The sequence below is a fragment of the Coptis chinensis genome, chromosome 9 (assembly GCF_015680905.1).
Source record: "Coptis chinensis isolate HL-2020 chromosome 9, ASM1568090v1, whole genome shotgun sequence".
Lineage (NCBI taxonomy): Eukaryota > Viridiplantae > Streptophyta > Magnoliopsida > Ranunculales > Ranunculaceae > Coptis > Coptis chinensis.
In genome coordinates this window covers 82,701,799-82,837,494 of record NC_141464.1, presented here as the reverse complement: position 1 = coordinate 82,837,494, position 135,696 = coordinate 82,701,799, and the positions used below count along the sequence as shown (strand labels likewise).

General features: G+C 38.2%; 8 protein-coding genes, 1 long non-coding RNA gene and 2 pseudogenes across 27 annotated transcripts; 5 read left to right on the top strand and 6 right to left on the bottom strand.

Moving 5' to 3' along the window:
- Positions 1-9,947: 9,947 nt before the first annotated feature.
- Positions 9,948-13,484, bottom strand: LOC147478790 (uncharacterized). Its single transcript, XM_086584478.1, has 8 exons — positions 13,079-13,484; positions 12,479-12,793; positions 12,308-12,380; positions 11,285-11,508; positions 10,990-11,072; positions 10,603-10,714; positions 10,412-10,486; positions 9,948-10,337 (listed from the first exon to the last, which is right to left on the bottom strand). Exons 2-8 carry the CDS (start codon positions 12,515-12,517, stop codon positions 10,161-10,163), a joined length of 783 nt encoding a protein of 260 aa, XP_086440604.1. The 5' UTR covers positions 12,518-12,793; positions 13,079-13,484; the 3' UTR covers positions 9,948-10,160.
- A 1,474-nt stretch (positions 13,485-14,958) lies between these two features.
- On the top strand, positions 14,959-23,960 carry LOC147478789 (protein ROOT HAIR DEFECTIVE 3 homolog 2-like; annotated as a pseudogene). Its single transcript, XR_015207527.1, has 22 exons — positions 14,959-15,250; positions 15,670-15,736; positions 16,107-16,219; positions 16,513-16,582; positions 16,715-16,778; positions 16,873-16,938; positions 17,024-17,071; positions 17,166-17,228; positions 17,315-17,371; positions 17,833-17,991; positions 18,085-18,153; positions 18,245-18,336; positions 19,371-19,449; positions 19,916-20,081; positions 20,298-20,422; positions 20,560-20,821; positions 20,903-20,999; positions 21,128-21,301; positions 21,386-21,490; positions 22,186-22,280; positions 22,401-22,497; positions 23,324-23,960. The product of XR_015207527.1 is annotated as a protein ROOT HAIR DEFECTIVE 3 homolog 2-like (transcript).
- Positions 23,933-25,313, bottom strand: LOC147478788 (glutathione S-transferase F9-like). The gene is made up of 3 exons (XM_086582278.1): positions 24,963-25,313; positions 24,619-24,667; positions 23,933-24,508 (listed from the first exon to the last, which is right to left on the bottom strand). Exons 1-3 carry the CDS (start codon positions 25,107-25,109, stop codon positions 24,069-24,071), a joined length of 636 nt encoding a protein of 211 aa, XP_086438404.1. The 5' UTR covers positions 25,110-25,313; the 3' UTR covers positions 23,933-24,068.
- Positions 25,314-28,057: 2,744 nt separating this feature from the next.
- Positions 28,058-29,620, bottom strand: LOC147478787 (glutathione S-transferase F9-like). Its single transcript, XM_086582483.1, has 3 exons — positions 29,134-29,620; positions 28,790-28,838; positions 28,058-28,679 (listed from the first exon to the last, which is right to left on the bottom strand). The coding sequence occupies exons 1-3, from the start codon at positions 29,278-29,280 to the stop codon at positions 28,240-28,242; spliced, it is 636 nt and encodes a 211-aa protein (XP_086438609.1). The 5' UTR covers positions 29,281-29,620; the 3' UTR covers positions 28,058-28,239.
- Positions 29,621-34,839: 5,219 nt separating this feature from the next.
- LOC147478786 (glutathione S-transferase F9-like) lies at positions 34,840-36,350 on the bottom strand. Its single transcript, XM_086584727.1, has 3 exons — positions 35,955-36,350; positions 35,571-35,619; positions 34,840-35,460 (listed from the first exon to the last, which is right to left on the bottom strand). The coding sequence occupies exons 1-3, from the start codon at positions 36,099-36,101 to the stop codon at positions 35,021-35,023; spliced, it is 636 nt and encodes a 211-aa protein (XP_086440853.1). The 5' UTR covers positions 36,102-36,350; the 3' UTR covers positions 34,840-35,020.
- Positions 36,351-50,787: 14,437 nt separating this feature from the next.
- LOC147478785 (phytoene synthase, chloroplastic-like) lies at positions 50,788-54,777 on the top strand. 6 transcript variants are annotated; one of them, XM_086584046.1, is made up of 8 exons: positions 50,788-51,027; positions 51,582-51,632; positions 52,153-52,325; positions 52,410-52,645; positions 52,847-53,146; positions 53,340-53,397; positions 53,964-54,130; positions 54,237-54,777. In XM_086584046.1, the coding sequence occupies exons 1-6, from the start codon at positions 50,925-50,927 to the stop codon at positions 53,383-53,385; spliced, it is 909 nt and encodes a 302-aa protein (XP_086440172.1). In that variant the 5' UTR covers positions 50,788-50,924; the 3' UTR covers positions 53,386-53,397; positions 53,964-54,130; positions 54,237-54,777. The 6 variants fall into 6 exon arrangements, with proteins under 6 accessions (XP_086440172.1, XP_086440171.1, XP_086440175.1 ...); XM_086584045.1 differs by having other exon boundaries at positions 53,340-53,422; XM_086584049.1 differs by having other exon boundaries at positions 50,790-51,027; positions 52,847-53,039.
- A 1,407-nt stretch (positions 54,778-56,184) lies between these two features.
- On the bottom strand, positions 56,185-61,138 carry LOC147478784 (uncharacterized). Its single transcript, XR_015207882.1, has 6 exons — positions 60,646-61,138; positions 60,340-60,428; positions 60,184-60,236; positions 60,028-60,082; positions 59,780-59,920; positions 56,185-57,886 (listed from the first exon to the last, which is right to left on the bottom strand). It is a non-coding gene; the product is annotated as an uncharacterized LOC147478784 (long non-coding RNA).
- Positions 61,139-63,704: 2,566 nt separating this feature from the next.
- LOC147478783 (nuclear transcription factor Y subunit A-7-like) lies at positions 63,705-69,646 on the top strand. The gene is made up of 6 exons (XM_086581835.1): positions 63,705-63,834; positions 64,280-64,512; positions 65,073-65,212; positions 67,300-67,371; positions 67,517-67,678; positions 69,059-69,646. The coding sequence occupies exons 2-6, from the start codon at positions 64,476-64,478 to the stop codon at positions 69,239-69,241; spliced, it is 594 nt and encodes a 197-aa protein (XP_086437961.1). The 5' UTR covers positions 63,705-63,834; positions 64,280-64,475; the 3' UTR covers positions 69,242-69,646.
- A 1,972-nt stretch (positions 69,647-71,618) lies between these two features.
- On the top strand, positions 71,619-81,023 carry LOC147478782 (homeobox-leucine zipper protein HOX32-like; annotated as a pseudogene). The gene is made up of 18 exons (XR_015207313.1): positions 71,619-71,949; positions 72,909-73,068; positions 74,533-74,645; positions 74,781-74,871; positions 74,955-75,050; positions 75,126-75,239; positions 75,351-75,436; positions 75,679-75,834; positions 75,918-75,992; positions 76,408-76,514; positions 76,608-76,788; positions 77,329-77,517; positions 77,784-77,861; positions 78,131-78,265; positions 78,354-78,673; positions 79,903-80,014; positions 80,398-80,547; positions 80,655-81,023. The product of XR_015207313.1 is annotated as a homeobox-leucine zipper protein HOX32-like (transcript).
- A 1,728-nt stretch (positions 81,024-82,751) lies between these two features.
- On the bottom strand, positions 82,752-90,815 carry LOC147478781 (uncharacterized). The gene is made up of 3 exons (XM_086586292.1): positions 90,584-90,815; positions 84,262-85,229; positions 82,752-83,735 (listed from the first exon to the last, which is right to left on the bottom strand). Exons 1-3 carry the CDS (start codon positions 90,813-90,815, stop codon positions 82,752-82,754), a joined length of 2,184 nt encoding a protein of 727 aa, XP_086442418.1.
- A 14,618-nt stretch (positions 90,816-105,433) lies between these two features.
- LOC147478780 (uncharacterized) lies at positions 105,434-116,070 on the top strand. Of its 12 annotated transcripts, none has more exons than XM_086584434.1 (11): positions 105,435-105,762; positions 106,771-106,933; positions 107,013-107,117; positions 108,276-108,450; positions 108,583-108,803; positions 110,175-110,417; positions 111,024-111,084; positions 111,189-111,241; positions 111,341-111,397; positions 111,510-113,645; positions 113,716-116,070. In XM_086584434.1, the coding sequence occupies exons 10-11, from the start codon at positions 113,601-113,603 to the stop codon at positions 114,448-114,450; spliced, it is 780 nt and encodes a 259-aa protein (XP_086440560.1). In that variant the 5' UTR covers positions 105,435-105,762; positions 106,771-106,933; positions 107,013-107,117; positions 108,276-108,450; positions 108,583-108,803; positions 110,175-110,417; positions 111,024-111,084; positions 111,189-111,241; positions 111,341-111,397; positions 111,510-113,600; the 3' UTR covers positions 114,451-116,070. The 12 variants fall into 12 exon arrangements, 10 of the variants coding, with proteins under 10 accessions (XP_086440560.1, XP_086440556.1, XP_086440558.1 ...); XM_086584430.1 differs by having other exon boundaries at positions 110,963-111,084; XM_086584432.1 differs by having other exon boundaries at positions 110,948-111,084.
- Positions 116,071-135,696: the final 19,626 nt, after the last annotated feature.

The window sequence follows — 135,696 nt, the reverse complement described above, 5'->3', positions numbered from 1 at the left end:
AGTAATAACTATTCAAAATTAGCCAACCATAACATGACGCAATACTTCTCATTCGACGCATCTCAGGTATGCTTCTAATGTGGTAACATCCATCGGATATAGTGCAGAAAGTCTGATCACGATAATGCTTTCCGTGAGTGAAGACTAAGGAAGGAGTGTATGTAGGAGGAACTGCTCTCGGTGACCTCTCTGTAGCCATGTCCATGCATGCACCTTTCTAAATTTAAAAAGCTAGCCTGTTTATGAACAAAATAGGGTATTAGCTTAAACTAAAATATCTAAATCGCAATTACAATTATGAGGTGTCAAATCTCACAATACTTAATTTTCAAGGTGCAAGTTCTTGAACGGTTGCTGCTTAACAATATGCAAATTTACCTAGACTTCATAACTGAATTATAAATTGGGACTATTAAGGGAATTAGAAATCTAGGAAAAAATAAGACTTGACTATTCTATGAATTAATGATGATAACGAAACAGGTCGACTTGGTTAATAGATGCAGAAAATTAGTCTAGAGGACTTAGTTATAAATATTTAGTAGTACTAAGACTCCTCTTAAATTTGTTTAGAATTTAATACCCCAATTTGACCAGAATGTGGAACTAACCACCTGTTATCCAACTTTACCAGGAATAGACGAAAATATCCTCACTTGGAAACAAACATAACCGACTATCTACCGAGTAATATAGTGGGATACAAAATAAAAAATTAAATTTCACACAAAAAATTCACTTATAACTACCTGCCTTCACATTTAAAAATGCATATAATGAAAAGAGGGCATCTAGGGTGCATCAGAGTGTATGAGTGCGCAGGAATGAGAGCCCTTGGACAATACTTCTTTGCTGCAATACACCAGTACTTGCTAAAAATATTATGCCTCCAATATTTTGTGGAGGCATTTGACACTAGTCGTTAAGTCTAAACTCCAAACCACTAGACATTAAACCCAAAATCTTTATAAACTAGACCCTAAGCCTAAACCCTAAACCTTAAGACACTAAACCCTAACCCCTATAAACTAGACCATAAGCCTAAAGCCTAAACCTTAAGACACTAAACCTTAATCCCTATATTCTAAATTTATAAACAATAAACTCTAAACCAACCCGTTTCATTTAATAGTAGTTAATCAAACCCACAAAATAAATAATCAAATGCATTTTGTATCTCAGATTTTAAAATCGTGGTGTGTATGCATTTTAAAATATATAGGTTTATAACGTGGTGCATATGCATTTTAAAATATATAAGTTTATAATGTGGTGCATCCTGCATTTTAAAATATATAAGTTTATAACATGGTGCATCTGCATTTTAAAATGTATAAGTTTATAACGTCCCACATAGGATGAAAAGCAGTAGTAGTGTCAAATTTAACTTTTGGAGCAATACATTACTTTTTGCTAAATTCTATTCAAACCCAAAATCTCTTTTTTTTGTTCTAGTAGTTATCTTATCTAAAAGTAGTTATCTTATTCAATCTTTATTCTGGTAGTTATCTTATCTACAAGTAGTTAAAAAAGAGAATCATTTATATTAAAAAATAACAGGTGGCACCTAGTCTCGAGTCAAAAGCTTAGATTCTAAAGATTTTCTATAAAAAAAACACTTATGTGAATAAAAACAATGTAGGGGTATTAAAACCCAAAAAAATTATGGATAGGGCTTTTAGAGTTGTTTTTTTAAATGAGACTCTCTAGCCTAATTTCTTGTTAATACAATGTGCATGGCTGGTTCACTATTTGCCTCATAAGGTGTCGATTACGAGGGCTTACTATCATAAAAAGTTAAACTTCTTCAAAACTTCTCAACATAATGCTCTTGTGAAAGCGTATAGCCATCACCGGTTCGATGATTTTGATTCCAAGAATCACATCGCCTTCTCCCAAATCCTTCATTTCAAATTGGGAGGATAAAAACATCTTGGTGTTTCTCACAACATCAAGGCTAGGACTCATGATTAACATGTCATCCACATATAGACAGGATAATCACATATGAATTCACATCAAAGATTTGAAGTAAATACATTTATCAAGATCATTTATGTGATATCCATTAGACATCATGACTTTGTCAAACTTTTCATGCCATTGTTTTGGCTTGTTTCAAACCCATATAAAGACTTAACTAACTTGCATACCTTATGCTCATTCCCGTTACTATCGTACCCTCAGCTGCATCATATATATTTCTTCATCAAGATCACCATTCAAAATGCAGTTTTACATCCATTTGATGAATAAATAAATTATGAATAGCAGCTAGAGCCATTAGAACTCTTATAGAAGAAATCCTAGTTACAGGAGCATAAGTATCAAAATAGTCAATGCCTTTTTGGGAGAATCCCTTGACTACAAGTCTAGCCTTGTATTTCTCAATGGAACCATCTAGTTTCAATTTCTTTTTGAAGATCCACTTGTAACGATATAGGTTCGGCCTCCGAGAGGTAGATCAACTATCTCCCATGTGTGATTAGCTATAATCGAATCTAGCTCGAGTGTATAGCATCCTTCCGAAAGGTGCATCTCGAGAACCCGATTGCCTCATTATCGATCCACGGGATCATCATCAAGAAGAAATGTGTAAAAGTCATCACCAAAATTGGTGGATTTTCTGTCTCTTTTACTCTTCCGAATTTCTTGTTGAAATTTCGAGGATCGTTGATTGTTGTTCACTAGGAGCTACCAACCTCTCAATGCCAATTTTCAAAGGAAACAAATTCTCAAAGAAATCAGCATTTTACTCTCTATAATAGTGTTAGCATCGACAAGGTTATTATCAGATTTTACTACTAAAAATCTATATGCAAAGACTATTATGAGCATAACCAATGAACATACAATCAACAGTTCTAGGTCCCAATTTTTCTTTTTAGGTTAGTTCACAAGAACCTTAGCAAGACATACCCCACATTTTTAAGTATCGAGGGGTAGGTACATGACCTTTCCATAACTCATATGGTGTCTTATTCCCTGTTTTCTTGTTGGGTATCCTATTCTCGTATATGGCAAGCAGATAGGATTGCTTCCCCACAAGTTCGGGAAGCTCGAACTTACAAGCATAGCATTCATCATCTCTTTTAGTGTTACTGTTTTTTCCGTTCGGCTACTCCATTAGACTTCGAGGAGAGTATGGTGGAGTAGTCTCATGAATAATGCCACTCTTGTCACAAAAGTCCGGAAGGGGTTAGACTCATATTCTCCACCCCTATCGGACCAAGTCTCTTAATCTTACAGATTAAAATTTGGTTTTCAACTTCAGACTTTGTACTTGAGAAACATCTCACCGCCTCATGCTTGTGTCTAAGTAAATATACCATGGTGTACCTAGAGAAGTCATCTATGAATGTAATATAATAAAACCCCCCTCTAGACATGGTACTTCCGAATTCACCCAAACCGTATGAATAAGAGTTAGTAATCCGGTTTTATCTCTAGACACCGCTTCTTGGGTTTCTTCGTGGCTTTAGTCTCAAAGACATATCTCACATTTATCATTAGAAAAATCAGAAATATTAGACAATAAACCACATGCTTTCATCCTTTTCATATCTTGAACATTCACATGTCCTAGTCTACCATGCCATATATTAAAAGAGTCAAGCAAATAGGTATGCATTCATTCTTATTAATAATAATGTTGTCAAGTACATTCAACATGAAAAGACCACTGTTATTACAATAACCTTTACCAACAAAACCCTCATTCTTTGTCGGAACAAACTTGTCACTCTCAAAAGTCACCTTGACGCCCGACTTTTCCCGATAGGGACAATAAATCAGATTCGAATTTAATCTCGGGAACATGAAGAACATTACTAAGTGAAAGGGTTTCCCGAAGTTAACCAGGAAGAACCTTGCCTGTTCCTCAACAGGAACAGACCTAGAGTCACCCATATAGACCTTTTCATCTTTCACTAGTATGTAACTGAGAAGGCTTCAATCACCACCGGGCGTGGCGGGTGGCACCGGAATCTAGTACCCAGTTCCTCTTCCCGGTGGCTATGAACACTTGTGACACGGCACGCAAACAACAATATCATCTCCCTCAACTAGATTAGCATTGGGAGGATCATCGATTGTCTTTCTTGTGGTTCCAGAAAAGCCCTATGTCCGGGTTTACCCACAAACATAACAATTTCCATTGCGGTACCACTCCTTTTAAAAGAAGTGCCTTTGACCTTGAAATTCTTTATTTTGTTGGACTTCCGCTTCTTAGAGGTTTTGTTAGATTTCTTTGGGATTACCTTCAACGATATTGGCTTTAGAATGAAATTCCTTAGACAACACCTCATCCCGAAGTCTTGTTCTTTTTCCTCTATGTGAATGTGAATGATCACATCCTCAAGAGTCATCGCTTTACGCTTATGCTTCATACTATTTTTATAGTGTTTCCAAGACTGGGGAGTTTCTCAATCAAACATCCAAAGAACAAAGGATTCGGGTAAATTAATACCCCTCGGTTTTCAAATCATTAATCAAGACATGAAAATCATGGATTTGAGGCGTTACATCTCTATCCCTCTCGTATGGAACTTAAGAAAATTCCCAATAGCATATTTCTCGAAAGTACCAAAGATCCTCTATTATGTATTTCTTGTTCAAACTCTCCCATATATCATGTGCATTCTTATTTGAACAATAAATATCAAAAATCTCATTGGACAAGGTACTCAAAATAGCATGACGACATACCTTATTCCCATTGAGCCAAGCGGCTTTGATTTCTTTCGAAATCATTAGAACCCTCCATGGGTGCTGTATCAGTGAGATACTTTGCATAGTTGAGTACATCTAGGGCTGTGAATACCCTTTCTCTCCATCTCTTGAAGTGTGAACCGTTGAAGGATTCAATCTTTGACACATTAGGTAAATCATGCGAGCATTCAAGAGAGGTGCAAAGATCTCTCATAGACGAAGTTACTTCCATGACTCCGAATTAGTTTCTTTGATGCGTGGTGGTGTCAGAGGTGTAGACATCTTGATCTTTCCTTAAGATTGTTGTATGCAGATAAAAGAAAACAATAGAAGACAAGGACGAGAATAATAATGTAATAACCAAGGCGGATTAGGTCGTCCTTAAGGAAAGATTTAAGCCCCTTCCAATGGTGCGTAAAGGCACGATTGGCGTCTTCCTCACAGGATTCAATGGTTAACAGCAGTCTAACTTTGCACTAGAATAGACTACCCTCTAGAACAGCAATATAACTCTCTCTGGCGGCTGACAGGAAGAAGAGAAGAGAAGAAGATTGAAGCAGTAAAAGACTTATCTGTTTTTCAGTAGGTAAAGAAGGGTGTAGGGCGACTTCAACTTCTCGTATCATTGGGTTCTATAGTGGGCGATATATGCGGCTTACGCCTCGGTCGATGTAGAGGTAGTAGCAAAGAAGACACGAGTTCTATCTCTCTGCGCCCCTCTCTCTACGTTACGTGATTCATACCCTCTAATGAACATAGCTGTGTTTATATAGAGGCATGACTGAATCATTGATGGAGAAGGACACCTCTTTAATTCGGTTTCACAAAACCTAATCAAAGTAGAACTTTAGCTTAGCCGAAACTTGCTGCAAAAGCAAAAACAAGTTTAGGCAATTGATAATCCACTACCCACGTCACGACTCGGGGCGGGCGGGCGTGCGCGTGTGTGGCTTTGGGTGAGTCCTCCCTCCTAACACAAAAGCCTTTGTACCCTAAGGGCACGCCCTTATGTTAGAGGTTCACCTCAAATACCTCACTTGCTAGTGGTGGCTCATCAATGTGGGACTAAACAACACACAAGTATTTGAAATACACATGAAGATTCCAACATGTGGTCTTGCAGTGCCATTCTTTGGATCTTAATTGATCACGATGCCTAAATACAATACTTCATAACAGGTGTTGATTATCTTATGCTCTCCCCTAGAGGCCTTGACAATGAAAATCTATCTGCCATTTTATAGATAGCAACAGACAACATAGAAGTATTTGATAGATGCTTACAACAATTCATTCAGACTTGAATCTTCTCGTCAAACTTGAAATTTCTTTTGTTAGACATACGCAATGTATGAAGCTGAAAAGAGTTGAGAGTAAAAGAGAAAATGCCGATACTATAATACTATATATATTCAACTACAATTGGTAACAACACCACCTTTTCTAAGTACCCCTTTACATTCTCTTCCTAAGCCCACATTTCCTCCTTTGCCAGAGGTAATTATTTATATGTTTTAGCTGGGATTTTTACCAACCTTGCTTACATTGATCAATCCACCTCAATCTGACTTAAGGAAACATAATGGTTGAATTACTCATTAGTGTTGAGAGAATTTTTTTGAAACATCAGCACCTTTTGGTATGATAAGTTCATTAGTTCATTGCTTTCATTGTGCTCTCTGTTGCAGCTTCCTAGCTAATTTAATTGCCTCATGTTTACACTCACGGTTCTAGAGAATTTTTTCTCGAACTTTTACGTAATATAGGGAAATGAAAGTCGTAGTAGTTTTTTGTTCTCTGCCTTTTTTTTTCGAACTTTAAGTAATATAGGGAAATGAAGTTGTAGTAGTTTTTTGTTTTCTCTCTGCCTGACTCCTCTCTTCTACAACTTAGAAGTTGATTAATTGCTCACTTGAAGATAGATGACCACTGGTCTTACAAAGCAGATACAACAACAATTATGGGTGCATTGAGAATCTATAGAGATTGATCTTCTAATATTAGTAGCCATCCACATGGAACCTAGGAACATATCGTTGAAGTGGAAACGTAAGTTCAAATGGCAAATTGAAGTAAATAAATACATGAGTGCGTGATTTCTACCGAAGCCTCTATCTATCTGTGCTGCCATGAGTCCATGACTATCTAACAGGTATGTCATGTAATCAGAAAATTGATAATAACTTTTGGCATTATGGAACGCATGTACAAGTCTAGATTGTAAGTGAGGTTGGTTGAGACGTATATAATTTAGGCAATAGTAATTGCAAATCATAATTTAGATGTAAAGAGGGGATCAAAATTTGACATGGGTAAATTTAAGCCGATTGATGATTGTCTGTGCTTAGGCATGAGTTAAAATTAATCACATCCCGAAATTTCTAAATTCTTGGTGTAGAGTATGACTACAAAGTCCTTCCTTCCACATGTAATGAAGCACTTAAAGTAGTTGTCAAGCGGTTTGAAGCCGAACAAGTGTTAACCTGAACGTCCCCAAGTGTTGGCATTAGTGCGTGAAGGGATTTTAATATTGTGTTAGATGATGTGGCGATAACTCATTTGTCATTATGGGGTGGAGTTTTCTATTATATTGTTGTGGAACAAAACAAGTTGTGCAGCAGCCAGGGAAGCTTAAGAAGTCTAAGTTTTGGTGGCGAAAGCGAGAACAATGGCTATTAGAGATGAAGGTGAAAGCTGCTTAGTTGATTTATGGTGCGACTTTGGTATGAGACTAATTCAGATTAGGATACTTGAAGCCGCTTGAGAGAATCTTTGCCACGTTGGCCAACTCTAATGATGTTATTTATCTTTCTAAGGGAATGAATGTGTTTCTTGGGCTTAATCCCGACAGGGCGTTGGTAGAGGTAATTATTTGCATCTCTCCTTTACGTGTTGGTGAATTTTGTTTTCTCCTTGGAAATTATGATCCCACTATATAGTTATTTAGATTGGGGATAACATTATGTGAGTATGGTTATCTTGTTTATCAATTTGTCGGTAAATTCAATTTTCTGGATTGCTCCTAATATTTAAGAAACTTTGATAGTCTATGTATACAATAATTATTAACCTTATTCACGCTATTAGAGGAGGGTGCATTATTGTTCATGTTTACCCCTTTTAGAAAATACTTTCGAGTTGGACCTTATGCTTGGGGTTGCAGGATTTTGTAATGAGGAGTTCTTGGAATTGGCTCTAGACAATTGCTTCACCAAAAGAGCATTTTAGAAGGGTAGAAGTACATTTGAACTTGGAGTAGCTCAACAACGACTTTATTGGATATGCAAGAGTTGGTGCATGTGGAAGGTACTTATACACTGAGACATGTAAGGTGAACTCTTTGAGAGGCTACTAGATCGCATCTAATCAGTTGAATGTGTGATTTTATTATGCCCAATTTGAGGCAATTCTGTTATGGAGGCAGTGACATGCTAAAAAAGAATGATCGTTTTCTAAACAGTTCTAAATAGTGGAAATCAATGAAAGGGAATGTACATCCAATATTACATAATCAGGTAAGATATGTAATTTTTTCTATATATAATGTGTTTTCAAATATTGGAAGCTGGAGAATAAGCAACGTTATGATACCATATAATTACAATTACACCTTCAGGTGAAAATTCAAGATGCAATGGAGAAATGGTGTGTGCGAGAAATCAATAACAGATGTTATCAACTTCCGATTCAAAAGGAAAGTAGCTTAATTAGCTTACAAGTAAACTTAGTTTTGGAGTCTTACTTATAAGAGAACTTTTGGAAGAGTTATATATTGTGTGTGTGTGTGTGTTTCTTTTACTAAAACGGTTTTCAAATCTCAGAAGCAAGTGCCATCATGAATAATTTTAAGAAACAGCCGAGATTAAACGCTTGGTGAATTTGGTAAACCAAGGCCCAATTTTTCGGGATATTAGGATATATCGGAGAGGCCAAAAAAAGATATATATCGGATATATCGATATGTCGGAGAGATAAATCGTTTTTGCCCATTTTGGTGATAATATTCAAAAAAATTAAAAAATCGGAATATATCGAAAATATCACCGATATATAATGATATATATCGGGATATATCATTATATATCGGTCAACAGTCAACAAAATCGGTCAAAAGTCAAACTGTCCAACCAAGTCAAACGATATATATCGAATACATCGGAATATATCGCTGATATATATCTTTATATCGGTTTTACCGATATATATCGTTTTAAAAAATATTAAATTTTCGGAGCCGATATTTCGGATTTTTCGAAGTCGGATTGCTGAAAAAACGATATATATCGGCGATTTTTCGATAAATCGACCGATATTTTCGGCCTTGTGGTAAACTACGTTTGAAGGAGTCACAGAGTTATGTACACGCCAAGAATATTAAATATATATAGGTGGCACTGCGCTGGTTCGGGTATGTTCTGCTGCTTCTATTTCGGTATTGAGACATCTGTAAGTACTTCATTTCATATCATCGTATGTATCGAAAAATCAACTGTTATGTTATTGCTGAGTAAGTGACCAAGACACGAGCGTCGTGCAAGAGTTGATAAAAGAATAGTTTGATCTGTCAAGCTCTTGATAGATGGTGAAGGAAGATCTTCTTCTTGTAGGTTTGTTTGTTTAGAAAATCTATTTAATCATGGGACTTGCAGTATCAACCATGGGGGATCGAATTGTTTTCTGTGAGTTGCTTATATATGTAACGTGGATGAAAAAAACGCTAAACTGTTTAACTGGGCATTATATTTCACGTCACTATTAGCTCCTGAAATGGCCGAGGAGGTGAGAAAAGAGATTAAAATAGAAGATGGAACATTGAACAAGACAATACACTTGGAAGAGCTGCGTGTGCTGTTTTTGGAAAAAGAGGAGAAAAGATGAAGCATCAACCTTGGTGACAAATACATGAAACTGCAAGGGTGTTCATGGGAACAACTGTTACTGAGCCAGAGAATAGTTACGAGTTGTCTACTTCTAGTTCATTCTCATACTTGCTACATGTAAAGCTCATATGGACATCAAGGAGGGTTGAGGGGGTTCCCAGGTCATTAGAACGTGATGCATGGCACTAAAGGTCAGGATTTTTTACTCCAAACACGTTCTTGATACTCTGAACCTAAAACTGTAATTCATACAAACGCATTAGAATTGTATAGAATCACGTAAGGTCTAAACTTTAGTAAAATCCTGATGCTAAACGCAACAATACAAACACCAAACGCAGCAATCGATGGATACAATTTAGCATAAAATAATAATTCATATAAACGCATTGAAAAAGTATACAATCGCCTAAGGTCAAAACTTTGCATAAAACCCTGAGGCTTTAATACAACACCACAAGCAGCAAGCGATGGATACCCGTAGCGTCTGCAGAAATGGGACGATACATCTGTATGGTGGAGTTCTACACCCTTTCTTCCAAATACCTGCATCCATTACTAACAATAATGTCACTCACTCATGCCATCACTCACATCAAGATCACTAAAACCATTTATTGGTGGGGGTTCATCACTCTCATTATCAGTTTCTGTAGCATCATCAGGTTCATCCTCATCACTTTCATCCTTGTCTTCATAAATAGTGGGTGAAAAAGTATTTGACTCATCAGCCATGTCATCATAAATCTGTTGAAAGTGAAATAGGATTAGCAAGAAGTATTATCACCAAGACCTCCTTTTATAAATCTAAGTTCACTCACCCCTACAAAAAGGTAATCCAAAACACTAGATAGCTGAAGAGCTGACTGAAAAGTCGAAACTCTGGACTCAATAATCTGCAAGACAAATAAATATCCAGATAGTAAATAAAACGGAAGTAAATCTGTGTCAGAAAACATCTGAATTTGTGGTTGCAATACAGTATACCTCTACAAGAGAGAGATAGAGAGACTTGATATAAAGAATTCAGTGCACGTATAGAAGAATCTTGGGACATAATAGCACTTGCATGTTGAAGAAGCAGACTTTTCAACCACGGGAGCGCACAAACTAAGACTGCACCCCTGGTATTAAAAATGCACAATATTAAAATCCACCAAAGTGTTTTGGAATTTGGATACAAAAATAACAACCATAAATGGAAGTGCTAATTTTGTTTTGACTCCAATCAAATTTTACTCGGATGAAAAGGGGGGAGAACAAAAAATGTTTCTGTTCTGTACTTTGTGAATTCAAGGTTCAGACACAGATTTGTATGGTACAGAGGTAACCAGTTAAAACATTCATAAATATCAGATGTGTGTAATCCAACAACCCATGAATATCACAGACAATTTACCTTGACTGAACTATAGAAATCAAGAAATCCAAGAGCTTGAGAACGTCTGATGGAGTCAAAAGGGAGATTGAATTTGCAATAACCTGAGAGAATCCAATGTGCTGATCAGTACAGTACAGACAATGGCATTGGCAACAAATGGCCAGTAATATCTTTCAAGTTAACAGATACGCAGCATAGGCATATTAACATCTAAAGACAAAGAATACATGCCTGGTCCCAGAAATTAATTAAAATTTTAGTAAAATTTTACTTTAACCCTATTTTGTTAGGATAAGACATAAGAGTGTCAAACCTTTTCGTCTTGCGTGTGCAAGCAATCCAACAATAATGCACGGTCATCAGCAAGTAGTGCCTGCTTGAGCAACACATGAACCGAATCTGCACTTGGTGGCTTAGTGCTGAGAGAAGTCATCTCTATTTCGGGAGTTTTGACTTTATCATCTTCAAGTAACTCTAAACTTGCAAGTTTCTCACCAATGGTAGGTTCATTCAAATCATCTTCAACAGGCAGTACATCTACAGCATTTAAGAAAAGCATTCACGCAAAAAACAAGGTTAGTTCTGAGATTCCAATTTCAAACTATCAAACTTGGGAATTTGGGATTAAAGTGGTCTTGGTGATAATTTAATAATAGACTTTAAGATTCCATCTTCATTGCAAACTTAGAGTGAAATAAGGAAGAAAGTATACAGTTCCTAAACAAAAGTGATTATAAGGATGTCGACATGGATATGGTTCAATATATACGAAAGAGCAATTGAAAGAATATCAAGGACATCGACAAAGGTAGTAGATGAGATATTGGGTGTAAGGAGATGCATACGTTTTTTACTTTTGGGTGCTTGGAGTTAACTGTTAACACAAAAGAATATTGCTATTTTGATAGACTTACTCAAATGCTATGTTACATGGCCTAGCCATATTTTAGAAATAATCTGTGTCGGATAAGTGTCCATGTCGACATGATGCGTACACAAATAGTATGTGATATTCCTTAATTCAGTACTTCGCCGTGTCAGACCCTTTGCATCCATGTCGGATGTGGACATATGTGTGTGTCAATGTATTTAGATTGTTGTGTATACTGTATATGTATGCAACTCACAACTTGAGTAGCCTGCTAGCAGTCGTCTACGGTATTTCATAGGGTAAATTCCAACAAACACCCTATCCATGAGAAGGACATGCATATAAGAATGGTAATCAAACCTAGTTAACCTTATTCTTCAACAGGCATTTCTATAACAGCACATTCTTTCCTTCACGCTACAGCGTATATGATAACATGTAAGTTCGAAACAAAAGATGACAAACCTGAATTTCCTGGGTGCACACGTGGAGCTTCAAGCACAACTACATTATTGTTCCTTCTAGCCTTCTTCTTTTCCTGAAGTAATCAAATCAAGAATTCAGTTCCACGAAGGCATCTAAAGCTAACATCAACACAAAGTGTATCAAACAAAAACAAATAGTAAGAAATCATACTTCAGCAAAACGCCTAGGAGGATATGACAACTTCATCATCAATCGCCTCTACATCTATCATAGCAGGTTCTTGCAAAACTGGAAAACCACAGCTGCCTCCTGATTCTTGCTCACCTCTCTGTGGTGGTGGCGGCGGCAGCTGTGGATTTGCAGCATTTCCTGCCCTCCCTTCCAGAGCTTCACCTGGAGGAACATTGAGGTCAACATCTAGCAACTTCCTCCTCCTATTGTTCCCTACATACCCTTTTAGAGGACGCCTCACCTTAGGAGTGGTCATAATTATCAATATTTATCCCAAATTAAGAGTCGAAACCCCTAAAACCAAAACAAATTATCACTGATAAAATTGCATAGACAAGTTAGGAATAATAACCTTAGAAGCCACAAACAATGAGTAGCATGAATGAATCGTCACAACCAACTAAACCACAAGAAATGCATAAAGAGATAAACTTTGCACAAAACTAATAAAAAAAACCCCTAATTTAACTCTTAACAATATCAAAAACTATAGAACTACAAAATTTTGCAAATTTTAAACAATTGGAATCAAATAAACAATAACGGGTAAAAAAAAATAAAGTCAAATAAAGAAATTACCTTTAAGTAATTGCGATTGTAAGTATGCAAGAAGAAGAAGAAGAAAGGAGGAGTTGTGATAAAGGGGTATTTAAGGAAATGAGGTGTTGTATTTAAAGAAGGTGACTCGTTTTCTGACTCGGGTTGGTGACGCAGGTAATTCCAGGAACCATCAATGGCCCCTCACAAGGCCCACACCCCAAAACTAGCTTGATTGTTAACGATTTGGGCAATGCCACTGATGACCTTAAATCAAATTGTGCTTATATGTATGTATGAGGTATCTGATCTTTATATCATGTAACGGGTTCAAATTGCTGACTACTTGTTGATGTGGTCTCCAGTCTGGTAAAATCTCCAAGTTCTTGTATATGAATCCACATAGCAGCAAATCCAGCAATCCAATTTAGAAAAGACAATTGAGAATCAAGTGGGACACATCCCCATATTTGCACACAACCACTCCGCTTTCGAAAAAGTGCTGTTCAGAAAAACATACGTACATGTCTTTATATTTTCCCCTGATCACATACATATATACACATATATGGAATTCCACAACGTACAAAGCCTTTATAGCATTTGGCAATCCACCACATCTTACTGGTTTGCCAGCTAGTTAGTTTCTTCCCAGGTAAAATAATGAAGTTTGTTTTAGTTTCTTCACGTTCATTGAAGAAAGCCTTCCTACATTGGTCCAACTCCGAAAGAAAATGAGGTTTGAGGAAGTGACTCTTCAATTCACCCCTAATACATACATCTATCTCTCCTAATAGTTTGATGCGATCAAAATCTTTTTATGTTAAGTGCAGTTAAGCAAGGATCTCTTTTAGGTACCTGTACACTAATTGCCATTCTTCCATGCAAGAGCATTGGCAAGTTTGCTATGACTCGATAAGAAATCAGACTTTACTGGGAACACTATGAAACAAGAAGAAAACATAAGCCTTGATACCATATACATGTACAGATCAATGCTATTTTAGAAGTGATAAAGACTTAAAAGAAGTGTAGATCAATACACCAATTAAGCAAAACGAAGTGTAGAATAATGCACAAAACACATAGTAGTATCAGCATACAACGTTTAGTAGAATATATATATATATATATATATATATATATATGAAACAAAAATAATTAACTGTGCTATAACATTATATATAGTATCTTGAACAGAAAACCATTGGGGAGAGGAAGATGGAGGAGTGGAGATGGAGAAGGAGAATTGAGAAAAAGGGAGAGTGAGAGAGAGACAAAAAGAAAAAATCGAGGAAGGAAGAGATGAGGACAGACAGAACGAAACCAACCAAGTTGGTTTTTGTTGGATAACCCCCCTTCTCCCAAAATGTTCGGCTCCGGCTCACGGATAACCTTGAACAGAAAACCAATTGTTATTTTACAATCACTCTTTACAATAGCAACAATTGTTTTAAAGCGCAAGTATGAATTAATATTCTGAAACATAGTCGTAGTTCTGTAGCAAATTAATCCGTGAGCGGAGCGAACATTTTGGGAGAGGGGGGGGGGGGTTATGCGGACAAAAACCAATTTGGTTGGTGTCTGTCTGTCCTCATCTCTTCCATTATGTTTTTTCTCTTTGTCTCTCTCACTCTCCCTTTTCCTCTTCTTCTCCAGACACTCTAAATCTCCACTCCTCCATCTTCCTCTAGTTCCTTCCACCCCCAAATTAATAGATCATAGTATTCATGATCAGTTTCATTTAAAAAAATTTGATACTAACTGTGTCTCACGATAATACCATAAGCCTGAGCACACCGAAAAATAACCTAACTTTGATTACGACAGAAATAAAAACAAAAATATTCTAACTACGTGGGTCCCTCACAATCATCCACGTACAAATCTCAATCATCATTAAACTAAAAGAATGTTCTTCTAATGTCAAAACAAAAAAAAATCCAACACCTCAAAACAAAACCTTAACACGCAAAGAATAAACAATCTTTTTTTTTTCTCTTTCTTTCTTTCTTTCATCTCTTTCTTGGTTTTTTTTTTGAAACGTTGTAGCAGTAATGGGGAATGAGGAGGAGGAAAGTTGTGTAACACAATTAATAGATGCAAGTGGAGAATTCAATATAAATGGACTTGAGAATTTTATTCAAACTGTTAAACTTTCAGAATGTGGTCTTTCTTATGCTGTTGTTGCTATCATGGGCCCACAAAGCAGTGGTTAGTCCTTCAATTTTATCATTCCGGGTTTCATTTGTAATGATTGAGTTAAAGTTTTAATCTTTGGAGGTTTGTTTGTGCATTTAATGTTGATTTTTATGTTACTATTAAGTTATAATGTTTTTTTTCTGTTACTGTATGATTATAATTTGCATGATAGAAAAGTTTATGTTTTGAGGAACAACATATTGTGAAGAAATGTATGGTCTTATTGCTTTATCTGTAAAGTACCAGGAAAGTATGTAAATTACATCCTAAAAATGATAAGATTGTTACTTGTTTCACATTGTATGGTCTTTGGGTTGACGTAAAAATATGATAAATAAGTGTATTTTAGTATTGGTAATATTGTTATATTATTTGGAGATGAAGTGGAGTTTTATTCACCAAGAGGATGACCATTTGTGTTTTTTGAATAGGGAAGAGTACTTTGTTGAACCATCTTTTCCATACGAATTTCAGAGAGATGGATGCATTCAGGGGGAGGTTAGTATTATTTTTTGTTTTAAATTTTTATTATAATTTTATTTTGGTAATATATTTTATGCAGGATTTTTTTGGTGACAAAACTCCTATATAAAATTGTCAAACCGTCTTGGACCAACACAAATGTAGTTTTCGATTAGCCTGTTACTATCTTTTAAGATATGTAAACAAAAGCGTATAGTTGAGAGTAGGTACTGATATACAGTTGTGATTACCAGAAGTGTAGGAACCCTCGTTGAGGGAGTTCCTAGAAAGAGATTTGTTTTCCTCTCATTAATCTAAATATAAATGCATAGAAAAAATCTCAAATGTTTTTCGAATTTTAATCTAAACTACAACATATTTCTATGATAATTTACTTTTGTTGCAGGAGTCAAACAACCAAGGGAATTTGGATAGCGAAGTGTGTTGGCATTCAGCCTTGCACAATTGCCATGGATTTGGAGGGTACTGATGGGAGGGAAAGAGGCGAGGTGATTATCTGTCCATTAAGAATCAATATTCTTTTCTTTTTAGACGAATAGAAAATATGCTTGCAATGGACTTTTTGTGTATCTAGGAGGTTTGGACATTTAGTAGATTTGATGATACATTTCTATTAGGAAAGCTATTGATAGATGAAATCATATTTGGTTTTCAAAAATTAAGAGCTACCAATTCCCAGGAAGAGAACAACTTATATTGTTCGACGGAAGGCAACCTACCTTCTTCAAAATTTGTCACATGAGATAGATTTTTTTAGTTGCTTAATCAACGTTTGATTTTTCTAATTTCAGGATGATCGACATTTGAGAAACAGAGTGCCCTCTTTGCTTTGGCCATTGCAGATATTGTACTTATAAACATGTGAGTTCCTAAGTAGAATTTCAGCTCATAAATTAGGACTTTGGGAGACTCAGTTTCCCCTACGTGGAGAATAGAGGCCTTTAATCGAGCTACTTTATAATTCGTTTGACTGAACAATGTGACTGTCATTAGGTGGTGTCATGATATTGGTCGAGAGCACGCAGCTAACAAACCTCTATTGAAAACAGTTTTCCAGGTATTCCCTAGCATAATGTTTTTTATGATTTTTTTCCTGATTTGACACTCCGATTTTCCCTTTAATATTGAAAGTTGTTTGTTCAATGGTATAGGTCATGACGCGTTTATTCAGTCCTCGCAAAACAACACTTCTTTTTGTTATTCGTGATAAAACAAAGGTTTGTGATCAGACACTGTCTTTTTCAGATATCATGTTCTTTTGCACTTCTTGTTCCTTTATCCTGTTTGTAATTGTTTATGTAGACTCCACTTGAACATTTAGAGCCAGTTCTGAGGGATGACATACAGAAGGTATACTTGTCTATGTATTGTAGTCATTCTGGTGCCTTTATTGAAGCTTCTTCCTTTTCTTTTCCATTAAATTTTATATTAACCATTCATGCAGATATGGCATTCTGTTTCAAAGCCCAGTGATCATAAAAGCACTCCTCTCAGTGAGTTTTTCAATGTATGGCAATGGAGAAGTTCAAACTTTTCAGTCAGAATTAGTAAAAATGACTACTTCAGTTCATCTAACCCAACTTTTCTTTGAAGGTGGAGGTTACAGCATTACCTAGTTATGAAGAGAAGGAAGACCAATTCAAAGAGCAGGTGGCTCCTCATATACCGGACTTTTATAACCTCTCTCTGTTTTTATGTTTTAAAAGAATTTATGGGAGTACTATCTTAAAGCCCTAAGTTTATGGGTTTTCTTTATCTTTACTTGACTAGGTTATCTTCTAACTGGTGTCATTTTCATCAGCACCCAATGTCTGATCCAACAAATAACTAATTTGTCGTTTTATAGTTTATACCTATGTTACATGGACATGCCATATTTTGAAAAAAACCCGTGTCGGATACGTATCCACGTGTCCATGTCGGACACATATCAGACACATTGTATGTGATTTACCTCAAATTTTGATATTTTTCCGTGTCAGACACTTCGTATCTGTGTCTGATACGGACACACCTATCCGTGTCAATGTAACTTAGGTTTATACAAATATGTTATTACTTTTTAGAAGTTTACTGGTGGGAGTTGATAGATTTACACGTGTCTAATGCAGGTGGCAGTCTTACGGCAGCGGTTTTTCCATTCCATTGCTCCACGGGGTCTCGCTGGAGATAGGCGTGGGGTTGTTCCTGCGTCAGCGTTTTCTTTCAGTGCACAACAAATATGGAAAGTTATAAAGGAGAATAGAGACCTTGACCTTCCTGCTCACAAGGTATTTAAGAGTTACATACTTTTCTCGTCTTTTTTTATGAAATGATGTTTTACTATTTTTAAGCAATCAATATCATTTTTTTCTGCTACTTAGGTTATGGTTGCCACTGTTCGGTGTGAAGAGATTGCGAATGAAAAGTTCAGTTGTTTGACTTCAGATGAGGTAACCGATATATCCAGAATACAATTATAAGTACTTAATTGTTATTTAGTAAGCTGTTAGAGGACTTATAGCTTGTCCTCATATTCTTCAGAGTTGGTTGGCACTGGAAGCATCAGTTAAAACTGGCCCAGTATCAGGCTTTGGGAAAAAGCTAAGCACCATCCTCGATATTCATCTTTCAGAGTAAGGACATCTTTTTCTGGCCTAGATATGCTTTACGTTGTTGGCACTTCTTTCTTCAATGTAACTAACAGAAAGCGTAGGAATTTAAGTTCGTAGGTGGGTGTCCGTTTATACTTTGTAGGGGTTTTGAAGGGAAAATATAAAGTTTTGGGAAAGCTTTCAATAATACTTCTCAAATGATATTAGTGACAAACCAAATTGCACTATGTATATAAGAAATAAAAACAAAAAGGAAAAAGAACGCAAAAAAAAGAATTAGTGACTGAGACACACGTGGACCGCCGGAAGGCAATTGATATAATGCCACATAATAAAATTCGGTGACTGATATCTGTGATATGCTTTACTTCATGACAATAGATGTGCAGCGGCAGTTCAAAACTTCCCTGGTACACCTTAGATTGCGTTCTCTTGAGAAATAGTTGTAAGTTTACTACGAACGCGTAAATTTACTGGATAGAATGTTCATGTTGCCACTCTACTGACGATACCGGATCAACCTAAATTCCTCTTGGCCAGCACATTGGCTAAAGGCCTTGTACTTCTATCTACGAAATTTAGGGGATCAGGGGACTCTCCCACGGATAGAATTCCTACGGCTTGACAGCAAAGTCAGCTTTAAAAGGAAATCTTGATACTAACAATAATTGAATAAACGCAATGAAACGACTAAGTTTGTTTATGTACTACTACTACTCACCCGCAACTATCTAAACTACTTTAAAAATCGCGACCCTCATCTACAGTCCTGCAATAGTGAAAAATTAATTTTTTATGTATCTCTAAATCTCTTGGTCACTTTTTTAGGACCTTTTTGTCCCTGTTTGAATTATTAAATTTCAGTGTTTGCTTTTGTCAAATATTGTAATATATATCGTATTGTAAGGGTATAAAAGGAAATATAGGTCGGCTACTTTTACAGCTGTCTAGACATTTTTTTGCTACACGTGTTACTCTCACATGCACTAAAACACGTGCTTCTGCATGTGCATCATACTAGTTATATTAAGATCATTTTTTTATATCCCTCCTAGATATGACAAGGAGGCGATCTACTTCGAAGAAGAAGTAAGGAATGCGAAACGACAACAGTTGGAGACGAAGGCTTTAAATGTAAGGATATAACATAACTCTCTCAAACAGATCTATCCTGGTTTTGTCACTTGGTGGAGAATCCTTCATATTTTATTTATCGGTTAATTTATTTCCAGCTCTGTGCATCTGTGTTCATAGTTTTTCTCTTTTCCATGTAAAAAAGTTAATTGAGCTTCTGAATGATTAGTCCGTTTGTGTGTCTCTGCTTGAGATGCTTCTGTCATGAACTCCTAATGACGTTAAGGAACGTTTCTATTCATTTGTTTCCACAAATTTTGGAATCCTTGTGCCTATATGTTTGCATATTTTCTGTCATTTTATAATTGTACTGCTGAGCAAAGTGGGTCTGTGTTACTTTGAGCCCTACGGGAACTCAATATAAATAACGTGTTTATCATTGAAAAAAAAAATTGATGCAGAAGGTTTGTGTGTTAATAAGGATTTGTGTGTTGTAGCTTAAAGTTGTCTCTTCTGTATTGTGCAGTATGTGCAACCTGCTCACCAGTGCATGTTGGGGCATCTAAGGTCTAGAGCTTTTGAGAATTTTAAGAAAGGACTAGAACATTCATTTAACAAAGGAGAACCATTTGCTGCATCAGTTCGTGTGTGTACCCAGTTTTGCATGTCTGAATTTGATAAAGGCGCTGCAGGTGGGCTTAACTCAATTGCACAGTTATCCACATTGGTACCTTATAATGGTCATTCTGGGGCTATAGACAGTTGACAAACTTCTTTACAACCATAAGTTGTGATGTCCAATGTTTGTTAAATTGTGAAAAAGTTTCCCTTGAAATATTAAATTATGTTTGTTATGTTGCTGATATATACATGCTTAATATCCAGCTCATTTGTGTTTTGATTTCCAGATGCTGCCATACAGCAGGCCAACTGGGATCCTACAAGAGTCAGAGAAAAACTTCGACGTGATATAGAAGCACATGCAGCATCTGTGCGAAGTGAGAAATTGTCAGAATTGAAAGCCAAATATGAGGTATTGTGCCTAAGATCTCATTTTTGTAACTGCTCCAATTAGTATAAGTAGCCTGTTGAACCCATAGACATATCGTCCTTGATACACCTGCTACTTTTTGACTGGAAATTCATCAAAGATGTGTTTGCGATTTGTAGAAACAACTCAGTGAAGCACTCATTGAACCTGTGGAATCCCTATTAGATGTTTCTGGACGAGACACTTGGGCATCAATTAGAAGACTACTTCGACATGAAACTGAGTCTGCTCTTTCAAAGTTCTCAACATCACTCTCTGGTTTTGAGCTGGACCAAGCAACTTATAATGAAATGGTTCTGGATCTCTGACAGTGCGAAGAAGCATTGTGGAGAAAAAAGCAAAAGAAGAAGCTGGGAAGGTGCTGACCCGAATGAAGGACAGGTCCCTATTTTCATCCTCTGAAACTTTGTCTGCTTTGTTTTTCCTTTATTTTGTTGGTAACCATCTTTTTTTCATGTTTAGGTTTTCAGCAGTGTTCAGTCGTGACAATGATTCAATGCCAAGGGTTTGGACTGGGAAAGAAGACATTAGAAAAATAACAAAAGACGCACGTGCTGCGGTATTACTATTCTGAATACTATTCTATAATTACTTTTAGGCACAGGATTTTGAGATTCATAATCTTCTGCATTTGGTTTTACTGTCTTCCTGTCCTTTTGTATTTAATGGTCGCTAAGCGTGTTGCAGTCCTTGAAGATTTTGTCTGTAATGGCTGCGTTAATTTTTTTGGATGAGAAATCAGATAAGATTGAGAATGTACTCTTTTCTTCTCTAATGGATGGAACTGTTTCTGTTTCTGGGTCTCAACAGAGCAGTGTAGGAACCTCTGCAGATCCGCTTGCCTCAAACACATGGGAAGAAGTATTATATTCCTTCCTTTTATGTTTTCCTCTTTTGGTAATAGTTCCTGAGTATTGTTTCTAAAAAAAAATTCCTTCAATGCAGGTCTCCCCAAAGGATGTGCTGATTACTCCAGTGCAATGCAAGGCTTTGTGGAGGCAGTTTAAGACTGAAACTGAATATACAGTGACTCAAGCTATTTCCTCACAAGTATGTTACTTCTTTTGTACAGTTGTTTGGTTGTATTGAGCCGATAATCCAAGGCATAATAACGTTAAGGAGAAGGGATGTGGCAAGTGCTGTTAATATTTTTCGAGCGCTAATGGTATTTGTTTCAGAAGGGTAACTCGCTTCAGTCTATTTACCTGTATAGCACATGGAGTCTTGATTGTTTTCTTGGCAATAGTCAAATTGTTTTCTTTGAATACTTTTGTTTGGGTGGCTTTTTACATGTTTTTCTTCACTGGTCTTGTTAACGTACTTCCAAAACAACCCTGTGGGGTGGGGTGGGTGGGAGTTGGGATTGGGGGGGGGGACTCATTCAAAAACTTGAGGATTTTTGGAAATTTTGAAAGCAAAAGTTTTTATGTCCACCACAGCAACATGTGCACTATCTCTCCTCAGCGTGTGGATGTTGTTTTTTGCCTCTGTTCTGCTCTATTCTTTACGTACTTTGTACTTGTACACTATGTGATTGACTGATGAGTGAATCCCTGTCTTGTTACAAAATTCACACAACTTTTGGAGTGCATCAATCACATATGATCCATGCACTCTCTTCCTCAGATTTTTGGTTTCCCTCCCAAAAGTGTATCATCTACTTGGTACTTTCTTTTCTCGGGGGGAATATATTGTTCTGTATGGCTGGCTGCTTTATGTAATATATCTTACTTTGTTATCTTCAGGAAGCTCACAAGCGAAGTAACAACTGGCTACCTCCTCCATGGGCCATCTTGGCGATGATTGTTCTTGGATTTAACGAATTTATGCTCCTATTGAAGTAATTACTTCTAACCAAGTTATCTTAATAGATATAATGAATTGATGTTCATGGTTCAGTTGAAGAAAATCTAGTCACTTATAACCTCTAGTTACTTGTATTCTTTTGCTGATGAAACAGGAATCCTCTTTATCTCATGGTAGTCTTTGTTGTTTACTTATTGACAAAAGCCATATGGTCACAACTTGACATTCCAGGGGAGTTCCGCAATGGCACCGTGAGTATCAAGCACTGGGTTTGCTAGTTATCTTGTCTATATTTTTCTTCCATATTATTCTAAATTAAGGGTGTAGGACAGTAATGTAAAAGGAAAATCAGACGTTATGGCAGTAAATCTTAAAAAAGGGGTAACAGATCACTATATTGGCATCTTTTGAGTGCAAAGGAACAGACAATGCAAAACTGCAACGCCTTCTGTAAGCTATAGTTCTCATGCAATTAGCGACTGCAGAATTACATTAGCAGTAGATTGCAATATTAGCTGAGTGATAGTAGATGCATGCTATACACATGGTCTTAATGCTTGATTGTATTTCTACATTAACCCAAACCTTTCCATATTCACAAGACTCTGTATGGAATTTGACTTCCAGTAGACCAGTACTTCAGTGAATAGTAAATTATTCCGACTTGCATCTTTCATTGAAAAATGTGTGCTTACTGTTTGAAATTATAATTTTCAAAATCTTGATAAATAAGTCTATGAGTAGCAAAAAGTTGTAAAGACATTTTAACTTTGACTTGATATCTATGCACTGGTGAGAAATGGATTTAATTTTAAGGTATTTGTCTATATATCTAATCACTTGAAAGTTGAAACTGCCAACGAGAGAAGTGAGGTTGGTTAGTGAAACCATTGTTGGATGCATAAGAGTTCAAAACGTAAGATATAAAATAGTCATATTTATGTTCATCAAAATGAGGTTCATGCCTCCATGCTGTGTTGGATCCATTGTAGATATAGATTTTTAATCTTTCTTGCTGGTGTGTTTTAGCAAAGCTGATGCAAAAAAACTAATACACTTGATGTGGTGTTGGTGCAGCTGTCAGGGCTTCTTTCAATTTCATCGAGGTTCCTTCCTACTGTCATGAACCTTCTGAAGCGACTTGCCGATGAAGGCCAAGGACATCCAACTACTGAACCACCTAGACCACCCACATCTTTGGCATCACAGAGTTTCAGAAATCAAACACAGAAACCAACTCCCCTGACGCAATCAATCCCTGACTCGTCTGTGTCTTCTGTTGCATCATCTGATAGTGGTGATGAGTGCACAAGTCCAATGCTGACACGTAGGCCAACAGTTAAAGATGAAGAAAGAGATCACACTTGATAAAAACAGTGCCCTGAAAGATCTGTATACCCTGGTGATTGGTGGCGCCTTCCTTCCATTCAAATTGATTTAACGCTCTTGCAAGGTTTTTGAAGAAATGCATTTTTTTCTTTCCTCTGTGGAGGAGAAAGTTCTTGGAGAATGGAGGGATCTTTTGTATTTGCATGTATCTGAAGAATAGAGTTAGGTCTATAAGGTTTGTATACGTCATTCTGTTATATATATTAGTGAACTCTGCTGTTAGACTTGCTGTGAGCCTGTGATAATGTGGAAACGGTGTTAATAATTTGTGAACAACATGTTAATAACAATTCTGAGTAGAACAACTTTTTATTTTATTGCTTTACTTGGAGGCTTAAAATGATGTTTGAAATTTGATAAAACAAACAAAGAAGTGCCTGTCCAAAAACGATCAAAGAAAGAAACCTAGCATTCTTATTCCACATTGAGGCCCTTAGAGTTGGAGAACCTTATTCCAAGATGGCCTGCTACTGATATCATCCCACCAAGCACTCACATGCTTCCTATCCCTTATCATGTAATCCTTCCCAATATCATTCACCAAATACTGTGTGAATGGAAGGTGCGAGAGATCAGCCAGGCTAAAGAAATCCCCAGCTAAGTACTTGCTCTTTGAGAGCCTCTCTTCATAAATGTCCAACACCTTCGCAAGCTTCTCTTCACTCTCTTCAACAAGTTTCATATCTACCGGGACACCCATCTTAGGGAAGAACTTGAGGTGCACAACTAGATTATAAATAGGTGGATGGTAATTCTGCCCTTCAACTTCTAGCCATTGTTCAACAAGGCCCCTCTCCTCAACAGTCTTCCCTAGCAGCTCTGTCCCTTCTGACTTGTACTTCTCGGCATAGTATCTTATAATTGCTCTTGATTCTGCATATTTAAAACCCAAGCCACCCTTTAGTACCAATCGAAATGTCGTAAAACATATGCAGAATGGCCATCTTATAGTTCTTGTGTGGTGGTTTACGATATGAGCTTACCATAAAGTGTAAAATCTCCATCTTCTATAACAGGTACAACTCCAAAAGGCTGCAAGAATGGACATTATAAATCGTCAATTCACTGCATCCTATGTATTAATTTGTTGGTTGTGGAGTACTTGAAAGGAGAATTAAGAGCAACTTGGAATTCTACAAGTCACTAGAACACTCCTATACGACTACGAGTGTACCAAAAATTATAACGTCACCATATAACATGAACTATGTTGACATATTTTTCTTTGCATAAACAGATCAAATAAGATCTTTAATAAGTAGTCACTCACTTCAACAGAAAGTTAATCATACAAAGAGTTAAAGAATGGACCAGAAAAAAAATGTACCTGTAACTTGAGGAATTCAGGATCTTTGTGTGCTCCATTCAACATATCAAGAGGTACAATCTCATAATCAATTCCCTTCTCGATCAAGCAAGCTAGAACTCTCCTAGTTGCTGAAGCAAAAGCAGGACCATGCACCTTCACCACCATGGTCTATGACTTGTGTGTGCTGTAAGAAACTCTAAATCAAATAGTATATTAGAGAAAGATTGACTGATGGGCTGATTTATATAGAAAATAGGAGCATGTGTGCCACTGGCTTACTGCTCACCTAATATTCTTACAGGAGTGAAGCAAGAATCTCGTGGGACATTTTGATTCCTTTTGACTGCTAGCTATAGGAAAACATTTTGATTCATAGAATTTTAAGAAACTTATTTACAATCAAATTACTAATTATTAAATTCACATAATTTTTAGGTAAAAAATTTCCAGAACATCTTTACATAGTTAGATTATTTTTTGTCCATGATAAACATAGTTAGATTTTAAATATTCCGTGATATGGAGATATTCTGGAAATATTATATTAACTCCAATAATAATGATCTAGTCACTGTATTCCAATAACTGTCTCTCATACTCCAACACCATCAGCTCATTTCCCTATTACACGACCTTAAATAATAGTCAACAGTGTCTGAATCATAGTCGATATTTAAAATCTTTAGTATTTGCAGAACAGACTGTGTCGGAAGATAATGATTTTTGTTGTCGATACTTGAAAAACTGAAATTTTCGTTTTGAAATGCTGATCCAACAAGTCAACGTATTTGATCAAAAGCATTATAAACAGCAACTTATCAATAGATTGTGTGGTGCATTGGCGTAAATAGCTTTCCATATACTCACAATCAAGCACAATTCGAATGTGTTGCCTCTATAGCTCGTTGACATGAAAGAGTTCCTATCAGTTAGCGTGGTCTCTACAGCTAATAAATAAGTTCCTATCAGTTATGGTTCAGATCATGTTTTACTATAAGATGATAGAACCACTCTAGTGGTGTCAAATGGGCCGGGCTGGGCTGACTCGGCTCTCAAACAACGAAGCCCTCATGCTTTGAGGGCCGGGCTAGCTCTACCCTCATTTGTTTTGAGGGCCGGGTTGGGCCGGGCCAATACTTAAATCTTGAAGCCTTTACCCGCCCTTCAACCCTCTCGAGAGGGCTTGAAGGGCCGGGCTTGAGGGCCAAACGTGAGAGTTGGATACTATGTTATACATTTGATTTACAAAATAAATTTATAAACATTAGTTAAAAATGATAAAATTGAATGCACTTCACAATTAAACCTTCAAACTACTAAAAAAAACGTGGTAAAGTTGTATTAGTCAATTAAGATTAACTAAATTCATTTCATAAAATATTATAATGAAATTATAAGGTTGACAAACTTAAGAGATAAATATTCATTTAAGTGATTTGTAGTATATTAATGCTAAAATGAAATATATTGTACGAAGATTTATTAAATACTAGGGTATGTCCATGCCTACGGCCTGCGAGACCTCGACGCGCCTGCGGCACTACCCCGATAACTCATCGCGCCTTTGTTGCAAAGCATACACGCATTTTAGGCGTAAAATATTCGGCGCAAGACCAGCGAAACAACTCAATTTATAAGTCCAGCCGCAAGGTCATCCTAATTACCCATTATCTATAAGCCCAAATCAATTGTAGGCCTAACAGTTTATGGGCTAGCCCAACAATTTATAACCCCAACCGTAATTGTTGACTTTTGGTTGATTTTTGGACAGATCCCATAGTATTGATTACACTTAACAAAATTATACAAACTCTCCAAACACTTGGATCTACCATGTCACAACTTACTAAAAGACAATGACAACCACTGGATGGAGGCCCTACAGGCCCTACACCATTGCTTTTTATTATATAGATATATGTGATGAATGTTGAGGGCTTAATGATAGCCGGGCTTAAAAAAATGCTTAAGTTTCAAAGTCTAGGCCCTTACCCTCCCTTAAAAGGCTTGAGGGCCGGATAGACCCAGCCCACAAATGTGTGAAGGCCTAATTTTGAAGGTTTTTTCAGCCCAATAGCCGGGTTGGGGCGGGCGGGCTGGGGGCTTGAGAGCCATTTTGACACCCCTCAACCACATCTAATAAATCAAGTATCACAATACAAAGACTATAATTGCTCCAAACTTGGTATTGTGATGCTTGGATTTGAAGTACCAAGACCCAAGACACGAGTTGTTTGAAAAGGTGACATGGAGTGGGCCTATGTAAAGCACCCGTACTACATCATGAAAAAGGGTTGAATATGTGTGGTATCACATAGAAAAGCAGGATTGGAACAAGCCCTTCAGCAAAATGTTGAAAGGCTAGTGGTTTGCTCAGATAGCAAGAGCATAGTCCAGGATCTTAATGGAGAATCTGCTAATGTGTCATGGAGTCTTTTGGGTTTTTTGCACGAGATTAGGAATCTCAAACTATCTTTTAGCTACTGCAAGTTTGTTTATTGTCCTAGGGGCTTAGGAGCTTGATTCAGCATGCACATCTCATGACTGAATCAGCCAAGTTTAATTTATCGTCTGCTAGTAGTGATAGAGTTCCCATGTCGGTGAAACTCTGCTTCTATAACGTCCAGTCTAGTCTGTATAACCTTTTTTGCTATCTGTTAATGCAATGTTTGTTTCAAAAAAAAAAATAAGAAAAAGAAAAACAAGAACGATGGAAAATTAGATAGGTGCAACACCTTTCAAAGAGTTATCAGTTATCACAACTGACAATTTTGACACGACACTATACAGCGAGGTGTTGCAGAATGCAAATCGTGAAAGGAGTTGCTATGTACCAATCCCTTAGATAAGAGGTGAGCACTTTTACTTGGTAGACTTCACTTTAGTCCATGTCCACATTACCACGGTTTTGGAAGAAATGCATTTTTCTTTCCTCTGTGGAGGAGAAAGTTCTTGGAGAATGGAGGGGATCTTTTGTATTTGCATGTATCTGAAGAATAGAGTTAGGTCTATAAGGTTTGTATACATCATTCTCTTACATATATTAGTGACCTCTGCTGTTAGATTTGCTGTGAGCCTGTGATAATGTGGAAACAACATGTTAATAACAATTCTGAGTAGAACAACTTTTTATTTTATTACTCTACTTGGAGACTTAAAATGATGTTTGAAATTTGATAAAGAAGTTGAACAATCACCAATGATTTGCTTACTATCAAAACAAACAAAGAAGTCCCAGTCCAAAAACGATCAAAGAAAGAAAGTAACCTAGCATTCTTATTCCACATTGACGCCCTTAGAGTTGGAGAACCTTCTTCCAAGATGGCCTGCTACTGATATCATCCCACCAAGCACTCACATGCTTCCTATCCCTTATCATGTAATCCTTCCCAATATCATTCACCAAATACTCTGTGGCTGGAAGGTGTGAGAGATCAGCCAGGCTAAAGAAGTCCCCAGCTAAGTACTTGCTCTTTGAGAGCCTCTCTTCATAAATGTCCAACACCTTCGCAAGCTTCTCTTCACTCTCTTCAACAAGTTTCATATCTACTGGGACACCCATCTTAGGGAAGAACTTGAGGTGCACAAGTAGATTATAAATAGATGGATGGTAATTCTGCCCTTCAACCTCTAGCCATTGTTCAACAAGGCCCCTCTCCTCAACAGTCTTCCCTAGCAGCTCTGTCCCTTCTGACTTGTACTTCTCCGCATAGTATCTTAGAATTGCTCTTGATTCTGCATATTTAAAACCCAAGCCACCCTTTAGTACCAATCGAAATGTCCTAAAACATATGCAGAATGGCCATCTTATAGTTCTTGTGTGGTGGTTTACGATATGAGCTTACCATAAAGTGTAAAATCTCCATCTTCTATAACAGGTACAACTCCAAAAGGCTGCAAGAATGGACATTATAAATCGTCAATTCACTGCATCCTATGTATTAATTTGTTTGTTGTGGAGTACTTGAAAGGAGAATTAAGAGCAACTTGGAATTCTACAAGTCACTAGAACACTCCTATACGACTACGAGTGTACCAAAAATTGTAACGTTACCATATAACATGATCTATGTTGACATTTTTTTCTTTGCATAAACAGATCAAATAAGATCTTTAATAAGTAGTCACTCAGTTCAACAGAAAGTTAATTATACAAAGAGTTAAAGAATGGACCAGAAAAAAAAGGTACCTGTAACTTGAGGAATTTAGGATCTTTGTTTGCTCCATTCAACGTATCAACATGTACAATCTCATAATCAATTCCCTTCTCGATCAAGCAAGCTAGAACTCTCCTAGTTGCTGGAGCAAAAGCAGGACCATGCACCTTCACCACCATGGTCTATGACTTGTGTGTGCTGTAAGAAACTCTAAATCAAATACTATATTAGAGAAAGATTGACTGATGGGCTGATTTATATAGAAAATAGGAGCATGTGTACCACTGGCTAACTGCTCACCTAATATTTCTACAGGAGTGAAGCAAGAATCTCGTGGGACATTTTGATTCCTTTTGACTGCTAGCTATAGGAAAACATTTTGATTCATAGAATTTTAAGAAACTTATTTACAATCAAATTACTAATTATTAAATTCACATAATTTTTAGGTAACCAATTTAATACAAAATCTCTGGAACATCTTTACATAGTTAGATTATTTTTGTCCATGATAAACATAGTTATTAGATTTTAAATATTCCGTGATATGGAGATATTCTGGAAATATTATATTAACTCCAATAATAATATAGTTTTCTAGCTTTATCCCCTAACTTAGGCCAATTAGCTTCGCCCCAAGTTCTTTCGTTTTAGAGGTTTACTCTCCAAGATTACACCACATCCAAATCAAGTATCTTATTTTTGTCGATGCGTGTAAAAAGACTTTCATTGTCATGCCCTTTTAATAGTTTTACTTTACCCCTGAACTTAAAGCCGATTAAAACTTTTATCCCCAAGCTCTTTCATCAGGGTTTACCTCCGAGCTTAGGACAATTAGCTTTACCCTCCTAATTCTTTCATTTTAGAGGTTTACCCCCAAGACCACAACACATCCAAGTCAATTGAGTTTGACCGTAATGTTTTTGGTCAAGACAAATGAAAAGACTATAAAACCCTTTTCTAGTTATAATTACATAAATACCCTATGACTTTGGCAAATACAAAATTAGAATTCAAATCATCTAGGACACATGACACGGTCTTGTGAACTATATCCAACGGTTATACACCATCACTACTATCTAGGGGTGCAAACGGATAGGTTCGGATTTGGATATGGCTATATCCGAATCCGAATCCGAAAATTTATATCGATATCCGAACCCGTATCCGAATCCGACAAATATTAAAAAATTTATCCGAATCCGATTTCAGATATCCGAATCGGATATCGGATAATATCCGATCCGAAAATTAAAATTAATTAAAATTTTATTTGCTTTGAATAATTCATTTTACCACTATAAAAACTAGTATAAATATATATATTTATCATTTATTATTATTATTTTGTTATTACAATTTTATATTATTAGTTTATAATTTTATATAATATTTTATATAATAAAAAATAAATAAATAGATTATATATTTTATATATTTTGTTATATACCAATCCTTATCAAATGACATCCATACTCTTAAAATGGTGTATGACTGTCAGATAGAGTTCACAAGATCATGACATGTGTCATAGATTATTTGAATTCTAATTTTGTATTTGTCAAAGTCACATAGTATTTATGTAATTATACCTAGAAAAGGGCATTAGAGTTTTTTCTGGGGGGTAAACCTCTAAATGAAAGAACTAGGGGGGTAAAGCTAATTGGCCTAAGTCCTGGGGGTAAACCTCTAGATGAAAGAACTGGGGGATAAAGCTAATTGATCTAAATTCTGGGAGTAAAGCTATAAAACTATTAAAAGGGCAAAGGGCAATGAAATCTTTTTACATGCATTAACTAAAAAGATAACAGTTGACTTGAATGTGGTGTAATCTTGGAGAGTAAACCTCTAGATGAAAGAACGGGGGTAAAACTAATTGGCCTAAGTTCTGGGGGATAAAGCTAGAAAACTGTAATAATATGATCCAGTAACTGTATTCCAATCACTGTCTCTCATACTCCAACACCATCAGCTCATTTCACTATTACACGACCTTAAATAATAGTCAACAGTGTCTGAATCATAGTCGATATTTAAAATCTTTAGTATTTGCAATTTTGCATAACAGACTGTGTCGGAAGATAATGATTTTTGTTGCCCATACTTGAAAAACTGAAATTTTCGTTTTGAAATGCTGATCCAACAAGTCAACGTATTGGATCCTTATCAATCGATTGTGTGGTGCATTGGCGTAAATAGCTTTCCATATACTCACAATCAAGCACAATTCGAATGTGTTGCCTCTATAGCTCGTTGACATGAAAGAGTTCCTATCAGTTAGCGTGGTCTCTACAGCTAATAAATAACCTATCAGTTATGGTCCAGATCATGTTTTTCTATGGATTATAGAACCACTCAGTAGTGGTGTCAAATGGGCTGGGCTGGGTCGGGCTGGCTCGGCTCTCAAACAACGAAACCCTCATGCTTTGAGGGCCGGGCCAGCCCTACTTTCACTTGTTTTAAGGGCCAGGTCGGGGCGGGCCAATACTTAAATCTTGAAGCCTTTACCCGCCCCTCAACCCTCTCGAGAGGGCTTGAAGAGCCGGGTTTGAGGGCCTAACGTGAGAGTCGGATACTATGTTATACATTTGATTTACAAAATAAATGTATAAACATTAGTTAAAAATGATAAAATTGAATGCACTTCACAATTAAACCTTCAAACTACTAAAAAAAACGTGGTAAAATTGTATTAGTCAATTAAGATCAACTAAATTCATTTCATAAAATATTATAATGAAATTATAAAGTTGACAAACTTAAGAGATAAACGTTCCTTTAAGTGATTTGTAGTATATTAATGCTAAAATGAAATATATTGTATGAAGATTTATTAAATATATATGTGATAAATGTTGAGGGCCTAATGATGGCCGGGCTTAAAGAAATGTTTAAGTTTCAAAGTCTAGGCCCTTACCCTCCCTTAAAAGGCTTGAGGGCCTGGGTAGACCCAGCCCACAAATAATGAAGGCCTAATTTTAAAGGTTTTTCAGCCCAATCAATGGGGGATTTTGACACCCCTCAACCACATCTAATAAATCAAGTATCACAATACAAAGACTATAACTAGCCATGCAGCAGGCGACGTGGTCGGGCTGTTATTCTTAAACCCATCATGTGCGGGCCTATATTTAAGGGGAAGCACTTGGAAGTTTAACATATCCATATCCAATAAGTAATACATATCATGATCCATTAACTAATCCATATCCATATCTATTAACTAGGGGTGGGAATTTGGCCCTAACGACCCTAACCCGACCCGACCGACCGGGACCACAAGCCCTATAAAGCCCTCACAACTAAAGCCCTCACAGTTTAGGGTAGGGCGCCCTACCTAATGCCTTCTAGAGGCGGGGGGGCTGTGGCTAAGATTCTAAAACATAGGCTCGACCCTAACCAAGCCCTAACCGCCCCTATTTCATACTTTCATTTATAAATACACATATCTATAATTGTCCAACTCTTTTGTTAAATATTTTCAATTAAAATAACATTGTCCTTTTGTAATTTATCACTTACACCCAAGGATGCTTCCAATAACTTGTTTTATATAACAAAAACTTTAACTTACAGCCTACATGTGAAGAACAATGAAAGCACTAAATTTAATAAAATAAAGACTTTATTCCCTTGATCATCAAGTCAAAGTCCATAACTTATTATACCAATTTCTTTTTCTCACTTATTTCTTATAAATTATATTTTTATTCACATCCAAGCCAAGTCTAAAACTAAAGATTTCCTTCCACACCATTAAAGCAAAATCTGAGGCGGACATTTGTAACATAAAACCAAAACAACCTTTGTCGAGGAAAAATGACATTTGTAATCTCAAACCTTCTCCATCACTGTTCAAAAGCCAATATTTTCATTTCCATATACAAAGCTTGAATCACTTTTAAATTAGAAAAAAGGTAATATTATATTTGTTTGAATCTATTATAGAAATAATTTATGATATTACAAATAGTTTAACAACTTCCACCATTTAACCAAAACTATTATGTTTCTTCTTTATATATATTACTTTCTTCCTTTAAAATGATAATATAATTATTTGTCATGTATTTCAATGTTAAATGTAATTTTAGTGAGGTTTGAGTCAAGAGGAAGAACAAAATAGAAACCTCACGACTTGATTCTCATTAGATTGTGGATGTGATTTTAAATTTTGACTTATCACGGGATTATTACTTAGATTAGTTGGACTTTGAGTTTGTAGATTATGTGACATTTTTGTAATATAAATGAGTTTTAAACCCGATGTAGAAAAAAAAAATATATAGGCCGGCCCTAAAGCCCTAACCCTAAAAAGCCTTTAAAGAAATTTGGGGGTCGTGGTCGAGCTTGAGGTTTCGACTTGTGACCCGGCCCGACCCGCCCTATGTCGACTTTAGGGTAGGAGACCCGACCCTAATATCTTAAGGGCTTTAAATGTTTAGGGCCGGGCTAGCCCGACCCGGCCCATTGCCCACCCCTACTATTAACTAATACATATCCATATCCATATCCAATAACTAATACATATCAATTAACTAATCCATTGTTTTTTAGAATTTGTTTTTTTTTATCCCATGCGGACATTTGAAATAATGAAATAATGCGTAGCTTTGTTTTTTGTTTTAGCATAACACATGAAAGGACAATTTTAATTTATATTAAATTAGATAGCAGGCCAAATTCAGGGTTAGTTTGGTAAGAAGGCAAGTAATTATTTTTCAAATAGAGACTATTTTAAAAATTTTGCTGATGTGGCTCACTATGAGCATCTTGGGAGAAACGGATATTAATATAGATAGGATTGCTCGAAACTTGGTATTGTGATGCTTGGATTTGAAGTACCAAGACCCAAGACACGAGTTGTTTGAAAAGGTGGCATGGAGTGGGCCTATGTAAAGCACCCGTACTACACCATGAAAAAGGGTTGAGTATGTGTGGTATCACATAGAAAAGCAGGATTGGAACAAGCCCTTCAGCAAAATGTTGAAAGGCCAGTCGTTTGCTCAGATAGCAAGAGCATAGTCCAGGATCTTAATGGAGAATCTGCTAATGTGTCATGGAGTCTTTTGGGTTTATTTTTTGCACGAGATTAGGAATCTCAAACTATCTTTTAGCTACTGCAAGTTTGTTTATTGTCCTAGGGGTTAGGGGCTTGATTCAGCATGCACATCTCATGACGACTGAATCAGCCAAGTCTAATTTATCGTCTGCTAGTAGTGATAGAGTTCCCATGTCGGTGAAACTCTGCTTCTATAACGTCCAGTCCAGTCTACAATGCAATGTTTGTTTCAAAAAAAAAAAGAAAAAAGAAAAACAAGAACGATAGAAAATTAGATAGGTGCAACCGTGTAACACCTTTCAAAGAGTTATCAGTTATCACAACTGACAATTTTGACACCACACTATACAGCGAGTGTTGCAGAATGCAAATCGTGAAAGGAGTTGCTCTGTACCAATCCCTTAGATAAGAGGTGAGCACTTTTACTTGGTAGACTTCACTTTAGTCCATGTCCACATTACCACGGTTTTGGAAGAAATGCATTTTTCTTTCCTCTGTGGAGGAGAAAGTTCTTGGAGAATGGAGGGGATCTTTTGTATTTGCATGTATCTGAAGAATAGAGTTAGGTCTATAAGGTTTGTATACATCATTCTTTTATATATATTAGTGACGTCTGCTGTTAGATTTGCTGTGAGCCTGTGATAATGTGGAAACAACATGTTAATAACAATTCTGAGTAGAACAACTTTTTATTTTATTACTCTACTTGGAGACTTAAAATGATGTTTGAATTTGATAAAGAAGTTGAACAATCACCAATGATTTGCTTACTATCAAAACAAACAAAGAAGTCCCAGTCCAAAAACGATCAAAGAAAGAAAGTAACCTAGCATTCTTATTCCACATTGACGCCCTTAGAGTTGGAGAACCTTCTTCCAAGATGGCCTGCTACTGATATCATCCCACCAAGCACTCACATGCTTCCTATCCCTTATCATGTAATCCTTCCCAATATCATTCACCAAATACTCTGTGGCTGGAAGGTGTGAGAGATCAGCCAGGCTAAAGAAGTCCCCAGCTAAGTACTTGCTCTTTGAGAGCCTCTCTTCATAAATGTCCAACACCTTCGCAAGCTTCTCTTCACTCTCTTCAACAAGTTTCATATCTGCTGGGACACCCATCTTAGGGAAGACCTTTAGGTGCACAATTAGAGTATCAATAGGTGGATGGTAATTCTGGCCTTCAACCTCTAGCCATTGTTCAACAACCCCCCTCTCCTCAACAGTCTTCCCTAGCAGCTCTGTCCCTTCTGACTTGTACTTCTCGGCATAGTATCTTAGAATTGCTCTTGATTCTGCATATTTAAAACCCAAGCCACCCTTTAGTACTAATCGAAATGTCCTAAAACATATACAGAATGGCCATCTTATAGTTCTTGTGTGGTGGTTTACGATATGAGCTTACCATAAAGTGTAAAATCCCCATCTTCTATAACAGGTACAACTCCGAAAGGCTGCAAGAATGGACATTATAAATCGTCAATTCACTGCGTATTAATTTGTTTGTTGTGGAGTACTTGATAGGAGAATTAAGAGCAACTTGCGAGGCTGCCCAATATGAAATATGAAGTAGACGGGGCACTATATTACCTAGGAATTCTACAAGTCACTAGAACACTCCTATACAACTACGAGTGTACCAAAAATTGTAACATTACCATATAACATGATCTATGTGGACATTTTTTTCTTTGTATAAACATATCAAATAAGATCTTTAATAAGTAGTCACTTCAACAGAAAGTTAATCATACAAAGAGTTAAAGAATGGACCAGAAAAAAAATGTACCTGTAACTTGAGGTATTCAGGATCTTTGTGTGCTCGATTCAACAAATCAAGAGGTACAATATCATAATCAATTCCCTTCTCGATCAAGCAAGCTAGAACTCTTCTAGTTGCTGCAGTAAAAGTAGGACCATGCACCTTCACCACCATGGTCTGTGACTTGTGTGTGCTGTAAGAAACTCTAAATCAAATAGTATATTAGAGAAAGATTGACTGATGGGCTGATTTATATAGAAAGTAGGAGCATGTGTGCCACTGGCTAACTGCTCACGTAATATTCATACAGGACGTGGGACATTTTGATTCCTTTTGACTGGTAGCTAGCTATCTATTATAACCAACCAAAATGATGGTGAAGGTAACATGGATATGTGTGGTATCACATAGAAAAGACAGAACTGGCTGTTGGTTCCCAATTTTTTTATTCATTAAATTATTTGGAGACAGCTTGGAAAAGGGGAACAAAGAATATCTCTAAGAAGATTACCCTATCTTATCTCTATGGATCACCGAAAGAAAAACAAGAACGATGGAAAATTAGATAGGTGCAACCGTGGTACACCTTTCAAGGAGTTATCAGTTATCAGTTATCAACTTATCACAACTGACAATTTTGACACGACACTATACAACGAGGTGTTGCAGAATGCAAATCGTGAAAGGAGTTGCTCTGCACTCACTTTAGTCCACGTCCACATTACCTACTGACCATCGGTGTTACCTAAGCCTAGATTTTGGTTTGGACCTTTTGAAACAACTTGTCGACAGTATCTTTTTTTGCTCTTCATTCACACACCCAAACACATATATATAGTTTAAGTTCAAGTGCTATATATCACACATTAAGGGGCTATTTGTTTTTTTGGGTTAAGTTATAAGAGGGTCTTATAAGACCATGTGTTATAAGAGGGTCTTATAAGATGGTCTTATAAAGTGGTTTGTTTTTAATTTTAAGTTCCTCTTATAAAGACTTGTAAAATAGAAAAAAAACAAATACATGACATCTTATAGATGGTTAATTGACAAATATAACCCTACTTTACATCACATTTAACTTGAATATATTAATTTGAAATAAACGTATAGTTTGGTTTTCGATTTCAAATCAATTTTGATAATTAGAATATCAATTTTAGGAAACTACCTTAATTGGCGGTGGTAGTGGTAGTGGTCTTAATAGCACGGTGGTGGTGGTAGTGGAGGTGATGATATTGGTTTTAATAGCATGATGATGGTGGTGGTAGTAGAAGTGGTGGATGTCTTAATAGCACGGTGGTGGTGGTGGTGATAGTTTTAATAGTACGGTGGTGGTGGTAGTGGAGGTGATAATATTGGTCATAATAGTACGGTAGTAGTGGTGGTGGTGGTGATAGTCTCTTAATAGTTCGATGGTAGTGGTGGTGGAGGTAATGATGGTGGTGGTAGTGGTGGTGGTGATGGTGGTGGTGGCAGTGGCGGCAGTGGTGGTGGTAATCGGTGGTGGTTAGAGTAATAGAGTTATTTGGAAAATAAGATAATGAAAATGGAAGAAGAGATAAATGAAATTTGGGGTATATGGGCCGGAGGTGTTTGAGTCATTTTTCAAGTTATAAGACTTATAGAATTGAAGTAGATCTAATTTTGGTACTTATAGAATTGGAGCCTCTTATAAGACATTTCTAGTAGAATGCCTCTTATAAGAGGCAAAAAACAAACAAAAAAAATGTCCAAAATCACTGGGCCACATCTTATAAGAGGTTATAAGACCTCAAGGTCTTATAAGAGGCAAAAACAAATGGCCCCTAACACTTCACTTCATCAACTTTACTACAACTGTTCTATACGTAAAGCTTTACTTGAAGTGTGTTTTGGGATGACTACTATAGTTTCTCCTAAGGAGAGTTTAAGTTGTGTACTGAGTGTAAAGGAGCGTTTTGGTTTTCTCCTAATTACTACTAGGATGAACGGGAAGGGTTAGGATTTTTGATGTGGACCGAGGTCATTTGTGAAGTTTAAGCGCCACGTATCTTCTCGTTTTTCCTTTTTACGGGGAGAGAAGAATCAGTCGGCGTAGTTCCGGTGGGTGGTATTTATAGAGTTTTGAGAGAGGAGATCCTTCCGACGTGTATTCTTTTGTACAAATGTAGGGTGGAGATCGCGGATGAGTGTTAGGTTGGATCCATTTATGATTGGGGGTAGATCACGGTAGTCCCTATTTTCGGTGTTGAGATTACCACTAAGATATTGGCAATCATTACCCCGGTGTGGGATGTGTTTCTATCAGGGCGTTCTATATTGATGAAGTGTTAAATCTTGAGATGTCTTCGTTCGCACCACCTACTCGAGCTACTCGAAGGTCGGTCTTGGAGGTCGCCTTGGATTAATCTATGAGTGCTGCTTTAAATTTTGTTCTCGAGTCTGTCTTGGAGTTCGCTATCTTGGTTCGCTTATGCTCCCGCGAGTCACGATGCCCTATGAGGGATATCGCTCCCCCCTGACCCTACCGGTAGGGGTGTTGGTGTAAGGGGAAAAGCCTTTCTTCTTGAGAAAAGAGTCGGACGGCGTGGTGGAGCGTGAGCTAACATGAGTGGATGAACCGGTGGTGGAGCGCCACTTTTGAATATTGTGGCCTGGTGGTGGCTGGCGGGGAAAAAGGTAGTTGTATCTTACGTGCACGTGAGAATCGTAGCGGTTGAAGCGAAACGATGTCAGCGTTATCGCGGGGGCTTTGAAAGGGCGATGTCTTGGAAACGTGTGCGGGCTATAAGCGTAGGATGTAATGATTACTCCTTGGTAGCTGAGCGGGCGGTTTATACAAAATCAGATTTGGAATCTGAAAAAAGTTGCCGTGTTTTTTTCTTCTTCAAAGCGCCCCGACTAGGGTTTTCGGTGAGTGCTCTGTCATTTTTTTTCCCATTTCCATTTGCTTTCCTCTGTCCGGTTCGTTATTTTAAGTAAGTAGGTTATTGTAAAGGCTATAGGGTTTAGAAGCTGAATCTTTGATAGAAAAGGGTTGTTATAATGTCGATTCGATGACACTTTCGGTGGGAGGAGGTCCAGAGATATCTTTGAGTTGTGGAGAGAGTCACGAGGATGAAGAATCGGTAAAGTGTTGGCGTGGGGTTGAGTTAGAAGAAGAAGATAGGATGGGGGGGTAGCGCCCGATCTCGGTCGAGGAGATGGCGTGGCTAATACGTCGGTCGAGGGGAGAGGTCGGCATCAGCGATGTGCCCCCTAGAAGAGTGAACCGTCGTCTTTGCTAACTCTTCCCCGGTGAGGCGGCGTATGGGATTAATGTCACGACACGGAGATATCTGACCACGGCCCGAAAGTGAAAATGTTAAGTAGTGAGGAGTATAACCCGCCCGAGCGGTGGAGTTATAATCTGTGAGGGCCCGGTGAGGCGCGGATGCACATACCGTTCGAAAGCGGTATCGACTTCTTGGCGCTTTGTTGGAAGTCGCCCTGTCGGTTCGTGGGTAACACGGCGATTATTTAAGGTGTTCGACCTCTTTGAAGCGAGTGGGGAATATGACATAGGTGTATCGATATAGTGGAGCACTATGTGATCGTCGATCGGGGAACATGAACTTTAGCTTGCAAACCATGGCGCAGCGTTCTGCGGTGTCGATGGAGTAAGCAATGAGGCTGGACTAAGAGACCGTTGTTGCTAGTTGGCAATTCTTGTGTGGCGGGTGTATCGCAAACTAGGATTTGTAACATATCCGGTGGGTAGGAATACTTTTACATTTGTTATTTTTGAGCGTTTGATAGCCGCTGCTCTAACAGTCTTTGTTTTGCTTTAGGCTGCGAGTTTTACGTGAAGCGTGAACCGATCGTGGGGAGATAGAAAGATTCGCTCGGTGACTCGTCTTTGAAAAACAAAGCGAAGTTGCCGAGGTTGCTCATTTCTTTGAGGAAAAGGGAGGGGCTGCGATCCGGGAGAAGAGGAAGGTACAAAAAGGCGGGCTCTAAGTCGAGCGCAAGCGAGGGTGATGGAGAAGCGTACAAAGTGATCGATAACCACGAGGAGAGGCGGAGGTGGGGGGCAAAGGCGGCTGTTAGTGGGGAACCGCAGGAGTTTGGAGGATCGAGGCGGTCGGCTGAATGGGGTTCGATCGAGGCTCTGTAGAGTTGGAGCCCGGTGGTTTTATTTGCTTCGTGCTAGGGGCGGGTCGGAGAGGAGGCCGCTGATGCCTCTGGCGGGGCGGGGCGAGCTGCGAAAGTAGCTTCGACATGCTCGTGAAGATGGTGCTAGCGCGGGCGGATCGATGGTGGGTGGTGGGGCCGCGGTATCTCGCCGTAGTGGAGCCCGACTGGCGCGGGTCATGGACTTGGCCACTTTTGGAGTGGGGTCCGGTTATCTGCGGCTGGGGCCGCGATCGATCCGGTGAAAAGGCCAAGGCCCCACGTAAAGGCTTAATCGAAAAGCGGTGGCGCGTCTGGACGATCTGGAAGGACATTTTGTCTATCCGGGCGAATGGGCGCATGGCCTGCTTGAAAGCGAAGCGGCTAGCGCCGGATCGATAAGATAGCGGGTTGTTTGCTAGAACAAATAGCTCACGGATGGCAACCATGAGAGCTAGAGATGAAGGGTTAGCCCGACAACTTGAAGCGAATGGAAATTGCGCAATCGTGGTATGCCTATAACTTCATCCCGAGGTACTTGCTTGCTTATGCAAATTGTTGTTGTGCTAACCATGTGTATGTTCGTGCGGTGGTGGTGGGATTCGAAGTTGAAAGAGATCGCATGATTATTGAGAATCGGATAGGAAATAGTCTTTGAAATTTGGGTGAGGAGCTGAAAAATGTCGGGCGCTTCATGAGATGGGAGCGAGGCTGGAAGATTTGAAGAGAACTCGTGAAGCGTTGAATCTGGCCAAGATGTTGAAAGATCTGAGCCGGAAGATTTGAGGCAAAAAGCTAGAAGAATTTGCTGAAGATAATGTCGCGAGCGCTTACCGTGGAATTGGGAGAATTTGAGCGACGCCGCCTTTGCACCAAGAAGGTTGCTTTCGGGGCGCTTAATCGGGCCTATATGACCGCGGCTGGGCCTTGAACCGTTGAAGCGGAGGCCGACTACAATGCCTTGAAGGAGGAACACGCCCATTTGTGCGTCCGTCCCCTCGGTGGAGGAGGTTCAAAGGGGATGTCGGTGGGGCGATTGCCTCTTATGGCGTGCTGGCGGGGTGGCTCGAAATTTGAAAGCCGTTGCACACGATGCGATGATGAGCTTAGAGTTGGATGGCATAGCGATCATTGTGGACGGGAGAATTCGAGGTCGATGAAAGCGTTTGGCGTGGAGGAGTAGTGAATGTGGTGGGGATGGCCGAGTTGTAAAATTTGTTCTTTGTCTTTTTATCGGCTTATGTCTTTGATCTGATATAGGCCCCGGTTTTCACAGGGTAACACAGGCGGTTCGCCTTTCTTATGTTTATTATCTTGTAATACGAACAAGTAGGTGTTTTTTGGCGATCGGGGGTAGCGAATGTGGCGAACTTCGTGTGGGGCGGGTTGGATTTCTGAGTAATCTCGGTGACTTCGGCTCAACAACCGAAAGGCTATCTGATAAAAGCTATTAAACGAACTTCCCTTGTTTATATCACGATGGTAAATAGTTTGTGTTGTGTGTATATGCGAGTCGTGCGCCCGCTCATAGTGATGTAGGATGACCGCGGCTTAGAATGGAGCGTGGTAGGCCCATTGTGGTGGCGACCTCCTTACTTATGATTGGTAAAATGGGGGGCGTCTGTTGTTGGAGTGCTTGAGATTGCGAAGTCGCGGCCTTGGCGTGAGCATCGGATCATTTGAGTCGGCTCGAGATGCGGTCGAATTACTCTGGATTGATCGCCGCCAAGCTGCGGTGTTCCGTTCGCGTGCATGACGCGTGTAGGGAGAACTGGCGGTTCATGGGACATAATGATGGCGAGGCGGATGGCGTTTGGCGTCTCAAAGGTGATAATGAGGCACTTAGGAAAAGAGCGTTTCCTAAGGAATATAAACCGCTTCTCCACATATCATCAAGAGGTTTTGTCATTGTTTTGCCTAAGCTTTCCTTCCTCATCGTTGCTCTGCTCTTGCCTTTTGTTTTTTACATGCGCTTGTTCATGGTATGTGCTTCTTCTCTATCGTGTTATTCGGTTTGAGAAATACCTAGAGTAAGTATTAACTTTCTTTGTTGCAACTTTTTTAACGCTAGGGTAAGATGGCTAGATGTCGATGCGTTTGTGAGAGAAAGCGTCCCTCTATCAATGGAGGAAATGGAGTTTGAGCCTCATGTTCATGGCGATCGAGGGAAGAGGAAGGTTCTTTGATGGAAGCGAAGGGTCATAAGCGAGCAAGGAGAGATAGTCGCCCTGGCGGATTGTCTTCAGTCGCCCAGCCGAAGTGGGCGAAAATTTGGTGGTCGCTCGTCGGAAAGAACGAGTGGGGGGCAGGTCGCCCGATAGAGGTGAGAGTTCGGCCCCGCCATGTAAGGACGTGGGGAGCGAATTCTACTACACAGGAAAAGGCGGGGAAGAAGCGGATGGTGAAGCGCTCGGATTGTAGCTTTCACTCGGCCCCCATAGCGACCAGCGTTCTGAAGGGGATTGTGCTAGATGGTGATAAAGCAGAAGTTGAGGACGAGGACATGGGGACACTACTTTGGGGGCGATGGATATGGCGCTTGTTTGGTGAGTTCTTGATAGCTTTTGTTGTACCGACTTCGGGAGTCACGGTGTTCTAACTATGTTCATGCGGTTTCTCGCGAGGGTATGATAAAATTTGAAAGATCTTTGTCGGCGTTACGAGACTAGTGGTAACCATGCGTGGAATTTGGGGTTGATCTGCGAGCTGCGTGGGGGTGGACAAGAAGAAGCTGGATGATATGTCCACCAAGTACCCGAAGCGTAGCTTCTTGAAGCTTATTTATCTTGGTGTCGGATGTGGTAATTTGGAAAGCGGGCTGGCGGTTGTGACGGCTTATCGCGAAGAAATGTCGGAAGGTGTGGCGAAAAGCGAAGAAGGCATATCTTGAAGCTGTATCGCCTATGCGCTCTGGGCCGAAAAAAGTATGACCTGGTGAGGTTCATTTCGACATCTTTGCTTGCCGACTAAGCGCGACCGGAAGACAAGCATGTCATTCTTGAAAATTGATAAGGTGATCATCGTCGTCTCTGTAAAGTAAAATAAGTTGTGAATATAGTCTACATTCCTCTCTCTTATCACGGGAGCAAACAATAGAGCTGTGTTTTCGGGCTTGCACTGGCGATTCGACTTTTTTCAGGAGGGTGGTTTCCACGAAAGTGGCGGTTCAAGACTTGTTGAATTTTTGTAATGATCATCGATCTGGATTTCTGGGTAATCGGCAGATCGGTGGGCGTAGTTGTGATGGCGTATTGTCATGTAGCGTTGTTTTGGATGTGTATGCATCTTTGCTGTGTGTTTTTGTGTAACTAATATCTTGATCTTAGAAATATCGTCTGTTAAGTAGTTGACCCTAGAAATATAGGTCGTTGATGTGGCGAGGCTGGATGGGCTGGATGGGTTATGGTGCTGTGAGATCCTAAAAGGAGGCGTTTGCTTTCGAGGAGAGTGTTCTCGTTATGGTCGACCCTAGAAATATAGGCCCTCGGCGTAACAAGAATTGTAGAGGCTATGTAGCGAGAGCTTAACAGGAGTGGAGGCTATGTGCTTTCCTGGAGGCGTTCTCGTGTAGTCGATCCTAGAAATATAGGTCCTCGGCGTAACAAAATTGGAGAGGCTATGTAGCTGTGAGCTCACGAGGTATGCGCTTTCATTTGAGGCGTTCTCGTGTAGTCGATCCTAGAAATATAGGTCCTCGGCGTAACAAAATTGGAGAGGCTATGTAGCACTGTGAGCTCACGAGAGTACATGCTTTCGGTGAGGCGTTTCGTGTAGTCGATCCTAGAAATATAGGTCCTCGGCGTAACAAAATTGGAGAGGCTATGTAGCACATGAGCGTTCTCGTGTAGTCGAGAAATATAGGTATGCGCTTTCTGTGGCTCGAGGCGTTCGGATTGAAGGCGTTGTAGTCGATCCTAGAAATATAGGTCCTCGGCGTAACAAAATTGGAGGCTAGGCTATGAGCTAGCATACGCGTGCGTTCGCAAATAGTCGATCCTAGAAATAACTAAACAAAATTGGAGTAGATAGTATCGGTCGGCCGGTCAAAACTTGTCTTACATTAATGAAAACAAAGATTTACAACATGAATGGCGCTCTTGATAAAATTTTTTGGATAGATAAGTATTCAAAGGTCGAGGCAACATCTTCCCCTCTTGGGTTCTTATCGGTATGCTCCATTGCCGGCGACGCGTTCCACTATGTAGGGGCCTTCCCATGTGGGTGCTAACTTGGAGTCGATCCTGCGTCTTTTTGAGCACTAGGTCACCGGGTTGAAAAGACCTAGGATGAACTTCGCTTGTTGTAGGAGTTCTTGAGTTTGCGATAAGAGGCGACTCGGCGGCGGCTAAGTCCGCTTTTCTTCAGTAGTCGGCGTCGCCCGTGATAAACGGAGTCGTTATGCCCTGACTTCGACAAGTTACGATCGAGTTGTAGTGACGGTCGATTCGGTGGGAATTACGGCTACGTGCCATAACATAAGGAGAATGGCGACTTCGCCCGATCTTGGGAATTTTGTTGTGCGGTGAGCCCATAGAATGTTTTCAATGATTTGGCCATTGGCTCTTATTCTTCTCAATCTTTTTCTTCAAATTTTCCAAGATAGCTTTGTTCGGCTACGCTTGACCATTACTCGGCGTCTTTGCGGAGTAGAGAACGCATGAATGATCTTCCACTTGGCTAGGAACTCTTTTGATTATTCGGCCTTTGAATTGAGGGCCCATTGTCCATACCGGTGTATGTGGTAAACAAATCTGGTGATAATATGAGTCGGATGAAGTTGCGGACATGGGACTCTTTGGCGTGTCTTGAGGGAATGGCCTCGACCCACTTGGTGAAGTAGTCGGTGGCAGCTAGGACAAAGCGGAGCCCGATTACTCTTACGTGGAATGAATGGTCCCATGATGTCCATGCCCCACATGTGAAATGGCCCGCGGGCTCGCTATCTTGTCGGTTAATGGCGGGTTGGATGATATTGTGGCGAGCGTTTGGCATTTGAGACATTTGAGGGCGTATGCTTTAGCATCGATCGCATCCGGGGCGAAATATCCTTGAGAGATGGCCTTGTGGGCTAATGGCGGACGCCCGGCGTGATTTCCACATTCGCCCGTGAATTTACGCAAAAATCAATTGACCACGATGCGGGGTAATGCATCGTAAGTCGCGGACCACCGGTATTTCTGAATAAGCTTGTTTTGGACTAAACAATAACGAGCTTGATAAAGAGACTGCGGGCCTTGATGCGTTCCTCGGGGGGGCGTTGCCGTCTTTGGATATAATCGATGATGGGTTGCATCCATGTTTGGCTCAACCGTGGCGGGGAGAGAGGAAATAGGTCGCTTATCATCAAGGTATGGTCGACTTGGTATGCGGTCGATCGACTACCCTCAATGAGAACTTGTCGGGGAGCAACTTTCGAGTGCAGGTAGCCAAATAAGCTAAACTATCTGCGTGGCGATTCTCCTCGCAAAAGAAATGATGTATGTGTACCGCTTAAAAGAAGGCAATAAGCGATGAGCGACACGAAGATACTTTGAAAGGTTACCGCCGTGGGTAGTGTACTCTTTTGCAACTGGCGAGCGACCGATTCTGCGAGTCACTAAAGACTTGGAGCTCTTCGACACCGAGCTGCGCAGCGCCATCCTTAGTCCCCTAATTAGTGCCGTACTCCGGCTTCATTGTTGGAAGTGGCAAAGTCAATCTGAACCGACTTTTCAATCATATTTCCGTCGGGGAAACTAAGGCGACTCGATGCCGCTTCCACCGAGGTTATTTTCGAACCATCCACAAAAGAGACCGGGGTGATTTGATTTCGCGTTTTGCGTGTTTGGGAGCTCGGTTTCTTGCTCCCAATTGGGGTCTTCGGTGGGAAATCTGCGAGGAAATCAAGAACGACGACCTTTCGAAGTCGCGGAAACGAACTTCGATGTGGTGTTCTCGAGTTCTTCGACCCAAACCGCCATTCGAGTAGTCTTGTTTTCTTTATGAAGGACTTTCTTCAATGGAAGGTCGGTGAGAACTTTGATTGGATGTGCTTGGAAGTACGGTCGAATTTTCGTCGCGGAATCTGACAAAGCGAGTGCGGCTCGTTCGGGAAAGGAGTAGTTCTTTTAAATTTGGCGTGAGTGTCTTACTCGTGAAGTAGATCGGCTTCTCGAATTGTTTTCCTCTTTAAAAGAACCGGCTGATGGCGAAATCGGATCTGGCGGATAAAGCCCGGTGTCTCTCCATCCATATGCGGCTTGGCTAAGGCGGGCGTGGTGAGATACTCTTTGAGAGTAGCGAATGCATGATGACATTGATCGCTCCATGAGAGCGGCTCGCCTTTTTTTTGATTTGTAGGAGCGGTCTACACTTATCCGAGGCCCTTGATATGAACGGTTAAGCGCCCGCGACCATTTCGACAACCGTATCTGTTTCTTTGTCGTGGATCGGGCATGTCAAGAATGCTTTCGGATCCAGTCGAGGATTGGCCGATCCCATCCATGGCTGCGACACCTGATACCCTAAAAACTTGCCGGAGGACGCCCCAAAGAGGCATTTTTCGGGGTTCAACTTCATGCCCGTACGGCGTAGTCTGGAGAACGCTTGTTCTAAGTGGGTGAGGTGATCGCCAGCTTTTTTGCTTTTGACCACCATGTCGTCAATGTAGACCTCCATGGTGTCGCCTAACATGTCTTTGAACATGTCCGTGACTAAGCGTTGGTACGTGGCTCCAGCGTTCTTCAGACCGAACGGGAGGACGTTGTAACAATATATCCCTTGTTCCGTAATGAACGAAGTCTTCTCTTGATCTTCTTCGGCGAGTGGGATTTGGTTGTACCCACTGTACGCATCCATAAAGGAGAGGAGTTCGTGACCACAGGTTTGGTCGACCAGTTGGTCAATGCGAGGCAAGGGAAAGCTATCTTTAGGCGTGGCCTGATTGACATTTGTGAAATCGACACATAAGCGAACTGTGCCATTCTTTTTGGGGACGGCAACAATATTGGCAATCCACTCGGGGTAGTCAACCTTTCTGATGAAACCGACTTGCTTGAGTTTTTCGACCTCGTCGTTGATGGCTTTTTGAAAACGCAGGGATAGTCGACGAGGTCGTTGTCGAACTGGTCTGGCATTGGGGTTCACATTTAATTTGTGGCATGGCGAAGTTAGGATCGATTCCGGGCACATCGATATCGACCAAGCAAAAACATCTTTATTCATAGATAAGAAATTTACAAGTTGTGATCTGAGTGTGGGGTCGAGGTTAGCCCCTACATACACAAACTTGGGGTCGTCTTCGGTGTACCAAGATTCACTCTTTCTTTTTACGCATTTGGAGGTTTTTCACGGTGATGGCGAAACATTGCCTAGCGACTTCGCTATCGGAGGAGATCGAGCACTGGTGGGGCGACTTGACCGGGTATTTGAATGTGGGCGATCTTCGGCAACTGCCGGGGGTATCCACGACGGGGAGGGGGGCCACGGCTGCAAAGCACATTGATGGATGGAACGGCTGCGGCTGACAATTGTGGCGGCTTGAAATGAGCTGAGACGATCTCTGAAACTTTAACTGACAAAGGTAATGCCGACAAAGTCAGCGGCGTTGGTTCGAATCTTTGGAAGTCTGCTTTGGCGTCTCGAGGACTCGGGGAAGCGAGTGCGGGTATCGGCGATGGAAGAACTTCGCTGGAGGAGCCCCCGTTACGCTTGGCGATTCGGGTTGGATTTCTGCGACTAAGTCCCGTGCCATTGTGTAACTGGAGGGCTCCTGTATGGTGGGAAGCAATTCCACGAGCAGGTGCATCTGTTGATTGGACCTGGTTGCAATGGTACGCTTCAAGTTGATTGCTTCGAAGTTCCATCATGCCTCGAGGTCCGGGAAGCGGAGAACTTGATGTAAAAAGATGGTAGATGGTGCGGCTTGCATCGATGAATCGCGTCGCCCTAGGATGGCATTGTATGGCGACTTCTTTGTCGAGAAGCGAGAACCGAGTATTACGGTAATTTTATCTTAGCGAGATCCCACCGATCTTGGTAAGATAATGTCACCAATGGGGTCGACTCGGAGCCATTGAACCCGTAAAGGGGCGATTAGGTTCACGAGAGCCCGACTTGGGGAGGTTCATCTCTTGCATAGTGTGGTAAAATAGGATGTCACAAGAGGCGCCGGGGTCGATCGGAATGGCGCTTGGTTCGGGTCCGGTCGGTGATTTTGACATGAGCGACCAATCGTCATTATGAGGAAGGCAAACTTTGCTTAAGTCGGCCTCCTGTGAAAGTGATATCGCTGCTTGCGCGACTGAACCAGGCGTGAGCTGCTGTGAAGTAAAATGATAGACTTCTGAAGAGCCAACCCGACGTCTTTTTCTCGGGGAAGAGGTCGCGGAATCGTCGGAAAAGTAATCACATGAATAGTCGCGAGCATTGTCCGCGATCGGACGAGTCTTTGCCTTCTCTCGTGGCGAGATCGATCGCGAAGGCGTCCTCTTGTGAGGACGAGCACTGTATCCTCTGGCGGTAACGGTGAGGTGGAGATCGACTACGCATTACCGACGAAGCTATCAACTTTATGGACGCAGTCGCCATCGGGAATACTAGTGTAATGTTTGATATAACCGGCTTCCACCGGTCTTGGAGATAATGCTTGAGCCCCGGCATGCATCGGTTTCATGGCACTTTGCTTTATGAAATGCACAAAAGGCTTGCCCAGTCGATCTGCGGGTTGCCCGATGGTTGCCGGAAAAATGGTAGCGCTTGATCTTATCGGTATGTGGTCGGGGAGCGAGTGAGGACGATAAACTCTCTGTTATGTTATCGATCGGGGCGATTTCTGGTGGTGCGAAGCGACTGGCGCTTCTGCGCCGTGGGGAACGATCTGAGACTTCGGCGACCTCGTGGCTCTCTGCTAAACCACGGAGTTTTAAGGTTTCCTGCAACTTAATGTACTTGTCGACGCGAGCGTAAAGCTCGGACAATGTCTCTGGGCGTTCCTTCATCAACGACCTAGCAAGGTCGCTGTTGCGCACTCGGCAAGCATTAGAAAAAGCCAGTGTGGCGAAAGATTCTTTCAAGCCACTTTCCATGCCCAGCAGTTCGGTCTTGAACCGTCCTAGGAATTCACGAATAGTTTCGCCCTCCTTGAAAGATAATTGAAACAGAGAATCAAGATCTGCCTTCTTCCGCTGTTATTGTGCGTCTTTGTTTGGCGAACAAATCGATAAAGTTGCTTTCGAAGGTGTTGATAGAATCAGACTCCAGTGAGAAGAACCAATCGAGAGCGCCATCCTTGGTCGGTTGGAAATAATCTGCGCAGTGGAGATAATCGAACTTCGGGTGAACCGTAAAGTGCGGACTTTGAATATAGCGGGCCACATCGACCGAGGGAGTCTTTGCCGTCATTACATGGGAAAGCGTGGTTTGGATAAAGTCGTGTGGGAGGATTTCCGAGGACCTCTGCGGTGAGCCGGAGATCTTGCGATCGTCTTAAGCATCTTGTGTACAAATCGTGACGAGTCTTTCTTTTGCAGAGGTCCGGCCAATTCTTTTGGGACAACTTCGTTAAAGGCTGGCGATTAACGTCATTGATGCTGTGTTCAGCTCCGTTTCCGACTTGTTGTTGCTGATAACTATCCACCTGAGCGCGTAAGGTAGCATTTTCCTCCCTGAGCAAGGAAATGCTCTCATTCGTGACTCCCAACTGGTGAGCAAGGTTCTGAACTTGTGCTTCTATGCTAACCATGCTTCGTGGGCTGGAGAATTAGAGATGATCTCAAGTGGTTCTCCAGTAATCGAAACCACAGACGGCGCCAATGTAAAGGAGCGTTTTGGTTTTCTCCTAATTACTACTAGGATGAACGGGAAGGGTTAGGATTTTTGATGTGACCGAGGTCGTTGTATTTGTGAAACCTGCCACTACGTATCTTCTCTCGTTTTCCTTTTTCTGGGGGAGAAGAATCGGTCCGGCGTAGTTCCATGGAGGTGGTATTTATAGAGTTTGAGAGAGAGATCCTTCCCGACACGTGTATTCTTTTGTACAAATGTAGGGTGGAGATCGCGGATGAGTGTTGGGTTGGATCTGTTATGATTGGGGGTAGATGCGGTAGTCCCTATTTCCCGGTGTTGAGATTACCACTAAGATATTGGCAATCATTACCCCAGGTGGGATGTGTTTCTATCCGAAGCGTTCTATATTCGATGAAGTGTTCGTACTGAGATGTCTTCGTTCGCACCACCTACTCGAGCTACTCGAAGGTCGGTCTTGGAGGTCGCCTTGGATTAATCTATGAGTGCCTGCTAGAGGCGCTGTTCTCAGGTCTGTCTTGGAGTTCGCTATCTTCAGTTCGCTTATGCTCCACGCGAGTGCGATGCCCTATGAGGGTATCGCTCCCCTACACTGAGATTTGAAGGGGTGGGATTAAATTTAAGAAATAAGAGAAGGGGTTGTTCATTTGTGAATTTGTCACCTGGGTATTCAGTTTTACGAAGTGAAGTAGTGAGAACTTCTGAAGAGAAAGTATATGAAGTAGTTCTTAAGCAAGCTGCTTTGGTTGGAGAAGAGAAGTTATTGAAGAGAAGATCTTTGGATCATAGAACTGAAGATGCTGCTGATGCTATGACAAATCCAAATCTTTTGAATGAAGCTTATGATAGATGTGGTGAGGTCTGTGCTGAATATGCAAAGACATTTTACTTAGGTAGTCAATTGTTCTTCCCTCTGCTTCCTCTGTTTTACTTTCTTTAATGTTTTTCTGTTAAGTTATTAAGTTATTCAGGTTTGACAGGTAGCCATTAGTGCCATTATTACTTTATTTAACACTAGGAATTTTTTATTACCAATTTCATTTCTAGTCAAAAGAGAATAAATGGACTATCTTCATTGCCATCATGGCCTCATGGGAGTCATATATGGAGGCTTTGATAGTGACTGTGAGGAGTCCAATTACCAAGAAGATAAATAAACTATGGCGTTGGCTGATTATGAACTCAGGTATGTGGCAGTAACACTAGCAAACTTACAAATTATAGCACCCTCAGGCAAGAAGATATAGTTCTTAGATTATGGTTTGTATAGTCTGCCTAGCTTAGGTGCTTCAGGCATAAGTAGTTTGAGTGTTTACTACATACGTGTCCCGAGGTTCGAGTAATGTAGGGGCGACTGTGAAAGGGCTCACTAGTGCCGTTGAGGAGCATTGGTTTAGGGTGTGGTGGAATGTTAGGATCCAATCAAGAGTCCAAAGTTGATACCTGAGTTGTGCTCAGTCTTTATTCAACTGCTTTAGAATGTAGCTCGTTATAATGAATATCTTGGCCATGGGTCAGTGTTATTGTAAGATGGGGATTGCTGGATTGGGACAAAATATTATATCTGAATAAGTTCTCAAATTGTATTGTGTTAGTGTATGGAGAATTTTTACTTCAAAAAATTTCTTACATTACATGAAATCATTGACAAGAAGGCTGCAATAGCAGAACTCATGATTTAAATGACACGTTTATATGGCCCAAAATGTGAAACTTAATCTCTACTTTACGATTTTCCAGGAACATTGCTTATGACTCCAGAGCGACAAAGAGCTATCTGGGCCATATACGGTATACTTCTATAAACCAATGTCAAACGGTACATGCATTCTTAGTGCTCGATGATCTTAAATACCTTCTTGTGCCACTTTAAGAACTGTTGTTGATCTATTCAATTTTGTTTTAAAGCAAGGCCTTGTTCTCTACCTTAGTTGTACTTACGGCGTTAGGAGTATGATAGTATGTCAACTTGCAGAATTCGTGTCTTGGTAACCAAATTGAATGAAAATTCCAATGTGTCAAACTTTACCGCAAGAAGAATTTTTAGCAATGTGTAAACTGCCAGTATGCTCCAAGACTACCCCCTGATCATGATTGTGAGCTCAGCTCTTATATCAGTCATACCAAGAGCTTTGCATACTCTGTGTTCCCAAGGAGAAGTTTCTCAATTGCAGTGTTGATTGGTTTGGTATATATGTTATGTTGACATGTTCTTATAAACTCGAAAATGCTTATACACCCTGTGTCTTAAACTTCATATGTTCAATGCTTATTACATGTCATAGTTCTAAAACGTATTAGTACCTTCCAGTATGGTGCAGAAGAACAGATGAGCTTGTTGATGGACCTAATGCTTCACACATTACACCCATGGCTCTTGATCGATGGGAGCAACGGTTGGTTGACCTCTTTGAAGGCCGCCCTTATGACTTGTATGATGCTGCTTTATCGCATACTGTCTCAAAATACCCCATTGATATTCAGGTATCTTCATACCTGAAATCTATGCTATTTGGATGCATATCTATTTGGGATTTGAAACTAACTTCATTTCATTTGCATTAATAGCCCTTCAAGGATATGATTGATGGGATGAGATTGGACTTGAAGAAAGCAAGATACAAGAACTTCGATGAGCTCTATCTATACTGCTACTATGTAGCTGGGACCGTGGGACTAATGAGCGTTCCGGTAATGGGTATTGCTCCTAATTCCAAAGCCTCAGCAGCGAGTGTTTACAACGCTGCACTAGCCCTTGGAATTGCGAATCAGCTCACAAATATACTCAGAGATGTCGGAGAAGAGTATGTTTCTCTTCATTCAAGTACTACAAATTTTAAATATTCAAAAGAACGTGTTGGTTTCTTGTGTAGTTTGTTGTGTAAATTATATATTTTGGAGATTGTAGTAACAATAGTGGGATTTGATTGATGTTGGCAAGTTCTGTTACTTAAATTCATTATACCATTCACTAATAATGGACATTCTTGTTATATGAACAACAGTGCTAGGAGAGGAAGAATATATCTCCCTTTAGATGAACTACAACGCGCTGGCCTATCAGAGGAAGATATCTTTAGTGGCCAAGTAACTGAGAAATGGAAAATATTCATGAAAGGTCAGATAAAGCGAGCGAGAATGTTCTTCAATGAGGCAGAGAAGGGTGTTTCAAACCTAAATGCAGCTAGTAGATGGCCGGTATGGGCATCATTGTTGCTATATCGGCAGATCTTAGATGTCATTGAAGCAAATGAGTACAACAACTTCACAAAACGGGCATATGTAGGGAAGGCAAAGAAACTAATGTACTTGCCAATGGCATATGCCAGAGCACTTATGAGCCTTTCTTAATTTATGCATTCTAAGACAGAATGCACATTCTTTAGTGTATACAAGTTCCCTGCTGCAGCAGAGATTTTGTGCGTAAAATTTTGTACTCACTCAATATTGAAATGAAATTACTAATGGAAATATCTGTTGTAAATTGCAACATCACAGGTCATTTTTAAGCAAGGAATCCATGCTGGAAGGGAGTAGGGGATGACAGAGTCGTGAGGTTCGGAATCTAAATTATTGATGAGGTCTGCCTTTTATGTGTTCATGTCAAATAAAACAGTGTTTCCATTCACATTTTACAATATTCTCTCTTGATTTAGCATATCAAAAGCGAGTGGAAACAACATTGTCTTGTCCCATGCTGATTTCTTTGGTAATGGACATGCATGGCTGTCCTGTAAGTCCCTGTAACATTTGTGGCCATTGCACCACACCAAGAGTCACAAGTATTAAACTCCTGTAAGTCAGTAAATAATCCAAGAGATGATGAGGAAAGCACAACAACTTCCCCAGATGTGCGGTGTCGAGCCACAGTACTGCGAAATTCGTCAAGAATGGGCCTAGATATCTAGTGATTCTAGTCTGGGGATTTAAATCCCCTTTCCAGCCAAGTCTTGCATGTCAATAATAGTCACCCTTGGTGGTTTTAATTATGAGCTTTGTGTAAAGGCCAGTGAACATGTCGTCGTGTGTTTTGTAGGCTTTAATAATTAATAAGTATGAATAAATGAAGGGCGATCTTTTTTTTTCATCACATAATTAACCTCTCTTATTATCTGATTGAAGAGCTGATCATTACGTACATGGATAGATACAAGTAAATAAGCGCTTCTAGTGAGATATTGGTGGAACAATAAGGATGGGTTCTATAGAGTGTGTGGGATCAGTACGGAATTGCTTATGGCCAGCCTTCTACAAATATTCTCATTCGAAACCTTGTCGTCCAGTCTATGGTGAGGTCTCAAACTAATTACATACTGATTTTTATCTCAATCCCTTCAAGAGAATTAACCCGATTATATATTTAACTAAATTTACTTTGATTTCTCTATACACCAGTGCTGGCATATGTATTGGTAGTGAGATGTCTGGTGGAATCTCAAACGTCACGAGTGGAGAATGTCATTGCATGGAACTCCATGTGATAACCGTGATCTTTACAATGAACAAGAACAGTTGGTTAAGAGTTCAAGTTCCCAGAATATTACTGACATAGATTATGATTCTTAAATGTGATGAAGGATCGTCCGTAAAGGCTTATAAGGCCTACAATGGAAGATAAGAATGATGCCAAATGTATTATAATTATAAGTACTTAGCACATGGCAGCATCGGCACAGGGAACATTTTCATAGGGTGTGATTGCACCTTTTGTTTGCTCTATTTGTTGTCCTGATTTCTGAATGATCATTTAAAGATCTGCAGTAGCTTCCTGCTTCCTCCAGCGATCGCAGGTGGAGACGCTTGTATCATTCTTTCAAGTCATCAGTAGCCTTTGCCACAATTGCACAATACTCTGTGATCGTTGTATCATATTCGAGGGGTCACAATTTTATTAATTTGAGCCTTTTGTTTTATAAATTTTAATCCGGCTTAGAAATGCTTGCGTGTGCAAAAGAGTTGTATTATTCCACAAATGTATATAACCGTCGCTTATAATCTGAATACACGACACACTTAATTCATTTTCTGTACATCTTTCTGCACACCAAGAAATCTGATCATCTTGAACTTTAATAATTCACATGGAGATTCACATGTGGCTCCACAAGGAGAGGAAACTATCAATGATTGTAAAATTACAATGCTATAAATTGGTGGTGCGTTAAGGGGAAGTATATGTACCAAAAAAAATCAGGTTTGAAGTGTTGCGCCGGCTCCCATTGTCTAATTCCCAATTATAAATTGGGGTATGTCTAATAACTAATAATACTGATTCTCAAATTGCAACAGTAGAAAACTAAGGTCTAAATAACACCTTAAAACCCCACTCGCATGCTCTGCAATATTTGTTCACACAATTTGATGGGACCTAATTTAGAGAACTTCAAACCATGGTGAATTATATACGTGCAAAAGAGGTGATGTGTATAATCTAAGCAGTTAAAATTGGTTTTATAAACTATATGCGATTAATTGGTTATATTGGATGTATATATCTGGCCCTTTCAAAATATATAATAATATAATCATACAAGATATTTCTAAATAGTTATCCTAGATGTAACCAAAAAATATCAAATTTTCATGATCATATATATCTAATCAACTCAATTTTAGAGTATTACAAATATGCCAAATATAACAATTATGTTAAATATTTAAAGGAATAAGGAGAGAGAGAGAGAGAAAAGATAATTTTTAGCGAAGAAGAAAAAAAAATAAAAATAAAAAAAATAATATATATTATAGAGATAATACAATAATTTGTATATTTAACATTCGTTAAGATAAGGTCCAAATCACACCTTAAAACCCCACTCGCATGCAATATTTGTTGACACAATTTGATGGGACCTAATTTAGGGAACTTCAAACCATGGCGAATTATATACGTGCAAAAGAGGTGATGTGTATAATCTAAGCAGTTAAAATCGGTTTTTTAAACTAATCGGTTGAGGATCGACATGCGATTAATTGGTGAATTGGTGATTAATCGGTTATATCGGATGTATATATATATATGACCTTTTCAAAATATATAATAATATAATCATACAAGATATTTCTAAATAGTTATCCCAGATGCAACAAAAAATATCAAATTTTCATGATCATATCTAATCAACTCAATTTTAGAGTATTACAAATATGTCAAACACAACAATTATGTTAAATATTTAAAAGAATAAGGAGAGAGAGAGAGAGAAAAGATAATATATATATTATAGAGATAATACAATTTTTTGTATATTTAACATTCGTTAAGATAAGAAAATAAGTAAACTTTTAGCTTTGTGTGCTTATTAGGTTCCATTATAAATAATACGGTTTAAAACTCCAATTTGTTAATTTTACGTATTTTTTGGGTGGGGAACCGATATTTTCAATAAAAAAATTTATCGATTTAGTGAGAAATCGGTCATTTCGGCTGATTAATTGGTCAATTCGGTGATTAAATCGGTTCAATGAGAAAAAAATTAAAAAATGGCAAAATTTTATCGAGTTACAAGCGATACGGAGATTAATCAGCCGATATAATCGATACTGATAGTATAGTGTATAATCTCTACAATATTATAACCTCCTTTAAAAGGTGTGAAGCTCCTAAAGTGCCTTCCTACATTCATTTCATAATCTGATAAAAAGCAACGCTAATAAAAGTTTATCTCTTTTCCTATCATATTCATAGGAGAAAACAAACAACTCCAACCTCAAAAGTTATCTATATGGATTTCGAGACTAATCAATAGTCAACACCTGCCGACCCATTTCAACTTATCAAGGATCGACTTTGGAAATTTGTGGAAATCTTTACTTTGAATAATTGTGGTCTTGGGAAATTTCCTAGAAAAATAGTACGAATATGTGCTCCATCGATCAGCGGGGTACTCACCTTACCATACGTCATCTTAACAGGAGAAGTTACATACAAGAATTTTCTTGTACTCAAATATGCCCTTCTCATGACAAGTCTGCATATGAACTGGAATGTCTTCTTGTTCATTCCGAATGAATTGCAACGCAACTTCACTATCTGTGCAAATAAAAAGGCGTAATGTTTCTTCTGGAGGCAAACCAAAGCCATCCTGATAGCTTCTTCACATTGGAATTCTAACAATTCCAAACATTTCAGTCGTATTGTTGTCTACCTCACAAACAAAACCAAGAATAACACAGGCCAGCCTCAACTTGTTATCACATATTATAGCTGCATTGCCCCCATCCCAGGGACTGGACCAACTTCCATCAGTCACCACAAAGCCGTGAACAGAAGATATGTCACTTAAACCTGCTTTTTTAAGCCCTGTTTTAACCTTCTTGTCAAAGTTTCTAAGTTGCTTCTTCTTTTGAAAGACAACTTAGTCCTTATCATTCCCACATTGCGGACTAAAAAGAGCAATGCTGAACCCTAAAAAAACAAATTTAGAAAGGATTTGAGGCGCAGGTTGTTAGTAACAAACCCGTAAGCCCTCTCTCATTTCTTTCACTCTCAATTCTTAAACAAGCGTTAGACCTCAACCCAAAAAAAAAAACAAAAAACAAAAAACAAATTTAGAAAATACTTGAGGCGCAAGTTGTTGGTAACAAACTCGTAAACCCTCCCTCCTTTCTTTTACTCTCAATTCTTAAACAAGCGTTAGACCTCAACCCAAAAAAAAACAAAAAACAAAAAACAAATTTAGAGAATACTTGAGACGCAGGTTGTTGGTAACAAACCCGTAAGCCCTCCCTCGTTTCTTTCACTCTTAGTTCTTAAACAAGCATCAGACCTCAATCCAAAAAAACAAAAAAAAAAACATAATAAGATATATAATGTTTTACTTTCAATGTTAATATTTTATAGTTTTCTCCACACATGATAGTAGAGTTATATAGACTTATATCATTATATAAAGTTAACAGTTTGTCACTTAAACCTGCTTTTTTAATCCCCGCTTTAACCTTCTTATTATAGTTTATAAGTTGCTTTTTCCTTTGAAAGACAGCCTCGTCCTTATCATTCCCACATTGCAGACTGAAAAGAGACGTGTTGAACACCGAAATTCCTGCCAGAGAATAACAAAAAGAATAATATAGAGCTCCTGCCTTAAATAGTTACCAACTTTTCAAGATGTATACTCATTTAACAAAACGACACTCAAGTAATCAGATTCAACAGCTAAAAATTACAACGAACTGAGGACCAATAGAGCATGTAAGATGGAACGAGAGCTAATTACATTTGTCTGCAGGGAACAACACATGACTGCATGCAACAAGGTGTCACAAGCAAACAGATAAAAAAAAAACAAATTCAGAAAGGACTTGAGGCGGCATCTTGTTACACGTTTGTCATAATTATTTGTAAAACTCGTTATCATTAATTATCAATCAAATTTCTATTTAAAAACAAACAAAACAAAACAAAAAAACAAAACAAAAAACAAAACAAGGTAACTTTTTTTTACTTTCAATGGTAATCTTTTATAGTTTTCTCCACATGATAGTAGAGTTATATATACTTATAGTATTATAAAAAATTAAACAATTTGTTGAATTGTTATAGACTTGTGACTAGATTATACAGATATATATAGACATAGTAGTATCAATTAATGGCTTAAGTGTGTAAGTAATTAATTTCATCAGTCCATATTAAATTCTTAGTAGTCAACGCCACTCTAGTTTTGTGAATTGAAATAAATACATAATTTTGTTGATCTTTATTGTTTAGACCTTCTGACAAAAAAAAATTACATACTTTTTATTTTGAGGTGGGGTGTGCACATAATCTCGCACCCCCTGATTTAGAATCCTGGCTCCATTCCTGCTCAGAATACAACAAACACCTCTAGATACTCAATAAAATATATATAGTTTGGGCATTGTCATGTATGTGGCGATTGTGGTCCTAGTAGCTTCCCGCGCTGACTCAAACAATCTCCTAATCAGTTACAAGTCTTACAAGTGTACCTAAAATACTTTTGAAACACTACCCAAGTGTAGCCAAAATACAGTTCTTGCCATTGGAGCTTAGGACAACCTTTGCATATCACTTCAAAATTTCAACTAATTTGAGAAATTTGAACATACAAACCAACCCTACTTAATCAAATATCCACATGGCTATGTAACATATTATCATCGACAAACAAAATAGATTCAATAATAAAAAAAAATCTACCACATGATCGCATCTTTTGTCATCACCTTCCACCCAAACTACACTCACGTGTCACATGACAACCACTACCTTCAAATTCAATTCTAGCCACACTCCCACACTATTAAAAAAATATTCAACAAAAACCTCTCTACTATAATACCATTTAAGCATCTCACTATAGCACAGTACAAAGTGCTGCAAAATATCAAAAAATGTCAATACACAACATTTTTCCAATATATAATTTGTCAAGATATTAATATATCACAGTACAAAACTACAAATATGTCAATATTTATCGATGTGAAGTTTTTTGTAAAATGGTCCACTTACTTATATTATGTGTTTTTTTTTAGAACATAGTTTAGGGTTCCTTTTTTATCTTCTTTGGCATACTAGTGTAGACATGGATGTATGCCAAAGAAGACAAAGTTAGAAATTTTTTCATAAAAATTTAATAAAGGTCAGGGTCTTTATCATCAATGTAGACATGGTCACCGATTCCCTGCCCTAATCACAAGCACTCTAAATCTCCATTGATGCTTCTCTCTCATCATCAACTAGGGATCGATTTCTTCATTTCTTCAACCAGTTACGATTGGTTTCTTCAATTAATTATAGAATTTGTTAACCTAATTACCTCCAAAGTAAGTGATCATTGGATGAATGGATTATTTATGTATTTATTTTTTATTATTTTTTTTCTATTTGAGGTACTCCAAGACATTTGAGATGCATGCTCTTAACTGTAACAACAAAACTTTGCTTCAGCTTGATGAAAAATAAAAGATACCTCCAGTCTTAATCAGTGTAACCCAAAACTCGGATAGATCCTGCAAATTGCTCACATATATATTCCAACAGGCTTGCGCAAAGTTGCCTCGGCATAGAGTGCCTCAATACCCAGTTTCTTTTCAAATCGCAACAACTACGCCTAGAGAAAAAACAACATACGAATTTGAAGCACTATAATAAGAACCAAATAACTGATCCTAAAAAATGAAAGGAAAACAAGCATGAATGTCCAAATAAGAGTAACACCTGATAGTACTTTGCAAGACGTTCTGACCTGTATGAGATCCTGCCATGATCTGACCTTTATTTCAGCCACAAAATGTTTATAATACAAAATAAATGACTCTTCTGAATGTTTGCAGCAAATAAAATATATATTCAAGATTCACATCAAGATATTACCATGGCCAAACCCACAGAGAGATCAGCAATGAAAAGTATCTTCAATCTCACCACTGCACGTAATTAAGTATCCTCATAGAGTTCAGTAACATTTAAGGTTTGAAGTGTACTCATTCTAATTTTCTCTTTTTCTAAGAACAAAGTTGCCTTGCATACCATCGGTGACTGGCCATGACTCCCCATCCAGCTCACTTCAACATTTTCACTGTTTCAATGCTTTCAGCAGCCGATGCAATTTCGTTCACCTGAAGGTACACAGAAAGTTCAGTACAATTTTGTTGCAAAAGTTAACACTATGAGAATCTTAGTTTGAAGAAAAGCAATAACTAATGTTGAAATCCTTGGCTGAAACAAAGCATGCCAAAATGAATCAAGTTTCTAGTTAGTTGGATTGTCATGCACCTCAGTCAAGTGCAATTACAAATTGTCAAACATATATCTTTACTAAAACTTAAAACTTGCCTCATGACAATTTTTAAGATTGAATGAAGCACATCAAAAAGCCGGAATCCCATATTCAAGTTTGATGCTCCCAAACTTCTATTCCACTGTGCTAGCTCGTTTCAGAAGATAGAAACCAAAGTTCTAACTGTCATAGATTGGAAATTCTAACACCCCATATATCAAATGATCTCATCTTTTGAACTCTCACAGCTTCTGAGTCCACCCATTGCAGCTAAGAAAACATGTATCAAGGAATTATCATACTAACCACCTACAGAGTATCTAACACAAGTAGACATTGAGATCTTGTTTGGCACATTATATCCTTAGTTCTCTGTCTTGGTTGCAATCATATAGGCTTTCATATTGTTCTTCTAGCTCGACAAAGATTGTGGTAATACTTATTTCCTACTACCATTAGATCTCACTGAAAGGTGCATGTTCTGATTTGGATAGGTCTGCTATAAATATGTGTTCCTAACTATATTGAAACTCTTAACAAGGAATGCCATGCCAAAAGTATATCATAACACACCTAACTAATCAATCTAACATGATGGAAGAGAGGGGCAGATCCAAGATTGCTACTCAAGGGGCTGCTACAACTAACATAATGTTATGAATATACAACTTAATTGTACTTACTCTTTATCAATTACCAAACTATACAAACATTTTGTCTTGTAAGTGTTTTGTACTTCTTAATTAAATCCGAGCCTAGTGTAGATACACTATGTCCTTAAGACAGATTTTTCCCTTCACGGTGCTTGAAGGTTGATGAGAACTGTCTCCCAATATAGAACGGATTTCCTTATATGTAAAGTTAGACTTCAATTCTATAGAATCATTGAAACACAGTATTTGATTTGACTAAAACAAATGAATAAGATAAAAATCGAACTTTTGTGGATCACGGTGTGTCTTTCTCTTCAAATTCATCAACTATTTATAGGTGAGTGGTGCCTATTCAAACAAACAAAATGACTATTGGGGAAAAAGTAAGAACTCTTTTGAAAAGTCACGCGTGTTTGAAAAAGACACACCATTTCGCATAAAACACCGCTTTTGAATCAATGCCTATTTCAAAAGGTCACACCTTTTTCAGATGATGACTTATTTGTTTGAACCAAAGGTCAAGACATTTCGAAAGGTCGCACCTTTTCGGCATAATGCACTGTTTTGAACTAGTGCATCATTTTGAAAAGGTTTTTCTCACTTTGTGTATTGTTTCAAGAGAAACCCATTTTATCTTAAGTGGGATAACTTGAGAGACAAATTACTCATTCATATTTCAATGCATTTGTGCAAAGCAAATCCATTTTCTAACATTATAGTGCATCAAGAAGACAACAACAAGTATTTCCTCTCTTATCCACAGTTAATGATGCTCGAAATATAGCAAACGCCTTTAGATACACAATAAAATATATATAGCTTAGGCATTATTGTGTATGCGGTCCTATAGTAGCTTCCCGCCCTGACTCAAACACTCTCCCAATCAGTTACAAGTCTTACAAGTGTACCTAAAATACTTTTGAAACACTACCCAAGTGTAGCCATAATATAGTTCTTGCCATTTGGAGCTTAGGACCATAGTACAAAATATTGCGATATATCACGATATTTGTTGATATATATTCAGATTTCAGAAAAACATATATAAATATCACGATATGTTCAGAGATATATACGACTGCAAATATCGATGATATTTTGGTGATAATTTTTATATTTGGAGTTATTTTACGATATTTGGCAATATTTTGTGTATGTAATAATTTTATTTAATATTTACCATTATATTTCAAATAAATATAAATAATGTATCATGATATATTAATAAATATCAATAATATCTATGATATTTATCGATATTTTAAATATATCTACGATATTTGTATGTGAAACAATATCAAATATCTCTAAAAAAGATAATATATTCACGATACATATCGAGAAACTGAATATCGATAAATACCTTTATCCTTATATTTTATACTATGCTTAGGACAACATTTGCATATCACTTCAAAATTTCAACTAATTTGAGAGATTTGAACATGCAAACCGACCCTACTTAATCAAATATCCACATGGCTATGCAACTCATTATCACCGACAAACAAAATAGATTCAATAAAAAAAAAAAAACTACCACATGATCGCATCCTTTGTCGTCACCTTCCACCCAAACTACACTCACGTGTCACATGACAATCACTACCTTCAAATTCAATTCTAGCCACACTCCCACGCAATTAAAAAAATATTCAACAAAGACCTCTCTACTATGATACTATCTCAGCATCTCACTATATCACAGTACAAAGTGCCACGAAATATCAAAAAATGTCAATACACTACATTTTTCCAATATAGAATTTATCAAGATATTAATAATATCACATTACAAAACTACAAATATGTCAATATTTATCGATGTGAAGTTTTTTGTAAAATGGTCTACTTACATTTTTTTTTTTTTTTTTTTTTAGAAAATAGTTTAAGGTTCCTTTTTTATTTTCTTTGGCATACATTACGAGTTTCTCATTCAATAGAAATATAAAGAAAATACATCTCTCACCATTATGGCTAAGTAGTGTAGACATAGATGTATGCCAAAGAAGACAAAATTAGAAATTTTTTCATAAAAATTTAATACAGGTCAGGGTCTGCATCAGCAATGTAGACATGGTCGACATACGTTGATACTTCACCATTAAAAAAACAAACACATTGATATATACACATTAGCTACAAATTGATATTTTGAACAGCATCAGAATCTAAATTGTACAATTCAGAGAAAACAGACTAACGCTCAGAAAAAATGAAACTTTAAATCTAGACCAATCACTTAGTAGGACCCACACAATTATTATTCTTCTAAACCATGTGTGGCTAAAAAAAGAAACTATTTTTGAGTCAGAAGAAAAATAAACTTGTAGATAGGACAGAAGAACAACAGAGAACTTTAAACTTCCCTCGTGAATCATCCTCGATTTCCTCAATTTTTTTTTCAACGGTTCAGATTTCACTTTAATAGAATATTCCAAAAACTTAATAAAAAAAATAAAAAATAAAAAATAAAAAACACACACGTGTCAATAGAAAGAAATCTCAGTTGCAACGAAGAAGAAGCCAGAGAGAAAAAGAGGTGGGAGAAAAAGAAAGGAGATAAACTGTGTATTGGATTGAACTTATAAGGTATGGAATTTTTTTCTTTTGTGTTTTTGATTATGTTTTATTGTAAAGATTCAATTTTTATTTGATTATATGCTTTTTTTGTTATGTTTGATTGTTAATTTGAATGGAAACTTGTTTAATTGATGAACAATTGGTGGGGATATAAGGAATTAAGTTTGGGCTTTGGAAATTTTGAGTAAAAATTTGTTTGGAGAGAGAGAGAGAGAGAAAAAAAAATGGTAAAGATTGTTTTTTTTTATGGTGCAATTTATTTTTTTTGTTGTTAAACATTATTGGTTTTTAGTTCTGAATGAATTAGGTTAATTGGGTAAGTGGGGAAAAAAGGATTATTCATAGTGGAATACTAGACAGTGTGAAGGACTAGATAATTAGCTTGGGCATGTCATGTAGAGAAGAGGAAGTTACTTGTTTAATAGAGTACTTTGTGATGAATGCTGTGTTTCAGGTATCACTTGCGTTTTTTAGGCCAAGGGGAATGTTGGAGGTCTGAAGTTTAGATGATTGAGAATGTGTAGATATACTGAAGTAGTACATTGATGTGTGACATCAGATACAGTTGCTCTAACTGATCTTTGACCTGGATTTTGCTGTTCGTTGCATTTCTGATTCCAGCAAGAAACCTTCACTGGTGATTTTACATTATGCCGTCTTCTGTTCAGGAACAATCATCTAATTCTGGTATATTATTTAAACCCCTGGTTTGCAGAAATTTGTAGTTCTTTCTTTTCGTGCTTTCATACTTGGAAAGTTCTCAATGGTGTGTGTTTGTTTGGATGTTGCTACATTAAATGGAAAAATAGTCCTCCTAGTTATAATCTAATGGTAAATTGAGCACATTGAACTACGACTACATAGAACTGTTGTCACAGTACAGGTTGAATAATTACATATGCAGTTCTGAAGTTTACATAGAAAGGAACCTGATTGAAGTCCATTATTTTATTATCTTGGAACAATTGTTGAACCTTTTGCAAATTTTGGACTCTAAAGATGTTAATTTTTAGGTATCTTTGTGTTTTATTTTTTCGTGTTTGTTTTGCATGGTAGACACCATGTTAGTTATTTCTTCCTCCAATCTATACTCTTTATAGCAAAAATATGTATGGTTTAGGAGGGGCTGGGGTTGTTATCCTTATCTTGGAATGCAAGTTGGTAATGGAGATGATTGTCTCTATGTTGTGGTAAATTTTGCAAGGTACTTCTTGTCTGATTTGTTTTCGCTAAACTTGATAACCCAGATAATAGTGGAGCCGATGAACAACAACAGCAATCTGATTCTCAAAGTCAATCTCCGTCTCCTGCCAGTGGAGTTGCTTATCCTAATATGGTCTCTTCCGAGTACATGATGCCTTCTCATCTTGAAGTGGGACATGCTGTGGTACAGTTTCCAAAGTTGAAAATTAAATAAAGTAAAGCATGTTTTCTTAATGGGAGGATATAAATCAATTAAATCTGTTTTGAATTTCCTTCCACTTATTATATTTCTACATGTATGTAGCATAAATGTCACGAGTTCTTGTCATTCATTGGCCCGTATGACCTTAGGTTTTGGAAGACTTTGGATATTTTGTTACTCTCTAGTATGAGTTCTTGTGTATAACATTTAATACCAACTCTTCACTGGCATTAGAGTTAACACTGACTCTCACCCTTGAAAAAGCGTTAAATTATCTTCTATCTAGAAATTATTTTCTGGTATATTAGTTTTGGATAACCTCATATTAAATGGAAATAAAGGTAAAAGGAATCGAATTAAATTGAAACCCACTAGATACTGTTTTAGTAGATCATTGAATTTGTACCTTGACTTTAACTTTTTGTAGTTTCAATGTGCATTTTTTGTATTTTGGATATTCCAGTAATGCCTCAGTTTACATATTGTGCTTTTAACCATAATATTTAGATATTAGTATTTGTCATTGCACTCAAAAATTGACATTCATATTGGTCATTTCAATAATATAATCAACTTAGAATGGGAAATAGAAGTGATGATAAGCAGAAGTGGTCACTACTCTAGTGTGAATTTCTTCTTTTAAGATATCGTTGTATTTTTGCTCTGTGAATTATCCACTGAAAAATAGTCTGTTATGAATGATGTCAAGATTGAGAGGTAAGTGGGTTTGGTTGTAAATGTAGCCAAGGAGACGTTATTATTCAGTCTGGGTGTATTTTCAACAGCCATATTTACTCATATGTCCAAGCAGTGAATCCACTAGTTGGCATGTTCTCCCCAACGCTTGGGTCCACATCATGATGCAGAGATTTTGGAGGGGAAATGATGTATCTAAAAGTGAGTGGTCTATGCCCATGATTAGGATTACTATCATGTGGCTGCATAGGTGTTGCGTGCCCAGAAATTTCAGTTCTACCCAAAAGATAGTAATTTTATTATGTTTACTGAAATAAAATGAAGATTGTGTAGAAGATTGGGATATTACTGATAAAAGATGAAAGGGGGACTAAGTGGGAAGTTTTTACATTCTATTTAGACCATAATTAAGACTGTCATTGCCCTTGGCATTCTATGTTGTTCGTAAGAAATTAAAAAAGGAAGATATGACGAGGATAGAAGCTCAGGAACTATAAAGGAAGGAAGCAATTAAGGAGAACAACATAATAGCTGCATTTTTTTACATATTATTGTCTTGAAGAGAAGATGATTTTAGAGATAATACTCATTATTCTGAACTAGTTGTTGCTAAATACATCTGTAAGTGATTAGCTTGTTGCTGTGATTAACTTGGTAGAGTGTCACACTTATCCATTCCTAGTAGGCAGGCGTTCCTGCAAGCTTTGAAAAAACACGTCGTTAAAAACATTTGTAATCAGTTGGGACTGAGTTACGTGTTGGACTTTTCTGGCTCAGTTAGTTAAGTAATAACTTGAAATTACGGTATACACTTTTTGTCTCGATCAGATAAGCTGTTTTTCCCACGCTAATTATACTTGCTTAATTGCTTTTACTATTAGTTCGGTGAAATGAGGATATATGGTATAGATTACGATATATATTTTATGAGTTGATGGTGAAGTCTCACGATGTCTTCAACACCACTAGGCTTCAAAAATAAGAATGGTTTGTCATTGTGAGATGGCTGGGTTTTGTTTATTTGTTAGGTGGTAGTTACTGTCAGTTGGCCTGTATTGAAGTAGAAAATGGGATTAGTGCACAGCTGAAATCGTGAATCCTTGGGCAATGTAGTTTATCAATCCTGTTTGAAAACTTCGGCAGCTCAGACAACAAGCTCGCTATGTTTTCCTGCTGCATTAAAAGCTTCTGGATTTTGTGAATATTTTGTTCTTCCTGACCGTTCCTCCACTGAACGGAATTTGTATGTAAATGAGTTTCTGGGGAGAACTGGTCTTAATTCTTAAGATGTTATTTGTATCATCTGCACAGCATGATTTGAAGGTTTGACATAAATTCAGTTAACTGAATTTAAAAGTTAATGATCTCCACAGGCGCCAGGAGCTTACCCATATCCAGACCCCTACTACAGAAGCATTTTTACTCCTTATGGTGCTCAGCCTATGGTATGTTTAAGTTATCTGGTGCGGCTTTACTAGTGTTTAGCATATCACTATATCTTAACAGAATTTGCATTTTTGCTAGTTCTTTACCGGGTTAAATGGTCTTCAAGTACCATAATTTTTTTCATCTGTAATTATTTTCTTTCAGATTCACCCTCACTTGATGGGGATTCAAGCCGCAGTTCCGTTGCCATCAGATGCTGTTGAAGAACCTGTGTATGTCAACGCTAAGCAATATCATGGTATCTTACGACGCCGGCAGTCTCGTGCTAAAGCAGAATCGGAAAATAAGTTGCTCAAGTGTCGTAAAGTATGCTACTCCCACTATCTCTCTTAATTTTAATTTTTCGGGCCATAATAGGTGGCTAACTAAATGACATATATGGTTGGTTTCTAATCACAACCTTTCCATAGCAGACATTGATTTGTTTTAGTTAACTTTCATATCTTACTGTTAAAGAAAAACGAAAGTTAACTAATGCATCTTAATGTCAATCAAAGTGTGTCAGATCAGTGTTTGATAGCTAACATGTATTTTTCATGAACGATACCAATTCAATTCAACTTTGATATGCCATTCTATGTCCTAGGCTCTAGTCTGTCTTCCTCACACTACTACACCTGAAAGATACTGGACCATTAAACTTCTACCACTTTTAGCTGGCTATTGTATTCAGTATAGGTGAAACTAAAAGGTTGATTTTTACAATCAAGTCGATAAATTCCCACTGGTTTGTAAGCGAAACTGCGAATTTGAAACATTAACATGGAAGAGGAATAGAACTGTTGTCTGGTGGTTTAGCAATTATGGGGTTAAGCAAGTGACACCATATTCATAATCTAGGATTCGATGGTGTAAAATTTTGATATACAACTTTACTTGGAGTATTTTATCAATGATCTGATTGTGAGTCACTTGGTAAATTTACTGTTTGGTCTGTGGTTAAAAGATTCGGAAGATTCCCCTCACTTGTTGCGAAGGAGGGCTGAAGTGCTGAACAAAGGCATGTAATAATCAGACACTGGGTTCTGGTTTTGACTGTTAAAAAACTGACAGATTTAACGTCTGCAAACTGTGGCTTTGACCCTATGTGATTTGAAAATGCTTTTTTAATGTGAGTAGAATGGCGTCTGACAAAATTGTGAGGCAGGAAAGAAGAACTACTTGTCTGAAGTAAACATGTACATGTCTTTCTTTCATTCATTAATCTTGTTATATGCGATTTTGCATAATGGTTAGATTATATACACTATGTACTCATGAGGCTTTGTCTATTCCTCTTCCATGTCAAAAATAGAAGAGTTTTGTTAGCTTTAAAGTTTGTTGTTGACTCTCAGGAAGTTTCTTATTTTTTTTGTTGTTCTGACTATCTGTAAATTTGTAATGTTCCTGCTATTTTTGATTGAGTCGGGGGTGTTGGGGAGGGAAGTTATGTTAGTCACTGGGGAGTGCACAACTTCATTGTGTTATATTTGGAAGAACCGTTTGATTTCATGTGAAGACTCTTAGTACTGTCGTGTCTCTGTTATGCTTTACTGATAGTACTCACGTAGCTCTCAGACGAAAACTTTACTGATAGTACAGTAGTACACATGTAGCTATCAGACAAAAACTTCAATATTCTCACCTCTTTTGAAACATGCCCTTTTTTTTCCCTCTAATGAATTGTAGTTCTGAATTATCTTGCAGCCCTATCTGCATGAATCTCGACACTTGCATGCATTAAGAAGAGCTAGGGGATGTGGGGGTCGATTTCTTAATGCGAAGCCAGATGAGACTGAAGATGACAAAGCCACCTCGCATGATAATGAACAGCGCGGTACTGGAAATTCTGATAAAAGCCAAAACTCTACCGCAGAGAAGGCATCCTAAATCTTTAGTAGGAGCATTAATGTCAATTCTAGGACACAAGTAAACATCTGACCCTTTCAAGGTGATCTTAATTACCATGGTCAGAAATTTCTAAACCCAAATATTTAGTAATCTTGGTGAGGTCACTTGGTGGTCAGGCTTAATCCCTCACCTCACCATGGTAGGCTTTTGTATGTATAGTTCTCTCTTAAATTTTAATTACAGAAAGGTAGAATAATCAAACAGCATCTTGGTTGAGGCTCTAGTAGAGTGTGTTTTGCATGCAGTTTTTGTCAAGGTGATTGAATCTGCGACTAAGGAGTTCAAAGTACTTGTGAGATAGGTCAGAAGATGGTTGTGTTATTACCAGATTATTAGTTATTTTTTTTAGCTAATAAATATTTTGAATTCAGGTATTGTTATCAACGTTCCACTTGCATTTATTGGTTGTAATGTGTAGTAGATATTTGACGCAGGTAATGATGATTGATTTTTATCTCCAGTGTGTCATCTGTGGTTATGTTATAACAAAAAGTTGTTTGGTGCCTATCATCATATTTAGTACGTAATTTTCAATTTTGAGTCCTCACTGGCTTGATGCAATCCGGTCTTGCCTACTTCTAGCACAAGTACGAATATGGTCTTCCAGCAAAAAACTTTCTTCATGTACAGGACTGCTTCTAAATGCATTAAAACTTATAGACTTTGTGTTCTCGTAAAGTCTCAGACACCACACCATTGAGGGTCAGACGTGCTCTAGATTTTCATTATTTTCATTTACTTGACCCTAAAGGGGATGTGAACTATACTATAAAAGGTGTCTTTTGGAGCACTTATCTAAAGTAGTTGAAAATCCTAAAGAAGGATGTGAACTATTCTGTAAAAGGATCTTTATTGTTCTGATGCCCCACATTGTTCTTAAAGGTCAGTGGAGGCTCATTTGTGGCGTGCGAACTCAGAAAAGGAACACAGGATCCTTAAAAAGGATTCAAAGAATGCGTGGGTATCCCTCTTCTAGTTTTTGTAGGTATGTTTGGTTGCTGTTCGTGTTAATTAAAAGTACATATGATGCGTGGGTAACCGCTCAAAAAACTAGTTATTTAAAAGGATTTGGTATTCATCTAATCATATCTGGTAAGTGTGTCTAGACCCTGAGAGGGACGTTTTTTTTTTGGTCTTTGAGACAACAGAACATAAGCTATGTTATCAGCGAGTTGCTGTCACATAAGCTATAAATGGTACCCCTTTAACCATTCTGGCATTGTGGTTCAGTATTTTCTGATACATTGATGGTGTCTGTTAGAAAATTAGAAAATGATATATTGGCGCTTGCCTGTCTAAATATCGTGCTCCAATGACGGGCCATTTAATGGTCCAGTATCAGTTGGTCGGCCTTGATTTTTAAAGGTTTTGAATCGTCAGAAAGGTTCAACTGTTCAAGTCAACATAAATGAATTACAAAGTTTTTTGGATACAGTGGTACAACTAGGCATGACAATAGGTGATGGATTGGGCCGTAATTAGATGTCTAATCAAGTGAGTTCATCTGTAAAATCAGCATTTAAAGTTTCATTTGTCAAGCTATATTTGGGTCTAACATAGGTAATCATATGCATATATACCTTGAGCTAAACTGGCAAGCTACTTATTATGTAGATCTTATATCAGTCAAACTGTTTTGACAGGAGAAGGATCTAAAGAAGCAACGTGATTGAAATTTAATAAAAGGTTGCGCCAAAGCAATGTGCCAACTTGGTATTCAATGGGAAGTTACACTCTAACTATGAGGATCTGACTTATATTCACAAAAAGTTTGTTATGATACCCAAGTGTCATCCATGTACTTAGGTGTGTATGTACATGAGTACATCATACACACTACTACGTCCTACATGGATACATACATATGGCAATGACCAAAATAAGATGATGGAAAAAGAGTTTGAGAGAAAAAGCCATGTACTTTTTCCCCTACTTTAGTGTGTCAGAGAGTGTAACAGCTAACAGCTATAAAACATTTTTTCTCTTCTCTCTGAAAATGTGAAAAAAAAAACGCTTCTGTCAGCATGTCAAAAAAACAACAATAATGGTACAACACTCTCTTGTTTTTGTTTTTTTTAAAAAAAAAGTGATGACAGCAAGTGCTCATTACCTCACTCACTTCACCATCCCACCTGGCTTTTTCTTTGTTTCTTATTACCCAGTTTTTGCTCTCTGTGGGTTTTTGTGTGTTTTTAGTATATATTTAATAACATTTATTCTGGTTTCTGAGTTCCCTTGGTTTCTGTAATCACTTCTTACCTCCTCCCTTTCATTATAACCTCGAGATGTGTGTCAACCATATCTTAAAGATAAGATCTTTTTTTTTTTCTTCACACTCATTTTTTTCACTCACACTCTCAAAACACTAAACTTTGAACTTGTGTTTCTAGTTAAAGTTTGAAACTTTGGGTGTTTCTTCTGATGTTGGAGAAGCCCCACTGCTTAGTTTTTACTTGCTTAGTTGAGTTTTTTCTGTTTTAGTGGAAAAAACAAATGGCTTCTTCTTCAAAGCCAACTGATACTAGTAAGTATGTGAGGTACACATCTGAGCAAGTTGAGGTTTTGGAGAAGTTTTATATGGAATGCTCAAAGCCTACTTCTTCTAGAAGGCAGCAGCTTATAAGAGAGTGCCCCATGTTGGCTAATATTGAGCCTAAGCAGATCAAAGTTTGGTTTCAAAATAGAAGGTATTTTTTTTTTTAAGTTGGTGATTTATGCTGCTTACTCCTGTTTTTATGTATAGCATTGCACATGGAATTTGAGTTTATATATTTGGTGGAAAATGAGATTGACAGCAGTATCTTGTTAAGTATTTAGTGAGTATTTTGTTGCATATGTTAATCAATAAATTTGAATTTTGGGATTTGTTTGTGATTGGTTTATACAACTCTTGGGACTGCTTATCAGTCCTTAATGATAAGTGTAGCCTAATAAGGAATTGTCACTCCTGAATTGTTTCTTCCTCATACTGGACTAGAAGTTAAGCTTAATCATCTGTTTTTCATTTTTATTATTATTACTATTACTTTACTATGTTTTAAAATGTGAGGTATTGTGAAGTGGGCAAATGTGTATTGACATAAATTTTAGAGAAATTTAGTTAGGGGTTTGTGGTGTGTTTCTAAAAATCTAGGAAGCAAGGACATGAACACCAACACACGAACGTACAACAATTCTTGAAAAACTAAAAATACAGTTCGGGGTTTGTGGTACGTTTCTGAAAACCTAGGAAGCAAGGACACCAACACCAACACCAACACCAACACAATCTGTCTGACATGAATGTACAACAATTCTTGAGAAAATAAAAATAGGGGTAAGGGAAGGACACACTTACTGACCGTGTCAGAAGTAAAACATGGATATTCCTTCTGTTTATCTGATTATATTGAGAGTTGCATACTACTCATGATACTTCTAACTCATTTACATGGTGACCAGATAGAATGTTGTTAACCAACACATCCACTATGTCTACATTTGGATAATGTATAGCTCATAACACTAAATGTAGATATTCTTCATAGCTATATCTTGTCATAGGAAAAGACCCGAAGTATCTTTAATTATCAATGATGAATTGTAGTGCTTGTGGTTACTCTTTTCTGCCATTTAGTGATATTTTATCTTTCTCCCTTCTTTATAGATGTCGTGACAAGCAGAAAACAGAATCTTCTCGTCTCCAGACGGTGAACAGGAAGCTGAGTGCCATGAACAAGCTGTTGATGGAGGAGAATGATCGGCTACAGAAGCAGGTCTCAAAGTTTGTTTACGAAAATGGGTATATGAAGCAACAGTTGATCAACGTAAGTGCCTTCTCCTTCACTCTTTATGTATCCGTGGTATATATACCTATCTTTCACATCCTTTACTTGATTACTAGTGAAGCATCCAGAAACACATGTATATGCCATTTTTTCAATTAGTTAAGCGCCAGATACCTCTGATCCTTTTTCCTTTGATTTGTCTTTTGAGCTTTTGCTTTTAGAAACACAGGCCTAAAAGTAACAGTGAGATATTTTTTGTTTTCAAAATTTTGGTATTGATCCCAACTGCGAACTGCACTTTTTAAGTCTGGAGTAGAAAATTTTATTTTACTAATTATCATAAATATTTTTGTCTATATTTGAATTTGGCTGTAAAGGATTTGGTGAATTAAAACAAGGAAGCGGAGTGAAAGAAGATATTTCTCTTCTATTTCTGTTTGTTGTTTTTTCTTTTCCTTTTTCTTTTATTTTTTTTTAAAGGATTTTCAGCTAAAAAGGGTATCCAACTTTCCTATGATGCACGGATACTGCTGTTTGCCTATTGCACTGGGTAAGATACTGGTACTGGATACACTATACTGCTGAAATGTATTGTTCCATATCCTCCCATAGCTATGAATAATACGAGGGGTGGGGGTGGGAGTGGGAGGGAGTACACACAAACATAGATGAAACAGAAGAAATAGAGAAAGATGAAGAGGAACTCGTACCTACTTCCGTGGCTAATCAATAATCACACCACCACCTTATGTTCGAAATCATATTTTTTCTAAGAATTTTATATTTGTATTCCCGTATCCCTATCCGTACCCGTATCTTAGATTTTCAAAAAATGTCGTATTGTACCCGAACCTGTGTCACCGTATCAGTATCGGTACCCGTATCCGTGCATCATAGCAACTTTCTATTTTTTTTTATCAACTTGGGGATTGAGCTTTTTATTTTATCAATTTGGGGACCAAACTTTCACATTTTTAACAATATGGAGAATCGTTCGCTTTGCTGTCCAAAACTCATTCCGTTTAGGAAATTTTGACGGGAAAGCTAACGGTTCCCCACATTGGAAAAAACTGAGAGTTTAGTTCCCCCCGCCCCCCAGTTGATAAAAAGAAAAGTGGGGTCCCTATATTGATAAAATGTAGAGTTTGATACCCTCTTTGGCTGAAATTCCTTTTTTTAACGAAGAAAATGAAGTAAATTTTTTCTCGAAAGTTATGTTTTGCTCCTTGATGCTGCTTACCCTTGTCAAGACAGGATAGAAACTTTAATCTCGTCTCGAATTAAATGCTACAACCACTAGATAAAACCCTAATCTGTATGGATGTAATATGTAAGGTTGGTACATGTCATTACCGATCTTATCCTCAAAGATTCCTTCTAAAGGACCTGAAGGTGGTTTTAACTGCATTTGTCTGGAATGTTGGTATACAAAGCTTAATGACTGCTCTACAGATGGTGTTCAACCCATCTGTAAAATTTACTGACCAAACTGATTCTTTACAGCCCTCTGCAGTGACCACAGACTTGAGATGTGAATCTGTGGTCCAAACTTCTCTGCATCAACAACAGCAACCTACACCCCAACATCCACATACGGATGTTAACAACCCAGCTGGGTGAGTCATTTTGGTTTTTCATTCTTTTTTTATTTTTCAGTTTCTTATTTGTTTTTGGGAAATATTATTTCTGAAAATTTGTCTTTGGCTGTATTTCTAACTAAGTATATATGTTGCTCTTGTGCATATATTTAGTCTCCTCGCATTAGCTGAGAAGACCTTGACAGAGTTCCTTGCTAAGGCCACTGGAACTGCTGTCAACTGGGTCCAAATGCCTGGAATGAAGGTATCACACCTTCCACAGCAATTTAGTCTACTCTAGTTTAGGCACATTCTTAGATCTTAAAACCTCTTCTGTTTCTTTTGTAGCCTGGTCCGGATTCTATTGGAATCATTGCTGTTTCCCATAATTGTCATGGGGTAGCAGCGCGAGCCTGTGGTCTCGTGAATTTAGAACCCATGAGGGTAAGTTCATCTCACTCATTCAGGTTATTGTTTTCAACAACGTAAAATACTATTTTTGTTTTAATCTCCGTAAAGGTTGCTAGGATACTTAAAGATCGCATATCCTGGTTCCGTGATTGTCGTTGTCTTGATGTCTTAGCTGCTCACCCTCTGAGAAATGATGGAATCATAGAGCTTATATACATGCAGGTTTGTCATGTTTTCAGAAATATTGATTAAAAGAAAGCAAAATAAAAAACAAACTAGAGATAATGTTTTAGCTCATTCAACTTATCTTGCTAATTTTTTGTGACCTTTCAGGCGTATGCACCTCGACAATGGTATCGGGCAAGAGACTTTTGGATGTTAAGATATACTACACGAGTTTGGAAGATGGCAGTGTTGTGGTACTTTCATATATCATATAATTTCATTTGATCTGTTTTGTGATGCATTGTTTTAAAATTTTCCTCTAGGTTATAGCAGTGGTATTCTCTGTTTGGACACTAGGGCCGGTGTGAGAGTCTGTCATTCAGATAGTCTTTCTAATTTTGAACATTCTTCTATCCTGAACAGTGTGATGACTGACACAAATTAATTTTGTTAAATGTGTTCTGATTTTCTTTCCTCGCGGAATGTTTACTTGTAGATATGTGAAAGATCCCTGACCCCTGCAACTGGTGGCCCTGTGGGCCCCCCTGCTCCTGGTTTTGTAAGAGCTGAGATGCTTCCAAGTGGCTACTTGATTCGACCTTGTGAGGGTAGCAGCTCTATAATTCACATTGTTGATCATGTTGATTTAGATGTAAGAATTAACTGAGAAAATGTGCATTTTCTGTGTCTGTTTTCTTCATGTTGTTTCACCATTGTGTTCTTGTCATGGCGCAGGCAAGAAACACACCTGAGGTTCTCAGGCCACTTTATGAGTCTCCACAAATTCTTGCTCAGAGAAGTACAATCGCGGTAATTGTCCTTGGCATAGATCAGATTGTGTTCTGCAGTGTTGCATTTTATGGTTAATGTTGTGGTGGAGGGAGATCACATTCATGTGCTCTTGATGGATTAAGATATTTGTTTTTATTATTGGAGAACACTACAAGTTCTCACCGTTGGATCGACTTGGAATCGACTTGGAGTATCAAAATGGCACCCCCTTGTAGCTTGCACACTGATTTGTGCGTCAAATTAGTGTGAGTAAGCACATAAAAAGTCCTCCATCCTCTGAACTCGTAAAACTGTGGGTACAGTTAATGTAACGCAGGCTTTGGTCTGTCTACCCCAGATAGGGAGACTTTTGTAGTAATTCATGTACACAAGCACTTTCATCCCTTTTTTTGTTTCAGTACTGGAGAAATATTCTTTTCATCTGTATCTGTAGGCACTGCGTCACATACGGCAGATTGCACAAGAGATGAGTGGTGAAATTCAGTATGGTGTAGGTCGCCAACCAGCTGTGTTGCGGACATTTAGTCAAAGAATGTGCAGGTGAATGCATCAGTCACTGAGTTTCGTATATTTAAATATTTACATATCTACATGTTATTACTTTCCTTTCTCATTGAAGCTTCCAAAATGCAGGGGTTTTAATGACGCTGTTAATGGTTTTGCGGATGATGGGTGGTCGCTGCTGGGTAGTGATGGAGTAGAAGATGTTACCATTGCCATAAACTCTTCCCCTAACAAACTTATTGGTTTCCAAGGGAACTCGATGAGTATAAGAGGTGGAGTATTGTCTGCGAAAGCATCAATGCTGCTACAGGTACATCCCTGAGACGTAAGCTTTCCTTTTGATGCTAAGACAAACATATTATGGATGGTATTATTTCTCACTCTAACATGACATGGAACCACTCTTTTAAAAGTCATCATCTAATCGAAAGTAAAAACAGGGTTGCAACTGGTAAATTCATTCCAAGTCTATTGTCATACAAATCACATTTAATATTGTACTCAATTGTCAAAATATTATCCGTCTTTGGCTAATAAGAAGGGAGGTTAAAACAACAATAATATATGGTTAAGTAGATCAAGTGCGCATGTGCTGGGGTTTTAAAGTGAACCTTGACCTAGCATAGAAGAAAATCATAAGGCTGACTAAATTACTGGTCAATATTCCAAAATTATATTTCGCTAATATCTCATCTAGAATAAGAACAGGAGAGCTGTTGCGTTTTTTTTTCTCTTTGATGTTATGTAACTCACTTTTTAATGCTCGTTCTGACCACACCTTAGGCTTATGATATGTTCTGCCAAACATGGCCTTAATGGATTTTTTAATCTCTGTATGTGGATAATGTAGGATGTCCCACCTGGATTGCTTATTCGCTTTCTGAGGGAGCACCGTTCTGAGTGGGCCGATGCTGGAATTGATGCCTACTCTGCCGCATCTCTGAAAGCTAGCCCTTGTGCAATACCCGGTGGAAGACTAGGCTGCTTCCCGAGTGGCCAGGTCATCTTACCTCTTGCACATACCTTGGAACACGAGGAGGTAATTGTATTTCAACCAAGTCCAGTTACATCTTATTTTTGTCAAGGTTTTAAATGCATGTATCATATATCCATTGAACCACGTCTATTGAAGTCAGTGAAATATTCTAGAATTTAAGTCGTAAAGAGCAGTTTTGTTGCTCTATAATTAAATATACACTGGGAACCTTTCTGTTGGCATTGAGGTCCATAGCTCAGTATGTTTTCTTGTTTCACCTTCAATAAGAAGTTTGGAAAATTGCTAATTTCTTTGTTTTTCACTTGTAGTTTTTGGAAGTGATTCGTCTTGAAGGCCATTCTTTTCCCCAAGATGATGTTCTACTACAAGATATGTATTTATTACAGGTTGGTGCATATCAATCTAGGAGTGTACCATTATATATTTGTTAATGGGTTTGAAGTAAATACGTAATCTGGTTCATTACCTTGTATACTCAGTAGTTTTTACTAATAAGGTGCCAGCAACACTCTGGTAGTTGTTGGAAGATTTCCCCTAGGAAACCCATAAAGGAGTGTTCCAAACCTTTCCTCTGGTAGTCGTTACATAGCTATCCGGGCTGATGTTTGGAAATATTTTATTTCCCTTATCTTATTAGTTCCTCTTTTTTTTTCAGCTTTGTAGTGGATTGGACGAGAATGCAGCGGGTGCCTTTGCTCAACTTGTCTTTTCACCTTTTGATGAATCTTTTGCTGAAAATGTAACATTGCTACCATCAGGTTTCCGTGTCATACCATTGGACCCTAAAACAGTTGAGTACCAGCCTTAAACTTCAATTTATGGTTATTCAGATTGTGATATATTTTGTGCTACTTAACATTTTTTTTGTGGTACTGCAGGATGATAGTGCAGCTGCCCGTACACTGGATTTGGCTTCCTCCTTGGAATCGGGTCCTAGTGGAGGACGTCTGGCTGCTGAAACCACATTGAACAACTATAGCCTAAGGTCAGTGCTGACCATTGCATTCCAGTTCGCTTTTGAGAACCACTATCAAGACAGTGTGGTAGCCATGGCTCGGCAATATGTAAGGAGCATTGTGGGTTATGTTCAGAGAGTTGTGAATGCTATTTCCCCATCCAGGCTGAGCTCCCAGCCAAAATCATTGCCTGGGTCTCCTGAGGCTGTCACGCTAGCACGGTGGATTTGTAGGAGCTACAGGTTTGTAATAACTTCTCACCACCACTGGATGTTTCATTGACATGCATTTGTGGTTTGGGTAATGTAGGTTCATCGTCTAGAGTAAAAGCAGCACTGTGTAGAGTAAGTAGCAAAGTTATTATGTAGGTTTATGTTTGACATTGTGTCCATGTAGAACTTAACTAGTTTATGCTACTCTTACCAGCCTCCTGATACCCGGAAATGATACTCATATATATACGTGTGTACACATTCATAGTAACTACAAATGACACAGCTACAGAAAAACTGTTAATATTTTCAAACCTTCAAATTGTGGATAAGTATGTGTTTCGAAACAGATAACGTTGCTGAGAAATATACTTCCTTAGAAGAGAGAGAGAACAGAACAGACATAGGGAGAAACATAAGAGTCACGGTCGCCTTCGCTTCCAACTGTTTCTCCTTATCTTATTATGACATAAACCTTAGCTAACTGACAAAGTCCCTGGTCTGGCCGAAATATTTAATGGACCACTATAACATGAAAAAGAATATAAAAATGACTTGAGGACTGGAATGGTAAAAATGAGTATCTCATCTCTAATTTCTATCATGCAAAATGGGCGCCTGCTAAAAATTGAAGGCTTTTAGATACTAATAAAAAGATTGGGTCTTTGATGCAAATAGTTAAGTTGTGCCAATTTTCTTCAAAGTGACATGTGCTCCCTTCAAACACGATTCCGTCATTTAATGAAGGATATTTAAAAGCTAGGTGATCACTTTCATTCATTCTGATTAGGTATGATATATCTCTATGACTCTCTTACCGATAGTGAGAATAATGGTTATTCTCACAAACCTTTACCCAGTAGGGGGGTTATTGTGGACCAAGAATTTTATAATGGTGTCTACCAACCTCACAACAGCCCAAGACACATTACATGCGATCGACAAAGTTTTATTGCACTGTATAGTAAGGTCGCAATGCAGAAAGTCATTGACTGCTGAATTTCTTGGTGAACTTGGAAAATGGCAACTGGGCCAGCATTATGGCAAAGGTTACTGATAACCATTTTTATCTCATGTATTATGTTAGTTTTTGTAATAGTTTATCAAAAGAAGATCAGCTAGTAGAAAAGGATACTATAGTAGAAGCATGATGTTATTCTGCAAATCTTGTAATTATTCTGAAGTTTACTCTAGTGATACTATTTGAATTAATCTTCTTGGTTTTTATGTTTTTTTATCTTTGTGCCTTCTTTTTCCAGATTTCTCACTGGCATAGAGCTCCTTCAGCTTGATCTGTCAGCTGGTGACGCCTTGTTGAAACAACTATGGCGCCATTCTGATGCAATCATGTGCTGTTCCCTGCAGACAAATGTAATTAGCTCTCTCTTTCCATCTTTTATACTCTCTTGGTCCGCAGTTCATTGTAATTTTTAGCTGGAGAACCTAATTACTTTACTTGAGTTCCATTTTGTTTAATGAATATACATCAAGAAGAATTTGTAACTATCTAAGGCAGGAGTTCTATTTATTCTTTTGTTATTCAGTGTTTTATTTCATTGGTTTAGGTTGGTAATCGACTGTCTACATTAGCATCTAGGTTTGGTCTACATATACTGGGATGGGATTACTTTAGAATACCGATTCTTGCCATGGGGGGCATGTGCATGATTTTTCTTTAGGATAAGCTCTTTTGTGTAGTCTTTGGACTCCTCATTCCAAGATAAGCTTGATGTGGATGTAATTTATTGTACCAGGCTTCTCCTGTTTTCACCTTTGCAAATCAGGCCGGGCTCGACATGCTAGAAACCACTCTTGTTGCTCTCCAAGATATAATGCTTGATAAAATTCTCAATGAGGCGGGGCGTAAGACCTTGTGTTCTGAGTTCTCCAAGATCATGCAACAAGTAAGCTTTACAGTGCTATTAGCCCCTTATCGTAGGTATTGCACTTGTATTGGGCTGTTGCTGTATCATCTGTTTTTAAATAAAATTTGCATTGAAACTTCTTGCAGGGCTTTTGTCGTTTACCGGCAGGGATCTGTGTGTCCAGCATGGGCAGATCTGTTTCTTATCAGCAAGCAATTGCATGGAAAGTGTTGAATGAGGATGACAGCAATCACTGTTTGGCTTTCATGTTCATGAACTGGGCTTTCATTTGAAAGCATACTTTTCGTTTCAATCTGCACAATCCTTCATTTGAAAGCATACTTTTCGTTTCAATCTGCACAATCCTTTATGTTAGTGAAGAACAACCAAGTGAAAGACCTTTTGCATTTTCAAGTGTTTTCTATTTTGCTTTAGAACTCTTAGATGTTACTTTGTTTGAACTTTGAACTCGGGTCTTTTGAAGTGTATATGAAACTCGATCTTGTCTGTTTGAATCTTGAGTATTGGTTCGACTGGTTGGAAGGGTTGGCCCCTGCAGTTGTAGACTACTGAAGTCTAATCTTCGGACCCTCGTATCCTGAGGCTCAAATTCAAGTGTCCAAGGCCCTTCACTAGCTTAATTTGCAAGACATTAGATAAAGGGTTCTCGACTTTTTCGGGACGAAAAAGAAAAGGAAAGAAAAAGAAAAGGAAAGAAAAAGAAACTGAAAGATTAATCATTGGTATGACTTCTTAGAAAATGCTGATCTATTTTCTTCCACACGGAGATGCTATTATAGCAGTAAAGAGCCTAGGAATGCATTGAAATAACTTGAGTACAGCTGAACTCATCAGGGGTGTACTTAATCGAAACAATAGTCATTATCAACGCATTTTGTTATATTTGCTTAGTGGTAGTTGCAATTCAGATGGAGCATAAAATGATGACCGCCTAAGATTGAATCTGGAGCTTAGCGCAGGATTAGCAATTAAGTAGGATGCAATAAACTGTTATTGTGGCCTTTGTACATGCTCAGGTTTTGCAGTCGATAGAATGGATGGTAACCAGTCTGTGGGAAGTAAGTCTAAGTCTAGCTGGGACTTGATGGACGGCCTTTCTTATGCAAAGTGGTTTCAGTTAACGCCTCCTGCATTACGAATGTTCTTGGAAGATTTTTCTTAACCTGAATTTTCCTGGGTTGTCTGAAAAGTAGAATGGAGCACTTGCGACAAAAAGACAGCAAAAGCAAAATGGACTATCGTTGGAAAACGAAGGTCTGTCCTGCTGTGTTTTTTTAAGAGCAAATAATTAGTCCTGCGAATTCTTTCTTCAAAGTGCCATGGGGTACTTTCAAAGTTCAAACCATAATAAGGAATGCTTCAGAAGCTCAACTATGCTACGGCAGCTAGGTGCGAAATAGTGGTTAATATAAAGGTTTTCATCTTTATTACTATGAACTTGAACACACAAGAACGAACAGTTTTCAAGCATGAAGCGTAATGTGCTTTCGTGAAGGGTATAGATCACACGCAAGTAGTTCGAGATTAGTGAGTTTAGCCAGCAAACTCGAAACCAGATGATCAATCAAGCGAAACTTTTCGTTATCCAGACCATGATAATATGCTCTTTAGGTCGACCACTTCTAACTCGAAATCATGAATGGAAATTCAAATGAATTGACACTAGAGTAGTTTGATACTAGTGATTAGTAAGCTGAGTCAATAAAACTCGAAACCATGTCCGTCCTCAAACAATACCATATTGTTGGAAGTACAGAACTGTGATGTGAGGATATGGTGTCCTTCGACACACAACTTTTACAACAATATTTACCTGAGGCAGCACAACCGAAAAGCTTTTTAACTATCACATTATTATCTTCTCTTCATGATATATATGCTTCTCTTAATTACCAAGCATACATGCATCAAGAGGAAGAAATAAAATTACATCTAATAGCAAAATAGGGGATGGAATCATGGTGTTGTATAAATGGCAATGTAACAATAAATATATCTTGCTTTCAAACACAAAAAACGTTTCACATAAGAAGCAGTACATAAACGTCAAACTGAATAGGCCACTCAATTTTTACTTCTTACATTGAATCCAAGTTGATTCCATGTTTCCAGATGTATCTATCCAATCTTGACGAGAATGTTTGCTCCCAAAACAATGGTAATTGCCCGATGATAATGAGTAGAACACGTTATCTTTTCCATGGAACCTTGGGAAATAAATCCTATTCTCTTTTTTCTTTCAATCCTGCAGGTACCAAAATAGATGTAATTCGACTCAGAAACAATACCTTGTCACCCAAACTCGTTACACCAACCCAGCGCATCTTTGATTGATCCAACTTGTAGACTCTAACGTGCTGACCTACATAACCTACAGAGACTGATAGGATTTCACCATTGTACTCCACTAGGAACTGCCACTCGGAACTCTGAAGGACTGAATATAACATTGATGGTGACCATGAAATAATTGCTGGTACTGGGAGAACCCTCCATTCATAAACATCTTCCTCCTTTGAATGAAAGCAGCCCAACTTTCCATCTTTGCCTAAACAGCAGAAAACGCCGTCGTAGAAAACTGGGTTGCAGTTAGCAGTTAAGAACTCGATAGGCACTTCATTGACAATGCAGTATTCCCACCAATCATCTTCGCCTGTATGATAGACTGAAACATTGACATATTTTCCACTAGATCTTTTGTGTCCAAATACTATACAATCAGGGGAAGTTGGCGGAGCCGAGAAGGAGATCCCCTGAAAGCAATACCACAAACCTGGAATATCGGGAAGTTTTATAGTATCCAGAGTTATCGGATTGACAAAGAAAATAGAAGTTTTTCCATGTGACATTAACAGCCAGCCATATCTTGCATCGCGGATAACTGCACCTGCTAGTTCTGGTATGTTCATGGTGTAGGTATCACCGTATATAGGATGATAGAATATGCATTCAGCGCTCTTGTTCTTTGGCAAGGACATCAACCATGGTATGTGTTGATACCTAGATTCACACTGTGTAAGAGGCGGGTTTGATCGCATTGGTGGCGTGATGGATATCCAGGATTTGCAAGTAAGACTAAAACTAATGCAATCACCAAGAAACAGAGATGATATGACCAACTCTAAAAGCTCCAGTGGAAGGTCATTCCAACTCTCTTTTATAATTTCAGTTTTGTAGTTCCCCACCTTCGGGACTTCTTTCTTGACCTACAAAATATGTTGTCCGGGATTAGAACAATATGTTCTACATTTATCAGGCCATATAATCCTACTCAGAAAACATGGTGTGTAGTTTAATGAAAAATAGACCATTGTACATTGGTTCTTTACATTTTAGGTAGACCCCTTATAGGCTTATATTATATCAGTATGCAATAAGTTAATGTCCCAAAGACACAGCATATATTTATTGTACTTTCCTTGCTATAAAATGGGGACTATCCCATGAATTTCAAGTCTATGATTGTGTCCTAATCAAGCCTTAATTCAGTCTACAAATCAAAGGAGAAAAGGTAAATAAATAGCCTTTAATTTTTTTGTCAAGCCGTGAATTCCAAGTTTGTAATTCTGGGAGTCTCATGCCTAAATTTCAAACTACAAATCAAAGGAAAAGTATACATGACAAAGAACAACACCACAGAAGACAGATATAATAGTGTGTAAAAGAAAATATAAAACTAACTTATATTTGAAAGCAAAGAAAGATAAAGTGATAGACTGATAGACAAATTACCTGTGGTTCGCAATTTGGCACCACCCAAAACGGTCCTTCCCAATAACTGAATTTTCTTCCACATGGTAAGGTAATTGTTATAGTTCCATCATCCATGTCAAATTTGAACAACCTTGTACAACCTCTAAAAGTGAAATATATGCAGTTTCCTTTCACTCCTAATTCAGTTGAAGAAAGTGATGTACAACTCTCACCTAACAAGAAGACCCGGTCACCTAAGCTCTCCACCTTCACCCAATCCATTTTAGACAAATCTAATTTGAAAACTTCTAGTGTCAGAATAATTTTGGCTGATACTCCGAGGTGAATCCTAGATACTTTAAAGATCTCTCCACATGACTCAACCATGAAAGATGAACTGCATGCAACGTATGGCAAAGAAAGCTTCGGATCTTTCACATCATGTAGCTTTAGGGAAAGAAATGCATCGTGAACATCAACTGCAGCCATACCTTTAGAAAAGAATAGGTATATCTTTCCTTTGCAACTTACAACATGTTTAGGAGCTGGTTTGAATTTACCGTTTTTAAATACTAAAATATGTTCCATCCATTTTTTATCACCAATCCGACAAAAGATACACGAGTTTGTGTTAGTGCTAGCGAGAAGTACAACACAATTGGGATCACTTGGCGGATGTGTTAAAACACCCATATTGATACCATGCATTAAGGGTGGTAGAAGAATTTTTTCTAATGAGATGGGATTGAAAAGATAACATTCATTTGATGAGTAATAACTATTCAAAATTAGCCAACCATAACATGACGCAATACTTCTCATTCGACGCATCTCAGGTATGCTTCTAATGTGGTAACATCCATCGGATATAGTGCAGAAAGTCTGATCACGATAATGCTTTCCGTGAGTGAAGACTAAGGAAGGAGTGTATGTAGGAGGAACTGCTCTCGGTGACCTCTTTGTAGCAATGTCCATGTATGCACCTTCTCTAAATTTAAAAAACTCGCCTGTTTATGAACAAAATAGGGTATTAGCTTAAACTAAAATATCTAAATCGCAATTACAATTATGAGGTGTCAAATCTCACAATACTTAATTTTCAAGGTGCAAGTTCTTGAACGGTTGCTGCTTAACAATATGCAAATTTACCTAGACTTCATAACTGAATTATAAATTGGGACTATTAAGGGAATTAGAAATCTAGGAAAAAATAAGACTTGACTATTCTATGAATTAATGATGATAACGAAACAGGTCGACTTGGTTAATACAATGTGCATGGCTGGAAAAAAAAAACCATGGCGTACCTTTTTGTTATGAACTAGCGCTTTGGCTGCCCTGTGACCTTTTGCTCGTAGTTTTTAAGTTTTTCTCACTTTATAGTTTATATACAGAAATTACTAGTCAAAATAGGAATTCCTAATAGGATGAGTATTAGAATACATGCCAATTCAGTAAAGAATAGTTTGTATATACCAATTCGGAAAAGAACATTCCACCTGCCAAATTCTCTGTATTTTTAAGTACGGTACAATGCCTTGTAAAAAGCACTCACACGTGCAGTCTTTCTTGGAACTTGGATTCTTGGAATGTCTTTTGATTTTTTTGGGCATCCTTGGGCGGGCCAACATGAGACCAGCTCGATTTGTTGTTGGGTTCGTGTTTATATTTTTTTCAGATTGATTTTTTGTACCAAAATAAACTCGATTTGTTGTAATTGAATTGAGTTTGGACTTTAAATTGATTTGGTTATAGCATGGGGTTTGTTCAATCCACACCTATATTGTAACTTGTTAAGTTTGGGTTCAATAATTCAATATCAATCATACAAATTAGTTTGAGAAGACTTACTGTTTTTTGTAAATTAGTTAAGAAGATGAAGAAGTATAAACTATAAAATTTTGATGGTGAATATAGACATATGGTGATAAATACCTCAATAAATAGAGCCAATTTATTGTGAAGAAGATAATGAAACTTTTGTTTCTCCTTGATGGATGAGGGTTTTTATATATCTCAATGGATGATTCCATTGTTTATACTTTATAGTCTAAAAGAAAAGAAGAGTAACAATAGGTTTATCAAATTAGAATAGGTTTTCTATATTTTTATTTATTTCTAATTTTGGATTTTTTTTTTTATTTTCATTAAGATAAGAATTTTCATAAATTAGACTATTTTAATAGTATGTCTCTTTTGAATTAATTTTTGTTTTTCTTTTCCATTCAAATTCACAATTCATTTTGGTTTCAATCGCCACAGCCAACCATAACATGATGCAATACTTCTCATTCTACGCATCTCAGGTATGTTTCTAATGTGGTAACATCCATCGGATATAGTAAGGTGAAGTAACTTGACCAATTACCGCGGTGCTTCTAATTTATAAGTCTCTGAACACGCGTGGCATGCTGCATAGTTGGGAATAAAACTTATGGTCTCTTTGATTCTTTTGGCATCTTGGACGGGCCAACTTAAGCCCAGTTCGAAACCTTTTGGTTTTGAAAATATTTAGGCCTAGGTGAGCTAGGTGGAAATGTTACAGTCACAACCCGGAATCCGGGCTGATAGGGCACTCATGAAATTGCATTTGGCAGCTTTTGGCCCAAGCCCAGCAACTAAATCCAACAGAAATAGCCCAATACACCCCATGCATACGGGTTACCATTTTTTCAAACCGGTTTCATCTCTCGAGAAAGACTGAACCCAAAAAAAAAAAAAAAAAAAAAAAAAGAGTTTTCGGTTGTGTTCATATTTAGAACCTCATTACAAACAAACTAAATACTCGTGCAGCACAGCAAGTGAAACCTCATGACAAACAAACCCGAGAACAAACCGAATTGGTGTTGCTCAATTTTTGAGGATTGGTGTTGCAACCGATGGCTTGTTTGTTGCTCAATTTTTAAGGATTGGTGTTACTCAATTTAAATGAAACCGAATTGGTGTTGCTCAATTTTTGAGGATTGGTAAAGCCCAATTACCGACTTAATAATTTGGGCAGTTATACTAAAGTGAGTAGTATTCTTCCTTCGTATTTATCGCAACATTTTCATGGTTTATTCTTAAATGCCGTCCCAGTCAGCCACTAATTTAGAAAGGCCAATTAGCTTTTGACTGGTTTATTCTTTTCTCTACCGAAGAAAAAGATTTCTTATTATCACTTTTGCAATTTAACACTTAGTGACATGTATGACACTATCATAGATGGATATAGAGGGTGCGTGTGGGCGAGGTCGCACTCCTTAGATTAGAAATGCTCTACTACCACATAACTAATTGTCAAGAAAAATATTCAAACTATAAAGATTTGCACCCCCAATTTTTTTTAGCAAACTTCCACTACCGCACCCCCAAATTTTTTTACAACTATAGTGAAAATATAATCAACAAAAAAAAAATAGTATGAAAAAAAATTACTAAAAAACATTCTAATAAACCAATGTTTTTTTTTATTTATCTTTTTGCCCTTACAAAATTATCATTTATCATTTATTTTGAGTCCAAACCCATTAAAAATGAACAAATGTATCTTTGAATGTTTGATGGGTTAATGAGACTAAATCAAATAGGCAAAGGCTCAAAGCCCAATCGACAATTTGTATAATTCTAATAACCCATAACAAACCTGTAAGCTCCCCCTCATTTCTTTCACTCTCAATTCTTAAACAAGCATCATACCTCAACCCAAAAAAAAAACAAAAAACAAAAAACAAATTTAGAAAGGACTTGCGGCGGCAGCTTGTTGCACGTTTGTCATAATTGTTTGTAAAACTCGTTATCATTAATTATCAATAAAATTTCTACTTAAAAAAAACAAACAAACAAACAAAAAAACAAAAAACAAAACAAAGTAATTTTTTCACTTTCAATGGTAATCTTTTATAGTTTTCTTCACATGATAATAGGGTTATATAGACTTATAGTATTATAGAAAGTTAAACAATTTGTTGAATTATTGTAGACTTGTGGACTATATTATGTAGATATATATAGACATAGTAGTATAAATTAATGGCTTAAGTGCTTAAATAGTTAACTTTGTCAGTCTATATTAAATTCTCAGTAGTCAACACACTCTAATTTTGTAATGTTGATCTTTATTGTTTTAGACCTTTCGACAATAATAATAATAATAATAAATGGTTTTATACCTAGGTTTACCAAGAAAGGTCCTAATGGATTTAAGAAACCAGTGAGATACCCATGCAGGACATGTGAGAAAAAGTTTACCGACAGAAATGAGTAAAGGGAGCGCGTGGACATCCTGTGCAAGAAAGAACAAGAAATAAATAAGAAGGAAGAGGAGCCAAGAAAAACAAGAGTGTCAGTGAGAAGCTCTTCAGGTTACCCAAGAAGTCCAAAACCCTTGGAGGAAAGAAATGTAAAAAAATTGTTTGAGGAGATGGTTTATTGGCTATATTCCTAAATCAGTATTGTTTGAGTGTTTTTGCTATGGATTAATATGGTTTGAGATATTTTTGATTAATTTGGTTTGATATATTTGGGTCAATGTTGTTATTGTTGGATAATGTAAGATAAATTTTGTTCATCGAAACCATCTACCTATTGTTCATTCCTTATAACAATTCTATGTAGTAATTTATGAACACTCTCTCTTTCATCTACTTCCATCACCACAATTGGTCTTAACAGATAGTTTAGGAGTTTAGATGTAGAAACTTTGACCTAAAATGGCTAGGCTGATACTGGAACGTAGGGTGTTATCTAGCTGGCTAGGTTGATTCCGGCACGTAGGGTGTAGGGGTGATAAAAGGACCGGGTCGGGCTAGCCCGCCCCACAAACCATAAAAGCCCCTCATGATTGAGGGGTCGAATTCACCAGCCCTATTTGATATTGAGGGCGGGTCGAGTAGGGTCAAGCATGAAAACTCAAGTACTTAACCCGCCTCTCGACCCTCATTTTTGAGGGCCAAATGAGGGCCGGGTCGGGCCCGATCTAATTATACTTCACTAGTTTACTAGTTTACTATTTTTATTTTTATTTTTTTTAATTGATTTAATGGTATGTATATAAGTATACAAAACTAATTATTATGTCTTTAGAAAAAAAAATATATATAGAGATGGTGGAAGAGATGATATTCTTAAAACATCTACATTTTTCATACTTAACTATGTTGTTAGGTTGGATTTGCTTTTATGTATGACTTATATACACATTATTAAATCAATTACAAAAGCGCATATGTTATATTAAGTTATAATTTATCTCCTATTGAAAACTAATTTAATGATTTTTTTTATACAATTTAGATAATTATAGTATAATACATGAATATAATATAAAATAATAAGAAAATGTGGTTTTCTTTTAGGGTTTACACAAATATATAGTATAATACATAAATATATAGTATAATACAACCCCTATTTTGGGTTTACACAAAATAATCATAGTTCACTTTTCTTTTTATATTTGACCTCTTTTACTCAAATTACAAAATACCCCATATGATATGTTGTAAACTATCATTATTAAACATCATTTGTAGTGAAAATATTTAGTTTAAATAGGAATAATTGTGGTATCCTACATATATAATGTAAAAAAATAAAATATATCTTATCGGAAAAAAAAAATACTGAGGGCCAAGTGAGGGGCTTGGAAGGGCCAAATCTTGGGGGTGGGCCCATGCTCCAAAAACCTAGACCCTAGCCCGCCTAACAAGCAAGCATGAGGGACGGGGGCTCTCAAATCTGTGAGGGCCAACTTTTGAGGGTTTTGACGCGCATTTTTGAGGACCGGGTTGAGGGTCTGAGGGCCAAATTATCACCCCTAACTAGGGTGTGTTGTAGCTGCACATCGATAATGTTTTTTTTGAAAGGTTTGTTCTTCATGGCTTTCTTATTAGGCTTCAAACTAGATTTAGCCTTACTAGTTTGTTGGTTTAACACATTAACTTTAGCCTTGGCAGATGACATAGCCACTTCCTCATTATGGTATTGTTTTTGTGATTCTTCCTCTATACGGAGTCTCATAATAAGACTCTCCATCGAAAACTCTTTAAACTTATGCCTTAGTTTGTTCCTGAAATCCTTCCAAGAGGAAGGAAGCTTATCAATGGCAACACAACCGAGAAATTGACCCGACAATTTTCATCCCTTACGAAAGTATCTCATGAACAATAATATTTATTAGGTCATGACATTATGACACACAGATTTGTCATAGACCATATGAAACTTAAAATAACGACTTACAACGTATTTTTTTGGAGCCACTCCTCGGTATCATACTTCTTTTGCAAGGATTCCCAAACATCGATCGAAGCATATGGAAGTCGTAGAGAGTATAAGTTGTACATATCATCAACAAACGAGTTTAAGATGTAATTCTTACACTTAAAATCCACAACGATCCACTTATCAATAGCAACAAATAGAGTAGGTTCAAGCAGAACATCTTCATCAGGAATCGGTTCACTCATAACGTTTTCCACTTTCACCAGGGTCAGCAGATAGAACATCATCTTCGCCTTCCACCGCTTGTAGTGCTCACCAGCAAACTTGAACGGTCGGTTATGGCTATTGTCGTTGTGGGACTTGGATGGGTTACCTTCTTCGTATTCCATTGTTAAACAACTTTAAAATTATTGGAATATAATTTCTGCAACAATAACAAACTGTGAATAAAATACAAAAAGGCTGAGGCGCGGATCAATGTGCTCTCTTTAAGGTTGTTTCGTGTCTATTTTTCTCTATGAAGACAAACCACGCTAACCTCCAAGATACAATAGCTAGCCACTAATCAATCTTTTGTGTTAATTGCACTTTAAACAAAGAAGAAAATGACAAACAACAAGACTGATATTATGACTGCCCAAAAACGTAGTTTAGAAGATAAGAAAATAGAGTTTTGCGATCTTCTATAGGCTCTTGTAAGAGGCGATATATATAGAGAGGTTGTTGGAGGATCGGGTAGATCGTCTATAGTAGGGAACTGATACAATTTCCCGTTTTGATTGGAGTCCACTAGCCCACTACGTTTATGTTTTCTAATCAAATTCCAATTTTGTTTCCAATCCTTATCGGAAACAGTTTACCAAAAAGATGAGAGATCAAAGAGCCCGAGCCCGATTCGGTTCGGCGCGCGTGTGGCTTTGTTTGTGTGAGTCCTCCCTCTTAACCCAAAAGCCTTTGTACCCAATGAGTGTAGTGTGGGACTTTTAGTTATAAACACTACTCACTAGTGTTTCCTCTCCAATGTGGGACTAAAGTTCTTTACTTAAACAACTATCCCACAAAAAGGTAAAAGTATCAAACCACCACAAAACCACTTCAAACATAACCACTTGTTTTATTCAAAATAACACAACATGTACAGAATCATTTAAAAATGTGGATACCATTGTAACAAATTATTTTGAACAATTAACTAAAGTTTATGTATAAACAAGTCTTTATTTTGGGATGTTGACATGCATGGAGATCACTTTATCTTAATAACAAGCGAAGTGGCTAGAGATATATACGTATGGAAAAGTAATGGAAGGAAAATTACAAAGAGTTGAACGAACTAAAAACTGGTCGGTAAACAAAATCATCTCAGCATTGCATGTTCGGTAATCTCATAGGATGAGGGCTTTTTTATTCAAAATGTAGCCAAAATCGTGGACAGTGACTGCCTCGATTCTTGATTCAACTTACACTAAATTAAATATATATTTTTCTTTTCATATATGAGTAGCGCTTTTTTTTTATTGTTGTGTGATGTATGATGTATCCCTTTGAAAACAGCTCACCTCGTGTTCAATTTCTGATATTCTCGATCAAAATGATCGAAGTTATGTTAGTTTGAAAGTTAGAGGCTGAAAAACAATAAAGTTAGCTTCTCCGTTCATCACAACACCATCTTCCTACTGATAGCGGGCTAGTTTTTGTTTTAAGAAAACTGGCTTTCCAATTTTTCCTTTGACACGCTTTTAATTCATTAATTTTTAATTTTTATCCAAAGCATAGAGTATATGTTAACTTTTCCTTTCGCATGCTAACTCATACATGTCACTACAAGTAGGTGACGACATCATGCTTGATTAAGTCACAGGAGTCGGGATGCTTTAGCCAGTGCGTTCTACACTTCTACCTCATTTCCAGACGCACCTTTTTTTCAAATAAAGAGCTAATTTTTATCTTTATAGCTTGTTCATTACTTCATTTATTTAATATATAATGACTAGCTAAAAAAAAGTACCAGAATAGGAAATCACAAATTATTATGCTTACGCAGACAATGATTTACAAGATTTACCAAGGCAATATAATAAAAGAAAAAATGAAAGTCAGCGCGTCATCAGTTTAACGATTGCCTCCACTTACAAATTTACAATGTTCAAGTTATTAACCGTCAGAGCACTAATATATCATGATCAGACAAGAGTAATATGTTAACCAACTAACTTGTTTTGACAAAGTTAAAGAGTGATTTGATTTCAGTGGTGATGATAACTACTAATGTGAAAATCATCATAAATATTCCAAAGATTACTAAACGCTTACAACAACTAAGTAGTCAAGTGATTCCAATTAAGTGGAGGACAAAGAAAAAAAAAATTAAAAATAATGGAAATGATGATTGATGAGGGGACAATTTGATTAGCAGCTTCTCAATGCTCTTTGTTCCTAATTACATACCCTGAGAAATCCTGCTGGTTGGTCATGGTTAATATATAGCTTTAACTTTCAAAAAATTATATTGTGTGGTGTGTATATAGTTACTTGCTTTACGACAAGAGTGGCTTTTGGTTGTCTCCCTCCTTTTTTCTTTAAAGCTTAAACTGATTCAAGGCTTCAAGCAAACCAGCATGTTTGATTTGTTTTAAGGTGGGTGTGCCTCATTGCTAGAATCATAAAGAATCTCTTTTGAAAGTAGTATTAAAATGTCGAAAGTGAACACAACACCATTGTTAGCAATATGGAGTGTTACGTAAGGGTATGAAACAAATTACAAAGAAAATTCATTTGCAATTGAAAAATCTATTAGAAAATAAAATATACAACAGGATGTCAATAACATAAAAAAATCCAAAAGATCAATGGTCCTATATCAGCGCTCCTAGAATGATAGGTTTTAAATTTTCAATTTTATTGAAGACACTACATTTTTTGGTATGTGCGCTTAGTATTTGTAATCTAATCCAAATGAGTATCGATACAATTTGTAAGAATAAGTCTGACTTCAAAATACATGAGCTTGCTAGCCCAAAAGTAAATATAAAAGTCGAAGAACATTGTCAAATTTCAATGACAATTTACGAAAACATAGACAACTACTTACAAATTATGACACCACGACAAGTCTCAAAGTTAATGGCTAACCGAATAATAGAATTTTAGGTTATTAAGCCAATTAGCCATGCACGTTTCTCATTTGGATTTTGTTTTCTTAATGTGATGTCATAGATGTAACTCTAAAATTTGACAATTTAAAACAAAAACGAGAAAGCTCAAGGGCAAAGTAAAGTGGGTAAAAATGGGCCCTTGAAAACTTTTCTCAGTGTGCTGTTTGACCTATAAATAACCGCGCATGGCCAGCAAGAAGACCAGTCACCAGTGTAATGTCACATCCTAATTCTGGAGGGTTTTCAACATAAAAAGGCATATCTACAAATATATAGGAGATATATAGTTGATTAGATTAGAGGCTTTTAATCCTTTTATCATCGATTATCGAAAAAAAAAAAATCCTTTTATCATCACTCTATATTTTGTACTAAGGATTTGGACTTTCTAATTTCTGGGCCTCTGGCCTGCTGATATTGTGCCACATCATTAAAAAGTAACCTAATAAACCTCTTGTTGGATTGGTTTTACATACATAGAAAAAAATTTTGGGCTTCAAAGGCCCAAATAAGAATTAAAGCTGGACATCTTTTGATAGGGAGCTGGAGCGTAACCGCTTGTTGGATATCATTTTGGGCTTCAAAGGCCCAAAGTACCTTTTGAAGCAGTGTTCTAAATTCGAAAAATTGGCCTAGGCGGTTCTAAATTCAAAAAAACCAACTTCGCATTGGCCTAAGTCGGTTCAGAAAGCGGTCTAGGTAGACTAATCGGTTTTTAGGCGGCTGATTAGTTGGGCTAGATAGATTAATTGGCTCAATTTTTATTTTTTATTCTTTTTTCAAAAAATAATTAAATGTCAAAAATAAAAAGTCGGTGCAGGCTTAAAATTTGAACGAGTTTAAAAAACTAGAGCTCAATGTAAATTATATGTCACTATAAGAAAGAGAATGTGTTTTATATGAAGGTGCTCTTTGGTCTCCTTATTCAACTCCAGTAGATCACTTGGCCATCTTCTTCTCTTTTTATAATAAGTATTTTTGTTTGTGTTTATTTTTTGAATTATAGTAAATGTTTGTTTTCTCTACTTCTTATAATATGGTGGTGTGCATGGCTATATATTCTAACATATTTATCATAAAACAAAACCGGCTAGGGCCTAGCCCATCTAACTCACCCACCACCCCGCCTAGAGGTTTTTATAACATTGCCCCTGGGGCAGCAACATTCTCATATATGTGTAATGCGAAGTGCATTCAGATATTAAGATGAACAATGTCTTCCAATAATTTCCAACTTCGCACGTTAAGCTAAGAATGTAGTACATGAGCATTACGTATTTACGCCCCGACTCCAAAGATGTAAAATATAGTACAATAATTTTACGTCCATGGACTTCAAATTTAGTCCATCCATAGCTCATGGCAATTTCTTTTCTTGTTAGCAAATCTGGCATCCATAACTACTAATTTTGATTAATTACATTACGACTAAATATTACTAATACTAAGGACTAAGGAGAGTAATTTGTTCTATTTCCATTCACCGTAAGATTCCAAAAGGATATGTAGTTCCAACTTCCAAGGATGAAATGAAAATTATAGTTACATTAGAATTACAAATATGAATACAATAATTTGCCAACCACAGAACCACTATCCGTCTTTCAAATCTTAACAAATTGCAGCAAATCCTTCCTCCCTTTCATCCTGTTCCATCCAAAAATATCAACGCTAACTCAAAAATATATGCAACCAGTCCAAAATGTACAAAGGAAAATAAAACAAGCTAATGCATGGTGTAAGAGTGTTAACCATAACCAGTACTCAGATTCTTCTTTGCGTAGAACTTTGTTATACACCAGTCCATAGCTAGGGCCTGGTTCGATCATACGTATCTAAAAGTAGTTTACTGGTTTTCATTTGTCTTTTTCCTTTCTTGTGGTCATTGGCAACATCAAAGCAATATGTTTCTTCACCATAAACATTAGCAATAGTAGAGATCATAGATAGCTTAAAATTAATGTGCCACTAATTAACTTGAGCACTCTTAATTATTGCTAGTAAGTGTCGTAGTAAGGTTACAGAACACCAAGCATTCTCGTACTGAAGTACTGAACTATACTTTTTATGATCTAATTAAAGAAGAAGAACGAAGAGATTGAGGAGCAAACCTTTCCTAGCTTAGACTGATTTCCCTTTAAATTTTGCAAAGCAATGAACAAACGTTAATTTTGCAAAAATGAAGGTAATTTCTCTTTAAATTCATGAGTTTGATTAAGTTTATTAAGTTTTAGGAATAAATAAGAGAAAATTTGGAGTTATTGAGTGTCATTCTTCACTTCAAATTTTATCAAGTATAAAGAGCACGAAGAATTTGATCTTTGAAATGTTAACAGAGATAAATTTTAGTTTATCAAGTATAAAGAGTATGAAAAAATTTGTTGGTCGTGTGAAGGTTTTCATTCCTTCATGGATTAGTAATTCTTGAATAATTGAACTTGGTTGAGGCTATTGGTATGAACTAGTCTATTAAGAAGTTTAATTTCTGCATTAGTTGCTGAGACATTTGTTCATTGTTGTTATCTTCATGAGTTTCAAATTGAGAAGTGCATGTTCCGTTCACTAATAGATATCCTTTTGCATATGTAAAAAACTTGTTCTCACACACACTCGAGAATATTTGTTCAAACACCTGCATTTCAGGTAATGCGTTTGCAATTTATTTCGGTAGGGGTTTTAGTTTCCAAACCAAAAGGCTATAACTCTAGTTAACAACCAAATGGAACTTACTCTAGAAAGAACTATATGAGCAGGATTTTTTAACTGCTGATTTTAACCTACTTTACTACGTTACTTGATATGCAAGTTACTAAACTTAACAAGAGAAATAGAGATAAAGATAGGTGGATATTTTTAGCTCATGTATAAAAATCAAAAGATCAGGAGATAGTTATGAGAAATATGAAAAGAAAAGAATATTCAAATTATACTCTAAATGATTTTAATTAACTATATAGAGTCAAAATATTACAAGCTTAAAACCAAAAACTAAAATGTAAACTTTAAACTTTCGGAACAAAAGTGAGAAACTAAAACTTGGAAGTAAATTCTTTTTTTCCAATGAAGACTCCCTCTATTTAAACAAATGAGGGTGCTTGAATTTTCTTTCATCCCACGTGAATTTCCAACGCTCAACTACATCCTTTAATGTCCATTTGATTTCTTGATCAAGACTATTTGATCTTTTCCACCTAATTAACCATGACTTTGTACGTGTGCACTTAATTAATCATGGCTTTTATTTGCCACCATACCTAATCAAGACTTTGTGCCAAAATCAAATAAATTTGTTTGCCACCTAATCATGCCACCAGACGTTTGTGCCACTTAATTAAGCCACCTAATCATGTCACCAATTAGGACTTTTATGCCAAAGTGCATAAAAATCTTTCATGGTTTTAATGCAGCTTGATTTAATTTGTCGCGGAAGCTTGGCGTGTGAGCTTGATCACCAAATTCGTGGGTCCAAGACGGTGGGTCCCTTATACCTCGACCGATTGGCGGGTCAAAATTGACTTTTACAAAGTCTCACCTAATGTAGAAGCTCAGTTTCGATGGTTCATTTTTCTCCATTGGAGTCTAGGTTCAGAAGATATGGGCTTCTGGAGTTTGATTTTTTCGGTACGTTCATCTTGTTCTGACTTGAAATTGTCATTTTGCTTTCCTGGGCTTCATGTGGGCTAAATTGAAAACTTTGTGTAGATACCCCTATTCCAGGCTTAAATCTTGGCTTTTATCCTCATTTTTACGTTGATGGCTCAATCCTACAAAAGCACGAAAATACGATTATTTCATGATAATTAAACACATAATTAACCAGAATGTTATGTCTTTATAGGGTTTTATATTACAGCTTTGTGTACTTATCATTCACCACAGGCTAAATGTCTGGTCTGTGATCAACTTGGACACTTAGCTATTCAGTGCCAATTTATGTACTCTCGCTGTAAAGAAGCTACATGTGATGGAATCCGATTGTTGGACATATCGCAAACAACAAGCAATCTAGGAAGGAAGTACTTGAAGTGTCAGCATGATTCATGTCGAAGTTATTTGCAATGGTGGGATGAAGATGTTTCTAATAAGCTTTATGGATCAAACACATCAACAAACGAATGCTTTAAGTGTGGTCAGCCAGGCCATTGGATGAACGAGTGCCCTTAGGGTAGATTGTGAATGCAATACAAAAGACTGTAAGGGGAGGAGGACTGTTAAGTCTACCAAATATGGATTAAATGTTGGAGAAAAGTAATTGAAATGCAAGAGCTGCGAGGGATTTCAATTGCTTCGTGATGCGGTGAAGATGGCATCAAGAAAGAAGACAACCATTTTGGCTATGGAACCCATTGTTACACTGAAAATTACTCTGTCTGAATTCTCAAACCTAAAAAATAAATTGAAAATGTAATGTGTAATGCAAAGTTCAACTATGAACTTCTACACAATTATAGCTTTGTAAAATGGCTTTTGTAAGATGTATTCTAACATTTTTCTCTCTTTTTCTGATTGCAAGTTTTAGCTTGGTAAGATGTAATATGATATTTTTATGATTGCAAGTCTATAATGCTCACGATGTATGTATCCGAAGCACTTGATAAGCGCTTGACCACTTTTTAAAATTGAAGCACTTATCTGTGTCTTTTTGCTCAATTTCTTGTAACTTTTTCGGTAATAGACTTTTTTGTTATGTCTGTTCAGCCATGCTAGCAATTAAGATACAATCGATATAAACGTTTAACCTTTGTGAACACATGGCAAGTATGAAAGTAACCTGTCAGAACTCCATAACTCTATTTTTAACATAAATCTTCTTTACTATATGAAATCCGTAATGTAGTAACATACAAAACAAAGTTGCACTAACTAGACGCAATCTCAGGTAGTATGTCGACTTTTTAGGAAAAATAGTTTAAGATACAATCGTTTTATCATATGATTAAACACAGACTTTTATCATATTATTGAATATGTGACATAGAGTATCATATTATTGAAGTATTATGTTATTTATAGAGCTAAGGAACATATAAAGATAAGTGCTAATAACAAGATTTTGATTTCAGCTGAACAATTCCAAACAACACCTACAAACATATTTTATTTCTCTCTCTATTTATCCATTATTCCTATTCTTGAAAGAAACCAACTTGAAATTAATAAGAATTTGGTGGAGAGTGGTCGGTCGCAGAGAATTTGGTTGAGGATGGCTGAATGATAGGATAAAAGGCAACTGGCATGGCGGTAACCAAGTTTGTCGGTCTATTTTCATTTGGGTATATTGGGCGTGGGGGTTGTATGGGACTCTATGTAGTGCCCAACACAATTATTACTGACCCTTGAACTACTCCTGCCCGAGCACGCTTAAGTGCGGAGTTTCTACGGAATTCACAATCAAGCGTTCCGAAAAAGGCCTCGACGTTAGGATTTGATAGATCAATTATTTATAGCTAGAATCTTTGGACAGCCGCCTAATTAAGCGAAGTGGGATTACACCATGGTGCCACTATCACCCAAACTCTAACTAGACGCCTTTCCATCGTACCCCCTTCGGCCCCCTTCTTACAATCCCATTGCCTTAAGAGAATAGGTTATTACAATCCCATTGCCTTAAGAGAATAGCCGATTACAATCCGAGTATTACAATCCCACTCTAAATAGTCGATTAATCACATATCGCCTCTCCTTAACCGATTAACACCGAAAACCATATTGACTACCTTATGTAAATAAATATAAATAGAATTAAAGACATGTTAGACTAGGGGTATTAAAAGGGTCGGGTCAGGCTAGCTCGACCCTCAAACCATACTAATACTAAACTTGCGTGGTATCGTATTTATAAGGGTGGAATTTGAGCCAAAGGCTCGGAGCTCGGCTTGGGCTTGGCTCGTTTAAGTTCGGCTCGAGCTCGCTCGTTTACTATATGAGTCGAGCTCGAGTTCAAATTAAAGCTCATGTAACAAATGAGCTTGATGAAACTCGGCTCGTTTAGCTCAAATAGTATATTTATAGTGTAAAATAACTGAGGGCTCAGAACTCGGCTTGGGCTTGACTCGTTTAAGCTCGGCTCGAGCTCACTCGTTTAACTATATGAGCTGAGCTCGAGCTCAATTTAAAACTCGTGTAATTAGCGAGCCGAGCTTAAACATGGTAAAGCTCGGCTTGCTTGTTTAGCTCGAATTCCACCCTTACGTATTTATCCTTCTATTCGTATTAATAAAAATGTTTAACAAAGTCCATCAGTTTGAATTAGAAAAACTTGATCTGACTTGAGAGTTAAGACTCACCATTCGGGCGCGACTATCACACATGTCCCAACACAGATTTTATTTACGGAGTCAAATCTTATTGGTTGGGTTACTGACCTGGCCGATAAAAAGAGGATGAGTTATTGAATAAAAAACCAACTTTTGGTGCCCTCTTTCCTGTTTCATCGATCTTTTTTTTTTTTCCTCCCCTCATGTTTTGATTTCACCAATCTTAATTTTATTTCTCTCCTCTCATGTTCGAGCATTATCAACGCATTACTAAAAAAAAATTACGACACATCACTATATTAGCTTGGTCAAAATTGCTAAAACAAGTTTATGTACTAACACATTTTTTCGATATTTTCAGTTTTCATTTCGGACAGCAGAACTTGTCTAGTGCATTTCAATTTTTTTTATTAAAAAAACATTCAAACGGGAATAGTTGTCCCATATGTCTCTAATTTTTCTAAAAAAAAAATTAAAACATTGAAACAACAAAACTTAACTTCGTTCAAAAATGATGATTTTTTTTTTTTTATTACAATCGTTTTAATTTTTTTTTAAAAAAATACCAAAACTTCTTAATAACAAAACTTGACCCGATCTAATATCACGGACGACTAAAGTTGTCAGTGCAACTTAAAAAGTAATTAATAGAAAATCGAGAATATGGATACAACTGCATTAAACTAATCTCAAAGAATAATTAACAGAAAATCAAAACTTGGATACAAATACATCAAACTAACATAAAAAAATAATTGTCGGAAAATCAGAAACTAAATGCAAATGCATTGAGCTAACCCTCAAAGATTAAATTAACGGGAAATCAAAAACTGGATACAACTGTATTGAACTAACCTCAAAGAAAAATTAATTATAAATTGGGAACATAATGCAAATCGTGGAACTAATCTTAAAAAAATAATTAACGGAAATCGAAAACCGGATGCAACTGCATTGAACTAATCTCAAAAAATATCTTTGGATGCAAAACCTCAAGAAATAATTAACGGAAAATCGAACCCGGATGCAAACTCATTGAACTAACCTCAAACAATAATTAACGGAAATCGAAACTAAATGCAAATGCAACTTTATCAAATAATAAAACGAGAAATAGAAAACTTGATGCAAATACATTAAACTAATCTCACAAAATAATTAACGGAAAATCAGAAATAGGATGCAAATGCATTGAACTGGCCTCAAAGAACAATTAATAGAAAATTGGGAATTTGATGCAAATGTATTGAACTAACCGAAAAGAATAATTAACGATCAATCAGAAACTGGATGCAACTGCATTGAACTGATCTCAAAAATAAATAATGGGAATTGGAAATTGGATGCAACTGCATTGAACTAACCTCAAAATATAAATAACGAAAAATCAGAAACTAGATGCAAATGCATTAAACTAACTTCAAAACATAGTTGGGTACTCCTTGCTATTTAAAATGATGTTTAAAGTGATGTTTATCTTATGATGTTTATCATAAGATAAGTATAATTTTGCATTTAAAATGATGTTTATCTTATCTCTTTTCGTATGATTGGGAACTCCTTGCTATTCAAGTAGCTTCAATATATATGAACTTCGCCTTATTAGGCAATCTCACAAAAATTCAATCAAACTTCTATTATTAAACAAAAAAATGAAGTTGAAGAATTTTATGAAAGGCGAGTTTTTTTTTTTAATAGAGAGTGAGGTTTTCACGTTATAAGAAATTTGGTTGAGTGCTCAATATAATATTAATATATAATAGTTATGCATATTTGCAAATATTTTTTAGAATAATTAATATAACAACACCCGTTCGTAGATAATCTTTGAAGATTCAACATAGTGAGTCATGCATAATTTAAATAATAATTAACGAGAAATCGGAAACTAGATAATCTTTGATGATCCCACATAGTAAATTAAGCATAATTTACTTTTTATGTCAATTTACTTTTTATGTCATGTTTTCAAGGACACTACAGATGGATCAGTAGAAGTTGGTATTACACACCACATTGGATAATTATAAGGAAATTGGAAATTGGAAGCTGGAAGCTGGATTCAAATACATAACTAAGCTCAAGGAGTAATTAATGGGAAATCATAAACTTTATGCAAATTGCATTAAACTAATGGCGGAGAGTAACTAACGGATAATTAGAAATTGAATGCAAATCCTTGAAAAATATTTATCGGAAAATCGGAAACGGTATGCAAATACATCAAACGAACATCAAATAATAATTAATGGAAAACCAGAAACTGAATGCGAATGCATTGAACTTAACTCAAAAAATAATTAACATAAAATCAAAAACCGAATGCAACTGCATTGAACTAACCTCATAAAATAATTGGTGGGAAATACAAAACTAAATGCAAATGCATTGAAATAACCTCAAAGAATAGTTAACGGAAAATAAAAAACTCGATATAATTATATCGAACTAACCTCAAAACATAAATAATCAGAAACTAGATGCAGATGTATTGAACTAACCTTAAAGAGTTATTAACAAGAAATCGGAAACTGGATCCAAATACAATGAACTAATCTAAAAGACTAATTAATGAAACATTAAAAAATGGATAAAACTGCACTGAACTAACCTAAATGAATAATTAACAGAAAATTATAAATTATATGTAACTGCATTGAACTAACCTTAAAAAATAATTAACCGGAAATTAGAAACTTGATGCAAATGCATTGAACTAACCTCAAAGAACAATTAACATAAAATCTAAAATTATATGCAACTGCATTGAACTAACCTCAAAGAATAATTAACGGAAAACTAAAAACTGGATGCAACTGCATTAAACTAAAATCAGAGATTAACTAATGGGAAATCAAAAATTGGATGCAAATGCATTGAAATAACATAAAAAAAAAATAGTTAACTAGAAATCGGAAGTCGGATGTAACTGCATCGCACTGACCTCAAGGCATAAATATCCACTTTTTTTAGCCTTCTCATATGAATAATTACAAGTAATTATGAATCCAAAACGAAAGTGAGTTTATAAAAACAAACTCTTACATGTATGCAAACTGTATAGAAATTGTAAACTATCGAACTAACCTAGAAAAACAATTAACGGGAAATCAGAAACTGGATGTAAATATATTGAACTAACCTTAAAGAGTAATTAACGGGAGATTGGAACCTGGATGCAAATGCAATGAACTAATATCAAAGACTAATTAACGAAACATCAAAAACTGGATGCAACTGTACGTACTGAATTAACTTTAATGAATAAATAACGGGAAATCATAAAGTGGATGTAATTGCACTGTACTAACATGAAATAATAATTAACGGGAAATCAAAAACTTGATGCAACTGCATTGTACTAACTTCAAAGAATAATTAATGAGAAATTAGAAACGGGATGCAACATACTATATTAAACTAACCTCAAAGAATAATTAATGGAAAATCATAAACTTGGTGCAAATGCATTGAGCTAATAATCCTAAAACATATTTGTATTTTATGTAGGGGGAATAAATGTCTCAACAAATATAGTTTTGCATTTTAAGTAGTGTTTATTATAATTCTTTTTATTGTGATTGAGAATACCTTGCTATTCAAGTATCTTCAATATTATCTTCGCCGCATTGGGCATTCTCACAAAACTTCAATTATTAAACCTAACAATAAAAAAAAAAGTCGATTAGTTTTATCAAGATTTGGTGCTTTCTTTTTATAGAGAGTGGTGCAAGAAATTTAAATGAGTAATTAATATAATTTTCATATCTCATAACTATGCATAGTTGCTAATATTTTTTAGAATAATTTAATATAACGACACCCGTTCGTAGGACACGTTCATATGATAAATCTTTTCAAGTGGGAGTAGTGTATTATTTGAGGATATGGAAACAATCAATTTGTTTTAGTGATTTGTACACATTAGTAACGTAAAGTTTAACGGTGATGATTTACCACTAAATCACCATAAATCTAATAAAACTATTATACAAGCTAGATCGAGTTTAAAATAATTTTATTTGAAAATTACAAATTAATATTCTAAACCACAAAGTGAATAGACTATCTCAATTTGATCCCTTAGTTTCCAAATACTTATGCACCATAATAGCTGTTCATTAACGTATTTCGGTTTATTTTCAATAAAAATATATTATGATTCAAAAATTTGCCGCTAAATCACCATAAATCTAAGAAAACTATTATACAAGCTAGATCGAGTTTAAGATAATTCTATTTGAAAATTACGGATTAATATCCTAAACCACAAAGTGAATAGGTTATCCCAATTTGATCATTTAGTTTCCAAGTACTTATGCACCATAATCGCTGCTCATTAACGTATTTCGGTTTATTTTCAATAAAAATATATTCTGATTCGAAAATTTGCCGCTAAATCACCATAAATCTAAGAAAACTATTATACAAGCTAGATCGAGTTTAAGATAATTCAATTTGAAAATTACGGATTAATATCCTAAACCACAAAGTGAATAGGTTATCTCAATTTGATCCTTTAGTTTCCAAGTACTTATGCACCATAATCGCTGCTCATTAACGTATTTCGGTTTATTTTCAATAAAAATATATTCTGATTCGAAAATTTGCAGCTAAATCACCATAAATCTAAGAAAACTATTATACAAGCTAGATCGAGTTTAAGATAATTCAATTTGAAAATTACGGATTCATATCCTAAACCACAAAGTGAATAGGCTATCTGAATTTGATTCCTTAGTTTCCAAGTACTTATGCACCATAATCGCTGCTCATTAACGTATTTTGGTTTATTTTCAATAAAAATATATTTTGATTCGAAAATTTGTGTAAGACATTTTGTAAAGCCTTTTCACCACACAATATATTTAATAGATCGGCCCTAAAAGAAATCGTCCCCAGTGCTAAATACAATTTTGCTTTTGAGTTCATTTGTGTTTCCCAATGATATCCGAATACAAAATCTAGATTGTTATAGTCAGCTCTTATTGTGATGGAAAAAGCTCTATGAATTCACATGTAAATGTACTATATTGCTCTATAAAATTTTAACAGCCACTTGCACGAGACAACTTTAGCCGTCCAGATATTAGACGGGTCAAGTTTCACCATGAGAAATTTTAGTATTTTTTAATAAAAATTAAAACGGATGTAATAAAAAAAAAATTCATCATCATTTTTTGAAGGGGTTAAGTTTTGTTGTTTCAATTTTTTGATTTTTTTTAGTTAAAAAATTAGAGACAGACGGGACAACTATTCCCGTTTAAATGTTTTTTTGAAATAAAAAAAATTGAAATGCACCGGACAAATTCTGCCGTTCTAAATGAAAACCAAAAATATCGAAAAAATGCATTGGTACATAAACTGGCTTTAGCAATTTTGACCGAGCTAAAATGATAATGCACGAAGTCTAGAACATTAGAGGAGAAAGGGCACGAGAATTTGGTTTTTATTCAATAAGTTCTTCTCTTTTTATCGCCACGTCATTAACCCCAACCAAAAATTTGACTTCGTAAAAAACAATTGTGCTGGGCCATGTGTGACAGTCGCGCCATTCCACCAACCCAATGGGGTTTAAACTTGCGCGGTACCCTTCTATTCGTATTTATCGCAACAGAGTTCTCTTGGTAAGTTTTTTCAACCGCATTAATCATGAAGATATCGTGTATCTTCACAACTCTTTCCAGAAAACCATCCAAAAAAGAAAAGAAAAAGTAAAAAAAGTCGCAATGAATTCAATAGGTTGTTGTTCAAGAGAATTTCGATCATAAGAAGAAGTGGTATTGCCTTTGCCAAAAAGATCGTTGTTAGAGATTCTTTTATGAGAAGGTGAGAGTTGTCCATGTTCAAGACAGATCTGATAAGAAATATGGTAGCAGTTGTTTATAAATCAAGGAGAAACACGGAAGAAAGCAATAGGAAAGGTGACAAATCTTATATATATTTATTATAAGTTAGAATGTAAATGGAACTATGTACGTGTCTTGGTTGTTTTGATGAGACAGTGGTTTATATATCCTTGAACCTTGTCACACAAGCAGCAAAGTTATGTGTCCTTGTGGTTCATTCGAAGTTTTCTTCATATTAATAAGAGTTGATCATTTTTTTCTTATTTATAATCAAGAATTTTCATTGTTACAAACTATCTCGCAATCTCTGTCAAACAAAAGAAGAAGAAAAGAATAACCGAAAAAAGATCAAGAAAAAAACCACGATCAAATCCTTTGGTTCAAGTCAAGAGAGTTTCATAAAAAGAAGAGTTGTTTTGTAACAAAAAGATGGTTAGAGATTTTTTTTTATGAGACTGTGTTTTGCCTGTTTCTTTTTCTTTTTTATAAAGAGTAGTTTTAGAGGAGGAACAGAGAAGAAAGATGGTTAGAGATTTTTTTTACGAGAGACTGTGTTTTTTTTTTTTTTTTTATAAAGAGTGGTTTTAGAGGAGGAACAGAGAAGAAAGATGGTTAGAGATTTTTTTATGAGAACGTTAGAGTTGTTTTGTCAATGAATGAATCAAGACTGTTTATTTATTTATTTATAAAGAGTGGTTTTAGAGGAGGAAAGGAAGAAAGGTGACCATTCTTATTCTAGAGTTTTGGTTACTTTGATAGGAAACTGTACAGTTTCCTGGTGTCTGTTTATGTATCTTTTAACCTAACAACAATTACAAGAAGGGAAGTTGTGTGTTCGTTTTTTGAAAGAGAAGGTTTGCTTTCGTACGCATCTATGTTTTAGGTTTTTTTTTTCTCATTCCACAAAACATAAATCTTTTAAAAGTGATCAAAGTTTAATTAATAGATATGAACTTTCATTGTTATGGTTCTCTGATAGGAAGAAAAGATACACTTCTTTTTTTGATAATAAGAAAATATCTCCAGAACCAGGCAGGTTGTATTGGTTTCTATTAACAAAATTTGTTTCTTATGTTAAAACAGGCTTGAAACTTTGAGAAAGGAGACTGCATCAAAGCTTATTGGCTTCCTATAATTTCATGCCAGAAACAGGGGATCTGTCTTATATGGTATCTCTTGCGATGTGATTGAGTTAAGGTCTCAAGTCATTCAAATATGAAATTGAGATGGATCTGATCAACAGCAGGTTTGAGAAGAAGATAACTATTCATTTTTATTGTTTGTTTTCGAGGAGATTTTTCATTCATTCATTTTCTTTTTTACAGTTTCTGGACCACACTTATGCTTCCAGTAACTTGAAGGAGATAGTGAATCTACTGTGCTTTGGATGAAAAGGTTTCGTTACAGATCGGTGTAACTTTGTCTGTCAGGTAACTTTTATCCAAATCTTGTAGCTTGTTTGTATTTCAATTGAACTGTGTAACTGAGTATCTTTTTGAATACATTTGTTAAAAGTTGCTACTCTGTTTTATTTCCAGTCCTATTCTATGTTCGTGTTTTGGTGTACCTTGACTACTTTACCCCCATGTTATGTGTACTCTGTTAGTACCAAGTCTATATATTTTTGAAAATCTGGTGTGTATTTTGAAGCTTGCTTTTTGCTCTGTGCCCAAGGACTCGTACCTTACAAAATACATGTGAAACCACATTAGTACATTAGTCTTTGACAGAGTACTATGGAGTGAATTGGCTTGATATCTATAGCAGTTTTTTAATATGTTTTACACAATTTTTTTACTATGTTAATATGTTGGCTGCTAGCATTATTTTGCCTGTGGTTGGGGAGTAGACTTGGGGTGGTTGGATGGTTCCATTGTTAGAAATGGAGTGAGGTTGCTTAGGGGATACAATTCTTGAATTTGTTTGCTTATGCTGTCTACTGTTCCTCCATTGTCTATTATAACAAAAAATCAGTGAACTAACAAAATACCTGGCCCGTCTTAAATATTTAGCGAACCACTATGCCGGTGCAAAGAAGATGAAAAAGACAGCAGGATTTAAGTAGTAACAAAGAGTAACTATTCTATATTTAGATCATTCAATATAGCCTCCTGCTGGAAAATGAATGCCTCAGATACTCATAAAATGATTAGGCCTTTGTTTCAAATAGTAAAGTCGTGCCAGTATGGAATTACTTATATCATAAAAAAAAGTAGGTCACTGATGGTCACCTAAAGTCAGTGCTGACTATTGCATTCCAGTTTGCTTTTGAGAGCCACTATTAAGACAGTGTGGTAGTCATGGCTTGGAAATATTTAAGGAGCATTGTGGGTTCTGTTCAGAGAGTTGTGAATTCTATTACTCCATCCAGGCTGAGCTCCCAGCCAAAATCCTTGTCTGGGTCTCCTGAGGCTGTCTCGCTAGCATGGTGGATTTGGAGGAGTTACTGGTTTGTAATAACTTCTCACCACCGCTGGATGCTTCATTTGCATGCATTTGTGGTTTGTGTAATGTAGGTTCATGCATCTACAATAAGCAGCAAAGTTACCTATGTAGGTTTAAGTTTGATTTTACTCTCTTATGTAAAGGCAAACCCCGCCGATTATGGACATGTCTTCTCCCAAGTGGCTATTATGGTTTGCCAGGGATCCTGGATTCAAGACCGTTAGAAACGGTCACACGTTTTCCTGAGGAAATAAATAATTGCTCATTTTGCATCTTTAATGACTTTTCCACATCAATTCCAACCAGCAATGTGGCCAGGTACATCTTTAATCCTGACAATGCTTGAACTGTTACGTCTTAATCATGTTTTAAGTTGGTTTATTTATGTCTCATTATAGTTTGTGCCGAGATTTGACCTGATTTCTCTCACGTGACCGGCTTGTTATCTAGCTATCCCTTTGCGGTGGAGAGTTTGCCACTCGCTACTCTACTTATCTGGTAACTGGGAAGAAAGAGAGTTACATTCTCTGTGGTCACAGATTACCCTATCAAAGCTCTCTCGTTCAAAGGACATGAAGACTTACAATTGCTGGTCGAGGTGGTCACAGAGATATGTTCCGTATAGCTTACTGATCACTGGCTTTGGTACAAATACGATGTTATTTCCTCAGGTAAAGAAACCTTAATCCTCTGTATATTAATTTGAGATGGCAATCCTTTATTTTGTTCTTGATGACCGCCCATACTGGTTAATAATATTGAAGGTCTGGTTGATCAGTATCTATCTTGGTTGCTTAAGTATAACAACCTCCAGACACCGAGCTACTCGACTAGGTTCTCACTACATCATTCTAGGAAGTGAACTTCGTGATTCCAATTGCTTGAAAGTGCTGAATACTGATTTGTTGGAACTTTCACTAAAATTGCTTTGTAACAAAGTCAAGGATTATAATCTTCCAACAAACTCCTGAGACTTGTTACTTACTTCTTTTAAGAGTTTAAGTCTCATCTCGGTGGATCTCGAAAGACAGTCCTACTTCTCCTCTTACGCTGATGCTTTTATTTCAGCGTATTCAGTCTATGTTTTTTCATCTGTCTTTGACTTCTTTTGATGCTTCATAGGATGATTACTTTAACTCTGCTTTATAAAGTAGGTAAGGTCAGCCTGTAGATTTTACCGTTTATGTACCTTCTAAGAAAGGTACTACTCACAGTGAAAAGAAGAGAATGAATCGAAATATAGCTGCTCCGAATAAAATTGATATAACCAAAAGTAGAAATGACATTCCCATAAAGTTACAAGGACTGTGATTGAATGAAAATGGATAAAGTTACAAGAGCTGTGAATGAATCGAAATTTAGCAATTTTTACCACGTGAGGGGTAGAAATGGAGCTATTAGAGCAGGATCCACATTTTGAGTAATACGAGTCGAATCAATAACAAGAATATTTCTAGTGAGGCATCCTTTACAATCCCTGGAGAGATGGTTCACTAATAGACCGAGGGACTCTGACTTTCCACCTCTTGAACTCCCATTAGCATCACCAGAGCGCCCGGTAAAGCATATCTAGCAATTGAAAGCAATGGAGTTTTTACGTAATCCGGGGATTGGACAAAAATTGAGTCAGAAAAAGCATGGAAAGAATGAAGTATAGCTTGTTTAGAGCCTAGAAGTTACTCTTTTAAAATGTTTGTCCTAAATACACCATCAAATCGTCTGAAGTTGTACATTTGAACTGTAAAAAAATTATGAAGAAATAAAACTAAAGTAACTGCGGGATGGAAGGTTATCTTCAGCTTCCCTACCCCTCCCCTAACTTAATCACACGCATGCAGGAAAAATTGGCATTGATGATATTCAACCGACCACCCTTACCTCTCTCTGGCTTTGTTCTGTGACTGATTCCCTCCCCTCTTCATGAGAAACCTGAACATAGTATATAGTTGACATTTTAGTCTCGGCTTTATATGTTTGAGATATACTTCATGCTAAATTATGCTAACTGTGGAAGATTTTGATTTGTTTGTTGAATGGTTCAGAAAACACAGTTGCATATGTTAGAGGACACTTGCTGCAGCCTCTCAGCTCTGGAAGGTGGTGGCCACTTTGTATTCAAAACAAAGCACGAGTTTGATCAATCTATTCAGGAAGCTCTTGTAAAGCGTCTGGCTGATGCATCTCTTGGCAATGGAGACTTCTTAGCACTTGTTAGCAGTGAAACAGCTTTGTTGCTGCATTGCAGATCAACTAAGTTCTAAAATAGAGCATGCATACCTCTTCATGTAACTTTCTCCATCATGTTAGATTGACTGGTTAGGTGTGTTATGACATACTTTTGGCATATCATTCCTTGTTAACAGTTTCAATAGAGTTAGGAAAACATATTTTTAAGAGATCTGTCCAAATCAGAACATGCACCTTTCAGTGAGATCTAATGGTAGTAGGAAATGAAGTATTGCCACAATCTTTGTCGAGCTAAGCCTTATTTTAGAAGGACAATATGAAAGCCTATGTAATTGCAACTAAGACAAAGAACCAAGGTTATAGTGTGCCAAATAAGATCTCAATATCTAAGTGTGTTAGATACCATGTACGTGGATAGTATGATAATTCCTTGATTCATTTTTTCTTTCCTGCAATGGGTGGACTCAGAAGCTGTGAGAGTCCAAAAGATGAGATCATTTGATATGGGGTGTTAGAATTTCCAATCTATGACAGTTAGAACTAAGGTTTCTATCATTTTGGCATGCTTTGTTTCAGCCAAGGATTTCAACATTAGTTATTGCTTTTCTTCAAACTAAGATTCTCATAGTGTTAACTTCTGCAGCAAAATCGTACTGAGCTGTCTATGTACCTTCTGGTTAATTAAATTGCATTGGCCAATGAAGGCATTGAAGCAGTGAAAATGTTGGAGTGATCTTGATGGGGTGTCATGGCCAGTCACTGAAGGTATGCAAGGCAACTTTGTTCTTAGAAAAAGGGAAAATGAGAATGAGTACAGTTACAAACCTTAAATGTTACTGAACTCTATGAGGATACTTTATTACTTGCAGTGGTGAGATTGAAGATACTTTTCATTGCGGATCTATCTGTGGGTTTGGCCATGGTAATATCTTGATGTGAATCTTAAATATATATGTTATTTGATGTAAACATTCAGAAGAGCCATTTATTTTAGTTTATAAATATTTTGTGGTTGGATCAGAGTTCTCCTCATGACAGGATCTCATGCAGGTTAGAGCGTCTTGCAAAGTACCATCAGGTGTTACTCTTATTTGGACATTCATGCTTGTTTTCCTTTCTGTTTTTCAGGACCAGTTATTTGGGTTCTTATTATAGTGCTTCAAATTCTTATGTTTTTTTTTTTTCTCAAGGTATAGTTGTTGCGATTTGAAATGAAACTGGGTGTTGATGCAATCTATGCCGAGGCAACTTTCCGCAAGCATGTTGAGCCCTATTTGCTGATATAGCGTAGGAACGCCAGAATATATATGTGGACAATTTGCAGGATCTATCGGATTAAGACTGGAGGTATCTTTTATTTTTCATCAAGCTGAAGCAAATAGGTTTTGTTGTTCAAGTTTAAGAGCATGCATCCCAAATGTCTTGCATTTTATTATTGCAAGTAACTAAAGCATTGGCTTAGTTAGAGAAGAAGTTGTTTGGTGATTAGGAAGGGCCGTATTTGAGTAGTGTACTATATCAGTTATGCAAGCAATGTAGGAATATGAAAGAATACAATAGGGAAGATATGTTTGGTTTCTTAATTTTTTTGGCTTTCGGGCTTGGTATTCAAAAATTCTTTTCATAGTTGCGATTTTAAACTAGATATGTTGATTGATTCAAGTTCTTAACAAAAAAAGAGAGAAAAAAGATTGATTCAAGTTCTTAGCATAACTTTTGAGACTTCAACAGTAGCTGTTTTATTGCCTTGTCAACCCACCGTCTACTCGCAAAAGGTACTCTTTTTCTCCCTCTCTCTCTCTTTTTAACCCAAATTCTTCATGAATCAGTTGGTTTTTTTGTTTTGTGGTAATTAGTTTAACTTATTGTTTCAGTCGATTTTTTTTAGAAACTATGAGTTTGATTGGCGATTGTTTGGTTTAAGATTTCATTTTGGTTTAAGCATTTGTTGGTTGTTGGGATTGGGGTTTGTTTCCAATAGATATTTCGTGGTAGATGTTGGTTTGCGCATTGATATAGAAGCCCTATATATATGATTGATTGTTGGCTTTTTGGGTTTAATAATTGTTGTTTATTTATTTTTTGGCTAATATTACTCATCATAGTTTATTGTTTTCCTCTTAGTTTTTATTTAATCGGAGTTTTTCAATTCACCCCCTCGTAGTCTGTTCAAACAAACCCACTGCATAACTACAATTATTACTAGAAAAGTAGAAAGGATCAAAAGTTACGTATAATTTTTTTTTTCCTTCTTCCATTTCTATCATCAGTTCATCATCAAAGCACGGTCGAGTATTAGTTAATATAACTTGAACATTACTTCTTCCAGTGCCTCATATGAGTATGTCAAGTTGTGTATTTATTTTGAAACAGTCATGATCTAGGCCAATTCATAGTCTTATCTAGTTATCTCTTTGTTTTGGTCTTCTATAGGACAGAACAACGATTTAAACAAGTGGTGATATCACTGGGTGTCCAAATAGCTTAGCATTGTTTTTATTTATTACTGGGTGTTTAGTTTGCATGTTTTAGATACATAAAAAATAATTAAAAACTAGTGTTGCATGGGTACGGGATGGAGTGTCTGGTTGGACACGGGTACGATAATTTGGACACTGCGAGATCTGAGAATTAGGGTACTGTTTTGCTTGTGTCCGGGTGTCCATGTCCGTATCCGGTGTCTGCACGACACGGGTACGCGATACAGAGGAAATTAGGGTGTACCCATGCAACAGAGTTAAAAACACTCATTATTAATGAAATGCACTGCTCCGCTCACACCCCACTGCAATGCAGTATACTAGTTAAAATATTGCCGATATATCCGATATATTGCCGATATATATTGATATTTGGGTACACTGACATCGATATTTCCAACATATATCCACCGAATATAGAATCTTTTTTTTCCCGATATATATCGGAATTTATGATATAAAATTTTATATCGCCGATATAATCGATATATCTGATATTTACAATATATATCGATTGACTTTTTGACCATTTTTTAATATAAATTTGATATTTTCAATATATTTCCGATATATATATGATATTTTTTATATTATATTTCCGATATATCTGATATTTTAAATAGTTTGGACTGGTTACCAAAAAAATTGGATATATCCGAAATATCCGATATATATCGGTTTTTGGGTACACCGATATATTCATCGATATCGATATTTTGGGCCTGGAAACAAACCACCTACTATCAACAAAAGAAAAAACGAAACAAAAAAAGAAAAAACGAAAGGAAAAGTCATCTCGCGATGTGGTTGCTGAAAAGATCAAACATGTTGAAGACGAAATTGAAGGTTAGTAAACTTTGTTTTTTTGTTTTGTTATTTATTTATCTTTGTTGCTTATTTATTTTTTTTTAACCAGTGCATATGCCAATTGCACCTGAAAGAATCAATATGCATCTCACATCAATATGCATCTCACATCAATATGAGCACTTTTATTGGGAAACAAAAGGAAATGATTCCAAAGAAGATGGCTCCTGAGATTACAATTAGAAGAAAAAAGTTGAAAGATTTTAGGATGAAGCTAAGGATAGGGGCTGAAGAGGCAGGATTGAAGCCTGATTCCCCTTGTAGAGGTTTTGCAGTTACCGATGGTTCTTGCAAAAGTTTAAAGGAGGGTGGAATTGCAGCAGTAATTTATAACAGGAAGTTTGTAGTGGTTGCAGTAATTTTAAGCTGTGGATTGGAACTGAATAATAACGTCCTTGAACTTAGTGCAATAGATTTGGTTGGGAAGTATCACGAAGAGATTAGGAAATCTCTTTCAGCACCAAAGGGAGAAGATCTTTCATTGCACATCATCTCAGACAGTCAAGTTTCCCTCGACTATATCCGCAATACTCAGCCTTATATTGCCGCTAACAAATTGACTCGACATCAGATAGCAATGAAAAAATATAAAGGTCTTTTGAATTCTTATCCGATCAGTTTCAATTATGGAAAAGGTTCTCGAAGTACGGTAGCTTCAGCAGACAACGTAGCAAGAGTTTGTAGAAATATGAACGGCTATCAGTATTTCGACATTAAAGAGTTTAAGATGTTGCCTCCAAGTGTCCTTAAAGCACTTGGATTTGTAGAAGGTGTCGATTACTAAAGTCTTTGGTGGTTATTGCTTGAGTTGTTGATGATTCAGTTACTAGCAGAAGCTGCCTTTCTGCCTATTAGCAGTAAAGAGTCTAGGAACGCATTGGAGTAACTTGAGTCGGACTTCGCAGTGTTGGACTTGAACAAAACAATACAATCATTATCAACACATTTTTTATATTTGCTTAATGGTTTTGAAAATATTTAGGCCTAGGTGAGCTAGATGGATATAGAGAGTGCGTGTGGGTGAGGTCGCACTCCTGAGATTAGAAATGTTCTACTACCACATAACTAATTGTCTAGAAAAATATTCAAACTATAAAAACTCGCATCCCAATTTTTTTAACAAACTTCCACTACTGCACCCCTATTTTTTTTTTACAACTATAGTCAAAATATAATTAACAAACAAAAAAAATAGTATGAAAAAAAAAACTAATAAAAAACATTCTAATAAACCAACGTTTTTTTTACTTCTCTTTTTGCCCTTACAAAATTATCATTTATCATTTATTTTGAGTCCAACCCTATTAAGAAAGATGGACAAATGTATCTTTAAATGTTTGATGGGTTAATGAGACTAAATTAAATAGGCAAAGGCTCAAAGCCCAACTGGTCAGTTTGTATAATTCTAATCACCCATAACAAACCTGTAAGCTCTCATTCATTTCTTTCACTCTCAATTCTTAAACAAGCGTCAAACCTCAACCCCAAAACAAAAAAACAAAAAAACAAAAAACAAATTCATAAAGGACTTGCGGCGGCAGCTTGTTGCACGTTTGTCATAATTATTTGTAAAAGTCAAACCTCAACCCCAAAACAAAAAAACAAAAAAACAAAAAAAACAAAAAACAAATTCATAAAGGACTTGCGGCGGCAGCTTGTTGCACGTTTGTCATAATTATTTGTAAAACTCGTTATCATTAATTATCAATAAAATTTCTACTTTAAAAAAAACAAAAAAAAAACAAGGTAATTTTTTTACTTTCAATGGTAATCTTTTATAGTTTTCTCCACATGATAGTAAGATTATATAAACTTATAGTATTATAGAAAGTTAAACAATTTGTTGAATTGTTGTAGACTTTTGGACTAGATTATGTAGATATATATAGACATAGCAGTATAAATTAATGGCTTAAGTGCTTAAGTAGTTAACTTTGTCAGTCCATATTAAATTCTCATTAGTCAACACACTCTAATTTTGTAATGTTGATATTTATTGTTTAGACCTTCTGACAATAATAATAATAATAAATAATGGTTTTTATACCCAGGTTTACCAAGAAAGGTCCTAATGGATTTAAGAAACCAGTGAGATACCCATGCAAGACATGTGAAAAAAAGTTTACCGACAGGAATGAGTAAAGGGAGCGCATGGACATCCTGTGCAAGAAAGAACAAGAAATAAATAAGAAGGAAGAGGAGAAGAAGGACCGAGCCAAGAAAAACAAGAGTGTCAGTGAGAAGCTCTTCAGGTTACCCAAGAAGTCCAAAACCCTTAGAGGAAAGAAATGTAAAAAATTTGTTTGAGGAGATGGTTTATTGGCTTTATTCCTAGATCAATCTTGTTTGAGTGTTTTTGTTATGGATTAATATGGTTTGAGATATTTTGATTAATATGGTTTGAGATATTTTTTATTAATTTGGTTTGATATATTTGGGTCAATGTTGTTGCTGTTAGATAATGTTTGTTCATCAAAACCATCTATCTATCTATTGTTCATTCCTTATAACAATTTTATGTAGTCATTTATGAACACTCTCTCTTTCATCTACTTCCATCACCACAATTGGTCTTAACAGATAGTTTAGGAGTTTAGATGCAGAAATTTTGGTCTAAAATGGCTAGGCTGATACTGGAATGTAGGGTGTTATCTAGCTGGCTAGGTTGATTCCGGCATGTAGGGTATGTTGTAGCCTGCACATCAGTAATGTTTTTTTTTTTTTGAAAGGTTTGTTAGTCATGGCTTTTTTATTAGGCTTCAAACTAGATTTAGCATTACTAGTTTGTTGGTTTAACACATTAACCTTAGTCGTGGCAGATGACATAGCCACTTCCTTATTATGGTATTGTTTTCGTGATTCCTCCTCTATACGGAGTCTCATAATAAGACTCTCCATCGAAAACTCTTTAAACTTATGCCTTAGTATGTTCCTGAAATCCTTCCAAGAGGGAGGAAGCTTATCAATGGCAACAACAACCTGAAATTGACCGTCAATTTTCATTCCTTCTGAAAGTATCTCATGAACAATAATATGTAGGTCATGGCATTGTGACACAACAGATTTGTCATAGACCATATGAAACTTAAGATAACGACTTACAACATATTTTTTGGAGCCAGCTTCCTCGGTATCATACTTCTTTTGCAAGGATTCCCAAACATCAGAAGCATATGAAAGTTCAGAGTATAAGTTGTACAGATCATCAGCAAACGAGTTCAAGATGTAACTCTTACACTTAAAATCCGCAGCGATCCACTTATCAATAGCAACAAATAGAGTAGGTTCCAGCAGAATATCTTCATCAGGAATCGGTTCACTTAGAACGCTTTCCACTTTCACCAGGGTCGGCAGATAGAACATCATCTTCGCCTTCCACCGCTTGAAGTGCTCACCAGCAAACTTGAACGGTCGGTTATGGCTATTGTCGTTGTGGGACTTGGACATGTTACCTTCTTCGTATTCCATTGTTAAACAACCTTAAAATTATTGGAATATAATTTCTGCAACAAGAACAAACTGTGAATATAATACAAGAAGGCTGCGGCGCGGATCAGTATGCTCTCTTTAAGGTTGTTTCGCGTCTATTCTTCTGTATGCAGACAGACCATGCCAACCTCCAAGATACAACAGTTAGCCACTAATTAATCTTCTGTGTTAACTACACTTTAAACAAAGAAGAAAATGACGAATAACGAAACTAATATTATGACTGCCCAAAAACGTAGTTTAGAAGATAAGAAAATAGAGTTTTGCAGATCCTCTATAGGCTGCTGTAAGAGGTGTATATATAGAGAGGAAAAACGGTGGAGCACTGGTAGATCATCTATAGTAGGGAACTGATACAATTTCCCGTTTTGATTGGAGTCTACTAGCCCAAAACGATAAGAGATCAAAGAGCCTGAGCCCGAGCCCAATTCGGTTCAGCGCGTGTGTGGCTTTGTTTGTGTGAGTCCTCTCTCTTAACCCAAAAGTCTTTGTACCTTAAGGGTGTAGTGTGGGACTTTTAGTTATAAACACTACTCACGAGTGTTTCCTCTCCAATGTGGGACTAAAGTTCTTTACTTAAACAACTATCCCACAAAGAGATCAAAGTATCAAACCACTACAAAACCACTCCAAACATAACCACTTGTTTTATTTAAAATAACACAATATGTACAAAATAATTTAAAAATGTGAATACCATTGTAACAAATTATTTTGAACTATTAGCTAAAGTTTATGTATAAACAAGTCTTTATTTTGGGATGTTGACATGCATGGAGATCACTTTTCCTTAATAACAAGCGAAGTGGCTAGAGAATAGAGATACGTATGAAAAAGTAATGGAATGAAAATTACAAAGAGTTGAACGAACTAAAAATCTGGTCGCTAAACAAAATCATCTCAGGATTGCATGTTCGGTAATCTCATAGGATGAGGGATTTTTTATTCAAAATGTAGCCAAAATCGTGGGAAGTGACTGCCTCGATTCTTGATTCAACTTATACACTAAACTAATATATATTTTTCTTTTCATATATGAGTAACGCTTTTTTTTATTGTTGTGTGATGCATAGTATAAAATATCCCGATATATCACGATATTTGGGGATATCTATCCAGATTTCAGAGAAAGATATATAAATATCACGATATGTTCAGAGATATATACGACTGTAAATATCGGTGATATTTTGACGACATTTATGATATTTGTTATATTTGGAGATATTTTGTGATATTTGGAGATATTTAGCGATATTTTATGTATATAATAATTTTATTTAATATTTACCATTATATTTCAAATAAATATAAATAATATATCATGATATATCTATAAATATCTACAATATCTATGATATTTGTCGATATTTTGGATATATCCACAATATTTGCATGTGAAACAATGTCAAATATCCCCAAAGAGAAAGATATATCCACGATACATATCCATAAATTGAGTATCGATAAATACCCATATCCTGATATTTTGTACTATAGTGTGATGTATGATGTATCCCTTTGAAAACAGCTCACCTCTTGTTCAATTTATGATATTCTCGATCAAAATGATCGAAGTTAGCTTCTCCGTTCATCACAACACCATCTTCCTGACTGATAGCGGGCTGCTTTTTGTTTCTAGAAAACAGGCTTCCAATTTTTCCTTAGACACGCTTTTAATCATTAATTTTTATCTAAAGCATAGAGTATATGTTAACTTTTCCTTTCGCATGCTAACACATACATGTCACTACAAGTAGGTCACGACATCATGCTTGATTAAGTCACAGGAGTCGGGATGCTTTAGCCAGTGCGTTCTACACTTCTACCTCATTTCCAGACGCACCTTTTTTTTCAAATAAAGAGCTAATTTTTATCTTTATAGCTTGTTCATTACTTCATTTATTTAATATATAATGACTAGCTAAAAAAAAGTACCAGAATAGGAAATCACACAAGTAAAATTATTATGCTTACGCAGACAATGATTTACAAGATTTACCAAGGCAATATAATAAAAGTAAAAATGAAAGTCAGCGCGTCATCAGTTTAACGATTGCCTCCACTTACAAATTTACAATGTTCAATGTAAAGGTGTGATATGATATTCCCTTACAAACAGTCTCTGGGGACTGGTATGAATGTATAGGTGAGACCGAGTTCGGCTTTTGGAGTTTAACCGCCTCACGATCTTGCTCCAAATTTGGGCTCGAGAGTAGAATCAGGTCTGGCGTAGTTCATAGGAGTGGTATTTATAGAGATTCGGAGTGTATCCTCACCCTCCACGTGTAGAGGATATCACCAACGTGGGGTGTGGATCATGGGAGCATGTGAGAAATATCTACATAGGTCTGCTGTGATGATGAGGAGTGACAGCCTGAGCAAGTAGCTTGCGGCGTGATCGATGGATCGGTCGGGATTAGTGCAAACTAATCCGTCGGTCATGATTGCTTATGGATAGGGAGTATGTGTCACCGCCCGATGTAGTTCGCGTGATGATGCGATCCGTCTTGTGGCGTTGTTGGCTCGTGGATGCGACGATATCAATTCGGTGCCTTAGTTCCACTATGCTAAAAGCGTCGTTGTATAGAGAATATCACTCCCCTACACGACCCCTCTTAGTAGGTTGTGAAAACGACACCGGAGAGAGAACGGTGGCACGCTGCATTACTATGTGATAGTTGGGGATCGGCCCACGATCGATTGTAGAAACGACTAGTGTTAACCGCGTGAGTTGGTTAGTGTGATCGTAGGACGCTGTGCAAAGACGTGACGTGATCTGGCGATTCAGCGACAAAGGGAACGTGGCCCGTTTTTTCGGGATGTGAAAAGACAAGACAGTTACTTGGAAGTCGTGGGGGCTAGGGCTACGGTGTAATCATAATGCCTTGGAAATTGGAGGGGCGGTTGTTCAAAAATCTTACTTGCTTGACCGAGGCTTCATTTGGCTACTTCGTTTTGGTAGAGAACTTCATTAGCGATCAACCCTCGGTTAGTTTTCGCCATTTTGAACCCGTTTCCCTTGTTTAGTGTTAAGCTTCGTGCTAGAGTAGTTAGGGTGCTCGTTAGATACCAAAGTAGCTAGGTTTGTTAAGTTTAGGAGGAGAAGAATGTCGGATTCGATGACACTCGTTCGCGAAGTCGCGTGAAGTTTTCCTTGGTTGGGAAGAGGAGGAGGAGACGGATGAATCACCGGTAGTCAGCGAGGAAGATAGGGATGAGGCCGAGGTCGTGAGTGAAGAAGGCGATGCTCGACCGCTTCGTGGTTGCCGACGTTGGCACACGGGACGGCGGTGAGAGGTCGGACGAAGCAAGCCGCTAGCTTTGTGGATAAACACGCCTTGAGGGCGTTTCCATATCCGAGGAAAAGATATGGTATAACCGTAGAAGGTCCGGAGATCCACGACCGAGCCCGACCGAGGCGCCCCGGTCTTTAGCGATAGGTACGCCCCACTGCGGGGTGATCGTCGGAGGGGCGCCGAGGGCTTATACGACGATAATTTTCGGGTTGGTTTGTCAATTTTTGAACCGCGCGGGGCAAAGCGCTGCATGTAGTTAAATTGGGTAACACCGGCGGTTGTTAAAGGTGTTCGACTGTCGCTGAACGCCAGCCGTGAATACCGATCGTCGGCCGATATTATTGAGCACTTCACTTTGAAGCGATCTAGGGCATACAATTTTAGCTTGCAAACCCGAGCTACTCACGCCTGTTCGGATGGAGTGAGTAACGAAGTCTTGGGATAAAAGACCGTCCTCGCTAGTCGGTAACTACTCGCGGCGAAATGGTTCAGTGTGGACAGGAAAACGTGTGATTTCACTGGTGGGTACCAGTACGCTTTCTTAGGTTTTTCGCTGATATCGATTGATTTTGTACTGATCGAACATTTGGTGTTTTGTTTTTTTTGTACGATACCGACCGCAATGCATTTTAACCGAAAGCAAAGGATCGAGATTCGCTTACCGACTTCGACGACGAAAATCGCCAAGTTGCCAGAGGTCGCCGAATTCTTTAAGGAGCGTGGAGGACCTGTTGTTCGGAAGAGAAGAGAAGCTCAGAAAAGTAGGGCTCGTGGTAAGGGAGCGTCCAAAGTACGTGTTATGGAGAAGCGTGGAAGTGATTTGGTGACCAGGGAGGATAGAAACCGGGGCCGTACTGGGGTGAAGCGACCCCTCGGGGGTGCTGGGGCCTCCGGGTCTGGGTCGGGCATGGGTCGGGAGGATGCTCCCTTCGACGTTGAGGACGTTCCTTCCGATGTTCCGGAGTACCGACCTGCTAAGACTGCGAGGGTGGCCCAGATCGCACAGGGTGGTGAGGTGCGAATGGGTGGGAGGGCAGCTCGCAACCCGAGGTCGAGGCCGATGCCTGACTTCAGCGTTCTAGCTGAGGATGCCGCTGGAGGTTGCCCTGCAGGTCATTCGACCCGGGTGGTTGGAGATGCCTCGTGCAAGATGAAGTGGGAAGGTTGCTCGAGAGGAACCTGGTAAGGAGCCGTCCGGATCGGCAAGGACGAATTTGGAGCGCAACCCGATGTATGTTGATGAAGTAACCGGGAAGAAGCGCCTGCGGAAGAGGTCGGATTGCAGCTACAAGTCCGCACCCATAGCCGCTGTTTGCTAGAAGAAGGGATGACATTTGATGGTGACAGAAAGACCTTGACTCCAAGGAACTAGAGTCGAATGTGAGAGCGGTGGATAAGGCGATTTGCCTGGTAAGTGGAAGTGTTATTACCGGATTGTGTTATCCCTTATTGTACATCGTTGCTTATCGTTTGTTTGCGGTAATATAAAGCGAAGCCGCCGCAGATGGTTGCCGGGTATCGTAAACCGAAGACAACCGCCTTGTTTTTTGAGATGGAGAAGTCGGAGGTCGAGGCCTGAGGCTTGAGGGTCTCCGATCTCGAGGCGATATCTCAATCGGAGAAGGTGGAGCTCGAAAACGGAAGGCGCAACTAGTTACACCGTCTCGGAGAGGACGCCGGCCGTGAACGAGGCGGCCGGGCCGAGGCATGAGGTCGATGATCCGAAGAAGGAAATTTGCCGCTAATACGCCACGACGTTGTAAAGCTACCGTGAATGGAGGCTAAGCGCCTATCTTGCCATCCGTCTTGAAATAGAGGAACCGGAGGCGAGGTATGGCGACCGCCGGTGAGCGGCCAAGGCGACCGCGCAATAGATCGACAGTCGACTTCGCCGAGGTCGGTCGTGGCCGGGTTCTCAGGGTCGCTCTTGCTCTATTTGGTGAGATGGTTGCGGATCAACCTCCCGTCGTTATGATGCGGTGGGACGCTAACCGGCAAAGATTGGCGCCTCCCGGGTGATCCGAAGCCGTTCCCAAGTCTTTGGGCGACGCCCCTCACGGTTGAAGGCTTTGAAGATGCCGTTTTGAAAGTTGAATGTCCGGTTTTGCGTTTGTAAAGCGCCTCCGCCTAAAACAATAGAGCCGTTTTCCGGGGGTTACCCGGGCAGCTCTGCTTTTTCTTTGTCCGTGTTTTATGATAATCGATGTTTTAGCCGGGCTGGATTTTCCGGGTAGACCCAATCGCTCGGCTTATCCGGGCGACCGAGGCCGGATCTTCGGGTCTTCGGCTTAACCGCTTTTATATTAATGCCATGTTGTTATCCGTTGTTTTTCTTCCTTTGGCGCATCGTATGTCCGCTTTGATTTGTATGCCCTCGGGTTGGTCGACTTGTATCAATCTTGAACTGCGGTTTGCGGAGGGTCGGTGTTAGCGTCCTCCGGTTACTTCAAGATTGGTACGACCGAGCGCCCCGCGTGAGCAATGGTCACTTCCATTTTGATCGCTTGGCACGCAGCGGAGATGAACACTTTAATAAATATGAAATGATGGTTGCCATTGGATTGGCGTTTGGCGCCTCGATGCCTTAATGAATTTCGGGAAGAGACGTTTCTTTGCATAAATAGAAACCGCTCGGGGAGAGCGATGGCATTTGACTTTCCGTTGCTCGTTTCTTCCTTCATTGAACGTGTTTGCTTTTGGTGGTCATCTTTCGTATGGTGGTTCTCGTCTCTTTTGATCATTGTAAAGGTGTTATCTCTTCCTCATTGCCTCTGTTTTTGCTCTTTGTGCTTTAGCCGTTCATATGGCTCGTTGTTACGCTTTTGGTGGGAGAAGGCAAGATGGCGAGAGAGCTCTCCTCTGGCGATGGAGGAGATGGAATTTCATCCACATGTGCACGGCGACCGCGGGCAAAGAGGAAGGCAAGAGCAACGGGTCCAAGAAAGCTAAAAACGGCCCCGGAGGTCGGGCGAAGCCACCGGAGGTGTGGTGATCGTCGCCCCACCGAGAGGACGCCTCCCTCGGTCGCCGAACGGATGGACGACGGGCGCAGGGGGCCACGCCGCTAGTGGGAGTTCTCGCCTCACGCGTGGGGACGTGGGGAGCGAAGTTCTTCTACGCCGGGAGGTCGGGGAAGAAGCGCGGCCGTGAAGCGTCGACGGCTTCCACTTTCCACCTATAGCGACGAAGTCTTCCGAGGGTATCAGGCCCGGGGACAAAGTCGAGGTCGAGGACGACGACATACGGATACGCTCTTGGGGACCATGGACATGGCGAGTCGGTGAGCGAGCTTTTGTTTGCTAGTTTCTCGGTCGTTCTTTCCCGATTGATTTTATTGCTCTTTTCGTATTTTGCGGTTTTTTGCCGGTTATGATAAGTTGAAGAACGCCAGGTAACGCCCGCCATCGATGTTGATGTCCGAGTCGAGCTGGGATGTCTGCGAGCTGTTCGGGTAGCTGACAATAAAAGGCTGGAAGCTATGTCGGCCAAATGTCGTGCTATTGCTGATGAAAATGAAAAACTTGCTGCGTCTGTTGTTGATCTGCAAATGGAGATCACTTGAGGTGACCGAAAGTACGTGAAGCAATGCCGGAGGTTGCTCGTAAAGGCTCGTAACGCGCGATACCATCGCAGTGAGTGAGCACGCCTTCGGACGAGAAATATTGTCGATTTGAAGAAGCGGGTGGTGCTCAAGAGGTCGGTATGCGTGTTGCTCTGCGAAGCGAGCCGGACATGTTCCCTCAACCAACCGCTTCTTCGAGGATAAACATGTGGTCGCCCCGTGATGCCGATTCTCGTCTATTGGTGAGGATATGTTTTTGTTTTGTTTGATCCGACCGGCGCATTTTCTTTGCCCCTATGAGGGTTAAACATTAGAGCTGCGCGTTTTTCGGGTTTACCCGACCCACCGCTTCTATTGACTTGAGAACCGGGTTTCCACGAAGTGGCGATTCGTTCCATTTGGTATTTTGTAACTCGGTAACCGACCTGGATTTTCTGGGTAGACCCAGCAGGTCGGTGCTCTGGAGATGATTTCACTAGGTCCGATATGTGTGCTTGTTTTGGTTAACACTTGACTAATGCTGTATATGTTTTGGTCTGACTTGTTCATGGCTTTGATTCTGTGTACGCCTTTTGCTTCTGAAATGTATTCTTGCTACACGTTATGCTGCTATGATAATGTATGGGAACACGCCATGTAAGCGCTTTTGATCCGTTTGATCTTTAGGGGATCTAAACGGGGCTTTGCCCCCAAGTTCGTGGGCTACTCGGTGCTCACCGGGAGGCGTTCTTTTCTTTGATTAACCTTAGAGTATCGGTCCTTGTCTAGTGAGGATGAAAGAGGCTCCTGGCGCATGCGTTCTCACTTAGTTGATTCGAAAAGTGTATGCCCCCAACTTAGCGAGACTTCGGAGGCGTTGAGTCCGTAAGCTCCCCGAGAGCGCCTTGCGCGTATGGCGTGTAAGTTCCCTCTGAGCGTTTCGCTTAGTTGAGTCGAAAAGTGTATGCCCCCAACTTAGCGAGACTTCGGAGAGGCGTTGAGCCCTGTAAGCCCCCGAGCCGCCCCGTCCCCGGCGTATGAGCGTGTTTAGCCCCCGAGGGTTTCGCCCTCTGGCGTTTCGCTTAGTTGAGTCGAAAAGTGTATGCCCCCAACTTAGCGAGACTTCGGAGGCGTTGAGCCCTGTAAGCTCCGAGAGCGCCCCGCAGATGAGGCGTGTTTTATGCTCGCTCCCTGAGCGTTCTCGCTTAGTTGATCCTAGAAGTATAGGTCCTCAACTTAGCGAGACTTCGGAGAAGCGTTGAGCCCGTAAGCTCCCCGAGAGCGTCCCCGCGCAGATATGCGTGTTTAGCCCCCGAGGGCGTTACGCTCCTGAGGCGCGTTCGCTTAGTTGATCCTAGAAGTATAGGTCCTCAACTTAGCGAGACTTCGAGAGGCGTTGAGCCCCGTAAGCTCCCGGCGTCTTTGGCGTATGATGGCGTGTTTAGCCCCCGAGGGCGCTCTCGCTCTGAGCGTTCGCTTAGTTGAGTCGAAAAGTGTATGCCCCCAACTTAGCGAGACTTCGGAGGCGTTGAGCCTGTAAGCTCTCGAGGCGCCCTGCGCGTATGGCTAGCGTGTTTAGCCCCCCCGAGGGCGCTCGAGGCGTTTCCGCTTTAGTTGATCCTAGAAGTATAGGTCCTCAACTTAGCGAGACTTCGGGCGTTGAGCCTGTAAGCTCGAGGCGCCCCGTATGGCGAGCTGTTTAGCCCTCGAGGGCGTTACGCCCGGAGCGTTCTCGCTTTAGTTGATCCTAGAAGTATAGGTCCTCAACTTAGCGAGACTTCGGAGAGGCGTTGAGCCCGTAAGCTCCCCGAGGCGCCTGGCGTATGATGGCGTGTTTAGCCCCCGAGTTGCCTGCGGGAGGCGTGGTTTGGAGATGTGAGTAGGTCCGCCATTTATGATACCATCTTGACTTTCTTTCATTTGAACTTTGTTGTGTTCGGGAACGGGAATTACAATGCGTAATACAACTATTGGAAAAATTGCTTTAACAAGTATGTGTTCCATGGTCGGCAAAGATCTTTCCTTCTGGGGTTTTAATCCAATACGCCGTTGCTTAGCGACCGTTCCACGATGTAAGGGCCTTCCCATGTTGGTGCTAGCTTAGCATCATCTTGAGTTTTCTTCAACACGAGATCGCTGGTTGAAAAGATCGTGGATGTACTCGTTTGTTGTAAGATCTCTTGAGGACTGTTGTTGGTAGGTCGCTACCGGACGGCCGCTAGGTCGCGCCGTTCCTCGAGGAGGTCGATCTCGAGCTAGAACCGAGTCATTAAGGCCTGTTTCGACAAGTTCAGATCGGGTTGTCGGATTGTCGGTGGGTATGACGGCTTACGTATGCCATAGCATAGGAGAATGGTGACTTCGCCCGTTTGCTTGAAGCCAGTAGTCGCGATGAGCCCGCAGTATGTTCTCCGGTGATTGGGCCACCGGCTTTTGTTCTTTTCAATTTTCTTTTCAAATTCTCCGAATGGCCTTATTGGTCGGGCCTCTGCTTGTCCATTGCTTTTGCGCATCGCGTGGTGTAGAGAATGCATGAACGATCTTCCATTTGGCCGTAAACTCTTTGATCTGTTTTTGCCCTTTGAACTGGGAGCCATTATCCATCACCGGTGTATGTGGTAGGCCAAACCGGGTGATGAGATGAGTCCAAATGAAATTTCGACATGTGATTCTTTGGCGTGTGCTAACGGAATTGCTTCAACCCACTTAGTGAAGTAGTCGCATGCAGCATTTAGGACAAAGCGGAAGCCGGTGCTCTTCCGAGGGATGAATGGTCCCATAATGTCCATGCCCCACATGTGGAACGCCAAGGACTCGCGAATGTTAATCGGATTGAATTTGGGTTGCATGATGTTGTGACCAAATGTTTGGCATTTGATACATTTGAGGACATACGCTTTAGCATCGACCGCATCTGAGGGCGAAGTACCCTTGGGAGATCGCTTTGTGGGCTAGTGACCGACCTCCGGCATGGTTGCCGCGATTCTCCTTCGTGAATTTCAGCAAAATTAGCCGGCCTTGCTCGGGCCGATACATCTCGGATGAGGTCCGCTCGCTGGATTTCGCGGAATAATTTGTCGTTCACCAAACAATAGCTACGTGCTTGGTGTGGAACCTTCTTGGCCTCGTGCGCTCCTGCGGGAGTGCGGTCGATGAATATCTTGTATAATAGGGTGCATCCATGAGTGACTCGTCGATCTTGAGAGTGGGACCAGTCGCTAATTGTCAAGACTTGGTCGCTTGGTAGTAAGGTGTCGGTCGACTACGCCGATAATCGGTTGTCGAGGGACACGATTCGTGCGGGTAGCTAGATATGCCAAGCTATCTGGCGTGGCGGTTCTCGTCCACGCAAAAAATGGTGTATCGACGCCTCGCTAAATGACGGAAGCAAATTGTTAACAACCGAAGGTATTTAGAGAGGTTACCTTCATTTGGTAGTGTACTCTTTTGCAACTGAAGCGAGCGACGATTCGCGAGTCACTAAAGATTTGGATCTCCTTTACTCCCGAATTTGGATCGCCGCTACAAGATTCCCATTATTAGTGCCATTACTCTGCTTCGTTGTTTGACGTTTGCGAAGTCTATCCGAACGCCTTTCTACCATAGCTCCCTCGGGGAGACTAAGGCGATTCCCATACCATCGCGCCTTCGGGGTTCTTTGGAACCATCGGCGTAGAGGGACCGGATCGCTTTGCGTGCTCCCTTTCTTGGGCGCGACCTGTTTTCGACCTCCCAATTAGGGTCGATCAACCGGGAAATCTGCTAGGAAGTCCGCGAACGACCGACCCTTCCCGGATATGCGCGGGGACGAAGTCCATATGGTGTTCGCCCGACTCTTACGCCCATATTGCCATCCCGGTAGTCTTGTTGTCTTTGTGAAGAATCATCTTCAAAGGGAGATCGCTTCAAAGACTTTGATTGGATGAGCCCGGAAATACGGTCGAATTTTCTTTGCCGAGTATAACAAAGCAAGGACCGCTCTTTCTATATAAGAGTAGTTCTTTCTACCGGAGTGGAGTTGGTCTTGCTTGTGAAGTAGATCGGCCTTTCGAATTGTGTTCGCCCTGAACAGACGGGAACCGATGAATTTAAATCGGATACCGCCGGATAGAGCCCCCGAGTTTCTCCGTCGGTTGGTTTAGCGAGGCCGGAGGTGTTGTGGAGGTACTCTTTGAGGGTGGCGAATGCTTGGTGGCATTGATCGTTCCATGAGAATTGCTCGCCTTTCTTGAGTATTTGTAAGAATGGTCGGCGACTTGTCCGATGCTCGGATATGAATCGGTTGAGTCACGGCTGACCATACCCGACAACTTTTGTATCTGTTTCTTTGTTTTGAGTGGTCGGGCATGTCGATGAACGCGCCGAATTTGGTCTGGATTTGCTTCGATACCTCGCCATGGAGACCGTATCCGAAATTTTTTCGAGGACGCCAAAAGACACTTCTCCGGGTTCGATTTCATTCCGGTTCGTCGTGATGTCGGAGAACGCTTGCTCGAGGTGGGTGAGGTGGTCGGTCGCTTTTTGCTTTTTGACAACCATATCGTCAATGTAGACCTCCATGGTATCACCTAACATGTCCCGGAACATGTTAGTTACTAGTCACCGATAGGTCGGCTCCCGCGTTCTTTAGTCCGAATGGGAGAACGTTGTAACAGTAAGTTCCTTGTTCGGTGATGAATGATGTCTTCTCCTGATCTTCTTCAGCTAGTGGTATCTGATTGTACCCGCTATACGCGTCCATGAATGATAGCGGCTCGTGCCCACAAGTCCGGGTCGACTAGCCGGGTCGATTCTTGGTAGGGGAAGTCGCTTTTGGAGTTTCTTGATTGACGTTGGTGAAGTCGACGACAAACGGATCGTGCCATTTTTTTTGGGATTCGCCACTATGTTGGCGATCCACTCTGGGTAGTCGACCTTCGGATGGATGAAACCGACTTGTTTGAGCTTATCTACCTCGCCGTTGATTGCTTTTTGAAAGCGTAGTGACAATCGTCTAGGGCGTTGTTAACCGGGTTTGGCACCGGGGTTGACGTTTAACCGTGGCATGCGACACTAGGGTCTATACCGAGGCACATCAATATCGACCAAGCTTAACACATCTTTATTCATGGACGTAAACTTTACAAGTTGAGCCTTAAGTGTGGGGTCGAGGTTGGCTCCCCACATAGACGAAGTTTAGAAGGTCGTCTTCGGTTCCCGTGTTCACTTCTTCGCTTGTCTTGAGTCGGTGCTTGGCTGCAGGCGTTTCAGCGCTCTCTCGGAGGATTGTTCTTTGTAGAGTCCGGCGTGCTAGTCATTTGGTTGGTGAGTCGCCGAGGGAACTGGAGCGCCCTTCGGGGTTACGCATAAACGTGGTCGACGCGGATCGCTTTGTTGGCGTGACAACGAGGATTGGAGGCGATTCCCCCGCCTTTCTTTCGGTTGGAGAGGCGGTGGTGGTGGTGTCACGAGACTTTGCTTGTTCGTGATGCTTTCCAATGGGGCGACCTCCATGATTCGTCTTTGTTAGTGCGCGCTCGCCGCTTTGGTAGTGGTCGAGATCGGGTGGCCGAAGTGGAAACTCTTGTTGGATCCCCTGGCCGTTACGTTTTTGTGGCTTTCGCTCTCACCTCGACCACTAAATCTTTAGCCATTGTATAACTTGTGGGTTCAGTAGGCGATGGTGATGGGAGGTTCAAATGACCTTGCTTCTTCGCGATGATCCAGTTACAATGATGGGCCTCGGTGATTGCTTGAAGTTCCATCATTCCCCACCGGCCGGAAAACGGATGACCGATGTAGCGTGGAAGGTATGGGCTGCATTTGATGTATCCAACGTCGCCCTAGAATTGCGTTGTAGGGCGACTTGGTATCCAGACGCTAAAAGCGTGTTGTTGAAGCCGACTTTGTCTTCGGGATCCCAATGAGACCGGGAGGATGATGATATCTCCTATTGGGTCGGCTCTGGAGCCGTTGAATCGAAGAGGGGTGCAATGGGGTCTATGAAGACCGACTTTGGTAAGTTAATCTCTTGGATTGTGTGGTAGAACAGAATATCGCAAGAGCTGCGCCAGTGGTCGATCGAACTCGCCGACGGTCCATCCATCGATTTTGACGTGGACCACGAGAGCATCTCGTTATGTGGGAGGCGGACCTTGTTGAGGTCGGCCTCGAGAAGCGTGATGTCTCCCGCTCTACTCGAACGTGTAACGGCCGCGCACTTCGTGAGGAGAAATTGTATACTTCATGGAGGGCACCTACGCGCTTCTTTTTCCCGTGAACTCGGAGGCGGAATCATCTTGGATGGTGATCGTGTGGATGGTTCTCGTCTTGGTCGCGACCTACCGATGGTTGGCGGCGATCCCGATAAACGTTCGTTCTGGAACGCCCCTTTGAGGGCGGCTTTGAGGCCTCTCGATGGCTCCTTCGTGGTGGGGACTCGCCGTGTTGGCGGGCCATCGCTTGTGGGCGCAGTCGCCGTCGGGTATACTAGTGTATCTTGCTTGATGTGGCCGGCTTCGACCCGGATCTTGTAAGTAATGCTTGAGCCCCCAAAGATACGCGGTCGGTCTCGTGGCAATTGGGCGGTAGAAAGCGCGATAGGCACGGTGCGGGCGTCTGGCGGTTGTCTTATCTCTCGGTTCGTAGAATGCGACGCTTTGATCTTTTCTAGTATGTAACCTGGAGAATCGGTGGCGTGGCGAATTCCCGATCATTTCTTGGTTTGGGTCGGGAGGGTTGCCCTTGTTGTCGGGTCGTTTCACGGAGGTCTTTGCTTCGCCAGTAAACCTCTCCCTCTTCGCCGCTTCTTCTTCTTCTCTTTTCGCTTTAGCAAAGCCTCTGCACTTGATGTACTTATCCACGCGAAGCGCATTTCGCCAACGTTCGGTTGGTCTTTCAAGAGCGACTGGTTAGGTCGGTTTCGTGTCGAGCGGCAAAGCGGTTGTGAAAGCCACTGCGGCGAATGATTCCTTGAGGCCGCTTTCCATGTCCAAGAGTTCGTTTTTGAACCGGCTTAAGAAGGAGCTGTGAGTTTTCCTCCCCCCGAGTGAGTTGGAAGAGTGAATTGAGGTCACCCCTTCTTGCTGTTATTAATGCGATTGGCTTTGCGTAACGTCGGTAAGTCGCTCGCTTCTTATGGAGTCCGGGTTCGAGGGAGAAAAACCAATCGAGTGGGCCGTCCTTCCGCTTTTTGCCGGAAAGAGCTCTCGCATCGTAGATGGTCGAACTCCGGGGCGCTGTATAGCGCAAGGCTTTGAGCATATCGTGCTATATGCTGGCCTGGGCATGTACGACCGTCATACAGTGGAAAACGTGGCTGGACGAAGTCTGGAGGCGAGACCTTGTGAAGGACTTCGGCAGCGAATGGAGAGGCGCGATAGGTTTTCAGCATTTTCTGCACTATTTGAGTGGAATCTTTCTTGACCGCATTCTTGTCGAGCCTTTGATTTAGCTTCGGTGATTTGTTCGACGTTGATAACGCCGCCGCCGGGATTGCCCGACTAGTGGGCTTTGTGTATCTACTTGTGCACGTAAGGTGACGTTTTCTTGCCTGAGTTGTGCAATTTGTTCGTTCATGGTTCCTAGCTGGCCGGCCAAAGAGTTGAATTGAGCTTCGAGGCTTGCCATGCTTCGTGGGCTTGAGAATCTTTCGGTTTGGTTTTGCTAATGATTAGTGTGAAAGTGGTTTGGTTTCTCAAGTAATCGAGACCACGCGGCGCCAATGTAAAGGTGTGATATGATATTCCCTTACAAAGCATCTCTAAGGGGACTGGTATGAATGTATAAGGTGAGACCGAAGTTCGCTTTTGGATTTAAGCGCACGATTATCTTGCTCGGGAAATTTGGGCTCGAGTAGAATCAGTCCGGGCGTAGTTCATAGGAGTGGTATTTATAGAGATTCGAGTGTATCCTCACCCTCCACGTGTAGAGGATATCACCAACGTGGGGTGTGGATCATGGGAGCATGTGAGAAATATCTACATAGGTCGGGCTGTGTGATGATGAGGAGTGATGATCGAGCAAGTAGCTTGCGGCCGTGATCGATGGATGGCGATCGGGGATTAGTGCAAGTACTCCGTCGGTCCATGATTGCTTATGGATAGGGAGTATGTGTCGCCGATGTAGTTCGCGTGATGATGCGATCTGTCTTTGTATGGCGTTGTTGGCTCGTGGATCGCGACTGATATCACAGGTCGGTGCCTTAGTTCCACTATGCTAAGCGCGTGCTGTATAGAGAATATCACTCCCCTACATTCAAGTTATTAACCGTCAGAGCAATAATCATGATCAGACAAGAGTAATATGTTAACCAACTAACTTGTTTTGACAAAGTTAAAGAGTGTGATTTGATTTCAGTATGATGATAACTACTAATGTGAAAATCATCATAAATATTCCAAAGATTACTAAACGCTTACAACAACTAAGTAGTCAAGTGATTCCAATTAAGTGGAGGACAAAGAAAAAAAAAATCAAATAATGGAAAATTTGATTAGCAGCTTCTCAATCCTCTTTCTTCCTAATTACATACCCTGAGAAATCCTGCTGGTTGGTCCTGGTTAATATATAGCTTTGACTTTCAAAAAATTATATTGCATGGTGTGTATATAGTTACTTGCTTTACGACAAGAGTGGCTGTTGGTTGTCTCCCTCCTTTTTTCTTTAAAGCTTAAACTGATTCAAGCAAAGCAGCATATTTGATTTGTTTTAGGTGGGTGGGCTTCATTTCTAGAATCATAAAGAATCTCTTTTGAAAGTATAGTAGTATTAAAATGTCCAAAGTGAACACAACACCATTGTTAGCAATATGGAGTGTTACGCAAGTGTATGATACAAATTACAAAGAAAATTCATTTGCAATTGAAAAATCTATTAGAAAACCGCGTGGGCTTGGGCTTCTAATTGGGCTTATATGACTCGGTTTTGTGAAAACCGCGTTAGAGATTGGGAAAGAAAAAAAAAAAGAAAAGTTTATGTGCAATACATGGCACATTTTTCTCAAAACCGCGTGGGTTTTGGTCATGGGATTGGGCTTTAAGTGGGCGGTTTTGGAAAAAACCGCGTTATATATGCGTGGTTTATCCAAAACCGCGTAGTTTGATGTCGAAAATTTGATGTTTCTCCTACAATTGTTTGGTGTTTTTTTGGTTCAAAATTTTAGTATTTTTTTGGTAGCTCTCTTAAAGATGCTCTTAATATTTGTAATCTAATCCAAATGAGTATCGATACAATTTGTAAGAATAAGTCTGACTTCAAAATACATGAGCTTGCTAGCCCAAAAGTAAGTATAAAAGTCGAAGAACATTGTCAAATTTCAATGACAATTTACGAAAACATAGACAAATACTTACAAATTATGACACCACGACAAGTCTCACAGTTAATGGCTAACCGGATAATAGAATTTTAGGTTATTAAGCCAATTAGCCATGCACGTTTCTCATTTGGATTTTGTTTTCTTAATGTGATGTCATAGATGTAACTCTAACATTTGACAATTTCAAACAAAAACGAGAAAGCTAAAGGGCAAAGTAAAGTGGGTAAAAATGGGCCCTTGAAATTTTTTCTCAGTGTGGTGTTTGACTATAAATAACCGCGCATGGCCAACAAGAAGACCAGTCACCAGTGTAATGCCACATCCTAATTTTGGAGGGTTTTCAACATAAAAAGGCATATCTGCGAATATATAGGAGATATATAGTTGATTAGATTAGGGGCTTTTAATCCTTTTTTATCATCACTCTATCTTTTGTACTAAGATCCCGTGAGGCCCATGATGGGCTCCAGCTCCATGTTTCCCATTTACAAGGATTTGGACTTGCTAATTTCTGGGCCTCTGGCCTGCTGATATTGTGCCACACTAAAAGTAACCTAAAAAACCTCTTGTTGGATTGGTTTTACATATTTTGGGCTTCAAAGGCCCAAATAAGAATAAAAGCTGGGCATTTTTTGTAGAAGCTGGAGCGTAGCATATCTATGCTTAAGGAGTCCCTGAAACAGTGTTTTAAAAATCGGTTTAGGCGTAGGGGTGGAATTTGAGCCGAGTAGTTTGGGCTCGACTCAGGTTTGGCTCGTTTGAGCTCAGCTCAAGCTCGTTCATTTAACTAAATGACCCAAGTTTGAGCCCATATTATAGCTCGCTTAATAAACGAGTAGGGTGAAACTCGGCTTGATAAGCTCAAATACCATCATCACAAGTGTAAAACAGCCGAGCTACTCAGGTTTGGCTTAGGCTTGGTTCATTTAAGCTCGACTATCTTCTTCCCCTTTTGTAATAAGTACTTTTGTTTGTGTTTATTTTTTGAATTATGGTAAATACTTGTTTTCTCCACTTTTTATAATATGGTGTGTGCACGACTATATATTATAACATATTTATTATATAAAAAAAAAAAACCACCTAGCACCTAGCCCGTCTAGACACTGCCTAGAAAGCCTAGGCGCTCACCCACGCACCGCCCGACTACCGCCTGGCATTTTTTTTATAACATTGGCCCTGTAAGGGGTAGCCAACATTCTCCTATATGTGTAATGCGAAGTGCATTCAGATATTAAGATGAACAATGTCTTTCAATAATTTCCAACTTCGCACGTTAAGCTAAGAGTACATGAGCATTATGTATTTACGCCCCAACTCCAAAGATGTAAAATATAATACAATAATTTTACGTCCATGGACTTCAAATTTAGTCCATCCATAGCTCATGGCAATTTCTTTTCTTGTTAGCAAATCTGGCATCCATAACTACTAATTTTGATTAAGTACATTACGACTAAATCTTACTAATACTAAGGACTAAGGAGAGTAATTTGTTCTATTTCCATTCACCGTAAGATTCCAAAAAGGATATGTAGTTCCAACTTCCAAGGATGAAATGAAAATTATAGTTACATTAGAATTACATTAATTTGCCAACCACTATCCCGTCTTCCAAATCTTAACAAATTGCAGCAAATCCTTCCTCCCTGTCATCCTGTTCCATCTGCAAAAACAGCATATCAACGCTAACTCACAAATATATGCAACCAGTCCAAAATGTACTAGTCAAATAAAACAAGCTAATGCATGGTGTAAGAGTGTTAACCATAACCAGTACTCAGATTGCTTCTTTGCATAGAACTTTGTTCTACACAAGTCCATTGCTAGGGCCTGATTCGATCATACGTATCTAAAAGTAGTTAACTGGTTTTCCTTTCTTGTGGTCATTGGCAACATCAAAGCAATATGTTTCTTCACCATAAATATTAGCAATAGTAGAGATCATAGATAGCTTAAAATTAATGTGCCACTAATTAACTTGAGCACTCTTAATTATTGCTAGTAAGTGTCGTAATAAGGTTACATAATACCAAGCATTCTCGTACTGAAGTACTGAACTATACTTTTAATGATCTAAAGAAGAAGAACAAAGAGATTGAGGAGCAAACTTTTCCTGGCAATTAGACTGAAGGGTTGAAACAAGCATAAGAGCACGAAGAGCACATTAATTTTGTAAAAATAAAAGTAATTTCCCTTTAAATTCATGAGTTTGATTAAGTTTAAGTTTTAGGAATAAATAAGAGAAAATTTGGAGTTATTGAGTGTCATTATTCACTTCGAATTTTATCAAGTATAAAGAGCACGAAGAATTTGATCTTTGAAATGTTAACGGAGATAAATTTTAGTTTATCAAGTATAAAGAGCGTGAAAAAATTTGTTGGTTGTGTGAAGGTTTTCCTT

Bases quoted from the DNA above. Each gene is read 5' to 3' on its own strand.
- LOC147478790 (XM_086584478.1), bottom strand. From the start codon at position 12,517: ATGATGAAGTTGTCATATCCTCCTAGGCGTTTTGCTGAA. The intron at 11,509-12,307 runs GTTTGTCATCTT...TAAATGCTGTAG, and splicing joins TGTGCACCCAGGAAATTCAG to ATGTACTGCCTGTTGAAGAT. The intron at 11,073-11,284 runs GTTTGACACTCT...GGATTCTCTCAG, and splicing joins TGCACACGCAAGACGAAAAG to GTTATTGCAAATTCAATCTC.
- LOC147478788 (XM_086582278.1), bottom strand. From the start codon at position 25,109: ATGGTGGTGAAGGTGCATGGTCCTGCTTTTGCTTCAGCAACTAGGAGA. The intron at 24,668-24,962 runs GTACATTTTTTT...CCATTCTTGCAG, and splicing joins CTGAATTCCTCAAGTTACAG to CCTTTTGGAGTTGTACCTGT. The intron at 24,509-24,618 runs GTAAGCTCATAT...TTAAATATGCAG, and splicing joins TGGAGATTTTACACTTTATG to AATCAAGAGCAATTATAAGA.
- LOC147478787 (XM_086582483.1), bottom strand. From the start codon at position 29,280: ATGGTGGTGAAGGTGCATGGTCCTGCTTTTGCTCCAGCAACTAGGAGA. The intron at 28,839-29,133 runs GTACCTTTTTTT...CCATTCTTGCAG, and splicing joins CTAAATTCCTCAAGTTACAG to CCTTTTGGAGTTGTACCTGT. The intron at 28,680-28,789 runs GTAAGCTCATAT...TTAAATATGCAG, and splicing joins TGGAGATTTTACACTTTATG to AATCAAGAGCAATTCTAAGA.
- LOC147478786 (XM_086584727.1), bottom strand. From the start codon at position 36,101: ATGGTGGTGAAGGTGCATGGTCCTACTTTTACTGCAGCAACTAGAAGA. The intron at 35,620-35,954 runs GTACATTTTTTT...CCATTCTTGCAG, and splicing joins CTGAATACCTCAAGTTACAG to CCTTTCGGAGTTGTACCTGT. The intron at 35,461-35,570 runs GTAAGCTCATAT...TTAAATATGCAG, and splicing joins TGGGGATTTTACACTTTATG to AATCAAGAGCAATTCTAAGA.
- LOC147478785 (XM_086584046.1), top strand. From the start codon at position 50,925: ATGGCCTCATGGGAGTCATATATGGAGGCTTTGATAGTGACTGTGAGG. The intron at 51,633-52,152 runs GTATACTTCTAT...AGTACCTTCCAG, and splicing joins AGCTATCTGGGCCATATACG to TATGGTGCAGAAGAACAGAT. The intron at 52,646-52,846 runs GTATGTTTCTCT...TATGAACAACAG, and splicing joins CTCAGAGATGTCGGAGAAGA to TGCTAGGAGAGGAAGAATAT.
- LOC147478783 (XM_086581835.1), top strand. From the start codon at position 64,476: ATGCCGTCTTCTGTTCAGGAACAATCATCTAATTCTG. The intron at 64,513-65,072 runs GTATATTATTTA...TTGATAACCCAG, and splicing joins GGAACAATCATCTAATTCTG to ATAATAGTGGAGCCGATGAA. The intron at 67,679-69,058 runs GTATGCTACTCC...ATTATCTTGCAG, and splicing joins AGTTGCTCAAGTGTCGTAAA to CCCTATCTGCATGAATCTCG.
- LOC147478781 (XM_086586292.1), bottom strand. From the start codon at position 90,815: ATGGAATACGAAGAAGGTAACCCATCCAAGTCCCACAACGACAATAGC. The intron at 85,230-90,583 runs GTAAGAATTACA...GTTCATAAACAG, and splicing joins GATCGTTGTGGATTTTAAGT to GCGAGTTTTTTAAATTTAGA. The intron at 83,736-84,261 runs GTAATTTGTCTA...CATATTTTGTAG, and splicing joins TGCCAAATTGCGAACCACAG to GTCAAGAAAGAAGTCCCGAA.
- LOC147478780 (XM_086584433.1), top strand. From the start codon at position 113,601: ATGTGGTTGCTGAAAAGATCAAACATGTTGAAGACGAAATTGAAG. The intron at 113,646-113,715 runs GTTAGTAAACTT...TTTTTTAACCAG, and splicing joins TGTTGAAGACGAAATTGAAG to TGCATATGCCAATTGCACCT.